General features: G+C 40.4%; 6 protein-coding genes across 9 annotated transcripts; 3 read left to right on the plus strand and 3 right to left on the minus strand.

Moving 5' to 3' along the window:
* Window positions 1–23558: 23558 nt before the first annotated feature.
* On the plus strand, window positions 23559–26434 carry nkx2-5 (NK2 homeobox 5). The gene is made up of 2 exons (XM_084718339.1): window positions 23559–24321; window positions 25614–26434. The coding sequence occupies exons 1-2, from the start codon at window positions 23970–23972 to the stop codon at window positions 26225–26227; spliced, it is 966 nt and encodes a 321-aa protein (XP_084574465.1). The 5' UTR covers window positions 23559–23969; the 3' UTR covers window positions 26228–26434.
* A 2819-nt stretch (window positions 26435–29253) lies between these two features.
* On the minus strand, window positions 29254–32980 carry LOC146326386 (vesicle transport protein SEC20-like). The gene is made up of 5 exons (XM_084718632.1): window positions 32854–32980; window positions 32648–32739; window positions 32375–32479; window positions 32041–32159; window positions 29254–30487 (listed from the first exon to the last, which is right to left on the minus strand). The coding sequence occupies exons 1-5, from the start codon at window positions 32956–32958 to the stop codon at window positions 30291–30293; spliced, it is 618 nt and encodes a 205-aa protein (XP_084574758.1). The 5' UTR covers window positions 32959–32980; the 3' UTR covers window positions 29254–30290.
* Window positions 32981–35236: 2256 nt separating this feature from the next.
* atp6v0e1 (ATPase H+ transporting V0 subunit e1) lies at window positions 35237–38274 on the minus strand. 2 transcript variants are annotated; one of them, XM_084718634.1, is made up of 4 exons: window positions 38060–38274; window positions 37488–37535; window positions 35790–35913; window positions 35237–35633 (listed from the first exon to the last, which is right to left on the minus strand). In XM_084718634.1, exons 1-3 carry the CDS (start codon window positions 38161–38163, stop codon window positions 35820–35822), a joined length of 246 nt encoding a protein of 81 aa, XP_084574760.1. In that variant the 5' UTR covers window positions 38164–38274; the 3' UTR covers window positions 35237–35633; window positions 35790–35819. The 2 variants fall into 2 exon arrangements, with proteins under 2 accessions (XP_084574760.1, XP_084574759.1); XM_084718633.1 differs by having other exon boundaries at window positions 35237–35636.
* A 3370-nt stretch (window positions 38275–41644) lies between these two features.
* On the minus strand, window positions 41645–45963 carry rpl26 (ribosomal protein L26). The gene is made up of 4 exons (XM_084718636.1): window positions 45806–45963; window positions 44931–45102; window positions 44699–44839; window positions 41645–41810 (listed from the first exon to the last, which is right to left on the minus strand). The coding sequence occupies exons 2-4, from the start codon at window positions 45096–45098 to the stop codon at window positions 41682–41684; spliced, it is 438 nt and encodes a 145-aa protein (XP_084574762.1). The 5' UTR covers window positions 45099–45102; window positions 45806–45963; the 3' UTR covers window positions 41645–41681.
* An 847-nt stretch (window positions 45964–46810) lies between these two features.
* Window positions 46811–115541, plus strand: ppp2r2ba (protein phosphatase 2, regulatory subunit B, beta a). Of its 3 annotated transcripts, none has more exons than XM_084718637.1 (10): window positions 46811–47205; window positions 97859–97956; window positions 98965–99130; window positions 100037–100149; window positions 104846–105023; window positions 106071–106235; window positions 109569–109738; window positions 111308–111399; window positions 111693–111816; window positions 113652–115541. In XM_084718637.1, exons 1-10 carry the CDS (start codon window positions 47127–47129, stop codon window positions 113805–113807), a joined length of 1341 nt encoding a protein of 446 aa, XP_084574763.1. In that variant the 5' UTR covers window positions 46811–47126; the 3' UTR covers window positions 113808–115541. The 3 variants fall into 3 exon arrangements, with proteins under 3 accessions (XP_084574763.1, XP_084574764.1, XP_084574765.1); XM_084718638.1 differs by lacking the exon at window positions 46811–47205 and adding an exon at window positions 82889–83891; XM_084718639.1 differs by lacking the exon at window positions 46811–47205 and adding an exon at window positions 97087–97213.
* A 1231-nt stretch (window positions 115542–116772) lies between these two features.
* gpr151 (G protein-coupled receptor 151) lies at window positions 116773–119173 on the plus strand. The gene has a single exon (XM_084718340.1). The coding sequence runs from the start codon at window positions 117446–117448 to the stop codon at window positions 118778–118780; it is 1335 nt and encodes a 444-aa protein (XP_084574466.1). The 5' UTR covers window positions 116773–117445; the 3' UTR covers window positions 118781–119173.
* The last annotated feature ends 6173 nt before the right edge of the window (window positions 119174–125346 follow it).

Consider the following 125346-nt stretch of genomic DNA (forward strand, 5'->3'; position numbering starts at 1 on the left):
AGGGAATTAGAATACAACTTTATGGTGGCGATAGCTTACTATAATTCTGGAAAACTTTGAATTGCTTAATGCCTGCAAAGTAGAAAAAGATGTGAGCTATTTAACACAAAAATGATGAAAAGAAGAGCTTTTTAATGTCAGAGGACCTCGCCTGTTAGTGATGATGTCCTGTGCTCAGATATCCATAAATGACTGAATTAATGGACATAAAATACAAGTGACTCACTCAACTGGCAGGTACAACCTGCTGCGCTGTCCAGGATAGATACTTTTACTACTACAAAGCAGTCTGTGCATGTGTGTGTGTGTGTGTGTGTGGCACGTGTGTTTGTGGTGCCAAACAGGCCTCAGTGTATACTACGCAGCAGAATAAACAAGTCTGTCTGTGTTCACAGTCTGTAATTAAAGCCGTATAAAAGTGCACACGCATGCAGTAAGAGCACACGTCATGGCCCTCAGCGGCTCTGTTTCCCTCAGCCCTCAGCATGGGTTTGACAACAGCTGACCTAAACCACCTATGGCGAACTTCTCTGCATATATGAAACATAAAAACATAGCATAAAAAAACGCTGCACAGGCGTGGGCCGCACGGTTCGCTTCAACAGAGCTGAATAAATGCTGCGTAATAACATGCTGCAGCTGCTCACAGCCGCCCTTTGCAGTCTTGCTTCGTCAAAGCTGGATCCACAGAGAGAGCAGCGCGCTGTATCAGCCGCCGCAGGGAGATTTGATTGTATTGGCTTATTTTGAAGGGTAATCAGACCTCCCAGTGGGTCCGCCACCACCACCACCACCACCACCTCAGCCATAAAAATAACCTAGACATGAGAAAAGGCTGCATCATGCTGAATGCTGCCAGAGTTTGGCTTTAAACATGCAGTGGGCCATAATCTACCGTGAGGTGAGCTCATCAGGGAGTCAGTCTCAAGACCTCACAGCAAAAAGATGACAGCTACCTGTGCTGTGTTCATCCTGGTGTGCAATCAAATGAATTCTGGGGCCAATACATCACATTTTCCTCCCTAAACATGCTGTTTTGTTGGGGTGTAAAGGCAGAATCAGTCAGATTTGTCCAAGCTGTTCATAAAAGATAGGTGATCGTTTATTGTCTCATCTCCAGGACCTCCAAATTTGTTTACGATGTTTTGGAGGTAAAATGTCCCGAGCAAATTAATGAGAAAATGAGGAAACACAAGAAGAGGGCAGGGTCTCTGCTGGAGGCACACAGAGACGTCATGAATTGTTTCTGGATCTGTATTTGGATAGAAGTGGGCGTGGTTTATACTTATGTCACGTTGAATTGAGCACATTTTATTTTCTAACCTAATATTCATTGGCAATGCAATTGTTGTGCCTACAAATCATCACAATGATTCAGTATTAAGGCTGTGATGAAAACTGCATTACCACAATACCGCAGCCATGTGATGCACAGGGTTCACTGTAAATTTTATTTTGAAAGGTCAATCTCATTTCGAGATCAGCACATGGTTTTATTCATATGTTTATGGATGACATGTGTGGTCACACACACGTGTCAGGAACACAGCCTCTGATTCTCGGACACCACACAAGGCATCTTGGGATTGCCAAGTGTGGGAAAAATGGATAAATAACCACAGAAGACATTCAGAAGCCTCCAAACAAGACGCTGCAGTTCAAGGCTGGATTAAAAGCTTCTGAAAGGGATACGATCACACTGAAGCAGTCGTCTTAAAGGTACAATGCTAGTGCTAGCATTAGCTTAACATTAGATTTTCCCGCTCAGCTTAATCAAAGTTAACCCCTTTCACTTTTCCAGCCATTGGGAAACAACAGACTGGACTTGTCTTAGTCTTGAGAAGCTGCAGCTTTTATTAGCTGACACACTGTAACCTGAACTGTACATTTACCGCCAGATTGACAACTTACTGCCCCGCTATGAGCAGCTTCATCGTCCTACACTTAGGACAGTATGCTTCAACAAAGTCTAATAAAACATATTTATTACGGCAGTCATGTTAACCACCATCCCGCAGGATTATAGCAGCAGTGTCATCATCTCATACAGCAGTTCTCATCTCTCTCTGTATCTGTTTTTATTTTTAGCTAAAGTTTTCAGCAACTGTCTGAAGCCCACTGCCACCTGCCCTTTAACTGGGCGATATTGAAACATCAGAAACTGCAAAAAATGTTTCAGAAATCAAAGATTCTCTTGTGCATTGGAAATAGAAACTCTACACTAAAAATATACAAGTACATAAAAATATCCTTTGGTTTAAGGGAATAATCGTAGTGCATTCATTTAGTGGTTCTCAACCTTTTGGGGTCATGACCCCCGAGAAAAATCAGGTTGATGTTTGCAACTCCCATCTGCTCGAGACTGTTCAGGAACGACTGAAAGCTACCAAACACACTTTATATCACAGGTACATGATATAGCATTAAAAAAAACACTCCCCAGTTTTAAAATATGGTCCATGTTTCCCATCATGCCTGGAGCTAGTTTGTCAAATTTGCTGTTTTATGTCACTAAATGCAAATGTATGTTTTTGTTAGTGGTTGTGTCTTTTGGATATTTTTTGAGTTCTCATCACTTCTGTTGAATGTCTTTAAGGGGCTGGCGTCGCTGAGAGCTGTTTCCAGCTATTTCCTGGCAAACCCCACAAATGATCTTTCAACCCCTTTGGGGGTCCCCAACCCCAGGTTGAGAACCACTGCATAAAATCAGTGAGTGATTAAGGTAGATGCAACCTTTGTTATCTATGCTGAGGTAATTATAGAGCTGATGAGTAACTTCAGATAGAAGAAATATGCTTCCATTGCATTATTTGTGCTTTCCTAGATTACATATATGGATTCAGATGCATCCCTCCACCACACACTTCTAGTGGGTCATGACTGATGACTGAAAGGGATTATCTTCATTTGAGTCCATAGATTGCTTTTTGTAGGAAAATGTTGCATATTATGCCCCAAAGGGTAAATCTTTGCGTTTCAGTTGTGGTAGTTTATTTTGTGCCCAGCAAGCCTGCTATACATCCAGATGTATAGAATGTGTAATATAAACAGCCCACGCTGTGAATTGTATATACCATATGTTACCACGAATGGAAGAATGTAAATGCTGACATAGTGAGGCTTGTATGTGCGTGTTGAATAGTGTGCATCTGTGCATCTCGCCACGAGTGTGTTTGTGTGTTACCGACTGTGTGCACATACACATGAGCCTGAGAGACTCTCCATTAGAGTTTCTGACCAGATTTTGCCCTCTGGTGGTGCAATTTGGGCAGCACTGTTTTTGCATCCCCCCTTTAACAAGTGAAAAGCATCACAAACAGCTGCACACCACGGATGAATGATGAGTTTCTACTGTTTAAATGAAGAAAACCATGTTTTATAGCTTTCATTCTGATATTTCCTAGAAATGTTTTGCAAAAAGCTGCAGGTGAGCAGCTGAGATTGATGTCTGCTGCAGCCAAGCATTAAATGGAAGGTTGTTGAGAGGGCTCAGCCAAAGCCAATGAATAGCGTGTGTGTGTGTGTGTGTGTGTATCCATGCATATATGTACGTCCGTGTGTCTATGTGCGTCAGTCACCAAACAGATCCCCTTGCCAGTGATGGTCCAGAAGTCCCACGCATTTCCCATGCTCACTCACACCAAGCAGTGAGTTTGACCACACTCTGTCTCACTCTCCTCTCTTTCTCTCTCTCGTTTTCACCCTGTCATGTCCTCTTCCCCTCTCCTTTTCATTCTTGTCACCGTTATCCGCCATTATCATCCCACTTTGTTTTCAGCTGATTTTCAGCCTGACCTCATCTCTGGAGGAGAATAATTACCAAACGGGGACACCGTGTTTTAACAGTGATTTTTTGAGGTCAACGACTCGCTCACGTTTTGCTGGTCTTTTTTGTTCTGTGAAACCAATGTTCTTGTTGTCCACCCCTCCCCTCCGCCCTCTTCTCTGACCCCATAGTCATGCTGATCAGTCCATAGTGAGATTGCTTTAGGAGTAATCACTGTAATCTCTCACTGTCGGAGGAGTTGGCGGGGCACCCAGCGTGCACTGCGTCTTGGAACATTGTGTCCATGCAGTGCTAGATGTTAAAGAGTGGTGATTGCGGAGAATGTGGCATGGTTTTGCAGAATGCCAGCCTATTAAGTTCAGCCATGCCAAAACTATATTTGTGTTCCAAATGCTCTGCTGAATTGCAAAGTACTGTACATTTTTTCACACGAAAACACAAGAAATGGCTTCACTTTGCAGAGAAAAACTATATATTGCCCTCGTAATCGTGTGAGTTGTATTTGCGTGTGAGCGGCTGCTAAGTGGCCACATGCAGGTTTCATTAGTGTGACCTGGTTAGGGGATGGTGTGGGAGCAGGTGGTCTGTGGTAGATAGGGCAGAGAGATGGGGACCCTGAGCGAGTAAAGTACAGGGCTAACAGGAGCAGCGCTGGTATTCCACTCACCTTGAGCATGTAAAACACTATCCCTGTGGAAGCAGCATGAGGCATTGGGGGAAGGGGGTCGAACTTTTCTTCCCTGCCTGGACATAGATCACATAACTGGGCCAGCATGGGACTGAGTCTGCCTCAGCTGTGGAGGTAAGCCACTAGGAAAAAGAACTTCTCTTAAAGGAGCAATATGTAAGTCCAAAAATTAGTCCCACAGTCCAAATATCGAGTTGGAGCCATAGATGGTACATTAAATAGGTTGAATCCCTGTTTAATACACAATGTACGGTTGAAGCACGTTGTTTCCCTCTGACCCCTCCTCCCCCAGACTTGAAGCTCAGGCAGGTGGCCTGCAGGTTGCAGGGACACTGAACCTACACAAGCACAAGACAAGTGCAACACAGAGCGCTGCAAGTATGTGTATTTTTGTAGGCCAACCCAGACGTTAGCATCGCTCTGGTTCCCTGCACAAAGAGCCAATGGGATTTTCCACTGGCTTTTGGATTGGAGCAGAAAATAAGCTCTGTGGCAAACATTTTCACAACTTTAATGATTTTTGTCACCAGAAGTAAAAAGCTAATGCTATAAATACACTACAACTTCACCCCTACCGCCGTTTTTAAGACACATAAAATCCGCAAAATTCATAAATGGTGTATTTACTGTTCTATTTTATGTCGTAGAACAAACCGTGAAAGTTTCTCAAGCTTGTGTTAACCACAGACCTTATTTCAGGGAAAGAACGAATATCCATTGGCTTTAAGACGAGGGACCGACAATATTGATGTTGATCGGCTGTTTAAAATTTTCAGTTGTCTGTCAATGTAAAGCTAAGCCCATTATCCTGAAAACAAAAGCCCACTGCTCTGAAAATGCACACTGGAGTTGGAGTTCAGTGACTACCTGCTTTACATGCAGCCAAAATCTGTTAACGTTTTGCTAAATTTAACCGTTATAAACACCTACTCCTTCTAAAAGATTATTAATGATTTCTTAGGACTCATAATGAGACACTAAGTCATTTGGAGAACATTCGGCATTAATTTTAACCCCAATAAATGTGAAACAGGCAAACGAAAATAGACTGGAGTAGAAATTTCAAAGGAGAAAATGCTGGTCACAGTGTTTTTCTCAGAGGAGACAATATTTCAATTTAGCATGTTTCTTTAAAGAAGAAATCTGTAATATATTTACTGCACTTAGTCATAAAACAACCACAATATGTCATCAGAGATTACGGAAGTTGATATACTGCCTTCTCTGGCAACAACGCTGCAGTCAGCGTGTTCTCCTTTGAAATTTTCATTCCAGTGCAGAATGTCTGTTTTCGTTTTGGCCTGTGTGATTCTGCACACAGCCCGCTTCACATTTATTAGAGTCAAAATTAATGCTGAATGCTCACAGAATGGGTAAGTGTCTAATTATGAGTCCTAAGAAATCGTTAATAATCTTTTAGAAGGCTTAGATGTTTACAACAGTTAAACTGAACAATATGTTATTGGAGTCTGACAGGCTGTAAGGCAGTCAGTCACTGAAATGCAACTCCAGAGTGTGTATCTGGCCTTTTGTTTTCAGGATAATGGGCTTAACTATGCATTGACAAACAACTGACAGTTATAAACAGCTGATCAATTTACAGTGCAAGACTTGACGCAGCTTGTTACACTCGTCTTGCACTCATGTAGGTTCAGTATTTCTGCAGCCTGCCTGAGCTTCAAGTCTGGGGAAGAGGAGGTGGGCTGAAACAACTCGGTATTTAATATACCCAATATGGCTCCTGCTCATGACATAAATAGTCATTTAATGATTTAGAACAGTAAATATATTACAGATTTCCCCTATAAAATTTCAGATCAGTGTGAGCTTGGTGCTGCCTGTAAATACACCCAGCTCTGTGGCGTTATTGATTTTTTTGTTGTTGTCACAGTATATTAACAAGGAGTAGTGGCCAGATCAGAATCGCCCTCATACCTACCATCCCATTTTAGTGCCGTTTTAATTAAATCAGACACATGCATGAATCCACACCCATCACTACCCTATTCATTCCCCAGTAACACCCGTCACCGCCCCTATGTGTCAGTTTGAAGGAGCAGCATTCAGGGAATGTAACTCATGTCGTACGTGCCTCGAGGTTGCCACAGATATTAAGCACATAGGTGTAAAGAAATGCCAGTCAGCTTCTCCATGGCTCCTTCAGTCCACCTCCTGGCAGTGCGCTGGCGAGGCCCGGGGCCCAGGAATGCTGTGCCCATCTGTCAACATGGAGCTGCCTTCCCTGGCAGATGCCACAGAGAGGATTTTTGTAACCTGGCCCTGGGTGGATTTCATAACCTGGCCTGGCAGTATAGCAGAGGGCTGCAGGAAGATTATGTGCTCGCATAAGATGGAGCTGAATACGTGTGTGGGTTGGACTTCAGGCTGATAAAGACGCAAAAAAAAGTTTCCTTCTGTGGGATTTATTGAGCTATCATCCAACAAATATCTAACATCTACCTGTGCTGCACTCCTCCACTCGCTCTCTCCGCTCATCTCTCTGTCCTGCCCTCTCCTCCTTCACCTTCTCCTCCCCCTCTCATATCTCTTCCCACCACTCCTGCTCTGCTCCCGTAGCTCTGATATTTATAATGAATGGTGTTCTCTATGTGGGGCCTGAATGTGTGTGTGGTGGAGCCGAGGGAGCACCACCTGAGTGATGATTCTGTCTGCCCGAGTCTCTCTCTACCTCTCTCTCTACCACTCTCTACCACTCTCTCTCTCTCTCACACACACACACACACACACACACACACACACACACACACACACACACACGCCTGACCTGCTGGGAACACAGGGTCTTGCTGTATCAGGCCTCTGTGGCAGGGGCAATTAGAAAGGTCCAGACGGAGCACAAGCTCTCTTCTCATACTGTCCCCATTAGAGAGGGAGAGACAGGCAGTGAGGAAAGACAGGGAGAGGACACACATTAACACACTGTCTCTCTCTCACACACACATACACACACAGTGGCCGTACAGTAACCTTACGCAGCCCAGCGCTTGCTAAGGTGACACACAGAGAAGCACTTACAGCGCGGTGCGTTATAATTAGCTCCTTTTTTAACTCCTCAGCTCAACAGACGTCTCAGTGAGTGCCCGGGACGCGGGTCGAGCCATCGTGCTGGTGTCCCAGAAGTCCACAGTCAAAAAATAATGGGCCAGAGTTGGACGGAGCAGGGTCCGATCCGTGCCAAGATGACGACACAATGATGGATGCTCCAAATGCTGCACAACTTGCCACGCAATTAGAAGTGATGAAAATGGACTCAGAGTCACTGAATGAGGTGTTTATGTGTGTGTGAGTGTGAGTGTGAGTGTGTGTGTGTGTGTGTGTGTGTGTGTGTGTGTGTACCGCCAGAGTTTCTGCACATGACGATGCCAAGGACTTGGTGGCCTCCCGGGCAATATGCACTCAACAAAAATATAAACGCAACACTAGTTTTTGCTCCCATTTTTCATGAGTTGAAGTGTTGTGTGCCAGGAAGGGTGTTTATTGGTTTGTTCAGTTAGTGTCTTTCTGTGTCTGATTTAGTATTATGTTAATGTTCGTTTGTCATTTGTAAGCATTTACTTTTTTCTTTCATTTGTTAATAAAAAGATCATTGTTTGTGCATTTGCCTCAGTTTCCATCCCTTCTTTTTCCTGGGTTAGTTCATCATTGTTTCTCCCCTCATCGCCAAAGACCACCAACGAAGAACGTAACAACTTGGGGGCTCGTCCAGGATCATCTGTTCAGCACAGTACAAAAGTGATTTCTGCTGTTTTACTTTGAATATAAGCTGAACAGTGAGAGTGCAAGCAGTTTAAATGAAGTGACATGGTTGCAGTTGAAACGCTAACGTTATATTTTAATGAAACTTAACACAGACTGAATGTTACATGATGTTAGCTGAAACGCGGTAGCTTTTAGCGCTGCAAAAGTCATGGAAAATAGTTGGCTACACAACAATGCTAGCTGCCTCAAATAAAAATATTGGTATCATGTATTTCAGGATAAGGATAACATGGATAAACTCACTCAGCATCTGGATGTCTGTCTTTAAAGCGCTTTCCTAAGTTAGGAAGTTGGTTTTATTCATTTTTAAAGGTAGTACACCCCGAAATTAAAATTCAGTCATTATCTACTCACCCTTATGCTGGTCGAAGGTCGGGTTTAGGTTTTTAGTCCACAAAACACTGCTGGTGTTTCACAGGAAAACAGTTTTGCAGACTTTCCCAAACAATGGTGACCAGTTTTCAAATGTAACTGCCCCCCACAAAAAAGAAGCATAACACACCACACACACGTGCACGCACATGAACGTGGCTCCAAGCTTTGGATCTACAGTCAAGATTCAGGCTAAAAACGTGGTGTAAATGACGTCTTTCAAGTCAACTTGGCATGTTGGGGCTCTAGGAGACTTTGATTACACCACACAGGCAGTATGGAGCTGTTTTATACCTGTCACCATTTACTGAGATTGTTTGGGAGATTCTGCAACGCAGTGTTACCGTGAAACTCCAGCAGTGTTTTGTGGATTAAAAACCTAAACCCAACCTTCAGTTGGCATGAGAGTGAGTAGATAATGAATTAATTTTCATTTTGGGGTGAACTATCTGTTTAATTCCCAATGATCCGCTTTGCACACAAAGTATTTCCATACATGACTCTGTTTATTGATTTCTTTGCAACGAGTCAAGGTGGAGCTGTCACTGCAGCTGCGTTTGTCACCATCTTACATGTGTTGTTGCTCAATTCTGATACATGTTCTTCTTTTCCCTTTGGCTTTACAAACAGACTAGAACATTAGCAAGAGTATGTGCTGTCCCCGTCGAGTCTGGAAGAATAGCATCTCCAGTACCTGTAGTACCGTAGAAAAACCTGCACCATCACGTTTCCCTACTGGTCACAGTAAAAAGCCACTCTAAAATGTGGAGTTTTATTTACAAAAAGACATTTATTAGGCTCTGAATGTAGGGCAAAGTCAGATGTCTGTGTCTGATTGGCTGGTAAGCTAACCAATTACTCCACATGCGTAAACCTAACCAACCCAACCGCCAAAGGCAAGCACTGGCCAATCAGAGGCAGAGTAGGGCGGGTCATGGCTTTGCCCTCCTGGGGAAAAAATGGTTCACCTCTTACATGAAAGAGCCATATTTCAGTGCCTAATAATCGTCTTTTTTCAAAATAACTTTAGGAACTGCATATTTTAGAGTGTCCCTTTATTGCATCTAGTCCAAGACACACCTGTGCAGTAATACTGCTGTTTAATCAGCATCTCTATTTGTCACACCTGTCAGGCAGATGGATCATCTTGGAAAAGTGCTCACGAACATGGAATTTGACAAATTTGGGAACAAAATTTGAGGGAAATAAACTTTTGTGTGCACAGAGGAAGTCTTAGCTCTTTTACTTCAACTCATGAGAGCAAAAATAAAAGTGTTGCCTTTTTGTTTTTCACAGCTGACACAGTATGTGTGTGTGTGTGCATGTGAGTGCCTGATTGGCGGCAGTCAGAAGGCTCATCCTTGACGTGCACAGAGACCAGTGCTCTTTCCACGCTGCCTTTGTCTCCACATGAATTATCCATCGGGCCAAGTGTGGTAATCAAGCTGCTCCGGCAAGCCTTATTACAATGTTGGTCATTTAGCCTATTAGCAATGCTCTTACCTCATTTCGTGGTCAACTCCAATTGCATGGAAAACAGAGCAGTCAGCATGTTAAATGGGCTCAGGGATTGCTGGGTGAATTAAGGGCCATAAAGCGACGGCAGCTGATACAGCACAAGCAGGGCTATGCGGTATGATGAGCTCATGAAAACTAATATTTAGAGAGGGGACGAAGGAGGACACAGAGTTAAACTGTATATTTAGATATAGGCTGAGCATTAGGGAAATTACACAGCTCCTTACACACCAGTCAAGTATAATTTAGAGCTGAAAGAGTCCAAAGAAAAGATCAGATAAAGACACTTTAAAGAAACAAAGAGTGGGCCAGTCTCACCTGTAGTGACCGCAAACCAAATACAATTTAATTATATGTTTAAATGTTCAATGATGTTTCTTTTATCCAAAAAGTCATGATGACTTTGAGGTGTCATAGTGGAAGAGTCAGTGAACTACTATGTGATGCTGCCCTCCTCTGGCCACTTTCTGTACTATCACAACAAAAGGCACATGAAGACTGATACAGTGGATTATTAAACTGTTTTTGAGATGCATTATTTAGTTTAGTTTATTATATTTTCGTGTCAGGAAGAATATGGGGAGAATTTAATCCTCCTTCACTCAAAAGGTATCAAACACCCAGCTTACCCTGAGATCCTCACATGCATCATTGCTGGTTGCTCCTGAATCCAGATTTATACTTAAAGGTGCAGGATTTGTCTGAGCTGTTCCTAAATACATCAGGACGTCAAATATCGATATTCTGGGTTGGTGAAATGTCCAGAGTGCAGCAAAACAATAACAGAAACTATTTTTAAAAAAGCCAGAGGACAGGGTTTCTGCAGATGCAGCCACCACCACACACAGTGGGTCAATAAGTGATGATTGAATGAGATCATGTCATATCGGTCTATACGTTGTTTTCTTAAGGAAAATACTGCAAATTATACTTTTAAAACCCACTTTTAAAAATGGCTTTTCATTGATTTTGTAGTTCTGCAAGCCAGCGTCTCTGTAGAGTCCCTGATTTGTAGACACAAACACTAAAAATATGCTGATAGATACACGCAATTTGGTGACTGTAGCAGGGGCACAGGTGGCGAAGACCCCCAAAAATTACAGCAGGACTAAAGGTAGTTAGGACTACAGGCATCTGGGCTTCCACACTGAAAACAGAGCTGGAAATTCAACTTAGAGGCTGCCTACAAGGAATGGATGAGCATGTTCTGTTTCTCGAGGAAGTGTTTCAACATGTGCAGCAAGATGCTGGAAATCCTTTATCAGTCTTTCGGGGCCAGAGCTCTGTCCTTCAGTGTAGTCTGCTGGGGGAACAGCACTGGAGCTGATGAATCCAACAGACATAATAAACTGATCAAAAAGGCTGACTCTGTAATTGGCTTCATACCAGACACCTCTGAAGCTGTGGTGCAGAGGAGGACACTAAACAAACTCTTATTCAGCGGTGGACACAGAGGCCACCAGCTGTATGCTCTGGGGCACCAGCACGCCGAAGCCTGTTCATGGTGAAACAGTTCCAATCCCCACTTAGATTAAAATTGTTTTACTACTTAGAGCAAGCGTGTTGTTTTGCCTCTGAGAATATAATTTGTGCAATAATATTCTATATCGCGTGGCATAAGTGTGGTGTCTATATGCTTCCTGATTTTGTCATACACACACTGAAGGCGTCCAGCTGCTAGTGGCACTCTGGCCAAGTGCTTTTAGCTAGAAACGTTAATAGTGGCAGCTTAGCATGTTTAGCATGTTACTAAAACCAATAATGATGCAGAGAAAATTATCTAACATCTGAGGGCAACCATAAAGCTGCTTTGGCCCAAAATGAAATTTAGTTTGACACAATTGATTTGGCCAAATACTTCACTACCATATGTATGTTTGCATCACCTATTCTCCACTAGAAGGAGCCCTAGAGGACATTTTATCATGTTTTATTTTTGAACTCTTCCTCTAACAGACTGGCTCCTCTTCGCTTTCACAGTGGCCGATTCGGGAAATCTTTCCCGTCCAAAGCAAAAACTCTAAATACATCACCTCTGTCTCAAAGTGAACTCTAACTTTCATCTTTATAGATTCTGTCTCAATCAAACGTCTTTGCACAATTTGCACATCTTTATCTTTACACTCCCATTCTACATCACTGCATCTTAAAAAAGAAAAACAAAACTTCAATTCGCACACTTGAAAATATTTCATTATGTTACCCTATTGTTATATTTAGTATAGTATGTTCTTATATTGTTTATTTTATAGATATTCTGTCTATCTTGTTGATCTTGAGGGTGTGCAAATGTTTTGTCTTATACTCTGTATCGACCTATTTTAATTGATTTGGTTATTTGTTGTTTATTTTTCTATGAATATTTATTATGCTCTTCTAGTTTTGACATATGTTTACTGTGCATTCACTGTCACGATGCTGCTGTAACATAAGAGTTTTTAACTTTGGGTTCAATATAGTCCATCCATCCATCCATCCATCCATCCATCCATCCATCCATCCATCCAATGGATTGGGTGTATAAAGTGTTGTGTGGCTCTTGGGTTTCAGACTTCTCATTCACCTTATTTCATGTCTCCTTGCTTCCAGAAATTGCAGGAAACACTTGTCACTTGGTGCTTTGATACATTGATACAATACCTATGTTACAAGCCGCGTGTCTGTTCACGCCCACAAACCTCAGTGTCTTAGATAAACATCAGCAAAATTAGCTTGCTAGCATCGTCATCTTCATCCCAACTCGACAGAAACAAAATAAAAATCACTTAAACATCTTGGCTTGTTGTTTCACTGTTTCAATTATCACCAGTTCTGGTTTGATAAAAAAAAAAAAAACAAACAAAAAAAACAACTAAATTCACAGTGTTAGATGTGAAAATATCATCGGGAGGTCAGAGGTCGGACATCAGAGCAGCAGCAGGGAGAAACGGCGTGTAGAGCCAGAATATTTTCACATCTGCTTTGGCAGTTCAGGGTTTATTTCAACCAAAGCAGAGCTGATGACTGTTGAAACTGGAAAGATGAGCCAAGACGTTGTTGGTGAATTTTATTTTGCTTTTATTTTGCTCAAGCTTGAATGAAGTGTGTTTTATGATGATAAAGTCACTGTTTCTGGTTTAACAAATTGTATCTTACTCTTTAACAAAAATGTCTCCCTCTGTGGAATCCTGTACAAGAATCTGAGCTTATCAGTGGCAAAACACCGGCTGCAGTCTTTAGCTTGCTAGCATCATCACCTTCATTCAAACTCAACAGAAACAAAATAAAACTCACCAAAAACATCCGGGCTCGTCTTTCCACTCCATCAATCATCAACTCTGGTTTGGTTAATGTAAACCCTGAATTTACTGAGTAGATGTGAAAATATTGTGGCTCTACACGCCATGTTTCCTCGCCATGTCTCTGACGTCTGACCTCCCTCTCACTACTCTGATGTTTTCACATCTGGCGAATTTAGGGTTTTTTTTCAGCCAACCCAGTTAGTGATTGTTAGAGCAGTGAAAAAGATGAGCAAAGACCTTTATGGTGATATTTATTTGGTTTCAGTCAAGTCTGGATGAAGATGGTGATGCTAGCTAACGTTGCTAACAGTTAAGACACTGAGGTTATTAACAAAATGCCCCAAAACTCTAAAAAACAAACAGTAAATGCTATTAATGACACGTATTAAACTAACTGTAAAATACCACACTATATGCAAGTGATTATGAGGAAGTAAAGTGGGTTATAATGTAGTATCCAGTGCTTTTGAAGGTTGACTCACACTAACGACTAAAATTCAGGATCTTTTGTATTCTAGCTTTATGAGAGTACAATATGTAATCACTGGAGCAACCTTTTAAAATCCTTGTTTCATATCCAGTTTGCAGATGTCAACAGGGCACAACCTGTCCTTTAAACGCCATTCATCAGCTCATGAGCTCCAACACAGCAGTATCCTCCCACTGACCTCAAACATCAGCTGTAGACAAAACTAAAGCTGGCTCAGAGTAAGAAGCATCCTCTCACGTCCCCTGGGGGCCCTCACATCACCTTGAACTCAGCAGAAGAGTGTGTGAAGCCGTGCCAAGCCTGTGAACATGACCTGGGCAGCGTGTGTGTGTGTGAGAGAGAGAGAGAGAGGGGTGAGGGTAAGTGGGCAGGAGAAGGCAGAGGATGGAGGGGAGATGAAGGGGATGCTGCTCCCACCATCACAGACAAGACAAATGATGCACAGACAGACGGCACTCAACATCGCTGCCGTGTTCAGCTAGTTTCCAGTTACGATAAAATCAGCAGATGTTAATGTCATGCAATAAATCCTGCAGAGTGCCGACTGCTGAACAATATCTGCTGCAACCAGACCTCCGCCACCATCATTTTTATAATAAAAATACAAATGGTCGCAATCAAGAATGCAAATGGTCAGTGGATTTAAGTAAAATATGGGTGTGTTCTTGCAGTGGCCACATGGTGGTGGTGTAACTAAAAAAAGCGAGGGTTGGAGACGAGCCAGTGAACCACATCAGTCACGTCTACACAGGAGTCACTTTGTGAAATCTCCACCCCTGTTACTCGTATTATCTGAAACATCCAGAGGTGGAGACGCAGCGTGAGAGTGTGTTTGCCAAGACCTGACCTTGGACTGAAGGCAAACTGGACAGTATCAACCATTAACGGATACGTGGGGGAATGAGAAAGCATCATGGGAAATATGATATATGATGAGCTCTTGAAAAGACAGATGGAATAACACAGGTGGTGAAATGAATTTACACTGTATCGGGAAACACGTCTGCCGGGTCACACAAGAGCTGAAACGTCTGATGTTATCATGCGACCATAATGGGAATCAGATGAAGGTTTAAAGGTTTAATCTTAAAAGTATTTTAATCCAGTTTCAGTCAGTATTTATTGTAAATTATCTTGGAATTTTCTGTTATTGTTGATAAATACATCAGGCTCACTGTAAAAAACAAACAAACAGATATTTAGTGGAAACAACTCATCTTTTCTTATTATCTTAAAGTGAATATTTTTATTCAAGTTAATTCAAACTTATAGAACTGAACTTCAGAACATTTTAGAACTTAAAAATGAGTTCTTCTGACGTTAAATCTTTTGAAATTATATATATATATATTTTCAGCTGCTTTCTCAAGTTTATTTGACCAGAAATGTTTATTTGTTTTGAATCATTAAAATATTACCTCAACTTGTCTTTTCAAATTCAGTCAGCTTAAAATTTTACGGCAGTCAAAACTTTTTTCTCTTTTCTTTTCTTTACGGTGCTGAAGCTGTTCAAACGTCAGTGATGGTAACAGGTAATCTGCATTTTTAAAGAAAATTAATAATGCATGATCAATATTAAGTGTCAGTAAATTATTATTATTTACTATTCCAATAATTAATTTATTGTTGTTAAATATCAGCTATATTAATATCTGATTTAACAGATTGTGTTGGCAAAATGCTCTATAAAGCCAAAGTTTGTGATTTTTTTTTTATTAACTAAAGTAAAATTTACAGTCAATACAGTTTTTTGTTTTTGTTGTAATAGTGAAGTCAGTTAAATTTGGTTCAGTCAGAGTTATGAAATATTAAATCATCAATTTATGTTCATTACATCTGAGCCTGTGTTACCCTCAGGTTGTGCATAAACTAAGTAAAATCATCAGTTATCTTATTGGTATGCACATAATTATGTTTTTTTCCGAGTAAAAATTATGAATCAAAACTAATAATTACGGCACTTAAAAAAAATAACTAATATTGTCAGAATCATGTTGGGTTTTTTTTCCGGTCATTTATAAGATTCTCTGCAGAAATGTATCTGTAAGCCACATCAGACAATTTAAATAAATACAATTTCTGAATGAATTTAATTTCAAATTTGAATTATTTTATGATATGCTGTTTGTATTTTCTTTTTCATCATTCATATTTCCCATCTGGACTCTTGGAAATAGAAAATATTCAGTCTGAAGCACTGAATCAATTCACAAGTTTGCATTGTATATGTAAACTTGATTAATTTGTTAAATTGTTGGATTCTCCCTATAATCTTCTTCTTTTGTGCTATAAGTTGCATGTTTGTACTGTATGATTCTGTTTACTTTAGTTTAACAGTGGAACTGTTTTATTTTAGGATTCTTCTTTTTGTCTCCTTAAACATTAAAAAAAAGTTTTGAAATATGACAAATTATTCTGCTGTAATGTTTCGAACAGAAGACAATCATTTTGAGAGAAGATGGTATTTTCTCTTATCTCGATTATTGTCTGATGAGAACACAGCTGTCAGACTCCAACACAACAGAGAACATCACTGCTTTCACTGGCTGCCAATAAAGTTTAGAGTTTTTTACCGATTTCCACATCATCTCGTTTGTGTTGTAAGATCCTCAGACAGGCACTTCTGGCTGTCCCTGGTTCCAGATTAAACACATCAGGAACGAGTTTCTCCTTTTCGAGCCTCGAGACTTTGGAGGAGCCTGTCTGGTCAGACCAGTTCACCCCGTGTCCTCATTTAAATTCACTATTCAAAACTTAATCTGCCTTTGTATAAAAAGTATAAAGTATATGTATTGATGTAGTGTTCATATATTTATATGTGAGTATTTATATTCCTTTACTAATGTCAGGCATCTTTTCTAAGGTTTTTAAGGTTTTGTCTTTGTTTTATTGTATAGTTGGAATACAAGTCATGTGTTACTCTTTGTTTTTGTTTTTTATATAAGCTTCTCAACAATATATCAGGGGTTAAAAATATTACACCAGCATTCTGAGGCTCTTATAGAAAAAGGGAAGCCACTGGAATTACATCAGGCACAACTGCACCGAGTCAAAGGTGTAGCTAAAAAGCCTTTATATTAAGAAATCAAAGTTAAAAGTTACCAAAGGAAGAGACCAAGCGGTTTCAACCCACTCTGGCTCGTCCTCGGGGCATGGTTGGATAGAAGAGTGACTCCTCTGGCTTTTTAAACACATACTTGGCTCGATACAAGTGTTCCTAAAGTGAGCTTCTCTTTTTCTATACTTGACCGGTTTGACTTCACGAGCACCTTGTGTTCACCTGGAGTTTATTACTTTACAACTGTGAGCACCTGGTACGTTTCCCAAGACTTTCTCCATAAACTCCTCAACATTTTAAAGAAAAAAAAAGTCAAAATTCTCTGATTTCAGCTTCTCAGATATGAATATTTGCTGGTTTCTTCCATCCTCTGACGGTCAACTGAATGTCTTTGGGTTGTGGACAAAACAAGACATTTGAGGACGTCACCTTGGGCTTTAAGAAACAGGATAACATACAGCTTATAAACAATAATAATACATGCATAATTCAACATAAGGCTGTCTTCAGAATGAGCACTCTAAAGGGACAGTTCACCCCAAAATCAAAATGTTTCCTCTGACTTGTAGTGCTATTTATTTATCTAATTCGATTGAGTGCGAGCTGCTCATTTTTTTTTTTTAGATCTCAGCCATAGAGATGTTCTGTCTTGTCTCGACTTTAATGGGACTAGATGGGGGTCAGCTTCTGTTGCTCACAGCAGCCAAAATCACATTTGAAAAATTCAACACCAGCGTCTGTTTCCAGAAATCATGAGCCAGTTACTCAAGAGAATCCACAGACCTGATTGTGAGCAGTTTTGTGGAGGAACTACTTTTTTTCTCTGGTAGAGTTCCAGTAGATTCTACTGCAGACAGAAAGACATTTCGGCACAAAGCTGCTGTGTGTGGAGTATCTCGAGTAACAGGGTCATGATTTCTGGAAAGAGACAAGGAAGTTGATTTTTTCAAATGTATTGTTTTGGTACTTTGAGCATCACAAGCCCAGTACCGTAACTTAAAGTAACTTAATGCACTGATGCATTATACTTAACATTTTGAGACGTTCGTTCTTTATTTTAACATTTCCTACAACTTTCTACATTTACTTGTCAACATTTTAAAGCCATTGTGGAACATTTTTTCTCACTTCTCACAGATAAAGTTAGCTGCTTGCAATTCAGGATTAAATAAAAACATATTATAGTCAGTGGTGGAACATAACTCAGTACATTTCCTAAAGTACTCTACTTAGGTACAAGTTTGAGGTACTTCAGTATTTTCATTTTGTGCTATTTTATACAATACATAAGCCAATAATGTACTTTTTCCTCCATTACATTTATTTAACATTAGTTACTGATTACTTTTACTTTTACTTTTTTATTAATAGAAAAAGGGGAAAAATAAACAACATAAACATAAATGCTATTTTATTATTATATGCATTATTGTACATTATTATTATTAACGTTGTTGTTGTCGCATTAATAAAAATGAAGAAATGTATTGAGATTTTTTAAAGACATCTGACAAAATGCATGCTGGGAAGTCTGCTAATATGCTGATCATGTTTATTTAGAAACTTAATCTATTTAAGTTTAAATAACTTGAATAAATAAAACGTGTGTGTTCACATTACATTACAATGATTAAAGATTAATTCTACTAAATTCCTGTATGATTTTTTTAGACTTACTTAATCCACCACTGCAGCAGCACGGACATGTTGAACAGGTAATGATGCTTTTCAGGAGAAAGTGTAAAATGTTTGCTCTTCATTCTTAACCGGATTACATCCTAATGAGCCTGTTGAATAATGAGTCTGAACACTAAACAGTTAATGGATCTAAATCACCAAAATGCCTCCAGGACAGAGAATACCAGCCCTGTGCGCCACCAGGAGCGTTTAGGCAAGAGACAGAAATTTTAATTTGGGTCACACACACTTACACACACACGCACGCACGCACACAACACACACACATACGCAGGGAGAAGCTGCCGACACGCAACCCTCAAAATACCCACGCGTTCGTGCAGCGGAAGTTTTTAAGCGACCTTATCTGCAGCTTTATCTGAGCTGGAGATGTGCTGCAGAAAGACGGGTCAAAGGGGAGCGCAGGGCTGCTGCAGGACCGAGCATTAGGGATATGAAACACATGCCAGACCTGTCATGTTCAATTTACAGTCGACTCAATAGTTTACTATCCGGTGGAGCTGAGGACGTGTGTAATTTGGAGGATGATTAATCATCCGGCGCAGGATAAATCGTTTGAATTCTGAATTTCTCTTTCAAATTAATGACATGAAAACATGGAAACATTACACTCAGGCCGCGCCGCGCAGGCCAGTGAGAATCAATCAAAACATTTTCCCATGTCTTCTCCACCTCCCCCACCCGCGTTTACTTTATTTCGCCAATTATTACAGCAAGAGCCGGGGCCAGTGTTGACTCTCACTGCGCCTCAGAAAGATTTTACGGCCATTCATCAGCTCGCGAGGCGCACAAATAGTCTTTAAAACTATAAACACCATCGCTGGGTCGGAGACAGGGGGACCCATTTACCCCGTGGCTGCGCTAAACGCTGAAGATAAAACAAACGATAATACTGTCTGTCTCCTGTGACCGTCTCCACACGCATTAATAGCAGGTTTAGTGCCAATAACCGTGCGAGGGGAAACACATGCGTCATTACGCACAGTGGCCTCAGTTTTACTGCTGTCCGGCGAAATGATTTCTATTTTGTTAGTGTTGTTCTATAAATTAAGGATGTAGGTTTCAACACCAGGAGGGGGGGGCACATATTAAGCAGGGCTCCTCCCCAGGGAAATCTGGAGGGCCAAACACTTCATTGCATTCTGGTGATTTTTATGCTTCAATTTGTGTCCTTCCTGCATCACTTTACAGCAGTAATGTCATCATTTATGTAAAGAAAGCCAGGAGACAATTAAAAAACAATAGAATATAATACAGTGAGGCTCTCAGACAAACAGCTCTTCAGAATAAAAGTCTTCTGCTACATTTGTGGCCTACACCTATGCTTTAAATTACTGTATGCTTTAATTCACACCTTATTTAGAATGCATATCTTGAGGAGAGGGAAGTGTCTCACTCATTGGAGCTTTAAGCTGTTTTCAAGACAGTTTAAAGTCACAGTTCACCCCAAAAAATACATACCTTTCCTCTGGACTGTAGTTCTTTTTAATCTATCTAGATACTCTGGTATGAGTTGCAGAGTTTTGGAGATGTGGAGATGTCTGCCTTTTCTCAAATACTAACATTATGAAAATAATGTGCTGTGTGTCTCTAATACACTTACAATGACGTCATGGTTGCTTGTTTGCACAATAATGAACCCTAATGAAGGTTAGTATTGTTAGGTAATGCAGGAACAACAGCAGCAGGAGCAGCTGCAGCTGTACATTACTTGATGAAGAGCTGACTTTTCAAACTGAGAAGATGTATTTGTCTGTAATGTTCATCAGTTTTTACTGAAGGGTTGATGGATAAAAGTAATATTTTAAGCTTAGTGGACATGTTTCATCAAGTATAGCTGAATTAATGTAAGTTTATTTAAGTAGAAAAGTTCTTTACAAAATGACCCCAACAAGTCAGTCAACTCAAACTTTTAAGGCAGCCTGGACACTAACTTTTTTAAAAATTAAAACAAGTAGTATATTTGTACAGTGTGTTCAGTTTTTCAGATGTAATTTTTACACTTCCAGCACCACAAAGAAGTGCATCTAGTTCCAATATATTCAAAAGATGTCAGACATCTGTACAGCCAATATTTCCAAAACTCTGCAACTCACACCAAAGCAAAACTAGATGGATAAACAGCACTGCAGGTAAAAATACGTACTTTTAATTTCTGGGTGAACTGCCCCTTTAAAAGCAATAAAATGGTGCTCTATTATTGGTTATAGCTTGGGTGTCACACATGACACATCTTTAGGATAACCTGGCCTGCAGCGTGGGTGGGAGTTTGTTGTCATCTGTTATCACGTCCTGATAACACAGACAGTGGCTCCAGAATCTCTCAGACAGACAGACAGCAGAGTGTCGCTCCTGGTTTCAGGTTCCGTGTTCAGGGACTCAAACCTGTTGTTGTCTGCTCCGTTTCCCGTCGGGACGAGGGGACAACACCCCGCGCACGACCAGGCTTATCAGACACATTAACCCCTATTAATCCCCCCTCCATAACCTAAATAGTGCAAGTCTGACCTCCTCGGTCGTTATTAGACACGTTTTGATGTACACACAGTTAGATAAATTATTTCTCTTGGTACTTGAAGATGTGTGTAAACATCCGTCCAAGTGCTGCGCCTGTAGAATGAACTGAAACGGCGTTTGCATTGTGCGTAATGAGATTAATTCTGAGAAATATCCGTCTCAGAAACAAGTTTACTGAATTTATTAACTTCATGAATCAGTGCTATCCTAACTCAGGGCAGACGAAGATAAGACTACCCTTATAAATGACTTAGAGATGATTTATAGTTAGGTTGTGAACGCCTTATAAATCATTAATGAACAAAAGTAGTTAAAACATTTTTCATACATCAGAGTGAGCTCACTGTTTGGCAGTTAGCTAATCTAACTAATGAGTTAAAACCATTTATAACTGACAAAGTGAGCCTTATTCTAAAGTGTAAAAAAAATCCAAGCTGAAAATGTCAAGGTTAACAATATTGTCAAAGCCTTAGTTACTATTACCGATGAAAATGAACCTTTCTGGCTAATTCTGCATGTTTTCAGAAATTTGTTAGTATGCACTGTCCCTGCCAAATGAAGTAGGGGAGACACGGGGCAATTGTACCACACTCAATTGCTCCTGTCAGACACAAGCTAGAGTGAGGACACTTACTCTGCACATGCTCAGTAGGATTCACTGTCTGCCTGTGGATCAGGACCTGGGTCGTCTCATCACAGCAGAGGTTTTCAACAAAAAACTGATTTTAAAGTACTTTTTGTACGTACCATTTTTTTTCTCCTGCTGTCTAAAGTTTAGCTGACTGCTGTTTTACACTTAAATTAATTTCAGCTCAAGGTTATTACTTAAAAATGAACATGCTGATATAGGTGTTGCTGCAAGATTTTATCATGGCTGCAACACTGTGTTACAGCTGCCCCTGAGCCACATGGCCCAGTGTACGCACCTTTTTGTGTGTCTGTTTGAAAATGAACATATTTCACTCAATTTAAATGTAAGAAAAGACTTTTAACTCAATTAAACTCATTATCTTGTTACTGCAAGAACAGTTGTCTGGTCTTCTGTATAACTAGAATAGAAATAGAAAGTTTGCTCTAAATGCATTCCATGCCTGACATTTAAAAGAACTGGAACAATAGAGCCTCGAAAAAACTTATACTACAGCAGTAATGATTACTTTGAGGTGTGCTTTTCTCTGAGATGCAGTGGCTTAATATGACTTATTTTTCAGTGTTACAACTGACCCAACCAAGGGTAACACTGACACCCTGCATTAAATTTAATATTATCAGCTGATCCTTATTAGTGAAAATATTCCCATTGTATTATGAAATAGTGCACCTATGTTTTTTATATGTTATAAGATGAAAATGTTACAATAACCCCTGGTCTCCCCTAATGATAATATGCTGATGCTAGTTAAATGCTAGTAACTTATTAACAAATATCTGATGAAGCTGACAAGTATAAATACTGGCTGATGAAGATAAGTTAGTAAGTTAAGTAAACAATTAGATCTGAGGCTCATTGTCGGCTCACTATTTGGCAAGCAACAGGTCACTGGTAATGCTTTATAAAGTCCTAACAACCTAATTAATACCTTAATGATAAAACTAAAAAAAAAACATTTATAAGGGTAGTCTTATTGTTAAAGTGGCACGATACACTGTAAAAAAAAATAAAAATAAAAATAAATAAATAAAAATAAACAAACTTTTCAAGCAAAACTTGATATCAATCCAGTTGCTCTTGAAGAAAACATGTTCAATGAGCTTAAGATGTAAAGTTGAACCAACATTTCTTCAGTCATACTGATGAACATTACAAACAAATTTGATTTTCTTGCTACATTTTTTTTTTTTTTTGAAAGGCCAGTCCTTCATTTCACAGCTCAACTCACAGCTGCAGCTGATTTCAGTGAATTTATTAAATTTAATGTGTAAGAGAAAATACTAACTGTCATCATGGTTCACAGTGATTTTGTTATTGTGAAAACAAGCAACCACGACTTATATGAAACTGTATGAGAGGCACCCAGTTTTCGTCATGTTTTCTTCAAACTATATAAAAAAAGAAGGATCTCATGAGAATCTTAACTCTCAAACAATGCATGCTGGGAAGTCTGCTGATCATGTTTTTTTTTTGGAAACTTACATTAACAAGTTGATTGAACTTCAGCTGCAGCACATTTACTCAACTTATCATTTGAAGTAAAAAGATTTCAACTTAAAAGAACTCGTTTATATGTTTCTGAAATAAATACTGTACATTTTAAGTTTAGATCATTTGAATTTTAAAAAGTTGTACATGTAAGTTAAATTAATGAGAATAGATTACACTAAAGTATGAAGGATTTTTTTCTCAGTGCATATGAGTTAATATTTCTAATAATTTAAGCTGCTTTGTAAAGAGATTGATAAACTCTGGGCTGCTGTAGGTTGGGTATATTTGCAGTGATTAAACACACACAAATATCTATAAGAAACGTCAGTCCCAGCGCGTGCACCAGGCATCACTTTACGTCATAAAATGGGAGTACCAGTGGCTCCATCCAGAGGGTCCCACTGGCTCCCTCCCTCCTCCTCCCCCTCCCTGCGTCACCGGGAGGAGAGGGAGGCCAAGAAAAAAAGTTTGGAGTCAGGGTTGACATTCAAAATGCACACTTCACTCAAGATCAGTCTGCTTCACCAAACTAATACTTAAATCCAGTAAATATTACCAGGAAGGAGAGAGAGTTTGTTGACGTCTTTTTTGTTGCCTCCATATGTCAGATTAATACTTTTGGGAGTTCTTCTTGGCAATGTTTCCCAGCCCCAGCAGCACGTCCACTCCCTTCTCCGTAAAGGATATATTAAACTTGGAGCACAGTCATGACGTTATGGTGTCTTCCCTGGACGTCTCTTCCTCTCGTATGGACTCTTCCTCCTCCTCCTCCTCCTCCTCCTCCTGCATGCTGGCCCGCCTGAAGCAGGAGCCTCTCCGGGACATGTCGTCCGCCGCCTCGCTGTTTGGGGAGGACCTCCACGACTCCAGAGCCGGACAGAGAGGCAATGCGCTCAGCTTCGCCACGACCTTTTATGGGAAATCCCTCATGGAGATGGAGATAGTAAAAGACGTAAAACCAGACGCGTTTGAGGGGAAACGGAGAAAAGGTGAGGTGATGAGAGGACGGGGTTTTATTTTGAAGGCCTGTGCAAACTTAGGCCCACAGGCTCATGTTGTTTGATTTGTGCAAAACGCAACAGATGCTTCAAAAACCACGGAAACAAAATAAAAATAATACACTTTAAAACTGAATACAGTCTTTGGAACTTGATTTTTAAAATTTAAACAAATCTAAAAGTTGAGTTGATGCTAAGCATTTTCCTGTTGGCCTGCTATAGATGTATAAAGATGTATGAAATGTAGGGAAATGTAAGAAAATCAGTCCCAAGATTACAAAAGTTGCACTGGCAAACAACAGTGATCAGACGAAGTTATTCAATTATGTGTCAAATGTGTGTAAATTAATTTCACTTCCCATTTTTAAGTTGGAACAACTTAAGTAAGTGCAACAAAATGTAAAAAATTTAAGTAAACATAAATTTACTGTACTGGTATTTGGTGGAATCAATTATTCTTTTCTCATTAACCTAACATAAATACACAAGTTTTATTAGTTCAAATTTCACCTAAATTTTTTAGTATTTATTTACTTTCTAAACTTTAGTTCTTTTAAGAGGAATCCTTTTCACTTGAAATGATGAGTTCAATGAATCAAGAGTTCAGTCAACTCATTAATTAAATGTAAAAGGAAATCAAATCTTTAATGTTCTGTTGTTCACCTTAATATCTTAACCTTATTAAAAATGTTTTCTGAAGTACAACTGAATTAATATCAAGTATATTTGACCATAAAAGTTCATGTTTTGAACCCTTACATTACATCAACTTGTCGTTTCAAATTCAGCCAACTTAAATTTTGAAGGCAACAGACACAAACTTATTAAGTTGAAACAAATTTTTTTTAACCATGTATGAAATAAACATGACTTAAGATTAACAGCTATATTTACTTACCTTTATCAAGGCAACCAATTTTCTGAACTTTTTAAAGTAATAACAACTTGTCAGATTGTAGCGTGCAGGTGTCTTATCCAAAACTGACACTGAATGCATCATGGGTAACCAAGTAAATTGGATCACCAACCTTGTCAGAATTAGAACAAAAAAAATCATACTGTTGAATATTATATATACAATAATATATATATATATATTAAAAAAGGCTATATTGTTGCTGTTGACAGTAGTAAAAATAACTGATCTAATGAGGAACTCTGAGAATAAATACCAATAAAGTCTGTTAAGAAGTAACACACACACACACACACACACACACACACACACACACACACACACACAGGCCTTTAATATTTTTTGTCTTTATGTCTGGCGTAATCAGAGGAGTTCAGTCCTCCGGTCGAGCCTCTGGTGGACATCAAACCCGAGGACCCGGACCGACCGAAGCCCCGGAGGCGCAGGAAGCCGCGGGTCCTCTTCTCCCAGGCGCAGGTGTACGAGCTGGAGCGCCGCTTCAAGCAGCAGAGGTACCTGTCCGCCCCGGAGAGAGACCACCTGGCCGGGGTGCTCAAACTCACCCCGACCCAAGTGAAGATCTGGTTCCAGAACCGGAGGTACAAGTGCAAGCGGCAGCGGCAGGACCAGAGCCTGGAGATGGTGTCCCTGCCGCCGCCCAGGAGGGTGTCGGTGCCCGTGCTGGTGCGGGATGGGAAGCCCTGTCTGGCGGCGGACGCGGCCACCTACAACCCCTCCTACAGCATGAGTCACATCAACCATTTCACTTATAACAACTACCCAGCCTTCAGTAACTACACCAGCCCGGGCTGCAACACGAACTATGCGTGTAATTACCCGGCAGCCACCGTGCAAACTATGCAGGGAGCCAATAGCAGCGGGAACTACATGAACTTTGGGGTGGGGGAGCTGAATAATGTCCAGAACACCTTCTCCTCCAGTAACGGGGTGTCCTCGTTACATGGCATTAGGACATGGTGAACAAAAATATCAAAAATTCGTGTTACTCTTGGATTGTTTTCTGACTGCATGCATTTTTAAATGTGCCAAGACGATGCGAAGTTTGCGTAACTTCCCTAAAATTTAATAACTAACTTTTTTTCCCGTTTAGTTTTCCGCACCAGTTTGTCTGAATAACCTACAAGTTGTATTTATTTTCGTGACGTTAGCGCACAGACAGGAGATTTGAGCGAATAATAACAATAAAAAAAGTAATTAGACAAAAAGAAAACCACTTCTTTAAATGATATTTCAATTTCAAATTTGTCCAAGCATTTTCTGTTTTTCACAGAAAAAAATTTTCTTTTTTTTATACTACACCATATGGTCAAATATTTTAACAATAACCTACAAACCCTATAAAAACAGACAGTGGGCAGCTATGAAAAACATCTTAATTATTATAATTTAGGCCATGAACAATGATTAATTATATACACACTATATTATTATTATTATCATTATTAGTTAAAATAGTTAGGCTGAAACTTTATTGTAACCACACTGAGGAAAATTGTCAGTTAGACAATATTAAAAAACAGTTAATTGTCCATGATGTGTAAAGTCTTCAGCTTGAGCACAGTCAACATAGATTAAAAATTAAACATAAGTAAAAACAAACCGACAAACCTGTTGCATTTAGGCCTGATAAACTACTACTATTTAATTGAAATTTGTTAAAGTTGTTTAAAGTAATAACTGGCTCTGGTTTGGCTCTTGCTGTCAATTCATAAATCCTTAAAAGATATATTCAGAAATAGACAACACTGGAAATATAATAAGTCTACTGTACATAATATGTAATGGTGAACTATAATTATGATAATATACTGGATAATCCATGTCTAATGGTTGAACTGGTTATACAGGAGATCCACATAAAGGATGCCGACATCTGTACAACCTTCACATGGTTTGTGTCTGGTTAAAATGTTCAAGTGGCTATTAGGAGGCTTCCTTCAATATGCTTAAACAAGGTTAAAAGGTTGCTCAAAGTTTACACATTTTACAACCCGCTGTCAGACACATGTACACTCCACACGCATGTTTAAAGTTGTTGGGACAAAGACGGCAGTGAGCCATGACCTTGACCTGTGTTAAGTTTTTTTTTTTGTTTTGTTTTTTTAAATCAGGATCTGCTGATTTAATCAGGAAATGTTACTTTTAATTCTACAGAAGTACAAACATTTGATTTTTATTAATTGTATTCTGTGTGCGAGTATTTTCTATATACAGTTTGTCAAAAGCCGTGCTGAAAGTGGACAGTTTCTCTGTAAATATGAGGACGGATTCAAGACGTTACCTGATCCAAAATATTTATCTATTTCTGGACAGTATATTTGATCATTAAAGACTCCTTTTTTCGAAAAGTTGTCAAAGTCATTACTGTGTTTTATTTGAGAATCTGAACTGGTCTCAGATAAATAACTGGCAGCAGTGGAAACTACTATATGAACGCGGCGTTGGAGAGTCTGTGTGGTTCCTGTGTTTACTCCATCAGCCCCCTGAGACCCCAGTCCACTTGTCCAGATACAAACCCGAACACTTGATTGACACTATCGCGGTGCTAAATGCAAGAATAGTCCAATTTGCTTGACAGAGAGCCAGAGTCCTTGTCTAAGTGTGCAGTTATATGAACAGGAGAGGAACTGGCTCTGCCCAACCGCCTCCACTTTACATGAGTAAGAGCTGCTTAGGCATCTCTCAGGTCTCTCCACACATACTGCTCTGCTGTCTTTTACCTCATTCTAAACTACACGCCTCCACAAACACATGTCTGAGAAACGTCAGGCCAGAGGACTTTATTGATAATCAATACTGACAAACATTTACATTATATTAAAACAAAATGGCAATGCAATGCCAGGCAATTGCAGAAAGGGTAGCAAGGTCATGTAGCTCCTCTGGCCACCCTCTCCTGCGAGGTGTTGAAAAGGCAACGTCAGATAACAGCGCCACACGAACCTAAAAATATCCCCCCTCGCCCTCCACCCACACTGGAAAAGGGGAGAGGGAAACAGGTCGGAATAATCTGCTTTTCCGGGTCTTATCTGAAGAAAGGCAGGGATGCATGCTGCTCTATCTCTGCCAGTGTGATCGCTGCCACTGCTTTTCTGAGCTTTTCTGCTCCGCTGCAGACCGGAGCCCAAGCGAACACGGGCAGAGATGGAGGGAAGTGTGCGACACTCTTTCTCTGAGGAAAGTTTTTTTTTTAATATCTTGGTGTGCATGCTGACTGAATAAACCATTAGAAAGTGCACACATACAAGTAGGAGCACAGTTCTGATTATCCACCTAGTGAGACACAAACTGAGTGACTGCAGTTCAGTTTGAATCGTGTCAAAGTTAAAAGCCATTTCAGTACTGTGTTGCCAAAAAAGCATTAAGTCATTATAATGCTGCAATAAATTATACCTTACAGTAATTATACAGTACATCGTTATAAATAAAAATGACACAAAATGTGTATAGATCATTTGCACAGTGAATTTAAGATCATCAGGTCATGGTTCAAACACCAGTTAGTGAGGAATACATGAAGGAGTCGCCTTCCTGTTACACAGGCATATTTATTTTAAAAGTCCTAATGTTGCTCCCAAAATATTAGGGATGAACTATTTTGAAAAATATTAAATTGTGATTATTTTGACTGATATTACAATTACAACATGATTTATAATAGAGGGAATGATACTTTTGCATCGTTATCCTTATTTTCAAAGAAAAACATTAAAATGATTATCACGTGATTTTATTTGCAGGGATCTATAATATGGGTGTCATGATTCTCGAAATGTATGATTCAATTTGACCATCAAGGTCAAAACTAAATTAGTTTCTTTGATTTAAGTATACATATATACATACATATACATATATACATATTTTATAGCACTGATGGTTATTCTATTTTTAATCGACTCTTGATTTTTAAAGATGAACAGATAATTGGTTTTATGTGTTGACAACCTTACTTCATCTATGTTTTCAAATTCAAATATTAATAATTTGTGATATTAGAAGGAATATTATTTTTGCATCATAATTCTCATTTTGGTTGGAAAACGTATTACAATGATTATGATGTGATTTATGAGGGGATCTGTACCAAACAAAGATGTTTTCTTCAGTCTGCAGAATAGGATGTGTGGGCCAGAACATCTCTGCAGCACAACAATGTTCGATTTAAAATAGTATTTTGACACACGCTTCACCTTTAACAAATACTGCATTTCCTAGGATTTGAAAATTGCAGTATAGTCAGTTTGTCAATTTTGATAAAATTTCAATTAATTGTTCAGTCTTACACAATATGCATCCTTAATATTGTGACATTTAATACTACCCTGGAATAATACAAATATAAATGCTACTATAATGTTGTTTTAATGGCGTGCGTGCCAGCAAAAGCTTGTTGACCTGACATGAAAAGTGCACTTGTTTTGCGATTATGAGATCTGACTTAAATTTCCCTCGAACCTACTGTGTGTCACATAAACAGAAAAAAAAGTTTTACTACTGTCAGCACTCTCAGAAACGTCTGAAGCAAACAGAGCCACTGTTTCAGGTGTCTGGGAAATACTTTCTGTACTCTAAGAATCAAAAAAAAAAAAACGTACCGGATATCTGTCACAGGAATGTAGGAGAAAAAAAAAAAGGATTAATACGGGTTGTACCTCTTCTCTCACAACTGATTTGATTAAAAGCAATGCACAGCATTACTGTCACACAGAATAACTAAAGATGAACGTCTTGACACATTTTGTTCCACCAACACGTCTTTTCCACAAGAATTAACTCTTCCCTTTGTCTGATGAAGCAAAACCTTGTCAATAAATTAAACACTGCATGGATCTATGAGGTGTGTTGGGTTATCTTCCCCTCTGTGGACAATATTTCACTCTCAGCAGAGTGAACAGTCCACATTCCTCTGAGCAGACGCTGTGTGCGTAATATGACACACAGCATTCGGAGTTGTTTAAAATCATTTGACCGTGGAAAGCAGTGCATGTGGATAATGAGAGCTCCTCGAAAGGTACCTCGTCTACAGGAAGGGGAACAGTCTCTTCTTAAGGATGTAGAGGACTGTGGCGAGGAAGAGCGCGAGCGCCAGGAAGATGAGCAGTTTATCAGTGAGCTCCCTGCGGTTGTACTTGGTGATGAGTTTCCTCCCGAGCTGGATGGTCCCCGTCATGGTCTTGAATTCGTCGTTGGTCTCTTGGACTGTCCTCGAGGAGGTTGCTTGAAACGGAAGAAAAGAAGAGAAGTTCAACAAAACCAAGTGGTATAAGAAAAGATAATTATACAACAAATAGTTCTGACCAAGCAATCTGATTGGTCACTGAGACATTTAGATGACAGTTCACCAAGCTCATCACTAAAAAAAAAATTACTCTGCCCAGAAGGGGAAATATTTTTGAGACGAGATATTTCTTGCAGCTGTTAAAGTCACACTTATAGAATAATTAAATCGACTGGATGGATAGATGGATAGATGGATGGATGGATGGATGCTGCAGACTGTCCTGCTATTACAGGCGTGTGTCTCTTCTGTGTGCAGCGGCCGGCACAAATATAGATGGAAACAGAACATTTCACTTGATTAAAAACAGGTTGTGAATTTTTAAAAATGATTAAATCTATCTTCGTTCAAGAAGTTGGCTGCTGACTCAACAGGGAGTTGAAATCGTCTGTGTTACTGGTTGTTACTAAGGGTCAAAGTTCATGGTTCTACTGATGTGACTGATTGTTTTCCAGTTATTAGTAGGGTTAAGTATCATTGGGATTTTAACAAGTCCGATTCCAGTTCTGCTTATTGATTTGGGCTCTTAACGATTCTTGATTCCAGTTTTTTGTGTGGACGGGTCAAACTAGGTCACATGCTTGATTACTTTAACTGGAAACTATTTAACTAACTAAACTATTTCAATAACTAATTTTTCGTACAAAAACATTTCATGGCTCCAGCTTCACAAACGGAAAAAATGTGTGCTTTATCTTTTAATTACTTAAATAACTTTAATACTGATACCAGAGCTCTTTTTTCTTTAGTATTATCATCATTATAATTATAATTATTATTTTGGTATTATGTCTGTGGTCACATCAGGCTGAAAACTGAACTTCAGTTTAATTTTGAAAAGTTCTGTGTCGGTTGATGTTGATGGACTGTTTTTAACATGAATTTGTTACTCTGTGTTTGCAATCTGTTTGTTCACATAAAAGTGGTCTATGTTGGTAATTAGCATATTTCTGAGAGCTTTTATTTACTGTTTGTTTTCTTTTTTACAAGGCTGAAATATTAATATATCAATCAGTCAATCAGAAATGTGTCAGTTTGAGCTGGTTTAGATACTTTTTACCATGAGTACCACCATGAGTGACGGGTCTAATACATTTTATCACTCCAGCTGGAGTTTGCAAAAATTAGTAAAGCTCATTATTCCCTGCGCATTCTTGAAAATAATGACAAGACATATCGTGATAATAAATGCTATAATGCAAAAGAGTAACTTAAGATAACTGGAGCGAACACAGGCATGAGTGAAATCAGTGTAGAAATTGATGAACAGCAAAGTGTTTACTTTGAGAGCAAATTACCCCACAGTATGAACACATTTTGATTATATCTTTAATTTTGTTGGCGACCGTTGTAAATCTCAACATGACACTGGAGGTTGAGCGCTTTGGTCCTGACAGCATCAATGTTGTTAACGGTAAAGCACACGTGTGTAAGAGTGCTTTAATTAAGAACTTTGCAGTCTCTCTCATTGGGTTGTGTTTCCTTCACTAACCGAGTGTCGTCATGGTCTCCTCGCTCTGCTGGACCTGCTGTGCCATCATCCGGCTGATGCTCATCAGATTCTCTGTGATGTCAGAAGTTGTCTGAGCCAGGCCCTCTTTGGTCTTCTTCCTGAGAGACAAACACAAAACAAGAGACAAAAACAATATAAATGTCCAAGTGCCCATTTATAAAAGGACAAGAAGGATTTCAACACTGTATTTTTCTAGTTACAACATCTAGAAGATTTAGTATGTTGTTTTCCCAGACATAAAGCTGGACCTTGTCTATATGCCTCTCCTTTACGCGAGTGTTTCTCTAACAGGTGTAACACATTCGAAGCTCACCTCTGTCTCACAGCACTGTCTGCTCCATTAAGAAGTGCCTGCTTCTCCATGTTGTCTATGGACAGTTTGCTGGCCAGGTTAGCTTTCCTCCAAACCGTCTGGTTACTGTACAAACAGACATAAATAAAAAAATGTTATAAAGGTAGATATTATGCGAGTTAAAGTAAGCGATTTCACCTGCTTCTCCCATGACCACAAAAATGTAACAAAACACACAACAGGTCACATCTGTAAAGTTGGGGAATGGTAAAATTTTAAAATCTAAAACATTACCTCAGCATCTGTTTTCTGTGCCCTTCCACCTGACTGACCATAGCTTGCTTGTCTGACTCTTTGTCCTGCTCCAGAGCCATCTGCTCTAAATCCTGTCAAAGAAACAAAACAGCACACGTTTTCTGAGACATCTATGATCATAAAGTCAGTGGTTGATGTACAGCCTATGATGAGGTTCTGACACATTCACAAAAAGCGTTTCTTACCTGAATCCGCAATCTGAGATTGTGGAAACTCTTTTTCACTTCTGCGTTCAACTCAGTCAGCTTGCTCTGAGGGCCTGTGCACTCAGTAATATCCTGGTGAGACATCAACACAAGGATGAGACAGACACGTCTCCCACATTAATTAGGTGAAGTTAGTGGTAACCACATGTGGCTCTCATTTGTGAGACCGTAGGTGTTCTGACAGTTTAGGCTGTTCTGTCAGGATTAACGACCACTGGAGCTCACTGTGAGTAAGACGTGCACCATTCTGTCAGATGGGAATAAAATGTGCCAAAAATAAGGGAACTACAGGCCTGCAATGACTATTTTCACTAGATATTAATCTGTCAAATATTCTTAATTATTATCAATTATCAACTGATTGTTTGTCATCTACACAAAGTCAAAAACTAGTGACATATACTGATCACTTGTTCCCACAGTAAAAAGAAGCCTTCAGATTTCTTACGTGTCTGACCAACACTTCAAAAACGAAAGGGACTGAATATTAAGCAATCAGTAATGTAACTCATAACTTCAGCTGTTTAAGTAAGTGGTAAAAACTGTAAATAAGTATATCTAAGGAATAACTGATTACAATTTTCAAATAACTAATAATAAAATTAAAAATAAAAAAAAACAAACAAACTCAGCCTTAAGACAAAATCCTCTCGAATTGGGGATCAGTGGTCTTATGTGCCTCTATTGCTGGGGTGACATGAAAAAGTTTGGGACCCCTGCTTTGTATTACATCATTTTCATACAGAACAAAACTTTTAAATGTGTTGTCATTTAAATACATTGTCATTGTTTGACTAACTGAATGAGAAATATGGTCAAAACTTGAGGAACTAATTAAAAATCTTTTTTTTAATCATGTAAAAAAAACATTACCACTGTGAATATATTTTGATCAAGATGGTTTAGGAGGTCTTTGACGACTCTGGAAATACTTCCACAACTGTGTTAAATGTGTTTAAGGACCTTTTTGATTTTCTTGTTTGTTTGTTTGAGTTTTAAAAACTGATGTTTAAGTCTGATTACAAAAAACAAAACAAAACAAACAAACAAAAACGGATATGTGGAATAAACAACATTTGAACTTTCAAACCAGATCTTTTTTCACAGCAGCCATTTTTACATTAAATAGTAAACACAGGTGACACCAACGATACTAATTAAGGTCAAACAGGGTGCTGCTTGTGCATGTTGGCTCTCTGTAAGGCTCAGCTGCACTAAATGGAAGAGGACCTTAATTGGTATAATTGAAAACACCTGTGCTTATCCTGTTTCATATCAATATGGCCGCCGAGAGATCATCAGCTGTTAATTTTCTGTAATTAATTTCAGCAGTGATTCCATTAAAAAAAACATCAGCTGAAACTGTAATATTACAAACACACTCAAAAACAATGTGAAGGGGGAAAAACTAATTAATGGGAATATTCTTTATTGAGGATTATTTCATTTAAAGTGCAGTAATCCAACTGGAAATTAGTTTTTCTTTACCTGAACGAGCTAACGTTATCTTTCTATGATAATAATACTGCAGTCCCGTTTTCCTGCTCTTTAAGTGGAAGTTTTGATTTTCCACCTCATATAATCTGTCGGTAAACACGTCTGGCGGCAGACTTTGACATAAAAAGACACGTTAAAGCAGTTTGGCGGCACTGGTAGAGGAAGTTAATGTCGTGAGAGCGGCTCCGGCTCTGACTGTCGGTAAACCGGCTGACTGACCGCAGCTGCACACAGTTCAGTCACATGTAGCATAAATGCTAATAACACGATTCACCTCGGTGACAACCTCAAACACCAACGTGTCGTAACACAGCACCAAATAATCTTACCAAATAAATATTCGCACCTGGATGAGAGCTTTGATTTCCAAGTCATATTTGAGTATTTCTTGTTCGCATATTCGGACGTGGACATCCGACGACGCCATGTTGCCAACGTAGTCGGCTCAAGCTACGGCAAGCCGGAAGTCTATTTTGACCTGTGACTACCGGCTTTGGTCATAAAACCAAAGTGATATATATATATATATATTTTTTTAATTGATTTATAGTAAAAATGACTAATTGTTATATATATATATATATATAACTACATAAAATATAAATGTATTAATAAATATATAGTAAGCTAAAAACGGAAATATGTTTAGACAAAATGCACCTAAATTAACAAACATAATCTATATACTTTGTTTTGTAGGCACCTGGATTGTTTCAACTTTATAACAGCCTTTTATATTCGGTTAAGTAATTACAATTTATCATGAAAATAACTACAATTACACTTTTTACTCAGAAAATTAATTCATTCCATTTTTCACGAAAGCCATGAGCTCATAAATTAGGCAAAAGAAAACACAAAAGCAGTGGACCAATGGAGTTGATTATTAATTTATTAATAAGAACTATTGAACAGATTTACATCCATCATTAACATTACCAGACAGAGAGGCATCACGTCAAACACACCAGGCATCAACCATTTAAGGCAAAGTCATTCATATTAACAACAGCAATAAACACAATATACATAATATATAAACCGAACAACACCATGTCAAGGTTGCTTTAATTTAAGTAAAGCACATTCAGTGAGATCTCTCAGAGGTCCTTTGGGAATCATTCTTGTGTAAGGCACCTGTGTGGGCATCGCTCAATAATAATCACAGAGGGGTCTGAGTTTAAGGCGATTCAGGGGGAATGATCACTTCAATGGAGTGAACAGCAGACGTCCATTGGTTTGCAGCAGTCTCGGGTCTTCTCCTGCTGAGAGAAATAAATTAACACAGCTTTAAAGAAAACCAAGCCATGCAAGAAAATACATCATCTATAGGTTTACATATAAGCCCAGTCTCTAAAAGCTGCATAACAGTATGTATGTAGGTCAAACACTTTGCTCTTTCAGAGGAAGATGTTTACCTGCATGGTCAGGAGTCCTGGAGGGGTAAACTAAGGCCAGTGATACTGCAGGTACCAGATGGTGTCAGTGGACAGAGCAGGCCCAAAAAGTGGGTTGAGCTGGGCCAGAATTGCTATCAACCAGCTGATGGATAGAAACAGAAAGGGTATTAAGATCACACATGTCAAAAGAGAATTAGTCACATCCTTCAAAGCAGGTCTTTTCCAGTTGTTCAGATTTTTCTACACAGCATTAAACTGCAGGGACTTTGGGATATGACTTCACTTGGCTGCAACAGTAGTTTGCCTCCATCTGACATGTAACATGACACCACATGCACACTTGCACCTAATGTGAATATAAATAATTTATTTTCAAGACAGAAATACTATATACATAACAGTACTAACTCCAATGACAAGCTTTGTTTTACTGTGAAAGTAATGCACAGAAATTAATATGGAGTAAAGGAGGGGAAACAACTGAGAACCAGCAACATCAATCAACCCCCCCAGTCTCAGCTATACAGATAAATGGCCACTTCTGGAAATGAGGTGTTTCATTATTGATAACGTGTAATATTTGGCAGCAATTAAAGATCATTTTCATCATCAATGGCTGGCATATTCAAATGTTTTGCTTCGTCTGACAGATCAAAACCCAAGGATATTCAGTTTCTTATCACATTAAACAAAGAAAAGTAACATGTCAAGCAAGGGAATGTTTGGGATTTTTGCTTGACATATTGCTTAAAGGGACAGCTCACCCCAGTATCAAAAATACATGTTTTACCTCTGGCCTGTAGTGCTTTTTATCCATCTAGATTGTTTAGGTGGGAGTTGCAGAGTTTTGGAGAAATCAGCCATAGAGATGTCTGCCTTCTCTCAAATACAATGACAACTGGCACTCTGCTCGTGGTGCTAAAAGCACCCAAAAATACATTTGAAAAATTCAACAGTAATGTGTCTTTCCAGAAATCATGACCTGGTTACTCCTTGTTTGACCTTGTTGTGAGCAGTTTCCTGTGGGAACTACTCTCTTTCTATGGCACAAATCTGCTAGAACTACTATTTTTCTGCAGTAGAATCAAACTGATCTACTTTCTTTCCACTAGAAAGTTTACAAGCTCGCAATCTAGATGGATAAATAGCAAGTAAGAGGAAAAATATGTAGTTTTGACTTGGGGTTAAGCAGTCCCTTTAAATAATTAATCAATTATCAAAATAGACACCACACAATTTCCTCTTAATGGATTAGGGCTGCAATTAACAAGTATTTTCATTGTCAAATATTTTCCTGATCAATCGATTAGTTGTTTGGTCGATAAAATGTCAGTTGTGACATGTTGATCAATACTTCCCAGAACCCAAGTGATGCCCACCAACCCAAAGACATTTAGTTTACAGTCATAGATGAGTAAGAAAACATGACATATTCACATTTCAGGAAATGGAATTTTGACTTTTTTCCCTTGTAAAATTACTCATTCTGTTTAACTGGACGTTCATTTAATAGTTGACAACTGATCAATTAATTGTTACAGCTCTACAATGAATTAATCAGCTATTAATTCTATAGACCTGATTCTGACCTTCCATTATTTTGATTATGTGCTATTAGTGCACATCATCAATGGTGCACAAGCATGATAGGCTTAAAAAAAAGATTACACAATGTTACAGGAGAAGACCTATTAAGATTTCCAAGATAATACTTACAACAGGTAGCAGCAAACTGCAGTTAACACCAGCATTGTGACTATCACTCTGTGGGAATATGAGAAAATATTTAAAAGTCGTATTCATTTAATCTCATGACAGCAGACACGGTTTTAAAGAACATTACAGGCCATTAACATCACTTGATCTCGTGATGCGAGTGACAAACAGCAGAATACGGGAAGTTGCATTAGACTTATTTTCCAGAGATGAAGTATATTTATCTTTTGAGTTTGGTATCTAAATATAAACAAATACATTGTAGAAATTTATTGAAGTAAAATCTTAACAATCCCAGCATCATTAATAGAAAGTTTGCTGCGACTCAAATTAGCTTCAGTTAGCTAACCATAACTTTTACTTACTAGCAAATAACGTTTAAAATTCTGAAACTGTTAAAGTAACGTTGAAAAACTTATTTCAAAATCATCACTAATTTACTTTATACACTGTACACAGGCCTATACTTGTATCAAATGAGAGTCACGGGACAGTATACAATAAAAACTTAAATTTCCTAAGCTAACTAGCTTTCTAGCCGAGTGAAAGCTAAAGAGAGCTAACAAACTTACCCTCTGTTTGGTCCTTTGGGGATGAACCAGGGCACTACTCCTCCAATAATACCCCAAAACAGGGTCATCACAGACGTGGCGATCACAAAACTTAGTTCCGCCATGGTGGACTTTTGTTTTAAACGAATAATGTATCAGAAGAACAAACTCCAGACTTGAGAAACTTCAGTTGAGTCCAGCTGCCAGACAACAACCCGCAGGACGACAGAGAAAAGTCAGCACGCGTCACATGACCAGTAACCAGCCAGGGAGGAACTGAAGTGTGTGTGTGTGTGTGTGTGTGTGGCCGTGTCTATAAGAGAACCCTTGATATGCGAAACTCTCGCGAGGTTTGTAGGCGTTGTTGCTTCAGGGCGCACGTTGTAAAAATATTTATGTTCTATGACGTGGCAGCGCTGTGATTAAGTGTGAGTTAATGAACAAGATTTATTAGGAGAGAAAAAGATCATGGGTTTGGATTAAACTATCACTCTCGCGAGATCTTCCGTGGGTCTGGGGTTCCCTTCTAAACGCGACCCTATTAAGTTCCATTAATTTGTAAAACACATATCTGGTTAAAGTTTGAACCTCCTGAAAAGATACAACACAGATTGATTTGACCTTTTTTCCTGTAAATTTGCACACCATTTTCTGTATTATTACAGTTTAACAGTTTAGTGAAACTACCTTGTAAAATACCAAGAGTATGATCATTTTGGGGGGATAAATATCATGAGCTGTTTAAGCAAATATATGACTTTACAGACAGGCTCTGTAAGTTATGTCACTTAGAGAAATTTCATTTGGAAATGTTTGTGAAGCAGTATTTTATATTTAGGACTGCAGAAAAATAAAAGAGGCATACACTTGAACTGGTCTTCCTGTGATGAATATTAAACAGTTTTACACCATATTCTGGCCCTGCACTGGAAGTGACTCCACAGAGGAGATCTGCAGGCAGAAGAAATTCTGACAAGACCTTTGAAGATTTGTCACTGGTCATATTTTTAGATTTAATACTACAGTGTGAAAGTGTGTTGTTAAAACAAAACAAAACAAAACAAGAAAAGACAGATAAATCAAAGTCGACGATGATATTAGCAACTTTTTAGATTAAGAAATATAAATTTAACAATAACAATTTTATTGTGTTGTTTTCCTGAAGGATGTTGAGCAATATGTGAAACTACCTTTATTTTTAACAATAAAATGGGCTATTAAGACACTTGATATGTGTAATAGTGGTTTTGTCTTGTGATATATCCCTAGATCTTTTGTAATTGTTTTAACTGTTTAATGCCCCCCTCGATTCTTGTTAAGTATTTTATTCCAGACTTCCTACAATTGGGAATATTCAGACTATGGTAAAAAAGTGACCCCTGTTGCTCATTTTGTATAATTACAAAGTTATCAGTACAGTTCAAGCAACAGCCGTCTCCTGTTGTGATACAGAATGGTGCAAAACACTGATTTAATTCTTCTGGAACTTCTTTCCCCTTTAATGCACGTGTAGCGTTGAAATTAAACTAATCCTTATCAAAGTTGGGTTTTCTGGTGCTCATTTTAGTGTCAGATCATAAAAATAAAACATTCAGCCTGCAATTTCCTTGTATGCCATGTTCTGACAGATTTCTACCAAGTTCACAATGTCAGTGAAATTCTGTTATTTCACATGCTCTTTTCAAAATTTTTAATCTACATCAGAATAATTCAGATAGAATTAAATTTCATAACCACCAGATTTGATCCTGACCCTCCTACAAACTTGGGATACAGATATGACAATCCAATGAGATGATCATTAGTCAGATGATCATCAAATGTTGTTTTGGGGTATTTCAAAATTCCAGGGTGGAAATTAGGATAATTTTGATGACAAAAATTAGGATTATCCTGATCTCACTGGAAGAGTGGATTCAGCATGGATTCAAGGAGGATGCAGAGACATGTAGGGCTCTTGACATTCTCTGATCTTTTTATCTTTCATTTCTTGAATAGTAAAGTAACACAGATAATGACAAAACAATATCACTTCAAAATTTAACAATGAATGAATATATCAATATCTTCAGTTAGAACACCAAAAAAAACTCAAAACTGTTGTGTAAATATGGCTGGGTGCAAAAAAATAATAATATTATTAATAATCTCACATTTCTTCCTCCAAAAGTGCAGCATGCAACATAAGTCTTACCTGCATCACGCTCCGTAATATTCCTGAAGGTTCCTCACTGCAGCAGAGGCCAAAAGTAGGAGACACCAACAGCACTGCAGCCAGATGGACCAGCTGAACACACTACAAAAAATTATTATATTCAAGGTATTTTGATCAATAAAAACAGTTATATACTGACAAAACACTTTTTAGCAAGACCTTAAATTAATAATTATAACACACCTTCCAACATTTTCATGTCTGTGTTACTGAAATGTTACTTTGACCAACAGACGGAGGCCTATCAAAAAACTGCAAATCTAGATTCTGTGATTCTGATCTTGAGGTATCTGGATCAGAATGATCATACCTGAAAATTCTTTGAAGAGCCTGGGCAAAACCTGCAAGATCCATTTCATCTGGGATAGTAAAAAAAAAATTCTGATCTAGATTAAAAGTTTTGAAATACTCTTGTCATGGTCCAAAGTAATGTTTAACGCAGATGTGAAAATGCTTGGAGGTGCATTATTATTAAGGAAATGTCTGCTGGTAAAAACACAAACATTGTTCTGTCAGACTACTGGTTTTGTTAATCAAAAAACGCTGCTAGTCATTAGTCCGGTTCACCTACTTCGGGCTTCCACCTCAGTGAGGAACCTTGCATCCTTTAGTGATATTATGAAGCATGACGCATTTGAAAATTATGTTGCACATAGCACTTCTTTAAGACAAAATGTTTAATTCTTGTTTTTGCACCTACCCATTTAAGGATGTTTTTGGTGAAAGTATTTGTTTAATATGGAATGGATGTTTTGACCTGACTTTTACTACTTTAATCTGCAAGAAATAAAAGAATGTTTAAATACATCTCTTGAGCCCTACGCATCTCTGCATCCACCTAGAATCTACACTGAATCCACCCCTCCGGCAGGATCAGGGTAGTCCTGATTTTTAGCATCAAAACTATCCTTATTTACACTTTCGATTTTGAAATACTTAAAACAGCATTTGATCTGGATTCAAGGCAGGACTGGATTGCCGAATCTGTATCCCAGATCACATATCCTGGTATTGAATTACACAAATTTGAGATTTAATTCCATCATGACAATCCTGATTTAGTTTAAAAGCTTTGAAATGCTGCCCCCTCATATCTTCCCAGGTTAGTTTGACATTTTTATAACCTATTCTTTAAGGATCCAAATGACAGGAATCAAAGCTGCAGGAACCCCCCCAACACATCTGTATGTACATATACTGCACATACCACATAGAAGCATGAATTTTATCAGTATCCAAAAACTGGTTTCTCTGGAGGTCAAACGTCTGCCAGGAAAAAAATCAGAAATAAACAAACTACTTAAAATAATGTATGCATTTTTGAAACAGAACAGATGCAAAGGGAAAAAAAATCACACCTCCACAACCAAAACATGACAGACAAAGTGTGGTCCATTTATACAGTTTATTGATAGCAAAAGATCATTTTCACTCCTGCATCTTCTCAATGGTCTCCTCCTTGTATTTGCCCTTCTCCTTTCCATCAGCGCGAGACTTGGCCTTGCGCTCCAGGATCTTCTTGCGGTCCTTGTCCAGCTTTAGCCTGGTGATGACCACCTGCAACAGAACATGTGGGGTATCAATATCCATGTTACAGTCAACTGACAACTACTGAACATAAACATGCAGGACATCGTCCCCACCGGTCAGCGAAAACAAAACAACTGATCACTGAATGTAAAGGTGGGGGACATCTGCTGCATCACAGTCAGTAAATAAAACAAGTGACCACTGAATACAAACATGACCCAAACAAGATTCACAGAGCACTAATGTTCTCCAGCTACTTGAATTTGATCGTGAGAGGGACAAACTGGAGAACTAGCAGGGTTGTTGTGGTGGGTTGAACAATAAGATTGTCACAGGCAATTGTCCACCTCCATCTTTTTCAGAGCAGGTTGTCATATAGGAAAAGTACAGGTGTTAATAAGAACAATGTAATCTCCAATCTGTTCAAGTGTTCCACTGAGGTTATGACAGTAAGCCAACATGCATGGTACTATGAGCCTGAAACTGAAGCAGCTATATGGAATGGCATTTAATTTACATCCGTTTTTCCTGTTGTGACATGTCAAAAATACATTCTGCAATAAATACTACCCATGTATAAAAACTTCAGTACTGTATATTGAGATTTTAGGCTAATTGTGTGACTCAGTTCTATGATTATGGGGCTGCATTTTAAAATGTATTTTTTGGGGGGGCCTTTTTGCCTTTATTCTTTGGGACAGGTGAAGACCGACAATCCACTGACAAGGATGCATTGGCTGTTTACATTCATTTTCACACAACTGTTCTGACCAAAGACACTTAAGTGACGCTTAAGGTTGGTAGAACTGTGTTTTTATTTGTTTCCTATCCATGATATATTTTATATACCATCCTGTTAACTTGAACCTGTCTCAAGATTTCTCTTGCATGTTTAACAGGTCTTATTTTAGTGAGAACTACATTTCACAAAAACATTTTTAGAAACCCATTTAATGCATCATCTTTCCAACTGGACAATTTAATTTGCATTACATCGCTGTTAAGATCCACATTGCACTTTCCTATTTCTTCTTGCCTTCAATTTTTTTTGTTCTTTTCATAATATTACGTCTCTGCACACCTGAATGTGTGACAAGTACATCAGAGAAGGTACAACTTGAAAACAGTGAAAATAACTCCCACATGCTGTCTCGCTTAATGCTGAAAAGTTTATTTGATTACAAGAAGAAGTTGTAATAAAACATTTCAGCAGTAAGCAGGACCATAGCTGCATTTACATGGACCCCAACTAACCGGACTTACAGTCCAACCAGAATTAAAGTGCCTCATGTAAACACCAATTGCACAAGACTGATCCAATTGTGTCTCATCAGAATGAATTTTCAATCTGAGAGGGGTGGAGGGGTACTTTTGATAATCAGATTAAAAGTAATAACAACATGTAAAACACTTAATCCAATAGTTTCTGGCTCTTTAGTCTCTGGCTTGAAATAAATATACTTTCTGTGCATGTCTGCCCCATGTAGGGGTAGGTGACATCATGAACGAGTTTCATAGAATGAGAGAAACATGGTGGTCAGTAGTGGCTACAACTTTTCCGTTAGAACCCTTAAAAAGATTTAAAGACGCCAATATTGTTCTGAGAATATGATGTAGGTCAATCTTGAAAATTACCAGGTGGATCCACTTCTGTTTAATAGCATCTGGCAAACCCTAACCACTTCCTCTGTTATATATCTGGTAGATTAGATGCTTCACAGCAGGCAGAACCAGGACATGTCAAAGAGGTTACATTTTGATTAATGCTTTTGGGCATATAAACACGAGTTTAATTGAATCACTTGACTGTCCATGTAAACAGTTAAGTTGGAATGTATAATCAGAAGGATTTCAATCGGACTCAAGTAATACTGTCTTATGTAAACATCACTAGTGTTTGGGAGTTCTTATATTCCAGGTATTCCTCAAAAAAATTAAGTGCATATTTATTGTTAGAAACAAATACAATGTACCATTTTATGGTTTCTGGGAGCTTTAGAGCCACAAAAGCTGCCTCACATATAACTTACGAATATGTTGAAAAAAATGTCAGTACTTCTCAACAGAATCTGGTCCAACACAAACAACATTAACTACAGCCTCAAAGATCGCCATAATACTCAATCAACATCTGACAAATTTACCAAAAAAACTGAAATATATTTGGATGTATTTTACCTGGTCTAGACTAAGGCTACACAATTCAAATGTTATCAAAATGTGGCCAAGTGCAAGATCCAAATTGCAGAAGCTGCAATTCTGACAAGGACAAGTTTGCCAAAACATCATTATAATGAAGTACTGTAGTGCTGTAGAGATGCCCTGGCCTACAAATCTTGCTCTCCAGATGTAAGAAAACATATTTGGTACAGAGGATGACTTTAAGTGTCAGTGAAAATGAAAATTAGGCTGGAAAAATCTAACTGTAAATCATATAGTGATATTTGTCAAAACAAAAATGCAGTTTTTTAATTATGCATATTGTGCAGCCCTAGTATACAGAGGTAAAACATTTTCAATCCAATTTTGAACAAGTCAGCCTAGTGAAGTGCTGCTCGGCTTATCCCACCTTGACTAAGAGTGATTGCAAAGTCAGCCACTCAGCTTCTAAGTCAAGTTTTATTCCAGGAATAAAATGAGAAGGAGCAATAGTGTAGTTCTATTCATAGAGCAATGATGTTTATGCCTTAAAACTGAACAACAGTTTGAGCGACAACCATGTTTTCACATCTATTACATGCCTAAAGTAACAAAAACATCAAGCATGTGCCTTGACAGGTCCATATTCAGCTCAACATAGATTTTAAACCACCAACTTTCCCAAAGTGATCTACAGTGTTGAAACTTTCACTTTTACACTGCTGTTTCATCAAAGCAAACACACCACTTTGAGGATTAACACAACTGTGTCTCACCTTGCTGGGGTGGATGCCGACATGGACTGTGGTTCCGTTGGCCTTCTCTCTCTGCACACGCTCGATGTAGATGACGTACTTCTTTCTGTAGACCTGCACCACTTTGCCAATCTGCTGGCCTTTGTAGTGTCCACGGACAACCTGTTTGTAAACACCAGAAGCAAGTTAAACAAATGCAGCTTCCACTTCTTAAGACAATCATGACTACCTTTAGCAATCCAGACTACTATACCTGAACTTCGTCATCTTTGCGGATGGGCATGGACCTCACGTTGTATTTCTGGCGGAGCTCCTTGGACAGGGGGGAAGACATGATCTTCCTCCTGATGTGTGAGGGGGCATTGAAGTGCCTCTTGCGGTTCTTGCGACGGGAGGATGTTACAAATGGGTTCAGCTTCATGATGCTGTGAGCAAACAAAATATTCACATTATTCACATGCTGCAGTTACTGGACATTACTCTCTTAAGTGCTGCAAGGTGATTCCTGCAAGCACTTAAGAGTTCAAAAGACGCTAGACAAGTTAGCATATGAATGCTAGCATACTCTCGAAATGTCAGCATCAGGTTGAAATGCTTCACATTTCAATTTGTCTGTCCGCCACCTCCACTGAAAAACAAACTAACGTCACATTGCAGCTACTTGAAACAATTACGTTTACAGCATTAAAACAGCAGCTAACTGCCTGTAGCAGGTCTACAAAGTTGTATGCTAAGCTAGCAAAAAGACGCTACTGCGTTAGCATAATATCACATACAGACTGGAACGACTGTCTTTCTGCGCCAATATTAACTCAGTGATACCGTCGAAAACGCAACAAACTGAAATGAAAATACATCAACTATAGAGGAGGGCGAATATTAATCGCTAGCACCAGCGAACAGGCACCTTCAGTAACCAACATGCGGATACCGACAGACCTAGCGGGGTGACCAAATACTGACAGGTTTTTAATCGGTAATCTATCTTTAACATTGGTTCAATATTGGCCGTCTTTTGATGGTGACGATGTTCACAACGTGTTTACACAGTTATATGGATACATAGTGATATTAAAGGGAGGATGGATGGTGATAACTTTGGTGAAATTAGCTGCCAGGAATTCTTACCCTGCCGTTTGCTCCTCTATGGCCGGCGGAAAAGAGGCTCACATAGTACTTCCGCTTGCATTAGTTCACACTCAAGTCTCGCGAGATGTCACGGGAAGATGGTAAAAAACACAAATAAACATTTAATACAGCAAACATATAACACGGAGACTTAAAATTAGTCATATGAGCATTTGACTATTGATAAGTACAGTATTAATTGTGAAATTGGACGTGTGGGACTTTTTAAAAAAGCTTTCCGTTCATTTTTACTCCCTTTTTAATGGGCATTACCACAAATCAAAATTCATATTAACTTTACGAGTCTTATTTAATAAAAACTAAATATATCTTGACTGTTTTTTCTTACTGGTTTCATTTTTGCGACGTAGTACCTCCTGTTTGCTGTCTATAGGAAATATTGACACAGTTTCTGGTTCATTAATATAAATGTTACGGGTCTTTTTTAAACAAATAAATAATAATTAAAAAAAACATTAAATTAAATTAAATTAAATTAAATTAAATTAAATTAAATTAAATTTTAAAAACTCTGGCTTTCTCTCCGCTTTCATTTTTGCGACGTTTTAACTCTCGTTTGCTGTCGATATTAAATATTGCCACAAGATGGCGCCAGACCCAATTAATCAATAACGTGGTCAGCTGTTGGAAACAAGTTTTGTCTATGATTCATCAAGTTTTGGCCTATGTTCACCACACACTGTGCTGTTGTAGTCTCAGTGTCACGTATGATGCAGAAAAACACTAATTATGTTATGAAAACACAAATAAAACAGCAGAACACGGTAATACCGTCAAATGTTCAAGTTCTAAGAAGGTTATTAGAAATTTAATATTTAGTAGCCTTCCAGATTCATACTAGAATATCGTTGGAACAGCGTTATTATCTATATAATTATCTATAATTGCGCCTTCTCTCCTGCCAAACACCACGGGAGGGGGGTTGGTGTTTACACCGGCAGACCACACATGAAATGACCTCCCCTCAGAGAGGACAGAGGCGACCCCCTGTCCTGCTCTCACTCAAACAACTACACGCACGGAGTGAACTACCGACACGGAAGCGGAGGCGCGCTGACACGGTGCGCTGCTGTTTGCTCCCCGGGCGACGCGCAGTTTCACCGGAGCCTGCCGCCTTGCCTGCCTGCGCTGTCTGCCTGCGAAAAGTGATGCTGTCATAGCCCCCTGCGCCGCGGACGGAGAGCCTCTTTCCCCTCCCGCACCCCCCCGGTTCCTCTCTGGCTGGCTGTCGCGGCGGCAGTGCGGATGTGGAGCCCGCAACGCAACGCTCTTCACCCGTCGGCCAGCATCGGAGGAGAAGATGAAATGTTTTTCCCGTTATCTGCCGTACCTTTTCCGCCCTCCGAGCACCATCCTCTCCTCCACTTGCCACACCGAAGGTAGGGTGGGACGCCGAGGGGGCTGTCAAGGGCTGTGAGTTGCTTACTTTGAGCGTGTGACATATGAATGTTCAGGCTGCTGCTCTCTGTCTGTCCCTGACACATACAGTGTACATGTGTGTGCAGAAGTTAAGATGGTCCGGTTGCAGGGATACTAACACACTGCAGATCTGTCACAGTGCGTGAAGTTGTTGCCGTTCTTAAATCTGGAGGTGGGGTTGATAAAGATCACTGATGCAAACAGAGGATTTTTATGTGTGTGTCTTATTAAAAGAGTAGCCCTACTCCTTGTTGCACTCATTTTGCTTCCCTTATATTGCTGCCAACACACAGGCCTACAGCATGCCAGGAGAGACACTCAGTTAGTGGAGTTGCATGACAAGTATCTTCCATTATCCCTTAACATGGGTTCTCTCATTCATTCCTCCCCGTCACACTTTGCTCAGATAACCGTTCACCCTGACATGTATGGCAGTAGGCCTCTCTGAGACAACAGCACACTTAAATCAGCTGCTATTCGCTCACTTCCAAGGGTGGAATTTCCTGAAAATTCTCAAATCTTTACCATGTAGGGGAGAACAAGGCATCACTTGTTTTCCTTTCAGTTCTATTTCCTGATTTCTGTATATCACAGTCCCTTATTTTCCATATTAAAGCTACTACAAGCAGTTTTTAACTGGTTATGAAACTGTCTTGATTTAATACTGATGCCTCCATATGATCTACGTAAGTTATTGAGACTACGAGAAGATTGTTTCTATAAAGTTATTCTTGATGCCTGTGACTGGGTTGGATTCTCTGTGGAATCAGATGAAACCAGTCTGTGTTTACATTTTCCCAGACAAAGTTACAGTGAGTTGTGCGTCAGCCAGTTAAACGGAAGAGGAAGGAGATTTTTATTTAGATCATTTTGTTTTTGACACTGTGGTTATTGTGGTGGAAATGATGCCTCGTTTATCTGCAGGGGCCTCCAAAATAAAGAAAACATCAAAGTTCCTTGTAGTAGCTTGAAATAATTCATTCTTGTATAATCTTTAGATTTTCACGTCTCACTTTAGTATAGGGTTATAAATGGTTGAGTACAGAATAGGCATTTGTGACAAGCAGAGATGATTTGCCCAAAACTTGCCTCAGAATATCATGTGTGCTATTGCTAGCTAAATCACAAGCTAGCTTTAGTACAGGATTTTGGTTTTCTCTCCTCTATTCTGTGACAGAATAATTTAGTTGAACATACTTATCAAACTTTTATTGTGTAGTTTAGTTATTTTACTTTCATGGTTCACAAATTCACAAATTTAAAATTTATTTACAGATATTTACATACAGATTTGGTCCGTGTGGGCCGTCCAAACCAAGAACTATAACTATATCTATAAAAAGCAACAACACAGCTTTATAGTTGTGGTGCGGACCCCACCACCCACTTGAGTTAGAATGATTTTACACCTATATTTTGATTGTTGTAGTTATGGTTCTTGGTGTGGACAGCCGTTTACTCTGATTTTACCTGATGAAGGTCTAAGGACAGAAACTGTAAATAAAGTTTAATGCAAATAATGGACTCTTCTCTCGTCAGTGGATTTTCCTCCTGCGTACCTGTCTACAAGAAACTGATAGTGTGCCTGAGCCTTCAATTCTATTTATGGCTGAAAACTTTGAAAATTGTTTTCGCGTCAGATTGCAGTGACATGACTGCAGCAGTGAGCTGCACATGCAACTTTTTTGAGACAGCACCCTCTGGTGTCGGGGAGATGTAACCAGTGTGTTAACCTGTGTGACAACATGCCCCGCTCTCCCCTAAAACACCCGGTATATACAGAGTTATGGCGCGGGAGTTGTGCGGAGGGGTTAAAATCTTGAATTGAGTGAATTGACCTCAGCGATGATAGCAATAAATGAGTTCATAAGAGCGGTGCAATTCATCCTGCTGATTGCGCTGTCAGACGGGGCAGCCCGAGCGGGTCTGAGTGTTTGTATAACCAGCCATTTACTAGGTCATAATGTGGAGACTGAGCCACTGCATTATTTAGCTTTGCATGGTTGCCCTCCTTCCTGTGCGCGCTCTGCCCTCAGCCCTCTGGCACAGGAAGGAAGATAGTGTGGTTGGTACAGTCTACAGCGCAGTATGTGGTGGTCATAGTCGGGGCCCTTCACCGCCTGTACATCTGACCTATATACTGTATGTATAGTCGGTAAACAAGAGAAAGACCTGAAGGGTATTTATGCATGTTCACTCACTCACTCACTCACTTACTCACTCACTCATGTATTCTTCTGCTCCATCACGTCCATTACCCTTCCCGTTTTTTCAGAGTTTTACTCTCTCGTCTACCCTTCAGTGTCCTTTTGAGTAATATCACATTGATTTTTAGGATAAATTTAGTCTACAAGGTTGGCAGCTGAACTTTTATTTGTTGGCAAAGCTGGAAATCCCCGGGGGGCATCCTGGGAAAAATATGTCACTGTAAGCACAACTGTAACTGTATTTTCAATAATATTAATAATACACAATAAATGAAAGCACTTGTACCGATGAGCACGGTTTTAAGTTTCAAAAGATTGCGACCCCCTCCGCTCCCTCTGCCTCACAATGGTTTGGTCCAAAAAGAGTTTTTGTTAGAAGAGTCGCAGCACTACCTTGGGTGTCACCCTCAGGAAACTGCTCGAAGTTCATATCAGATTTTTGCCACAGTTTGTTGACGACATATTGGGTACAGTACACAAATGATATCATGAGTTTGAGAGTGAGAACCAAAGAACATACAGCTAAACAACCAAGAAGAGAGAAAATATTCTAAAAGAAATAAAAGTAAATATTTAAGGAATTAACTAATAAGACAATATCTAAATTCTAGAGGTCTCTCTCACATTGTTTGATTAGTCTTGAAGTAGTGTGGGAGTTGTTTTCTTCACTCATAAACAGCCACCATTGCAGATGAAAATATCTGTCATGACTCAGAAGAGGTTATTGCAGACTTCCTTCCTCACTCTCTGACGTATCCCACGTATCCTGTGTTTAACATTATTGGGAACATTTGATGTAATGCAAGAACACAACTCAAGAAAATATTTAACATATGTGTTGTGTTTTAAGATATTTTTATGCACAAATGTTACATATTGTAGCTTTAAGGGGTTTTACTTTGATTCTGTGTATCTAGACAACATTCAGGATTCTTTTTGTGGCCTAAAGAGTGCAAAAGACATTGGATCTCTGAGATTTACACATTTTTTACTTGAAAATTTAGTGTAAAAACTGACGCACTCATTATCTCCAAGACAACTGAACAAAGGAGGAAGGTGTGGTGTGGCTGAAAGTTTCTCAAAAACGTGAGTAAGTGAAGATTCAGTTCTTTTTTATGTTAAAGCACTGTTTCCAAGGCCAAAAACATTTATTCTCGAGCATTTTCTTGTTCATACCTTTAGTTACCATTTTTCATCCATTTTTAGCAGCTTTTCTGCTTTGTTGAAATGTGACGTTTGAACGTTTCGTGCACTATACACGGCCCGTTTTATACACAGCCAAAAATATTCTTTTCTATATGAAATGTAGAGATATGATCGTCAAAGTCATAAAAGCGAGCTCCTGAATTTAAGAGGTGAAGTCAACAAACAGTCTTCCACTCCCATTCTCTCCACTCTCTGCCCGAGATAAGGGAGTGGTATAATAGAGGAAATGATAGATCAGTAAACTGTAATGCCCAGCCACAGTAATATGATCCACGCTCCTGCATTGCTCTCTGTGTGGAGAAATATGAAGCAGTTGTAGCGAGTGAGAGACGTTGACTCTCATGTGCTGGAGGCCTGCATCGCAGTGCTGTGATGATGATGATGATGATGATGATAATGATGACACAGCAGATGACCTTGGAAATATGATGTGAAAAAATGACACAGGCCATCTCGTCCGCACGCCGTCTACAGTATACACATGAGAAAAGTGAGAGAAGGTGTTTGCGCGCACGTGTGTTTGCGTTGCCTGGAAGCTCGCGCCTCAGTGTTTGTTTACGCCTGTGTTTGCACTTCCTGCCGTGACCTTGTTACCGTGGTTTGCCTTTCCGTCAGACCTGCTGGTCTTGAGGAGGCTGGTCGGTGCACCGCTGTAGTCCTTCTTGTTTCTCTCAAGCCCCCGCTCCTCCCCTCCCTCCCTCCCTCCATCTCTTCAACATCTCCCAGCATTCATGTCCGCTCCAGCTGAGCAGAGTTCACCCCGGGGAAGATGAGTGTGCAGTTACCATGTTAGTGGAAAATACATTATATAAGCCCCGTACTGGACCATATTGTGTGTGTGTGTGTGTTCTCTTTGTTTATCTGGGCCATTGTGGAGAGCAGTGTGCCAGCATCACTCGGATTCACCTGGGTCCAGTCTCCAAGGGATACACAGCCAGCTTTTGACTGCCTGTGTCTTTTTAAATGTGTGTGCGTGTGTGTTTGGGCCCCTGTGTAAGTTTGCATGAGTATCAGTGTGACATTTCTGTATTTTTTTGGTTCTCTCTAGAGCTCGACTGTTATATCAGTAAGCTTATATTATCGGCCTGATATGCATTGTGCAGAAAAATTAATAATCTGAGTTTTTAAACTCAATTCTCAACATTATGACTACCAGTAACACGTGTGTAGGACAGGCTGTGTTCCTTACTGCTGATACAATTGGATGGTGAAACGTTTTGGATGTAAACATGTCGTGTTTGCATTCTAAACTAGGCTACCTCTTGAGTTTCGGTCAGGATAGCTGAGCTTGAACAACTGTAAATGAGGGTCTGGAATGTGGTCGTCCATTGTGATGGCTGACAGTCATCGACCACTCACCCCTCTACATAGAGTTTTCATAGAGTTGTTGTCTAAGTTCTGTTTGTAGGAGAGAAAATAAAAAGAAGCAGTTGCTGCTGCTGTTCACTGCATCACGTTTCCAAGTCGGAATTATTTTCTTATTAATCATAACTAAGTTATGGACACGTGGTTCCGAGACAAAGACCCTTTTAATCCCAGCAACGATATAGCCGTTAATTGTGGTGTTTTTCGCTGTGGACATTGTCATGTGCCAATTTGGTGGACATCACCCAACCCCACTGCAGATGGATACAATCCGACTGGCAGATTACTCCTTTAGATTGCAGCCCACAACGTAGTTACACAGCGCGTTGCGGGCTGTAATCTAAAGTGCTACCAAACTTTGATGCATCAAAATGCATCGATAATTGTTTCATGATGGCATCGTAGCCAGGTTCAATTTAACCACTTTATTTTGAATTGAACTGCTTTGTTTATCAGGGCACACAGGTAACAGACCTCACAGACTTTTTAAAAGAAAAGAAAAACAAAAAAAAAAACAGTCAGACCGGTGAGCTGACCTTTCCTTTTGTGTTAACAATTGATTCACTCATTTTCTCCCTCTTCGCTGTACCTGCTGTTGTATCATAGTTTGATGGGCCAAGTGAACAACACAGCTGTTAAATGACTGGCTGTTTGTGAGTCACACGAAGCACACTCCATTATCCAAGTATATGATACGCCGTTTATGTGTCAGGGCATATTTGTGATGTGGTTTCATGGCGTTATGCATTTAAGTGAAACTGATGTAGTGTCTATTTCTGATACATATCACTATTACTTTATTGCCCAGAAATATATTCTATATTATGTTTCTAACTCCGTATAACTAACATTGGTGTATATATCAATATTATCCAATAGTAATATCGCTATCAGCCCCAAATATCCCAGTATCCCCAGCCCCTGGTTCTTTTGTCCCCCTGGTGTTGTCTTTTTTCCATTTCACATCAGTCTGTCAGTTCTGGTGTGATGGATTAAGTCTTAAAGGTTTCTGATGTGTGTGTGTGTGTGTGTGTGTGTATGTGTGTGTGTGTGTGTTTCCCTTCTGCTGTCCTGTGTTTGAGTCAGGGAAAAATGTGCGTCCCCAACTGACACCTCGCCACATCTCACGCTGCCATCAATCAACGCAGCCGGTCCCGCCTCGGCTTTCTCCTCTTCCTCCTTCTGGTCGCCGTTGTGTCTGAGATTTGCAACTCTGTGATACATTATTTGTTTGAGTTTGACAGAAGAAAAGCAGAATAGAGTAATTAATATTTAAGATTAGATCTGCACAAGAAAGTCTTTGTGATTAATGAATATTGTTGAAAGTTATCATGTCTTGTGTGTGTGTGTGTGTGTATTTATGTACATCTGTGCATTTTTCATTTTGCTCAGCTGTTTTATTTATAAGAAGAGCAGCGAGCTTGTCATGGCAATGCCTGAGGGGGACTTCTGTCGGCGTTTTGACAAAGCATGACACGAAGTTGGAGTTTTGTGGGTGAGGAGCACAGCGTATGCTGGTGTGTACGTGTGCAGTCCTGTTGTGTTGTTGTTGTTATCCTGACGGACACACTTCACAGCTCAGAACGCACTCCTCGTACTCGTCCCGTCCTTGCCTGCCGCCGGGGACAAACACCCTACATAAATACACGCAAGCACACATATATGGCGCCCGCACGCTCGTCCACGTGACTGTGCTCTTTCAGTTTGGTCAGCTTTTCTGTTCAGAGGGCAGAAAGGTAGGAGAGCGGGGAACAAAAGGGTGCTAAAAAAAGGTACCAGGAAGAAGGAGGGAGATGAGAAAAAGTGGTAGCTAATAAAAAACATTTGTAAGTCCAGCCTGTTTAGGAGCAACTATTACTTTATACTTTACCATTCAGACAAGCAAAGTAACATGTTAAGAAAGAAGAATGTCTTTAAAGGTGTAGGCCACTCTTGGGATCATAAATGTCCACATTTTGGTGGCCCAGTGGCTCGGTTGGTGGAGCGTTTATCCCATTTACAGCTGTAAGTCTTCTATAACAGCTGTGGGTTCCACTCTTGGCTGAGGCCCTTTGCTTTGTGCAATATCCCCACTCTCTCTCCCTCTTTCTTGTCCTCACTTTGGCTGTCCTATGAAATAAAGACATAAAAGCCCAAAGAAAAGTTTGGCCAGGGAAACCAAGCACCAGAGCCTGCTGGTTGATGTCTCAGTCTTGTTGTGCTTGTTTTGGCCAACAGAGGGGGCTTCATCTTCTTCTTATACTAACTACTTTCTGCTTTTAAAGAAAACTTCTGCAGAAAACTCGACCAGAAGCTAACAAGTGTCAAGTGAATCCACAACATCACACCGGGTAGAGTGGAGAGACTGGATAGTAAGAGGAGTGAAGGAGGGGAAGGTAAAAATATAATTACAGAACCTGCTAAGTTATTTTTCTAAACAATGTTTTTGAGATAAAATTGAAAAATAAGGCAAGTAACAGTTACCATGGTCAGAATAGACTACATGAAACTGGAATTGTCCCCCTTTTTTATTTCACAGATAACAATATATAGTTATATATATATATAATATATATAGTTTTCATTTCAGAAAGCTGGCCACCTCACCCGACATTTCCCACAGTGCACCTCAATAGCATCTTTTATGACGTCCATGTTCTTTAAATTTAATGCCTGCTTTGTTTCACAAAAAGTCAAAGAATGATGTTTAAGTGTTCTTATCAGATATGTGTTGTGCTATCCATCATATATAATGGCATATCAGAGTAGGTGTTTGTCTGGGAAACACGTTGGCCTGGTAGCTCAGTTGGTATAGTGTTCATCCCATGTACTGAGACTGTGAGTCCTCAGCAGCGGCCGTGGGTTTGACTGACCTGCATGCAGCCCTTTGCTGCACAATGTCTCCCCACTCCCCCCCCTTTCCTGTCATATCTTCAGCTGTCCTATCATTAAAGGCATAAAAAGTCCCCAAAAAATATTTAAAAAAAAATATTGATGATGCATCTTGCACTTGAGGTGCACACTAAATTTGTGTCCAATGAAACACTTTCTTGCTTATGACGCCGTTGAAGTTTGGAAGGAAAATACATCCATCCACTGTACAAAAGCACAACTTTAAAACTTTATTCACTTTTGTGAACTGGATAAAACATTTGCGGTTGTTTGCTCTGATGTCCTCTGTCTGCTTGACTTCAACTCTCTTCTGTCCTGATGGACAGATAGCTTTAGCTTACTTGGAGGAGCCTCTCAGTGAACACGGCTGGTCAGTGCGACAAACTCAGCCTCCTAGCTTTAATTATTGTTAAAGTAATTTTGCTAACCACTAACTGCTGTTAGCTCAGTAGCTGCAGGGGGTGTAATGCATGTTCAGGGCTATTGGCTACTGTCAATGCCAATTAATGTCACAAGTCCCTCCCTAGCTGCCTGTTCTTACAGGAAACACATAATATGCATGAGCAATAAGCCCTCTGCTAGTTGTTTCATGGGAAAAGTTTGTTTCACTCCAAAGCTGACATAACCCTGATGATGTCACCATGACATCATTAAGGTTATTTCCTCAGACTTTAGGAAGTTCCTTCAGAGCTAAAGAAGATATTATGCAACAATTTTTGCAGGCTGAGCAGTGCTCCTCCTCATGACGAGTAAACTGAAGTTGTTGTGTGAGTTTGGTAGAGTGGAATAAACATGAAGCACCGGCTTCTGTGACAGCAAACATCTGCTCTGCTGAAATGCCCTCGAGCAAGACACTTTCATGCCGACTCGCTTCAGGTTCTCTTCTGCAGCAGACTTTGTTGTGTAGTTGTAAGAAAGGAGAATTTCCCTTCCTGGAAGAGATCAGAGGGGCAAAATAAGAGATTTGTTTCTGTTTTTGGAAAGGGTTGACTGAAGCAGGTTTCTTTTGATATTTATTTATGAGTGACGTGTCGTGTCTTTTTTCTCAAATCTATTTCTGTTTGCAGGGATGGAGCCACAAAAATCAGGTTGGTTGTTCTGAATACTTGTAGCTCCCACATAAACTAGACTATTGTTGTAATGAAGTGAAGTTTAGAGCTGGTTTAATCAATAATTTTGTATTTATATCGTATCAAATAATTATCTGTAATATAGCAGGTGTTGCTTGTAGTGATGAACCCAAACATACTAATCACGTGACTCTATCCTGAGCAGAATGGAATATTTTAGCATCCAGACAAACTTAGCAACAAGCTGGTAAACATAGTGGAGCATTTATAAGCTAAAGAGACAGATATTGTTTCTCATGCTGATGCTGCTCCGTGGCTGCTGGTTGTGAAGATTGGTGCCTGTTTGCTAACAGCTTTATAAAATAATAATACGTCAGTGTTGTGTTTACAGCTTGCTGCCTCTGTTGGTCAGGGTGTCTGTGTGGTGGGATCTTGGCATTTACTATGTCCTGGCGGTGAAGCTCCTCACAGTCGTGTGAAAAGCTGCGGCTGGCGACTACATGTGTATTACGTCAGACATTTGTAAAACATGGTCTGTAATACAGTGTGTACCCTCCTGAGGGTAACAGGGGGCGTTAGCAGTGACATGGAGTCCAAAACGAAGCAAAAGGGAGAGAAATGCAAACAAAAAATTACTCAAAAAAATGTTAAAAAGTAATGGAACATCTATTTGCAGCTGGATGAGAAGAGTCACATAGCAGCTGTTTAGCTATTACACCCACCTCCCCCGTTGAGCTATGAAGAGCGAGCAGCAAAACTTATTACTTATCGCACATATTGTGTGTTTAACTATCTGCAAAATGGAGTTAAAATATTAGTTCAGTTGCATGCAGTTCACTAGGCCTGAGCAAAACAGCTGAAAAGTGTCTCATATCGATCAATATTGATAATTATCTATTCTGTAGGTTGTGATTTTGGACATGTTGTGTACTCCAAAGGGTGGAAGCAGAGCAGGTGATAAAATAAGTCTGTTGTATCACTGGTGAAGGCACTCCTGCAGTTTACACACAACGCTGTTCTGATAGTTGTCCGTCCATTCATTTTCTTCAGCCCCGTCATGGTGTAGTCTGATTCCCACCGCTGGTAGAAGTCCTGCCATTGGTCACTTGCTTCAAGCAGCATGGCAGCATCTGCTATCTAGGTTTTCAGAGTACCTAGGAAATTAGAACATCCTACACACCGAAAATGGCAAATTAGCAACTGGGACGCTAATGGCATGAATGTAAACAAGCTAGTCATACCAGAGCTCGCCTCCTGACCTGCAAAAGTTCCACCACAACAAGTTTGCACTCAACATTATTTTGTAGCATCCTGGGCTTGGCGCTGCCCAAGACGTTTGTGATTGGTTAAAAGAAACGCAAACAAAGCGGGGCGTTTTTAACTCCTATAGCAGAATGTGTATGCATGGAGCCAGACCATTCTCCAGCACTGAGTGCTGTGGAGAGAGGTGAGTACTCATGGTGGCAACAAGCCGAGCATTACGTCCAGCTCTCCAGCACGGCTTTCCTCCTCCACCTCAGCTTTCTACTCCGAGCTTCCTCCAAACGTCTGAGCCCCTTGACCTCTGATAGATCTCCAAAACTGCCATACCAGCTAGTTGACCTGTCCTTTTTTTTGTCCTGTCCTTTTGCTATTGATGAAGTTGCTATCGCTGTTACATATCACTATCGTTTTATCTCCCAGGCCTGTAGTTCACTACTCACCAACACTGATACAACTATCATTTTCATACTGAAATGAAATGAAGGGAGATAAAAGGCCGCCTAGAAGGAAAGACGTCAACATAAAAGCAGATGCTGTGCTTTGGAAAATGGTGAGCAGCAATATAAACTGTGTATGAGGTGTAGTTAGTGGGATAAAACTTATCCTCTGAATCCCACTAGGTGGATCTCAGGAGCCTGTGGGAACTGAAACACTGAACATGACGTTCTCCCGCACAGTGAGAAGAAAACACCATAACACACCAGCCCCTTTCTCACACAGCACTCATCCACAGTCTCACGTTACCACAAACACTTCCTGCTAGGTCTCCACAGCAAGTCGACATGAAAACAGGGAGAGAAGCGAGCAATTACAGTATCGCTGAAGCTCCCCTCACTCCTCCAGCATCACAGGAGGTAGCATATCATTACAGCAAACACAGTCACACAAGTCTCATTCTCCCCTTTCGTTGTCGTTGTTTCACAATATGTAGAACGGGTGTAAACGTTTCACCTCTGGCCTGTAACTTGACGGTGAGACCCAGCGTTCGAACACCTTGGGTTGTACAGCATCGACTGTGCCCCTGTTGGGAGCTATAGAGCCAGACAAAGAGGCTCCTTATCGAGCGGGACTGCTGGGCCTTTGCTCCGGCTGGCAGGCTGCAGCACAGAGACAGAGACTGCTATTGGGATTGAGGTATATATAGAACATCAGGATGGGCTTCCTCTTTCTCCCCCTCTGCCTCTCCGCCCATCTGTCTCTGTGGTTTTATAAAGGGTCCTGATGGGTTGAGTGAGACAGGTTTGCACTGCTGCTGCAAGAAAATCCATTCATTAAATCCTAAAGTGAGGCAAAGTTTGTGCATCTTGTGTTAGCACTTCTAAAAATAAGGTAGCAAATGGTATATCCAGTTACTGGCAGCATTATTAGAGATAACAATGGCTCAATGACTCACTTTGTACAATTAAAAATCACACCTATATTATTCTCAATCCTTTTTAAGCTTTCATATGAAGCCTAAATGAGTTAGACTAACCCAGGCTAAGATGTAACAAGCGTTCAGCATACCCAGGTGACACACACGGATAAAAAGCTTTTCTTGTTTGCATCGCAGCCTTTTTAAGTCGTGTGAATTTAGAAGAATAGACCAGCTTGGATGAAACTTTAATGAGGTTGTGCAGCAGCAGGGAAGAGGATATACAGTTTATAAGAAGAACAAATGGCGCCGTGAGATAATAAAACAAGTGTTACAGCAACTTTACATATTTTAAATAATGCAAGAGACAGAAAGAAAATCTGATTTTTATGTTTAGGCTGGCGCACTTTATGCGCGTGTTTTATAACTGTATTTAAATCATGTATAAATGGTTCAGTAGAACAATGATTACCAACCATAAGTACTTGTGCCCCAGAGGGTACTTCTGTACAATGGGGTATGTTGAGAGATTGTGGAGTAGCTCAATGTTTTTTTTTGCTTCTGAGACAAAAAGAAATTATGATTCACCCACAGCAGGCTGCTGTTTTCAGTTGAAAAGCTCAAAAAAACAAAGCTACCTGCCCATCAGGGGCAAAGTTAGTCACTAGCTGGTGAAGCATGTAGCATCTAAAGGGCTAAATACCCTTCAGGAGTCAGTGAAGACCAAAAAAAGCTGCAAGGAGAGTGAAATATTTGGACGCCAGAATCGCCAGGTGGCCAGAAATGATGCCACATGGCTGCCAATGTTGCTCCATGTCTGCAGGATGTGTAAATAAGCAAATGTTTGCTAACAACTTCATTATAATGTTTGGTTGCAGCTTGTTTATGCTGCCCCCAAGCCAAGCGAGGGTGGAAGTAACTAATTACAACTAGTCAAATTACTGTAATTATTATCATACTTTGGGTACTTATATTTTTTCAAGTCTATAATTTTACTCATACTTAAATATTCTTTACACTATTTAATCTACTTTTAAAATCATAATTAATTATACTAAGTAGGCCTACAGTCTGAATAAATACATTTGATTTTAGGAGTGAAATGAAAACCATGACACACAAACAGAAAAAAGCCTGCAGCAGTCACAGGTTTGGAAAAGTGACTCTGACCGCTGAGCAAAGCAGCGCAGGAGTTGGGAGTAATTTAGGCTCAAGTAGGGTTGCAAATTTTGTGTATTTTCCTTAACCAATAGTTGAAAAGGCCCTCAATCATTAATAATTAATAAGACATGAAAATATATTTTTGAAGTCTAATTTTAAGTTTCCTTATTCAGTAAATACATTTTTTAGTAAATTTGTCATTGATTAAATTCTTAATGGCGATGAATCAATTCATGATTAATCATTAACATCCCTAGAATGTCTACTATTGATAATGTATACATAAAAAGTCACTTATACTAGTTAAGAATAGTTTTTGAGAAGAATACTTTGTATTTTTGTAACACCCGTAGTTATACTTGTAATTGAGTAACAGCAGTAAACAGTACTTCTACTTGAGAGTAAAGTGTCAGCACTCTTTCCACCACTGCCTCCTAGTGTCCAAAATCTCAGTTATTGAAGTTTTAAATGACATTAAATTTAAAATCTGTTCAAATGAAGACATTAGGAACATGAAGAGTGGTGTCCTTTCAGGCCTGTGGGGGTACATCAGACAAAAAAGGTTAAAAACTGCTACTCTTCAACATTTATCCACATTTCAATGAGAGTAAAAACTAAAGAGAGACTGGGGACTTGAGGAAGTCGTCCCATGGTACTTTTTGGGAGTGAAAATGAATGAGTAGCACTTCCCTAAATAAATGAGAACTGTGGTTGATCTGGGCAGGTCCCAGATGTAAAACTTCAAGAAAACACACATTCATTTTACTCATCTCAGATAAATTAATGTCAACAAGAAAATAAGATTATGGATAAAACGGAAAGAGAGCTTGAGGCCGCAGATGTCGCTTCACTCTCTGATCTCGTAGAGCTGCCCTGGCCTGGCTGACATCAGCGGTCCCTGGGGAGGGAGGGTCATTGTCCAGGTTTCACGGGAGACCTTTTTGACAGATGAGCAGTGACCAACACTGTCCTGACTCAAGTTCTGGAGGAGGGGTTCTTAAATTCATTTCCTCTTGTGGTGTCACGTCTGTCATGGCTCTTTAGGACAGACACAGGGAAAGACACACACTTTGTAATGATTGCATACACCTGGTTGTGTCTAGATGGGAACCCTAGATTTGCAAAACATCCAGAGATTGTAAATCCATCCACTGAACTATACGTGACATTGCCTTGAGTCAAGACGCTGACTAGCTTTGGCTAGACTGCTTTGGAGTCAACGTGTCTATGTTTGGTTTTAGATGGATTACATTAATAAAATACTCTTGTTGGGAAGCTTTTATTGCACTTACAGTAACGTAACAAGTTGTTGTCAACTCGAGTAACGTCTCTGCTCTGCTCGGTTCATTGGTGAGGCACACAGAGGAGTGGAGAAAGGAAAAGACGAGTGCACGTAAATTAGGTAAATAACATGAATAAAATATTTTGTTTCTTTCAGGGCGGGTACAGTGGTAGACGGTATACAGAACGTCTCATGAGTCCAGTTTTGTGCTCTGCCAGGCGACGCAAACACGCTACTAATTCACCAGTCACCTGATCAGAGCAGAATGAAATGACACTTTTTTATGAGACTGTCAAGCAGAGCAACTAAAACAAGATGACAGACAGACAGAAGCTGAGCTGGAGCAGTTCAGAGGTTTTAATAACTAAAAGTACATATGCAATGGGCTGAAAGCTCCAAAGAAAGGTTAAAGTCCACGATCACAGGAAAACATATGAAAGGGCTGGATGCTCGACAGGAGGACAATGACCGACTGGGAACTAAGGAGGGGACAGACACAAGACTAAATACAAAGGGAGGCTAATAAGGGACAGGTGAAAACAATCAAAAAAGGAGGGGGGAAAAGACAAAGACAGGAAGTAAAGGCACATAAACAAAAGGGACGGCAGGGACTTCAAAATAAAACAGGAAATAACTAAAATAAACATGACAGACATACAATGCTACTCTTCTGTGATTGGCTAGGATGGTGAGAGTGAGTTTGGGTCCGGGGTTCACACCTACCCAATCAGACTAAACAAGGCGGGTGTGAACACGCCCTGATAAAGTGCTGTGGTTAAAATCTGCTTAGGTTCAGAGTTTGGTAAGGGTTAGGGAAAGATCATGATCACTCTTGTAAGACCATTCACGGGTCAGAGGTTCCCATCTAGACACAACCCACATCCTCAACCAAAATCCTACAGGAAGTCAAGGGTTGCAAGCAGAAGAGAAAACAATGACTATTCTGTTTTTTGCCCTTACTCTGAAAAAGACAATATCCAAGCTAAACTGTTAACATGGCTAGTAAAGATGAATATTCCTATTCATATGCAGCTGTGTGTACTGTGATCAATGTAATGATGTATGCCCAGTGGCTTATATTATTTATCATATCCAAAGCATACCAAAGAGCATTCCAAAAACCTGCTGATATCCAAGTCTGTCCAAGAAATTAGGTCTTTGCTTTTGTGCATGCATTTCTATCCAGGTCTGGACAACTTTTGGCTATTTGTTTTGTTTGTAATGCACAGAGCTGTAAAAGGCAAGATGCCATGTATTACAAACTATGATAAAAAAAAACTTTTAAACTTTAAACACATATTCCGAATGGACTGTATATATAGTATGTTAAAATAAATGCTCCTTAATGGGACAGTTCATCTCAAAATCAAAAATACATATTTTCCCCCTGACTTGTTGTTTTGGTGTGAGTTTTGGAGATATAGGTCGTAGAGATGTGTGCCTTCTGTTTAGTATAATGGAACTAAATGGGACTCAACTTGTGGTGCTTAGAAATTACATTTGAAAAACTCAAAACCAGTGTCTCCTTCCAAAAATCATGATCCAGTCACTCAAGATAACCCACAGACCTTGTTGTGAGCAGTTTCATGTAGGAACTACTTTCTTTCTATCAGAAAGTAGTAGATTTTACTGCAGAAACTAACTGCAGACAACAGTGTCTGTGGGTTATCGTGACCAGGTCATGATTTCTGGAAAAAGACATTGCTGTTGAGTTTTTCCAGATGTATTTTTCTGGTGCTTTGAGCACCACAGGACTAGAGCCATCTCGTTCCATTATATTCTAGAGAAGGCAGACATCTTTACAGCCAATATCTCCAGAACTGGACAGCTCACACCAAAACACAGATGGATAAGTAGCACTACAGGTCAGAGGAAAATATGTACTTTTGCTTTTGAGGTGAACTGTCCCTCTCAACCTGAACAATTCTGGCCTATCACATGTTATAATCAGAAAATGCTCCATTCAGAATAAGGCCTAATTCAGAATATCCACACAGAATATGTTGTGTACATAAAATTCAGAGTATAATAATAGTGGAAAATTAGCGTGCATGTAAACGTAGTTGATATCGTGTGTTTTCAGGACAGTGGAGAGGCAGATTTAGAGGGTTGGAGTCGCTGCCGGGGGTTTATCTCCGTAGAAACCCGACCATACCCACAGGACAAATGGCAGCTATCCAATTAGATCTCGCTTTAGGTTCCCTTTTTATAGTTTCCCAGCATAGTTTTTCAATATCTCTCTGAAAATAGCTGTCTGTTGTTGCAGAGTCATCACAGTCCCGTTTGTACAGAATAACCTGAGTAACGCGGTCGATGTGGAGAGGAGATCAAACCAAAACATAAGTCTGGAGAGGAGCTGGCTATAGATAGAAGGCCCGTTTGTTGTGTTTTCTGTCAGTCAGCGCCGCGGACAGAGTGTAGTGGTCACGAGAGCCGAGGGAGAGGGATACTACATCACTCCTCGAGACGTACTGTAGTGAAAGCTTTCACTGTTCTGTCTGAATGGTGTCCTACTCATGAAACATGGCAGTGGATAAATAATGTAGCTTAATGCTACTGTATGAGCAGACAGCAGTACATGAAGTACCAGTCTGTCTCTCCTTACTGTCTCCTTTTCACTCTCTCTGCCCCCCCCACCCATGCACACACACGCACACACAAAGTAGAAAACACACAACTCTCTGAATGGATGGATGGCACATGATGTCACATGATGAGTCATAAATCAGCAAACCAATTCTGTCTCTGTCTCTGTCTGCCTCTGTCTTTTTATATTTGTGTGCATCTCTACTTTAAGTCTTCTGATATCCGCAATTTGTGTTAACAGCATCTGCACATTTCAACTGATTCACACTGTGACACACACACACACACACACACACACACCTTATTTATAGAGATTATTGTTATGCAGGAAAGGAAGCTGATGGTGTTCCCTTGTGTGAACTCTGTTAGTCATCAACTGGGCCCATTTGAACCAGTATAATATTCTGCAAGACACTTGTAAGATTCAGGAAATAGTGCCTACCCTCGCAAAAAAAAAAATCAATAGTTTCATATGAGTATCACACAGGTGTGTCATGATCACATATTACACACATTAAAGAACATCGATTTTTATCTATTATCTGCATGTTATCTTTGGAGCTCAGGTCTGACCATAAAATTACTGCTTGCTTGTCTTTATTGGCTATTTTCCTGTAATGAATAGTTTTAATCTTCAGTCTTGGTTGAACTTAAAATAAAGGTCTCATATTGACCTACAGCATTTTTTTTTTTATAAAACAATCCTCTATAATTTCTGTTCTACAGCCATTTCATTCACATTAAGTTGTCTCTCTGGTGAGCCAGGAATAAGAGAGATGGCTGTCATCTAATATTTGCTTAACTTGCAAAATCCAGTGTACTGCATACATATATTTCAGATTTATGGAAATGAAGCAAACGAGTGTACGTGACTCGACGCAGCGTGGATTCTCTGATGGGAGTTGAGGAAAAAGTCCCTCCACCACTGAAATGTCTTAATAACTATCAGATGGATCGCCGTGAAACTTGACATTCATGTTCCACTCTGGATAAATTGTTATAAAACGGTGATCCCCTGACATGACATGCTGCTAATGACATTCCCATCATCTTTTAATGAAGGCCACTTTGTGTTTAGCGCCAATTAGCAAATGTTAAGATGCTAACATGCTAAACTAAGATGGTGAACAAAGGCTGTGTCTGAAATCACTATATTGACCTCTACATATGTAGAACTCCCTAGACCTCGATAGAGAGTAGTGAGTGATGAATGAGTGAAAGATTTTGGACGCAACCATAGTAACCAAACCTACATAACAGCATGTTAGCATGCTGATGTTAGCATTTAACTCAAAACACTTCACAGAGCTGCTCATGGGAGCTCTGAGCTTTAAGAAAATTCCACTTCCAAAATATTTTTTTGTTTATTTACACATATAAGTACTTTAGGCACAGTATATCCTAATAACAAAATAATGTGAAGGAGAATTGCCTAAAAACCCTCCAAGGGTTTTCTAGACATACAGATAATTACAGTAATGAACTACACACTGTTCCTATATATGTATTGAACAATAAAAACTTAAATATACGCTCACTGGCCACTTCATTAGGTACACCTGTTCAACTGCTTGTTAATACAAATATCTAATCAACCAATCACAGAGCAGCCACTCAATGCATTTAGGCATGTAGACATGGTCAAGACGACTTGCTGAAATTCAAACCGAGCATCAGAATGGTGAAGAAAGGTGATTTAAGTGACTTTGAACGTGGCGTGGTTCTTGGTGCCAGACAGGCTGGTCTGGGTATTTCAGAAACTGCTGATCTGCTGGGTTTTTCCACACACAACCATCTCTAGGGTTTACAGAGAACGGTCCGAAAAAGAGTAAATATCCAGTGAGCCGACAGTTCCCTGGGAGAAAATGATGACCACCAACCAACCACTTCTGCATCATCCTATGTTACCTTGACACTTTATTAAATATATTTACACATTAAAACTTTATAAATGAGAAATAAATTAATTTGGGCTGAGTTAACAGTCCATTTCTTTGTTTTTTATAACCTCTTATCAGGAAAACATGGGATATTGTAGCCCAAATGAGACAAAAATGTGCATCGAGACAGATTTAACAGGCTTTAATTTTTTATTTCTCATCAGAAAAACAATGCATATATTTTAAATGCTTTACAAAAGATGGACTGCAAATATAAATTTAATTTTGCAGAATTTCTTCTATAGTCTTTAATTTATTTGGGGACACAAATGATATCTTCTGTGACCCACCTGTGGGTCCCGATCCAGTGTTTGGGAATGACTATGATTTAGTCATTGTCATTAGACACACAGACACACATATCAGGAACACTCATTCATACGACATGCAAGAAAAACAAGTAAGAAGACAACTTTTCTTGTCATGCCACTTTTATAGTACTACTTCTTTTCTTTTATAAAACTGCACAACTACGCATATCAAGAAGCTGTTTATGTTAATATTTTCACATTATTGAAGGTTTTCTCCTTGTAGTTTGGCATTCAGACCCATGCTTCCAGGCTTCATTTAGTAAATATTTGTACACAATTCATGCATGTTTGAATTTTCAAGCTGTGAGGATAAAAGCCCAGATATGTGGCTCACAAATATTCAGTATTAATCACTAAAGTACAACAACAGTGTTTTCTGTCTTTTTTTAAAACATTTGAATTCTATTTGGTAAGGATGGTGCAATTTAACATAATATGAATCTGATGTGTTGCACAGAGTTTATAGCTACTTTTTAACTCTTGTCCCTAACTGGGTCATTAAAATACACCAGTATGCTCCCAGTGTCATAAAACCACAATACAATTCAGATATGGAAAGATAGAGTACATAGAGTTAAATAAGTAGAGTACAATTAGCCAAAATGGGTACAACTGTGATTTGTTTTTAGCCAGGGCTGGAACTTTGTTGTAAAAGATTTTATATCTGGACTTAATTTAATTTTAGTTGATTATGGAGAGAGCTGATTCCTAAAATGCAGATCAGAGATGTGGTTTTTTAACAGTTGCCTTTCACCATGCTGATGGTTTCTCTGTTTTCTTGTCTTTGAATATATCTTCAGGCTCTCGGGCTCGACTGTGCATACATTTGAAAACTAATTTAAGAAAACAAAAAAAATGAACACAGCTCAACCTGAATCACAATTTTTCTTGTTTGTCAAACAAACGAAGGTGAAGGAGGCGTGTTGACCATGTTTCTCTCGCTGGAACCTAACCAGATCCCACTGCTGACACTGTTGCCGCACTCTTTTCACCTCTCCCTGTCGTCCAGTGGGATTACGCAGACGTGACTGAAAGGGACTCTGTGGGATCAGCGCTGGTTATCTCATTTGCTCGACATATTCACAGGCAGGCTCGAGAGATGGAGCCCCCCGGACTGATTTCACTTAAGAGGCCAAGGAAAAAAACAAAAAAACAAAAAAGGAAAGAAGAGAAAAGAGACATGCAGATTTTTGTCCCTTTGCATCACAAATTAAAGTCAAATATACAAAACCAGCTTATCTGAAATATTCTGCAGAGTAAATTAATTCAGTTTCCATCAACATCAACCATTCATTGACATTAAAACACTGTAAAAAAAATAAATGATTTGTCTCAACTTGGGCTGTTTTAAATTTTTAAATTGTCTAAATTTTGAAAGATAAGTTATGGTAATTTAAACATTTAAAGCATTAAAAGTTTATTGCAATTTATTAACCTTTAATAAACCAATTCAGTGCTAATAACATAACTTATCTTGAAGTGTATTTGAGACACATAGCATGTTTTCCTCAAATATGTTTTCTTCAAATTAAAAAAGAGTCTCAAGAGAATTTTAACTTTTGCACAATTACAGGTGTCACGGTTTCAATATCAGTCAATAATAAGCTTCCTCTTTCAATAATCAAAATCAATTGTGCGATTCTCCTGAGTCTTTCTTCTGTCGACCACTGCCTTCTTGCATGTGTGCGGTGCATGTCCGAAGAAAAACAAACAAACAAACGCTTTAATGATGACATTGTGTAACTTAACGTTAGTGGTTGCACTTTTAATTGCCACAGTTTAATTGTTGAACTGACCCTCACTGACCACCGTCCTGTCATAAAGTACCCTTTTGCCATCTAGTGATTTCTCTTCTTGTTTTTGTTTTTGTGTTTCTGTTTGTTCCCAGATGACTGGTGAAGTAAGTTATTGTCATTACATTGCAAATAAATTATTTAAATTTTTACCATATGTGGCGTTTCTAAAGAAAAATCAAATCAAATCGTGAACTTAAAGTGACGTTCATTCAGTTCATCATTTCAAGTCAAAGAAATTCATGTTCTTAATTGTTCCAAAAATAATTACTAGGAATGTTAAGTTTAATTTACTTGAATAAATAAAACTGGTATATTTACTTTAAGCTAATGGTAAAAAAGATTAGTTGATCCCACTAAATTCCTGCACATTTTTTTTTTTACAGTGTACATAAACTTAAGACAAAAGGCTCAGTACAATTACTGCTGTAATGCTCACCACCACATTAACCTTTAAATAAATGACCGTGCGGCCCTCTCTAGCAGTAACAGTCTCATTTTAACTCATGAGTCGATAAGTAGAGGTTTGTTCCCATTCTGTTATATGAAATGAGCTTTGTCCTCGGTGATTAGCTCTCATTGATCTGACCAAATGGCTCTGTGACCCACCTAGCATAAAATGTGTTCGGAGGCCTGGTGTGTGACAGAGTATGAAAGCCCAAATTGAGTTTCTCACCAGCAGCCAATTTAAAGCTTGGAAATGACTTACAGTAAATGTTTTTGAGGGCCACGACCCGACACAGCCAGACTAATCTATCCTTAGAGGCATTCGTTTTTTTTTTTTTTTCCTTTCGTGTGTAATGACCTACACGTTGATTGCCTCCTACCAGTGACATTGTGCTGGTTCTGTAGTCGACACTTTGGCACAACTGAGCTCGGAAATAAAGCAGCTCAGGAGAGCAGTAGCATTACGGTGATTTAGACGACCGCAGACAGTGGGGTGTATTTCATTGAGCCCATCTGGCCTGTTTGAATGTGTTGCTGAGTCTAAGAGAGGCGGTCAGGCGGTAGAACGGAGCGGGTGATGGATGGGGTGATGGATGCAGGGGGAGGGGAGAAGATGAGAGTGCAGATTTGGGGGTAAAAAAAAAAAAAAAGGAGCTCTTTTCCGGCAGAGTTGAATCTCAGGCTTGGCTGCTGCACACTGCTCTGCCTGTTTTCATACCAAGCGCTCGGCGCTGGCTCCGAACCAGCCTCAAAGCGACGAATGCCTCTGAACCCTGCAACCCACTCAACTCACTTTCTTTCTCTTTCTCTCGCTGACGTTTTGGCTCACCCCCGTCTCCCCCCTCTTCATCTTTCTGACTCTCATTCACTATCTCCTTCCTTTGGCTCTGTCTCTTTCAGATTTTTCCTACCTTCACTCACTCTTTCTCCACCCCTGTCGGGCCTTTCTCTCCCTGTCCTTCCGGTAGTACAGGGGGGTGTGGGATAGGGCCAGGGCCTCCACGTTTCCATAGTGATACTTTGTGTCCTGATGTCATTAGTATTGACGGTGTGCAGCTAGGCCAAGCTGTCCTGGCACAGGGGCTGTTTACTGTTTACCCCAAACTTAAACCATTCACTAAAAGATGTGTGTGTGTGTGTGTCTGCATGTGTGTGTGACATCACAACTCAGCCTGTCTGATTCTGTTCAACATGTCTATGTCTATTTAACATTCAGATAAAGGTAACAAGGAATGAATAAGCAACAGATAGAAACAAAGTTTTAAATTTGTGATTGTGATTAAAAAGCCTTGCACGAACAAGGATTACTTTTTAACCCTGATTAAGTCATGGTTTAACTTTATTTTATGTTGCAACAAACTTTTAAACTAGCTTAAAATTAAGGAAGATTGCATTTCAACCGCAACTTTAAACTTCAATTTAAACAGGGATCCAATATTAACTTTAAACCTACCCTTGAAGTGGTTTAACTTTTAAAATATATCTGAGATGCACTGAGCAAAATAATTCTCTGCTGAGCCATCATGAGTAGGCTAACTAGACTAGCTACGTTTTAGCTAGCTAGCAAACAGTAACTTTGTTTGTTTGTTTTTACTTTTTAGCTATCTAGCAACAATGTAATGTTTTGTTAACATTTTAGCCAGCTAGCAATCAGTACAACTCTTTTCTCTTTAGCTAGATTGCAAATGATGTAGTTGTTTTTTAAAAACCTTTTAGCTAGCCAGCAAACATTAAAATATTTTACATATTTTTAGCTAGCAAGCAACAATGTATTTTTTGTTAACATTTTAGCTAGCTAGCAAACAATGTAACTTTTTTCTTTTTTAGTTTGTGAGCAAATAATATAATTTAAAAGTCAACTTTTTGGCTAGCTAACTAACAACACAATGTTTTGGGTTTTTAAAATGTTAGCTAGCTAGCAAACAATGCAATGTTTATTAAGGACTACAGACCAGCTGAAAGCTAACTATTTTCTCCCCTCTTAGTAGTTTTGGGATTTTTTTTAAACATTATCTCGCAGTGAGAAACAAATAACAGGACAGATATTTTTTTAATGAATCTGGTGTAGTCTGAAGTTTTGTAAAACAGCAATGTTGGGCTGTATTGACTCAGTTGCTAAACAGAGATTAGTTTTGAATTGTGCAACAGCTCAATTTTTAATCTGCGTTTAAACATAGTTTTGCTAAACTCTGAGTAGAGCTGATCTTGAATTACATTAATCTTTGTCAGAGCAGCCCACTCTCAGTGTGAAGCAGCGTCATGTGTTTCCAGGAGCAGGATTTGCACCCCAGGGGGAGGCTTGGCGAGGAAGAAGTGGCTGTTTCACGAATAAACATCCCCTCTGTCTGCTTGCTCACTGTATGATTACTGAAGTGTGTCTGTAGAGCACACCTCCCAGCACCCACTCCCCGTCTCACTCCTCGCTCCTCTGGCTGCTTCACCGGCTCGTCCGTCTGAGGAGATGGACCGTCCACTCAGCGCCGTTTCCCCTCAGAAACATGCATGTGTTTATCGGCTCGCCTGTGTGCCCACGTGTATGACCTCATGCATCTGTGGTGGAGACACAAATTGCAGGGCTGCTCCCACGTCTCCACCTCTCACAGATTGTTCGGCTCAGAGATCTCCTGCAGGCCCTCGGCTGGCAGGTTGTGGGCCACCGCGCTGCCAGAGTAATTAGTTCTGCTTGGCGTCTTTGTGGCCCAGCGGTGGACAAAATATGGATCCCATATTGATGCTGTCACATCACATGCGTAGAGGGTGCGCACATGTACGGTGCTAACTCAGGACATTTGAACAAACATGAGCTTGTTTATACAAACACAAACAAAGATCATCCTCTTGTAATCCTTCATGTATATGATGACTAAAGATTGTCTTGGGATGTGGAAAAAAAAAACACTTCCTGCATTGACTGAAATGTGACCTGAGCTTTGTCCTTACAGACAGTAGTTTATTTTTGGGGACATTCGATCAATATCAGAAAGCGGATACTGTACTACAGCTGATATTTGTTTATCACAGATAAATCGGTATCGCTGCATGTCTGGGAGTACAGGAATTGCAGTATTTTAGTTTTATAGGCTGCATTTTCTGTTTATATTTGACCCACATTTTTCTCACTTTAAACTTAATATATTTTTTGGTATTTATGCGTGTGAATTATGTATTTGTTTTGGGGCATTTTTGCCTTTATTATTGAGTCAACAGTACAGAGCTGACAGGAAACGGCAACAATAGTACCCAGGGGCTGTCAGGGGTTGTTGTTATTGTTTCCCGTGTCCATACCGGCTTCCTTCCTAAGACAATTTCAATGTAAGTGGGGGGGGGGGGGGGGGGGGGGTCACAATTCACATTCTGTGCATAAATGCACCCAAAGTTCAGCCACAGTTACATAATATAAAAAGGTCTGCAGTCAGTGTCTTCCAAAGTTTCAGTCTCTTTAGTATAAAATTCCCTCTTTGTGCTTCAGTAGACAGTGTTTGCTTGCTGAGCCATGAAAGGGAGAAAGTACTACAAAGAGGGAATTTTCCTCTAAAAGGACTGCAACTTTGGAAGACACCACTTGATTTGACTAACTCAGACTGCTGAAGCCTCACATTAGCTTCAGACGAACTTCAGAAATGAGGACTGTGGATTTTGTGCCCCATCACTTGCATTGTCACTATAGAGCCAGTATGAACAGTTACAGCTGAGTTCACAAAAACTCTTTCAGTGCACATGTTGGTATTTTAAGGACCAGTGTGTAGGATTTAGTGGCATCTAGCTTGAATCACACCCCCACCTCTTCTAAACGTAGGAAAACCTATGGGGGCTGCGAAACCCACAAAAAACACTCAAGGCCCTCTTCAAAGCCAGTGTTTGGCTTGTTTGTTCTGCTACTAGAAAAGGACCTACTCCCTCTGTAGACATAAACAGTTCATTCTAAGGTAACAAAAACACAGCGGTTTCTATTTTCAGGCGATTATACATGAACAAAAACATACTTATGAATATTAGATTGCATTTCTGCCACATTCTGCCAATAGATCTCCCTGTATCTCAAACAAGAACCTATCCTTTAATTCCCAAGGCCACCAGGGCATCCCAAGTTCAGCCATGTTCAGGTTATCAAATGTTAACCATCCTGCCTCAGTACATATCTCTGACCGAGGGCTATTGACATTATATCGATATTGTGATATGAGACTAGACATCATCTGTGTAGTGTGTTGTCTTTTCCTGCTTTTAAAAGCTGCATTATGGTAAAGTGATGTAATTTTCTGAACTCACCAGAGTGTCATAACGACTCTGTGTTTACTTTACTTTTATCATCGTTCTACTCTTATATATTGTGCATGCTTCAAAAGTCCAGTATTGTTGGAGGTCTACTTTGTTCTCCTCTGGAATATACTCTCACCAATGTATGCCTGACCCTGCAATATAACTTTAATCTATTGCCAGCAAAGACAGAAACCTTTATAGTTGGTGCTAAATGTAGCTGCAGGTGTGGGTGTAAGTGTGTACAGTGCTCTATGACAGACCACACACTCCCTCTCTTATACACACATGAATGGGATGATAAAACAGGTTAATGCATGTGTTTCATGGCTGTTAAACAGTTTGTTGATGGTATTACTCAGGTTTTACCTGTAATATTTCATTTAGCCAGATGGTGGTGCTCTAAGATCAGCTCTGTTTATGCTGAGAAGCAGTTGTTCATGTCAATAAATTCAATTTCAGTTATTCTCTGTGTGCATACACTGTAATACGATAGATAGATAGATAGATAGATAGATAGATAGATAGATAGATAGATAGATAGATAGATAGATAGATAGATAGATAGATAGATAGATAGATAGATAGATATGTAGGTAGATAGATATTGATTTATGATGTATGAGTATGAGAAGACATTAGATCCTATTAGATATTAAGAGTTTTTTTTCCATGGTTTCATATTACCTGCTGTGTGTCATTTCACATTAGCAGACGAAAGTGTTTTTGACAGACAGCCAGCACGACAAACAGACAGATGGACGGACCACTTTTGCCAGCCTGTCTCCTCCAACTCTGTTACGTCAGAAAAGGCGAGTCCCTCAGGCTGCTTTGCAACAGAAATCCCACATGCCAGATCAATACATCGAGCAATAAAAAATAAGCCCCGCTCAAACGAGAAACCGTCTTGTTGAGCCAATCGACATGTTTCCATTAAAACAAGTGGTGTGAATTTATCATCACAGTGGTAGGGCCTGATCCCACCTTAAGCTTGTCTTCAAATGTGTGTGTGTGTGTGTGTGTGTGTGTGTGTGTGTGTGTGTGTGTGTGTGTGTGTGTGTGTGTGTGTGTGTGGTTGATAGAAGAGTGTGGATGGACAGCTTGCCACCCTGTGGGCACCACGACTACAGACTATCTGTGATCCACGCTGGCAGCTGCTCTGCCAAATGGGATTTTCCTGGAGATTACAGCCTCTAAGTGTGACACGCTTGCATGTGTTTGTCTTTGTTGTTGACGGAGTGTGTGTGAGGACTATTTGTAATAAAGCTGTGCATGTTTTTTGTGAGTTTAAGTGTGTGTGTGTGTGTGTGTGTGTGTGTGTTGGGGGTCTTGAGCTGAAGTGCAGAGAGAACATGTTCTGCTGTCACATGGGGCTGGTTGGAACATGACTGAACCGTCTCTGGCAAGCTGTACCAAGAAAAGGGGAGGGAACATGTTGAGATGTGGGGTCAAGCTTATTCTTATTCCACACTGCTGCAACACTCACCCTCGCTGAATAGACTTCATCTATCTTGTGAATAAAGCTGGAGCCAACAGACATGGTGACTTTACTGTATGTCACCTGTTCAGTGTTTACGTTTTGTTTAATGGCATTGATGCATTTTGTCATGCAGCGTAAGATGACTGCAACTAGCAATTATTATTCACTGATTATATTCCAAATGAACTGATTCATCATCATTGAATCAATTAACACGCACTGATGGGTGTTTTATTCTCTTTTATCTTGTCTTGTTTTAACTTTAATTCTATTTTATTATTTTATCCTTTGCTTATATTGTTTTAAATGTTTCATTTTTTTTAATGTTTAGCACGTTGTGTTGCATTTTAAGCATTAGGACTGTTTGGTTGAACAAAAGAAGCAGTTGTTTGACGTCAGTTTGGACAAAGTGTGCTGATTATTTTTCAGCTTAGACATTTCATAGCTGAAACACTTATCATTAATGACGAAAATAATCTGCACATTAATCGATAATGAAAATAATTGTTAGTTGCAGCCCTGAGATATTAATGGTTCCCAGACTATGAGCTCTAATAATCTTTAGTGATCCCCTGACTTTCATCTCGCCACACCAACAGATCAAAGTTTTACGCAGTGAAATATTTTTATATCTACTTTTTGAATTGGCACAAACACTGGAACGTGGAGCAATCTCTTATGCCATTTTTCTTTCCAAGGATGGTGAAGTCATGTACTTCAGGAACTGGAATTGCTAAAGGAAAGGGAAAAAATATTGATTCTTTTGTAGCTGGTCCATTCACACTGAGAGTGACATTTAATATGTTTTTATTTGAAACATAAAAATAAGATTTGTTTTATTTGAATGCAGGTTTTACAGCAGTGAACTGCACAGTAAAATTATCATGGATGCTGTTATTACATCATAGGTATTTGCCCATTATTTCATTCAGTTGTTCATTAGTCGATGAAGCAGCTCCAGCACTGGTCACTAGATGACACCATCATAACAATTTTTCTCTCTGACTTGTTCAAATTAAAACTGAGCTGTGCTTTATTATAAAATACAAGACATTAATTAAATTTTTAGGGTGGATTTTCCCTTTAACCCATTTTTGAGACATTTTTCTGTTTGTCTCAGCAGCATCTCTCTCTCTCTCTCTCTCTGTGTGGAGAGCTGTCCACGGTCCTGAACATAAGCTGTGCATGGATCCCCGGTCATGTATGAGGAGGTGGCTTTGTAGTTACTAACCTGCTTAACCTACTTTCTACACGCTGGTCTTTCATGCATCCACAGAGAGGAAAGTGCTGTAGGATAAATATAGCGTACTTAACGACACACAGCGTCCGTCCGAGCTTTCCGAACAACAGGAATAGCACCATGCTTTGTTGCATTCCTCGTATCCTTACCCTTAATGCATCACTGATCTTTCCACTAATGAAATCCAGCCTCTCTCCGAACATGAACTCCCCATGTTCGGCCCATTAACCCAACTGGTAGAAAACGTGTTGGGTTGCGCTTGAACCTTTATTGAGATGAATATGACCAAAATAATGACATTTTAAGATCTTAATTGTCCAATTATGTAGACAGCTGTTGTGCTGCATTGCAATGCCAGTTCAATTGCAGTTTCCTAGCAACCAGAGAGGTACAATGCGATGATTTTCTGTTAAGTGGCATCATTTTCTCGCAGCGAGGCTACACTGTATGTTCACAAAACAAATCTTAATCTGCAACGTGTGCATGCCTCTGCACCTTTGTTGCTTTAAAAATTGTAATGCAACAGAGACAAGTCTGCACATGTGTGTATGGGTGTGTTTTGCAAAAGGGTACCTGAATATAGACATCCATATGGGCCATGTGTGCATCTGTATACCCTTGAGGTGTGTTAGAGCCTCTGAAAAAAGCCGTGTTGTTGCAAATAAATTCCTTTCAGTTGATTAATTTTCATCCAAAACGCACCGTCCTGAGCTAATGATTGTACATGCATTCTTTTCAATTAATTCATTATCAAGGGAGGTACAGAGAGGGGAGGGGTGGAAGGCTCGGGGGGAGGGGAAAAGGAGAGTCAGGGGGGAAACAGAAAATCCAATCCTGCTGGTCTGAAGTCTCGGAGCAATGGAGCATTAGTCTCATCCTGATGTAATTGGAATGACACCAAGAGTAAAGCCGGCTGATTTGGGGGACAGCCTCTAGGCTTGATTTAATGCCCTCTACCAAAACTATACATCCATCTTTTTATCTTTTTCTCCCTTTCCCTCTGTCTCTCTCGCAGGCCCTCCTCCTCCGTTCTCGTCCGTATTCCTCCCCCACCCTGCCTTCCTCGTGCTCCATTCATTCACCGGCTACACTCTGCCATGTATCTCCATCTGTACTCTATTAACAGAGCAGTAGCTGCGCTTTATAATATTTAAAGGCCATGCGGTTTAAAGCTATTAGCAGAGTGTGTATTTTTCAGTATTATACTTACTCCTTGTGGCATTTACACACTCCAATGGGTGTGTTTTACTCTCGCAGAGGTTATGCTTTAATACTGAATAAATATCTCCAGAGAGGAGTGCAGAGAAAGGGCAGAGTAAGCAGGTGTATCCAGGCCAGGGTGCTGCGTCCCCGGGGTTTGCTGCTGCTCAGTCCCCTGACAGATGGACTGCCAGGGCAATCCTATTACCCCCATGTGTTTAGCTGCTCTTAATGCCAGGGTGGGTTGCATGGCTAATGGAAGACAATGAATGTTTGGAGGGAGAATCTCATGCTGAATGATGATCATCCTGATTTGTTTAATAACAGGGAGGAGATCTAAAACCAGTGAAAATTATAACCGTGACGACTTTGTACTGTACTTATGCAGCTTGTCATGTCGAATTAGCTCAGCCAGTAAACAGGCTTTACTGTATATGTTACATCCGTGTCAGGCAGAGATGAAGAAAGTGACTTCACCACTTTCAACCCTCTGGACTCAAAATGTGTGCATCATTTTTTCATTAAACGTATTAGAGCATCTATCACTGAAAAATGTCATCACTCACATGCCAAATGATGACATTTATGACTAATCAGTACTGTCCTGAAAATATTATTGTCCTGTCATCATGCCTGAGTGAGACATTTTGTATGACAGAGTATTAGGGCCACAATAAGAGCAAAAAAGAGAGGGAGAGTTTTTTTTATTATCTTGAATGTGAGAATGAATTCAGAATGGTATTTCAACTTTATCCTAAATATTCTGACTTTAATCCCAAAATGCAAAATAAAGACCTTCACCCTTCTGTTTCTGAAACCACTGTATTCTCTTGTCACCATAACATGAGATAATATAGATTGTGGTAGATAGCCCTTTTAATCTCTGACTGTATAAAACCATTGTGGGCAATACTGAGAGTCTATTAGCAGGAATGCTTTATGATGATATTGAATTTTTAGCCCTGCTATAGAGGCACTGCTCTGTGGGTACAGTGTTGGTCGTTTGGTCAGTCCACCACTCTGGTTTGGACTGAAATAACTCAACTATGTGATGGTTTGGTATGAAATTTTGACGTTCATGGTCCCTGGAGGATTAAGCCTCCTGCCTTTGATGATCCCCTGACTTTACCTCTAGCACTACCAAGAGGCTGACTTTTACGGCTTTTATTGAACTGCCTTAGTAGCTATTGGATGGATTGCAAAAACTGAAATTTTTGTGCAGATGTTCCAGTGCCCAGAACATAAATCTTTATAACTAGTGCCACCAGCAGGTCAAAAATTTGACTTAGAAAATGCTGTACTGTTTAACAGATCTACTGTAAATTAATCTTATGTTGTTTTTATGTGGCATAAAGTGAAGTACAAACTAATTTTGCTATATAACTGTGTGTTTTACAACATATAATGATAAAAATGCATCAATATGACAATATAAGGTTACAGATACTGTATTTGACCATTTTTTCTGACATTGCCCTGACAATTCCTACCGTATTAAAATAGTCCTGTATGTGTTTATGGTATCTTTTGGTCTGGAAAACAATTTAAAAATGAAGCCTTTACACTAATGTATTGCTGTATTTATTTATTTATTATTTATTTACTCTATCTATAATCAATTCCTGATCATGGCTGCACTGACATACTTCAAATAATGTATTATTTGTGTCATTTTATCCAGGTGTTTTTGGTTATTCTAAGCATCATATCTTGCGATCGAAGGTATTTGGTACAATGTCATGGACTTATTTTCCCAGATCTTTTATTTCATTGATCTTCATGGTATTACAGATGGGATTTTCTAACTGTTTCAGAGAAACCAGCTTAGAATTGAATTCCCCGTCTACCAGATAATTCAATTTTTTGCAGAATGATAAGTTTGTTCCATTATTTCTACTTCATCCATCTCAAATATGATTAACAGTATGGTCCTAAGTAGATATTGTATTGATTTATCTTAATCTCATATATGTTGGATTAACTGGATGGAAATAATCAATATCTTACCATATTTAAACTAGACATAATCCACTGGTCAATATACATTGACTGCAATCTTGAGATATGAGGGTACAGCAGTGAAGGTGGACTATAATTGCGCTCTGCAGCTGCGGTGTGGTCAAATATCCATACATATATGTACGTGTGTGTGCATGTATGGTGTTTGGTATGCAGACAGTGTCTTTGCTGCCTGTAGCTCTGCACCAGCCTCCCAGGTCAAACAATTACCACACATCAAGGAAAGCAATTGGGCATGACTAAAATATCATTGCCATGTGATTGTGTCCCTATGTTTGGGCTGCTAGAGCCTAATTTAACCCACTTTGTCCACACGATCGAGGAGAATTGAGGACACGCTCTCCAATTCTGCTGGGCCCCCCGAGCATTTCCTGCAAGTCTGACACACGGCAGCTGGGTTGTAGACGTGCTGTCACTGGTCCTTTATCCAGCCGAGTGGGAGATGGGGTGTAATGAGCGAGAGAAGTGGGGTAGCAGAGGAGAACAAGTAGCCGGAGGTAGTGGAAGGGAGCATTAAATGAGCCATGGGGTGAAAAAAGTTGAGGCCTTTTTTGAGTAAAGGCTTGCAGAAGGACATGTTCACAACCACCTTGTTTAGTCTGGTTGAACCAAACCATGGAGGGTTTACCCCCTTGGTGTGGTTGGTTACGGTTGGTCTGAATGCTGGACTTGAACATCTACTCTCTGGTCCACCACTGCCGAGTGACCTCTGCAGCGGTGCATATCTTGCGTGAACATTGTTTGAACCAATCAAAAAATTGTACTATTATATGTGTCATTTCATTAGTTTAAGAAGTGTTCTGTTCCTGTTTTGGCGACTGTTGAACTAGACTGGCAAGGGACAAACCTGGACTCACAACAAAGTGAGAAATGCCTGCATTATTAAATTATTTAATACCCGCTGTCTCATGCCTCCTACAGACTGTGTGATTTCAGCAAGCTTATAAGTTAAACCACACTGTGTGACGTGAATCGAATAAAACTTTGGTATGACATCAAGCTTTATGTGTGTAGACTGTGCGATGATCACACGACTGAATCACTGGCTATGACACAGGTCAATGGGTCATCCATCTGCATGGTGGTAAACAATGAAGCTGAGCAAGAATTGAGCCCTTGCAATAGCCATTGTGCATGGGAAAAAAATCCAATTGTGTGGTTACTATGATGGTTTTCACACTGGGGCACCAACAAGGGTCCTTGAGTAGGTTGTAGGAGATCCCAAATAAAAGGAGGAATAGAATATTTTTTGGAGGTTGGAACTGCAAGGGAAGAAATGTGGTTGGCTGTTTTGGTTCATTGTAATTTAAAATGATGAAAGTTTGATCATTTATTGAGAAGACTTTATGATCATCAGACCTAAGCATATTAAAATGACTAAGAGGAGATTCCATGGGACACGAGCCTCTAAAAATTATGGAGCTGTGGTCTAATGTGCAATTATTGTAGGGATCCTTAACATGAAAAAGTTTGGGAACCGATAGGTTAGTAGACATATGTCGTAGCAGCAGTCACATTGTGAGATGGTTATCTTAAATCTCTGACACCGTAAGACTTTTGTCTCAGGCTATCTTTGACCACAAGACCGTGAGAGCAGCCATCTTTGAACCTCCCACACAGTGCGATGTAGGACCTCTGTATTTGAGCCACAACCAAAATCACACAGTGGTGGTTCGTAGTCCAGGTTGTTGCTCTGAGATGCTGTCCCCTGGCCCAGGAGCCACACTCACATTTTGACTTATCAGGAGAGAAAGAAAGGGAATTAGGGAGAGAGGAGATTGGCATATATGCACAGGGATCTGGACAGAGGAAGGGAGGGAGATGGTGGATGTTATTAGCGAGGCAGCATTGATCCTAGGCTCTGGCTCCGAGCAGCATTCTCCACTTATTCCTTCATTATACAGTCAAATATCTCTGTGCCTTTAACCACCACCCCTGGCCTTCATCTGTCTGCCCCTCTGCCTCATAATTTCCCCTCCTCACCTCCCAACAAAATCTGACAAAGCCGAACCTCTCATCCAAGCGGCTCCGTTCTACTAAATCCATTGTTTCGCTGATTCCATTTCAATTTCATTCTGTCTTCGCTGCTCAGCTGTAACTTAGCCGAAGTCTTTTGTGGAAAGGGGAACGCGCTGTGTTTCTTTTGTCCTCGTAGACCCTGTTTAAATATTGATAGAGATTGGAAGCGCCGCTGACTGCTCAGTCAGATCTGAGAGGGTCAAGGATGGCGGAGTTTCTGTGCAGATTTCATTAGGGGAGCAGAGGACTGTAAATATGGAAGCATGAGAATCACAGGCCTTCATTATCCCCCTGCATGGCTAACGCCTTGTAATGTATTCCAATGGAGATGGAGGTTGGAGGGTGATGGGGTGTAAAATAGCATGTGTAGGAAGGCCCTGTTGTTTTTTTTTTTTTCCTCTTGCTATGAGCAGCATGCCACTCTCACAGCCAGATCCCCATTAGTAGAGGAGCAGAGGATTGGATGTGCAAATGGTCCTGTGGATTAGAGAGCTAATGCATTTAGGAGAGGGGGCTCCACAATCTCTTTATTGCTGCTGCTGCTCGGTGTGTGTGTGTGTATGTTGAGGCTCGTGCAGGGGAGATACCCGGTCCCTTTGTGGAGTCTGAGAGATTTAGGGTAAAGTGAGTAGATAAGGGCAGGGATGCACTGTGGTGAGCTCAGCCACACTGATGCTTCACACACACACGCGCACACACACACACACACACACACACACACACACACACACACACACACACACACACACACACACACACACACACACTCATCAAAGCTTACGTTTGGACCAGAAGAAGGCTCGTTGTGTGTGGTGTTATTAAACTCAGCATGGAAATGAGATCTTTCCAGAAAGAGACGCAGACGGCGGCCCTACTAATCTAATTAATCAGCGTCTGGCTTTTTTTTCATTTTCTTCTGCCCTCTTTTCTGCCCCTCTCTGATGCTCTTCAACTCATCCTTCCCTCTCGATCTCGTCTTCCCTCCGTCTCCCTCCTTTGTTGTCCCTCTCCGCTCTGATTTCTCTGAATCTGAACTTCACGCCCTCTCTTGAGTGTCGGGACAGAAATGTGCCATGTCATGCGCTTCTTATAGCTCAGCATGTCTTATAAAGCCTGCTCTTGTCTTCTGGCATGAATAGCTGCAGTTTGATGAACTGTGATCAAGATGCAAAGAAGAAAGCACAGGGGTTGAAGTAACCAATAACAATTACTCAAATTACTGTAATCAAGTACTTTTTAGGGTACTTTTATGTGTATCTTTTCAAGTTTGTGATTTTACTAAATATGCATTACACCATGTAATCTACTTGAAGTAATTTCCAAATTTTCTATCTGTATTTTTGTACTCAATAAAGATATCCAGTTATAAACGAGCCAGTGAAAACCAGAGCGTACAGACAGAAAGTCTTGGTTTGGAGAGGTGACCGTGACCACTGAGCAGGAGCTGGGATTAATTTAGACTAAAGATTAGGAGAAAGAAACTAAGGCTGCAACCAACATAAGCCGGTTTTCATCATCAATTAATCTGTTACTCGTTTTCTTGATTAGTTGTGTGTTCCATAAATGTCAAGAAAGAAATGTGGTTACGACAATGTGTCACAGAACACAAATTTATTTAATCATTTTGATGATTTGTTGAGTTGTAGGTTGAAAGAGAGACGGTATTGAGTAGTGTGAAGGCATTTCTCCAAAATCATATTTCACTGGTTGGTGAAATCTGGTCTATATGAAGATGCAATTTCAGCTTTGAACTATATATGTTGTGCGGTGCCAACCAGAAGCTTTCAGGACATCACAACGGGAGAAGTTCATAATGTAAAATAAAGAAATTATGGAACCTAATGCAAGTATTTAGGTTCACCTACTCCAGCATATATGCACTTGGACATAGTATAACGAGCAACAGAATGATTTCTGGGGTTCAAGTCCTGTGTGGCATCTTGTTTTTGGTTTTCAACTGAGAAATTTGGATGTAGTTTCTTAATGAGAGTCTGAAGGGACTGTAGGTTATTATTTGCGCATTGTAGAGGATGAAAAATGTCACTGTTGCAGATCCCGGTGAAATATGGTCTAACTGAGCGTTCGATCAAAGTCAAGTCAGTGAAAAAACTTTCACTTTTACACCGATTCTAAATGTCCTTTTGCCGGTGACCACTGGGGTAATCTGAAAATTTTTCTTTAAAAAAAAAGACAAACAAGTAATCGATTATCAAAATAAGGGGTCATTAATTTAGCAATCGACAGGTAATAGAGTAAATGTTGCAGCTCTGACAGGAACCCCTTTCTAAAGAATGACTAATGATGCATTAAACATCAACTGTTAAAAAGTAACTAAAACTCTGAGTAGTTTTTGAGAAGAATACTTTTTTACTTTGTCTGAAGTATTCTTGTAACACCAGTGGTTTAACTTGTAGCTGAGTAATATTTCCACCACTGGGAAAGCACAGAAAGCAGCTCTGTGCTCAGTCTGCGGTGGTAATAACGTATAGATGCCTCTGCAGCAGCAGCAGCAGGATGGAGGGATGGTGATGCAGGAGCTTAACAGGCAACCTGCTACCAGACCATCAGACAGCTGTCGTCTTTACACGCACAGGACCTCTCTGGTGGTCATCCCGCTGTGAGCAACACGATCTGAACTCCTTCTCCTCTCTGTGTCGCTGCTGCCGGTGGTTCGACTGAGCGTCACATTTGCAGCTTTTTAAAGAGGCAGCCGCGCCAGGCAGCATGGGAGGGGCCCTCCTCTGCTGAAGCGCAGCGGCAGTGGCAGCAGCAGCAGCAGCAGCAGCAGCGCGGTGGGTAACTAGAGTCCAGCTCTGCGCTATCCGGCACAGTGAGTCAGCTGAGCAGCCGGTGGATGAATGAATGAGAGGAGAGGAGAGGAGGCTGCGGGATCTGAAGACAGAAAGGTGCGACAGTGAAGATGGAAATAACAGAAGTGATCGGAGCTTGAAGCTTGTTGACGCATAATCCCACCCGCCCCGCTGGCACTAGGAGGGGGCAAATCTCGCCTGCCTAAACTCCAATCCTCCAGAAGAGATTTACGGAGCTGCTGCTGCTGCGGGTTCACGAACCTTCAAGAAGACGCTTTTCTAATTTTTGACCACTTCCACAGTCGATCATGAGCGTAATTTAACATTTTTTGGGAGGAGATACACGTCTGAAAATCAGAGGACCTAATGCGCTTATAATCAGGCTATTAAATCCCCTGTTGGAGTCGGCACCGTCACTGCGTCGCGTTGGTTGGATGCGTCCTGAGGTGTGGACAGGAGGACCTGCCCGTACATCCTCATCATCATCCTCATCATCATCATCATCATCATCATCACCCTCCTCCTCGTCCTCATCGTCGTCACAGGTATTTGATCGTGATTGTGTTTAATTACACCGGAGATCTGGAGCCATGACAGGCCCCCCGCTGGTCCCACCACAGCCCGCCTGCTGACGGTACCGGGCATGATGGGAGCAGGTCTGCCGCGTTCAGGATCCCGAACCAGCCGATTTATCAATGGAGGAAGAGAGTGACACCCGGAAAATCAACAACAGCTTCCTTCGCGACCACAACTATGCAACCGAAGGTATTTAAACCCATGATGACGGAAAAAATGATTACTTTTACTGTAAAATAAGAGGGATGGTATTATTAGAGCAAAAATAAGTCAATTCATAGGAATATTAAAGGAATGTAGTTCACATCAAATGCCCTGAGAAATAGAAATAAATATTCCTGTATTTGACTTAATGGCTTCATAGTGATGCTATTTGGGCACCACAAAGTGCGTAAAGGTCATTTAAATCACGTCTAATCACCTCAGATGCTTTATAAGCTGCTATAGGGGCATTAGAGGAATATCATTTATCATAAACATGGAGCTTCGTTAGCCTGGTGGAGATGATGAGGTGGCTTCCCATCATACCTGCTATTTTAGGATCCTGGCAGAGAGGAATCAGGGCTTTAATCTGTTCGGACTGAAACAGGCAGCCAGAGGAATAAAACCTCCTGGACAGCTGCTTCAGTCTGAGGTCTGTGGTTAACATTAATGATGATGGAAAACAGGATATTTCACTCATTCTGTGTTTGACTTGTTGAGATAATTACACAGAGACAGAGGAGGTGCCCTCATTTTAAGAGATAGATCTCTTTCTCCTGCACACACACACACACACACACACATACACACACACACACACACACAGAGAGAGAGAGAGAGAGAGAGAGGTGGGGGGTGGGGGGACATTTTTACTGTATGTTAGGGCTGCAACTAACAATTTCAATTATCTGTTAATCTGTTGATCATTGATTCAATTAATTGATGAGTTCTTTGGTCCATAAAGTGACATAAAATGGTGAAAAATGTGATCAGTTTTTACAAAGCCCAAGTTTTCTTGTTTCTTGTCTTGTTTTGTCTACAGCCCAAAGATATTTCATTTTCATGTGAAAGAGGACTAAAGAAACCAAGAAAATATTCACATTTGAGAGGCTGAAATCTGAGAATTTGGGAATTTTTCCTTAAAAATGCCTTAAACCAGTCAATCCATTATAAAAATCACTGGATATTAATTTACTAGTTTGTCTGCAAAATGTAATAAAATGACTAAAAATGCTGATCAGTGTTTCCCAAAGCCCAAGATGACAACATCAAATGCTGCCCTTTGTCCACAACCCAAACATATCTCAGTTTATTGTCATAGAGGAGGAAAGAAACCAGAAAATATTCACATTTGAAAAGCTGAAATGAGAGAATTTGCACATTTTTTCGTTAATGAATTGATTCTCAAAATATTTGGCGATTAATTTAATAGTGGACAACTAATCGATTGATTGACTGCCTGATTAATCAAAACATCAACATAATTGCCTTAAGTGCAATAAATCTAATTGCAGAAGCTTCAGATGTGTGGCAAAACAGCCTTATAATGAAGTGGTGTAACGCTGCAGAGATGTCCTGACCTACAAATCTTGTTCTAAAGATGTAAGAAAACATGTTTGTTTGGCACAGACCCCAACAAATGTCACATCATCACGATTTTAATAGTTTTTTCAGTAAAAATGAAAATTGTGATGCAAAGATGAGCATTCTCACTAATCATGAATCACATTATAGTCTCAATATCTGTCAAAATGATCGTGAAATGATTTTTTTTTTTTTACCAAATTGTGCAGCCCTACTAACCTAATCGTTGCAGCTCCACTGTACACGCTCATAAGTGAACAATAGCTGTTTTCTGCTGCTCCTCCTGCACATGTGCGTTTCCTCCTCATTGACCACACAACAGCCTCCTGATCATCAGCCTGTTAACTGTTTGATGCTTAATAGTTCCCTCATGTTCCACCAATCAGCTGCACCTGTCCTCTGCAAGCTGCTTAGATCATTGATCAACATAAAACATTGATTTAAAGGTGAAACGCTATCATCAATCTCATTTCCAGCGCGGTCTCCATTTACTGATCATGCAGATTGGGTTTATGGACATTAACTGCTGCAATAATATCAGTTAGATGATAAAACCAACTGAGGGCTTTTCATTGCAGCAGTTTGAACTAAGTAAAGGGCAGGGAAATATATAAATATTATATCAATACTGTGATATGAGACTAGGTTTTGGATATAGTTATGTTGTGATATTACATAAGTGTTGTCTTTTTCTGATTTTCTGAACTTATCAGACGGTTCTAGCGGTTTTATTATTTGCTTTTATCCACTTAATCATTATATCCATTAGAGCTGCAAGTCGATTGATTGATTAGTTGTCTATTTTGAGTCATTTTATGAAAAAACATCCAAATCCTGTGATTTTAGCTTCTCAAATGTGACTGTCTTTTGGAGAAACTGAATATCTTTGGGTCATAGACAAAAAAAAAAAAAAACACATTTGAGGACGTCACCTTGAGCTTTGAGAGACACTCATCAATGTTTTCTGACATTTTATGAACCAAATAAGGAATCGATTAATTGAGAAAATGATCAAGACATTAATTGATAATGACTGTTGGAGTCTAATACCCACATCACTGATGATTATTTATGGACTGTCTCTAAATATATCAAATTACACATCAATATTTATTTTACAGACAGATAATAATACAAGATTTCAATTAACTTCTGTGTGCGTAAGTGGGTGTTTATTTTCCTCTCTTTTTCAACGAATACTTGATTATTATTTATTGTACAGACAGATTGGAATAAGTACAGTCAGTGTCTTTAATTGTTCAGTTTGAAGCAGTGTTTTATTTGTAGTCTAGTCAGTTTTAATAATAGTCTCTGCAGCACTGGGGCAGCCTGTAATTCTTTCACACCAGACACATTTCACCACCCACTTACCATGAGGTTTGAAAATAGAAAAATCCAACAAAAAAGAAATATATTTAAAGGAGAAGTCTGTCATATATTTACTGTAATGGCCTTGATATTTAATAAAAGGAACATTTAAACACTCGCTTGTCTGACAACATTACAGGCATCATGTTCTCGTCTGAAATGTCTATTCTAGCCTGTAATTTGCGTAGTTGTTTGCCTGTTATTTACAGATACGCTGAATGAGTTATCTTTTAGTAAGAGCCAGCTTTACACAGACAGACAGCCGAACGTTACAAACAGCTGATCAACTTACAGTGGAGGACTCATCGTCGCTTGTTATCGTCAAATTACAATGTCACGCTCGTCTTGCACTCCTGCAGTGTTCCTGCAGCCTGCCTAAGAGTCTTGGGAGGAGCCTGAGGGGGGAAACAACTCCCTTCAACCATAGATCATATATTAAACGGCATTTCTACATATTTAATATATCGTCCCTGGCTCCAACTTGCTATTTGTACTGCTGTACTCATATTTGCATGTGCAATTGCTACATATTGCTCCTTTGGATGTGAAATATGATGGAGTATCCCATAACTGAACAATCAAATAGCACATATCCACCACTCATCTGCAGAATATAATAGACTGGAGGGATATGAAGGGTACATAGAGGTTGTTGGAGGGTATATGTGGCTGCAGGGTGGGTCAGAGCCTCCACCAGCTTCAGCTCAGGTTACTGATGCCACTGCAGGTTGAAGGAGAGACAAAGTCAAGGCTCATTCTCACTGTGTCTTCTGCTGCTTTCTTCAATGTTTTTTTTTTTTATATATAAATACGGGCAAGCATCATCATTCGCTCCGCTCCTGCGCTTACAGATGATTCCCTGTCACTACTAAACACACAGTCACTGGTTCAGAGCAGGAGGAAGTGTAGTGGGGGTGGGAGTGGGTGTGTGATGGATATCTTTGTTTGATGTGTGCGCTGAGATGAAAACCAGTAGGGGAGCTCCTTCTTGCAGCTTCTCTCTGTCTCACTCTGTCTACTCGATTTGATCAGGAGAAAGTGCATCGGAGTAGTAAAATGTGCCTCCTGAAAGCAAAAGGACTGTCTGGTCTGCTGCCCATCTGTGCTTTTCAAAACAAGAAGCGTCCACTTTTGTTATTCTTTATTGCTGTAATTTATGGCTGATCGTCACACCTCATATATCATGAATGAGTGTGTTTGTGTCTCTGTCTCCTAAGTGGTAGTGTGCAGCCAAAGATCATACGGGTTGGTGTCTGGGTCCTTCGCCCCGTCCTCATAAATTCACTAAAGTGCACATGTTCCACCAGGCCCGGTCCGATCAGACCACACACACACATTCACACACACAGAGGTCCCTGGTAGGGATTTCCCTCAGGCCGTGCTTGCCCACAGCAGCAGGACACTTTAATGATGTCACATTTTAATGATGTCACCGGTGCTGACCTTTGGCTCGTACCAATCCCACGCATCAGTGGGTCTGTGGGTGGTTACATTGACTATAGGTGTGTGTGTGTGTGTGTGTGTGTGTGCGCGTGCGTGTGTGTGTGCAAACAGTGAGTAAAGCTGTGCTGGTCATCTGTAGTCAGGGATGAAATTCCAAAGTCTTCTCAACCTGAAAGCAAAGTTTCCAGAGATTTAGGAATATGCTGATTTATATCAATATCATGAGAGAAGATTCGATATCGTCTTCAATTTTAGATATTGTTATGTTGTGATATCACATAAGTGTTATCTTTTCCTGGTTTTAAAGTCTGCATTACAGTTATGTGATGCGACTTTCTGAACTTACCAGACTGTTCTAGATTATTTGCCTTCACCCATTTAATCATTACATCCATATTACTGGTAATTATTTTTTTTAAAAAAACCTCATTAATATTTTGTGAAAGCAGAATATATTATTGAGGTAAAACATATGGTAATATTTTGACCTTATCACCCAGCCCTATTTTGGATTAGTATTATTACTGCATTAATGTGAATGTTGAATTTTACTGGTGTAGATGTTTAAGGTTGAGTTAATTTTAAATACTTTACATACTGTTAAATATGTAAAGTATTTGATAGTTTATTCTCAATGCATCATATGCTATAAGATCATAGTATGTTAGCACTATTAGAAAATTTATGCAGTGTTATTGTAGAGAAAATGTGTATATCCTCAAAATATTGAGGTATTATTCATAATCCATATTGCCCATCCCTACCTATGGGTGTAAGAAAATATTAATACACATGAGTATCATGATATTGTATGTTTTAATACTGTATCGTGGTATTGTGCATGCAAAGTTCTGTGGCAACAGTTCATTTCTTTTTGTTTTGTCTTTAACCCCCTGCCCATTAGATAGCAACGTTGTTGCCTACTTTCAATGTGCAGTTGCACGTGCAAAAAAGTGAGATGGAGTCCTAGACTGTGTATGAAGCGAGTTTCCCCCCGTGCCTTCCTCCCCAGACTCAGGCAGGCTGCAGGAGCACAAGACAAACGCAATATTGTAACTTGACAATAACAAGCAACAATGAGTCATAAACTGTAAGTTAATCAGCTGTTTATAACTGCTAGTTGTCTGTCAATGTAAAGCTAAGCCTATTATTCTGGAAACAAAAGCCCACTGCTCTGAAAGCACAAACTCTAGAGTGTGTAGACTCTTTCAGCATTAATTTTAACTCCAATAAACATGAAACAGGCAAACAATAACACAAATTACATGCAGGATAGAAATGTCAAAGCGCACCACGCCCGTAGTGTTGGTGTCAGAAAAGTGAGTACTTCAACTTAGCATGTTTCCTTAATCATATCATGGTATTTTTATGGTTAATTATAGTAAATATATCACCGATTTCCCTTTAATTTGTTGTACATTATGACAGTTTTCCTTAAAAGCAGTATATCACCTTGCATACTGTATTGCAACATATTGAATCGTAACCCCTGTATCGTGATACTTATCGTATCTTCAGATTCACGGCAATACACACCTTCGCAGTAACATCATTATTTTTTAGATGAAAGAAAATGGCATTACAGTCTGATTTGCATTCAGCAGCTGCCTGCAGATGAGATGACACATTGCTAATGGTGACTGGATGGATGGTTTGTGTCTCACTGCTGCTGTGTGTATCTGTGTGTGTTGAGTCAATGGGCTGTTACAACATGGCTCTCAGTTAATTTTCATAATCTGCACCTTGGATGTTTCTATAATGGATGAAATTGCCAAATAGCTGAACACCACTCCGGGTGCTGAGATGTAAATAGCTTCCTCGCTGTGAGGCAGGACCTAACCTAATGTCTGCTTTGGTATTGATTTCTGGTCCTTTACAATTTAGCCACCGGAACAATGACCTAAAGATCTATTGGTAGGACATGTAATCCCCTTCCTCCTTCTCTCCCCTGCCCCCTCATTCTCTCGTTCTCTCTCTCTCTGCTTTGCTGCTTATATGTCTGTCTGATGCGGGTACAAGCTTGTGTGTGATGTGACCCCTCTAGCCCCGCTGAATACTGATGCAGTCATGTAACAGAGAGCTCACAGCCTTTATTGCTGCTGCTGGTTGCCTGTGCCAAGGCAAACGGCCTGGGGCCACACTTTAGGACCCCAGCATAAAAAGACTTAGCCCACCATACCCCCAGGTCCCATCCATTATTCACTACGAAACACTCAAAAATGGTGAACCCCGCCTCGGCACATAGCGCAAGAAAGATAATGTCTGTGTATGTGTGTATGTGTGTGTATGGGGTGGTGTGGGGGTGGCGGGTGCTTAATGGCAAGCTGTGAAGTTGGGGCGAGTCACACTCCTTATTCAGCAGCTGCTTTCATCCCCTGATTAGCTTCTTATTAAGTCTGTAGCTCCATGAAAATTTAATGAGAATTTATTAAAGAATACCCGCGGTGTTGCTACTGTAGCAAGATTATAAAAATATCCTATTTCTCTACTGGTTTCCTGGTCAGTAGATTTAAAGGGATAGTTCAAATTATTTGAAGTGGGGTGGTATGAGGTACTTCGTGATAGTCAGTGTATTAACCACTGTAGATGGGGGTCGGCATGCCCCCAGTTTGGAGAAACAGAGAGGAGCACTAGCATGGAAACTAAGCAATGACCTGCGGTGGACAGGCTCAAAAAAATCAGTTCAAATGTACACAATATTTAGAATATTTTCACCCCTTTACTTTGCCATCAGGCAGCCTTTTCTGATGGTAAACTGCCATTATATTAGCCAAATATCACTCTCTCTAAGCTAACCAAACTTCATAAGAAAAATCAGTAATTTTACCTTATATAACAAGGGAGTTGATGGTCTACCTCTGGCTTGATCGGTTAGTTTGTTTGTGTTATTGTGTGACTTTTGTGAAGGTGAACCATCCATTTAAAACACAAAGTCACACAATAACACGAAAAACCAACCCATCGAGACCAACAACTCTTGTGTTCAAGAAGGTAAAATTGCTGATTTTGCCTATGGAGTTTGGTTGGTTTGAAGAGAGCCATATTTGGCTTTTACCATAGAAAAAGGCTGTCTGATGGCAAAGTAAACAAGCAAAATTATTTCAAACATAGTGCAGGTGGACTTTTTTTTAAAGTGGGTAAAACACCTTTTGTTGCGGCTTAGCTTCCATGCTAGTGCCCCTCACTGCTTCTCCAAACTGGGGTCATGCCGACCTCCATCTACTGTTGGTAATACACTGACAGTCTATAATTACCTCATACAACCCCCCCGCCTTCAAATGATCCAAACTCTCCCTTTAAGGTGCTGCTGTGATAGATGTACTCTATGTGAGTCACTCGGTGCACTGCCAGCCTGCAGGCTGAGCAGTGTTTGACCTTTCGGGACTTTATAATGGGATACATTTGTAAGTTTTGATAGCTAATTCCTGTGTCCTGTCGAGGAAGCAGCGTCACTCTGAATCTTTCATGTTTTGGTGATAAGGTCACTGTAGATACATATTTTCAGTCTGTACAGCAGCCACCCAGTCTTTGATTCTCTGCAGCCTTGAAAACAGGAAGATGAAAGGGTTTTGCACCAAAGCAGCACAGACAGACAGATAGAGAGACAGAGAGAGAAGCTTTTGTTTTGGTGGTGGATTATAATTCTATGCACCCCCTGCTTCCCCACCATCCCCCTCCTACATCTTCAATTTCTAAGAGAATACCAAATAACAAGCATCTGAAATGATCCCTCTTGGTATTCATCTTGGTGCATGCAGAAATCGATCGCTCATCTCACTGCTTTTGCACTTCTTCTGGTTTCGTCCTGTCCTGTGTTGTGTCTGTAGTCAGATGTGTGCCACGGCGATGTGTTAATGAAGTGTGAGAAGAGAAGCAGTAACACGTCTCGCCCATTTCACCCTCAACTCCCTGGAGTGCGGGGATACAGCAAAAGCAAGCATACGTACACGCGCTAAAAGAGAAAGAGTACACACGCCCTCACACGTACACACTTGGACGAAACACACGTACACACATTTTGTCTCACTCTCAAGGGGCTGATCCTGGAGAAACCAGGTTAATTAGCTTGTTCACTCCAGATCTTACAAAGAGTCATGCTCTTCAGATGAAGAGAGCTGCATTGTGCTCCGTGTGCTTTGTGTGCAGCTAATAAAGCCTAATAAACCCTTAATCATATGGCAGGGAACCAGACCAGTAGGTAGTAGCGTTTATTCAAAAATTTGATTGATCTCCGTTGTTGCTGGTGTGAAATGAAGACGTTATCAGCTGCTCATTCAGCACTGAAACGGTGAACCGAAAGGCACTCCAATTTGTGATACAAGCACGTGTGTCTTCTAGAGTCAGACATTTTAGCCTGATATCAGCCTATCACAGCTATATTGAGCTTTAGCAGAATCTGCATATATACTGTCCAGTATATGTGAATATGAAGCAGACAGGAAAGGGGGTGGACAGTTAGCCACAGCAAAGGGCTGCAGGTGGGAGTCGAACCAGCGGCTGCAGAAGACTGACAGTCTCCATGGAAGCTCTACCAACTGAGGGCTCTACTCCCTGATATTGGGATTTTTAACTGTAAAATATCCTGCCTCTATTACATATCTTTGACACAGGTGTTTGACGGTTCATTGCAATATCTACCCATCCATCGATACCAGAATTTTTCTATTCTCCAACATCGCTATCAGCCGGAAAAATCCAGTATCAGTTGGGCCTTAGTGTCCTTATGTTCCTAGAAAAAAGAAGGGCAGATTGATGATCATAGAAGGAACAAGAGCGGCGAGCGAAAGAGAGAGAGAATGGACCTGAATTATCCCCCAGCCTGATCCTTTGACGCAGGCAGCTCAGCACAAGTGCTGTAATCCTCTCCTCTCCACGTCTGACGCTAACAAAGCATTTACACGACACCATGTTGCTCACGTCCCTCCCTCTACCTGGAATTACTGCACACCCCTTATGCAACTAGCTTTTCCGTGCAGCCACACCATTTTGGGCCTTGTCTGCCTTACACAACCCTCCCATCGCCACAGGATCAAGCCTCAGTGTGTTTTTGTTTGTCTTTTTCACCCCTGACAGGATTATGTGTTGTCTAGAGGTTAGCCAGTGTGCTCCTATTTTGGTATTTGCTTGTGTCTGTGCTGACGAGACTCGCTGTACAATCTTATATTGACCTACTTAGAGCAACAAACCTCCCTCCCTGGACTTTCCCCTCCTCATTTCTTTTAGTGGCCCCTCTCTGTTACGCGTGATAGATGTTGCACGCTCAGGCGTCTATAAATACATTCAATATCCTCGCTCCCCTCCCTGTGTATCTGACTCCTCCTCGTGCCCGGTTTTCATTCCAGAATCAATGCATATCTATGTTTCCATCCAGCTGCTCGGACTCCCGATTCTATATCTCATGCTGTAGGGCGGATATTGAGGTTCAGATTGGTGGATAGAAGCAGATAACAGCCGTGCCATGCCAGTTTTATTTCAGTCATACGTACAGTTATACATGCACACATCACATCACATTGCAGCAGCAGGCCAACAGGCTTGTGTGTGTTATTACTGGTGATGGATGTGTGTTATCTGGAGCGTCCCTCTGATGCATCAAGAAGCACTGACCTGTCTGTGTCAGACCTGGCTGGCCACAGGATTTATGGGCTTCATCTGGTTATGGTCTGCTGATGAAGCTGTGTGTGTGTGTGAGAGAGAGAGAGAGTAAGAGTGTGTGTTTGTAAGTACACATTGATCAGCCGAATCACTAGGCCGCTGCTAATTCCAGTTCACCTTGAACCGGCTGATGCTCACGTAATAAAAATCTGACCTGATGAGAGCGGAAAGTGTCTGTGTTTCTGCTGGTTAAATTAAAGACTTTTAAGACCATTATGGGGGTAATTTAAGAGCTATTTCACATCCATATTGGCAAATGTATGTCAATTAATCTCTTATTAATAAATTAATATTAACCTCTTAAAGGTGCAATATATTACTATCAAGTCCAAAAATGAGTACTGCAGACCAAATAGTGATTTGGAGCCATAGACTGTATATTAAATAGGTTTAAATCCTATTTAATATACAGAAGCAAGTTGTTTCCCCCGACCCCTCCTCCTCAGACTCAAGGAAGCTCAGGCAGGCTGCAGGGACACTGCAGGAGCACAAGACGAGCACAACTTCTGATGGCATAACATGATCATTTTTCCACACTTGGAGATGGAGTATGAAGTTTGCTGGGTGGGCTCTAATAAATTCTGACCGAGCTGCATAGTTTGCATTTGCAGTTACTGTTGGTTTTGCTTTGTAACTGTTACCTAAAATTCAGATTAACCTGCATTGTAGAGACGCCACCCACCTGCGACTCACTCCTAATCAACTTGTTCCCGATTTAATGACTTTTTTGTAAAATCAGAAAACACTGTATTCCAGCACAGTTCCATCAGTGGCTGAGGTCACATAGATTGCCTTGCCTGGTTTGAATACATTTACATGAGGAAAAACTCATTTAGGGAAGCATTCCATCATGTTAACACCGAGTTTCAGCTTCACTGGCTCTCCCCGATTCTTCATTCACAGAGATGATTGAAGGACGTATCCGTGTGTAAACTCGTTAAATGGCATCCATCAATTACTGTTTCTCCTCACTGACTTAATGTGTTGATGATGAGGGAAGGAGAGAGGAGAGAGAGGCAGCGGGGGAGACAGAGAGAAAAAGATGAGTATGAAGGACAAAAACAGAGAGAGAAAAGCTTTGATTCAAGAAAGCTGACCGCTAAGCCGATTCCATTCGCTTCACACCAGCGGCTTTGGCCTGATGGTTTTGGGGAAGAAACAATTGTGTGTGTGTGTGTGTGTGTGTGTGTGTGTGTGTGTGTGTGTGTGTGTGTGTGTGTGTGTGTGTGTGTGTGAGTGTGTGCTGGGCGAGTTGCACTACACATCTCTGTGCATGCATGAGGTCTAAGCTCTACACAAGTCTTGAGGAAGCGACTGATGGGAGTTACTTATTCGCTGGAAAGTAATGGGTCCAGAAAGTCCACCCCCGGAAAACGACAGACATGATCCAGAGGTGTACTTTCACTGCCTCCAGTAACCAAACAGACACCTAAATGCACAATGAACTAACATTTACCGTGTTTGAACCAAAAACAAAAGGACAGGACTAGAGTATTGCTCTCCTCTGAAACAAAAACCAAAAACTGACAAGACAGCCAGTATAAGAGCTAAGCTAACCCAGCTTAGACCTGAGACAGCGAACCAGAGTGAGATGCCCACTTTGATTCTGAATGAGTCCACATCCTCCTTCTCAAAACCCCACAGAACAAATGCAGATGCAGTGGTATCTAACAAGTGTGCCTGGAGTTAGTTACTGTGCTAGTAAGCTAGTGTTAGTTAGCCAGAAATGCTATTGTTTGCAGCTTATGTTAGAGCAGACGAAGACAGAGTTTAATCCACTCACCACACGTGTGCTCTTGTGTTTCACATTTTTGAGAGACTATAAAAAAAGACGCCACCGTCCAGACTCATGAAACGCTGAGTATCACGCTTCTCAGAGCCTCCTGCACACCTTCAACATGGAGACAGATGGAAAGCTTGACAGCTATAGTTACGGTTGCTAAGCTATGATTGGACAGTTGCTGTTTGGAGGTGGGCCTAAGCAAAGAGTCAATTTTGACAACATGCAAGCTACCAGGCCAAACTGCCACAAGGACGAGCCCTCAGTTTGTTACAACTCAAGGCTGGACAAAGTAGGGGAGATCACATGTGAGTTTAAATCAGCTTATTAGGGTTTATTTTACATATCGACCCTTTTAGAGTCAACATCTTGATTATGTCACGATGTTAACTGGAGGCAAAACAAAGGAAAAACTGGAGGCGAGCACGAGTCACCTCAGAGTAGGAGGCCATGTAAGCAAGAATCACCTTGCTGTGTTGTTGGGTGCCAGAATCAAAGTAGAAATGGCTTAAAATTGAAGTTTTATTGCATACCAGCTGTCACTGCCAGTCCAAAACTGTTTAGGTTCTGGCCAAAAAAAAAAAGTAATAATATTCACCAACAGAAAAGGAAAAGGGAAATTAAAGACAAACTAAATACAACAAAATCAAACAGGGTAGAAGCCAGGGGAGAGAGGGAGACTGGCTGTCTGTCTTTAGTTTATAAATTCCTCTCTCAGGTGAGCTTAATCTCCCTGATGACCCGACTCCGCCCAACCAGAGGCCTGCTCAGAGGGTAGTTACAACATGCAGATACACGAAGAGAGATAAGTGCAGAATGAAAGATGTGCGCTCGCAAGGGTGTATGCGATGACAATATGGTGTGTCAGCGGGGTACTCCCAGCCTGTAATTAGGTCAGAGGGAGTCTTGTCGGGGAAACATTATTAGTTTCTACATTTAAATATGATTGGGAACGCCCCCCTCTATCCTCACGTCATTATCAGCACATGGCGACAAGAATCCCTTCGGCCTCGTGGCTGAATGTGGCTTTCTCTTCGACAATTAAATGGAGCAAGGGGAGGACGCGCAAACACACATGCACGCACACATACATTCGGAGACGTGCCGCTTAGTCATTTCCACCACGCACAGCAGCTTTATGTGAAGCGACGAGCCCGTCTACAGGGACTCTATTGTCTGAAGTTGTGTGCTGCATTGAACTGCACACACTCCCCCAGATGCAGTAGCAGGTTTTCACTCTATTGCAGCACTCTCTCTGTCTGCTGAATTACAGCTAGCATCAGCAACTAAGTCTGAGTGCTATTGGCACACACACACACACACACACACTCACATATACACCCCTCCGACTGCCGCTAGAGATGGAAATGGTCTCCATAGCAACATTCCCCTCTCCTGTTCAGCGCTCCGCCAGTAGCAGGTCCACAGAGGGCGTGGGGGGTACAAAACAACAAGCTCTCTCTCGTTCTCTCTGTCTCTGTCTAATATTATTGTCACTGTTAAACAGAGGGCTAGCCTCTGCTGTGGTGTGTGTGCATACGTGTCCGTGTGTGTGTGTGTGTGTGTGTGTGTGTGCATGACAGAAATTATGCTATGCCTTTTTAGCCTGGGGCTGTATAATAATTACAGTCACCATTAGCCTCTCCTAAATCCAGGCAGATGTATGTCTTTGAGGAGGAGAGGAAAAGCTACCTTAAGGGTAGGTGTCTGTTATTTACTTTTGGGGAAACTGTAGCAATGCAGCAGAGATACTGAGAAACGTTGGTGATACAGTATGAATGGAGTGATTTTATCTTGTTGCTGTTATATTTTTGTTATCCTGTTGATACACTGTAGAGATTGGAAGTTTAAAAGTGTGCCGCACTTGCTTTGACGCACATGCAGCACAAAAAGGGCATGGTTTGAAGGTTTATGACAGTGTTTTTTAATGAAGGAGCAGGAGAGTCTCTGAGCAGCACGGGGTCTTGCAGCCAGGAGGTGAGGAGGTGAATGGCATTATTAGTCGTCCTCTAAAAAAGCAGGGGTGCAATTAAATGACACACATTGGCTCACTTCAATCACACAAGGGTGTGATTTGGTTGATATCATGCAGTGACTCATCCAGCGGCTTCTCCTAACCCACATATCCACCAAACTAGGGTATCCGTGTTGAAGAGTCCTCTGTGGTTTGGTTTGTCACGAGATTCCTCCTCCCTCCCTTCACCCTGACAGGTTTTTTTTTCAGAAGTCACTCTACCAGATCTCACTGAAATCTTTCTTTTTGTCTGGCTGATACCTTGACAGCTTTGTGCACGTCCACGCTGACATTTTCTCCCCCTTCCCCGCTCTGCTTCCTGTGTTGCAGCTGACATTATCTCAACGGTCGAGTTTAACTCATCGGGGGAGCTGTTGGCCACCGGGGATAAAGGGGGCAGAGTGGTTGTCTTCCAGAGGGAGCAGGAGGTAGGAAATGCCAACAATGCAACACTAATTATGCTTCCCCACTGCTGAAAAGATTTGACAGCATTGAAACATTAAAGTTGGATTGTTTGCTTTTAGATAACTAGCAAGTAAATATGCATATTTGAATTGCTAGCTGGGAATTCAGCAGTAAATACTTTAAAACCACAAGCAACAAGAATCTCTTTGCCCACAAAGAAGATTAAGTGCAGCCATCATTGTAAACTACATGGAAAAGCATTGTTTAAAACCACTAACATTTTTATTCAGAATGTCAGTTAAAATGTTTCCTATGATAGCAAATGGTGCAGCGTACATCTAGAATTTTACATTTCATGTAATGGAGCAGCTATAAAATATAGCATCATAAAAGTGAATGTTGTTTCAGTGTAAATGTGCCATATACTGTAGCTGCAATGGAGTGCTAGAACAAGCTAAACATATTATATATAATATATATGTAATGTTGTGGAACAATGCAGAAACAAGACTGAGTCTACAGCTGCACTGAAGTACAACATTAGCATGCTAATATGCTCACAGTGACAATACCAACATGCTGATGTTTAGCAGGTATAATGTTTACAATGTTCACAGTATTAGTTCAGCCTATTAGCATGCTAAGATTTGCTATTTAGGACTAAACACAACGTGAAAGCAGGTCATAAACCAAACGATGGTGGAAAAAAAAAGATGCCAAAGTCACCAAAGTAGTTAGGATTCATCTTCTGTGGAATACTTTTTGAGATGTTTCAGTCTGGACCGATCAACAGGCTGTTGATGCCAAAACCACTGCCAGCATAGCTAGAAATGTTTATGTATTAAAGGTATTTAAGGGTACATTTAAGTATGTTCATACCAGCAATGATTTGTTCTCAAATGTTGGACATCTTGTTAAGGAATTAAACTCTTTATGACAAATTTGCATGAGTCAATATTGAATCATCTGGAGTTAAGAGCAAATAGGTCTCAGTGTCTCATCGTGTTTCTCGTTCTGTGCTTCTCCTGCAGAGTAAGAGCCAGCCCCAGCGTCGGGGGGAGTACAATGTTTACAGCACATTCCAGAGTCACGAGCCGGAGTTTGACTACCTGAAGAGTTTGGAGATCGAGGAGAAGATCAACAAGATCAAATGGCTTCCTCAGCAGAACGCCGCCTACTTCCTGCTGTCCACCAACGGTCAGTCAGATAGCTGAGGCGACCTCAGTGCCGTGGGAGCGACACGAGAGGCAAAACAGTCACAGAAACCGTTCCTCTGTCGTGAGAGCGTGTTTATAAGTGGGCCTTGTGTTGTTGTTACTCAATAACAGTGTCACGTAAAGGCATGATTCATCCCTCGCTCTGCAGAACGGGCAGATATGCAGCTGATGTAACAGGACATGTTATTAATATCACATGAAAATGTCTTCTTGACTATTTCTGTGAACGTATTGGTCTTTCGCTTGGCTGAGCAAGTGCCACCAGCAGATGCGCCTCAGATTGAGAACTTCATGCATGGCCGCCACAGCAGGAACACACACACATGCATATATCAAAGCATGTACCACCATCACACACACACACACACACACACACACACGTCAGCAGAGAGACGTCTTGCAGATTGTGGGTTTCATGCATGGCTGCTACAGAAGTGCTAGTGGCTGGAGCAGATGGCGGAGGGTCCTGTGGCGATGGCCTCGCTGCTCCGACACCAATATTCACAGCGGAAATTAAAAGAAAAAAAAAAACCAACAACCTGACTGCTGCCGCCATCCCCTTCACTAGACCGAGAAGATGAGATGTAACTGGTGTTTGTGTGATACAGAATTGAAACACGCCCAGATGGCTTTTATTTTTTTTCCTATACTGCAGCTGGGAAATGGAGTCAACTTGTAGATTGATATCAGTGACATCAGAACGTTCACAGGAGCCGCCATTCATCATTCTCGCTGGCTCCCGCCCAGCTACATGCCAGATTGGCCGCCCAACCCCCCGCATCCATCTTGTATCTGAGATTCACTGTAGTGAGCCATGATCTAACTGTATTTTGTGTTTGTGTGTGTGTGTGTGTGTGTGTGTGTTTGTGTGATGTATCCATCCCAGACAAGACGGTGAAGCTGTGGAAAATCAGTGAGAGAGACAAGCGTCCGGAGGGCTACAACCTGAAGGACGAGGATGGACGGATCAGAAACCCGTCGACCATCACGTCGCTACGGGTAAGAGGTCACACGAGGTCTGACACCACCCGAAATGTCACATGGAGGTGTGGCCCCGGGGTCAAATATCAGGTTGTGATCTGAGGAACGTTTCAGATGAATCTCAAATAGAAAGAAAAACAAAACATTTCAAGCTACAGCCTCAGGATCTGGATTCTTTTACACACAGACGTAGAAAATGGAGACTGCAGTAATGTGTTACTTTCCTATAAATGTGAAATATGACATCTTACTGCAACTATTTCCATTAATATTTAATAAAAGTGGCTCATTTTAAATCCCCAAAGTGCACCATGAGCTATAGGGCTGTCAAAGTCATTATGGCCTCAATGCTGATATAAATTTGCAATTTTCCATGGATATTATTATTTTAGACGTTTGATATCTTTATTTTATTTCCATACTGTTGAAAACAATTTTCCAGTGTTTTCATTTATAACAAGAAGAATAATCTCAACCAGAAGGGCGCTCAGAGCACCAAGGCCAAATGACTTATCTTGTAATGTTAACGAAAAAGAAAAATAATTCATGTCATCTGCCCTGCAATTCAGATCTACTTAAAATTTTAATGGCTTCTTCCTTGGCTCATGCTGCACCCTTCTACAAGTTTCATAAAGTCTGGCCAGTAGGTGATAATTTCACGTTTTGTAAAATATGTCTTTATGTTAATATCTATTCATTATCTTTCTTTTTAATTCTTATTCTTTTATTCTTTTCAGACTTTTTGTTAATGTTGCAACGGCACATTTTCAGTTAGATTGTACCATCTTTATAACCAGACACATGGTTTAACATTTGGGAAATACGCTTGTTTGTTTTGTTGCTGTGAGATTGATATGACTCTGATGTTTGTACAGTAAATATGAAGCTGGAGCCAACAGCTGCTTAGCTTAGCTTAGCATAAGGACTGGACACTGTCACACATGTCAAGACTGGTAACCGAGAAAACCAAGAGAACTGACCCAAAATCAGGGACAGGTGAAACTGATCAGTAATCAGAGAAGATTGGAAAAAAAAGACAAAGGCAATAGAAACAGAAGGAAACCCAAGATTTTTCAAAATCTAAAACCCCAAACCATGACACAAACAAGTGAAAACAATTAGCCTCACCCCAGGAAAGGTAACAAAATCCAGCTACTGACAACTCTAAAGGTCACAAATAAAAATGTTAAACTATTATAAACTTTGCACAGATTAAACAAACTAGACGTAGTTTGGTAATTATTGAGCTTTAGAGGTGCCGGTAAGTGAATTTTGTTACCTTTTGCGAGAGCCAGGCTTGTTATTTCCTCTCATTTCAAGCCTTGATGCTAAGCTAGCTGCCTGCTAGCAGCAACTTTAGATTGACAGATACTGTAGGAGAGTCGTATCAAACTTCTCATCCAACTCTTGTCAAGAAAGTGCATGAGTGTATTTCCCAAAATCGAGCCCTTCAGCAGTTTAGCAGTTCATGATAATTACCGTTAATTAAAAAGCAAAAGTTTTGAATGCACCTGTCTTTCTAGAAAGGCATGTTGATAATAGACTTTTTCACATCAGACATGTTGATTGGGTAATATGACCCTGAAACCCAGGCAGCTAAATGGAATTTAGCCATCATTCATTTTATAATTAGCACCTGTGCTTTTCCTGCTGTGACATGTCAAAACGTCTTCTGTGAAAAAGGCCTGTCCTCAGTTTGCATGTCGAGTGGTCTGACGTCTGAATACGCAGAGCTCAGCTAAGCTGATTAAATCAAAATTTAGCATTCAGCCATTATGCTATGATAGCCTTTAATCCTCCATAAACGTCTTAGCAACACATACCGTATGCCCGTTCTATCGGTCAGATTTCCCTTTTAAAATACTCGCTGAATTGATGCCCACGTTCGGTTCTGATAAATGACACTCTGACACACAATCGTTGGATAATGTTGAACTTGCTGGCAGAAGAAAGTGAGAGTGAGTGATCGATATGTTCACTGAGGTGAAGACCATGAAGGGATCATCCTCTCTGTCTCTCTCCCCCCCTCCTCTCTCTCTCACTCTTATCACTCCACTACCTCTTTAATTTTCACACAAAGCAGCCAGGCACATAGGACAGTGTGTGTGTGTGTGTGTGTGTGTGTGTGTGTGTGTGTGTGTGTGTGTGTGTGTGTGTGTATGTGTGTGTGTGTGTGTCTGCCATAGTAGATTAGTGCTGTGTTCAGCGTGTCTGTCCCTCTTTGTCTGGCTGGCCAGGGGATCATAGCAACCTGGAGGACAGGCCGGGACTGTGGCAATCCTGTTTAGAGGCTGTGAAATCTACGCAGGGGGGAGAATGAAGAGGAGGAAAGGGAAGAGCTTTCCAAAAATTATTCCAAAATATAGCCCAAAAAAATCAAACAGCTACTCTTTATTGTATCGTGTTAAGTCTCACATTCAGTTTCTCCTTAAAACACAAATTATCACGGAGCAAAAACAGTCACATGAAAATAAATATACAGCTGTAAATAACTAAGTAATAATAAATTATTCATTAATCATTTAGTCTATAAAATATTAAAAAACTGTAGTCTAAAGTGACGTCTTCAAATAGCTTCCTTTGTTCAACCAACAGTCCAAAACCCAAAGACTCTGAATTTATTGTAATCAAGAGAAGCAGCAAATCCTTTCTTTAAGAAAAATGGAACCAGGACGTTGCTTGAAAAATGACTGAAATGATTAATCAGTTCTAGCATCAAAAACAAAACCTGAACTGAAAAAAGGAAATATTGGAATTGAAAGACTTTTATTAAACTTTGTATTAACTTTTCACTGAAAAATAAAACAGACATTAAAAATATATTATATTATATTTTATATATTTTTATATTATATTATATTTTTTGTATTCTGATGTGTTTTTCAGTGACATTTCCAATTCGGTTCAAGTTTAGTTTTCAATGCAAGTTTTTTTTTTAATGCCAAAATTATACTGTCACAGTTGTAGCCCGTAAGTTATGTCCCTTTTGTGTTGTTTTCTGATCGTGATGTGCTGTTTTAAAAAAAATAAATGGCTTTAAAGTGATAATATGTAACATTTCTGCATTAAAATGTCCAAAATGCTGTTAAACTCTATGTTATACAGTATATTTGGTTGAGTTGGGCACTAAAATGTTTCCAACATTGTTTAAATGTAGAGAAATCTCTAATTTATTCAAGGTAACAGTGTGTTTCCTAACTAGCTCGATGCTAGTTGCTATAACTTCTGGGAAAACACGGACTATGTCGGATACGTTAAAGAGTGAGGAAGGAAGTCAGTGAACGTGACTAACCACAACATGCATAAAACTTTATTATTACATTGTCCTTTAACATAACTGTCATGTTACATTTAGCTGTGTTTAAAACAATGAAAATAACATCTGACATTGAAAAGAAAACTTGAACTGAAAAGAAAACAACTTTTACAAAGTTGTACCAGAAGAAAATTGTATTTGATTTTTTTTTTTTTTTTTATTCTGGTGTTTGTTTTTTTTTGTTTGTTTGTTTTAAAATAAGAATCAGATCAAATAAAACACAAAACATTACAATTTTAGCATTGAAAATAAGATTTAGCATTGAAAACAAAACCTGAGCTGAATCAGATGATTAGAATTAGAATCTAACAACATTTATAATAAAATGAAATCATTTTTATTTATTGTCTATTAGTGCCAATACAACTTTTTTAGTACAAGTCTGTTTTTATAATGTCACTATTCTAGCCCCATAAATTTTATGTCCTTTTTGTGTTTCATCTGGTTAAAAGACGGCTTTAAAATTCTGTATTGTGAATATATTTCTAAGTGTATTTATTACTTTTTAAAGCAGAAATATCTCAATTTAAAATATCCTGTTTTACATACTATCAGGAGGAGAATATATTAGGTCATTTGGAGCAAGCTGTACGATGTAACTGTCAGTGTTGGGGGTTACGGGTTAATACGGTCCGTGTCTCTCTGGACAGCCAGTGAAAGACATGGAAATGAAGTGACACCCATGGAGATACAGCAGCCTGCTGGGCTGCCATGTCTCTCTGTCAGTGCCAGCAACGGACGAGAGAAAAAGGGAAGAAGCAGTCGATTTGTTCTCCTCGCTCCCTCCCCTCCCTGCTCTCTTTGTCTGGGTTTTATCTGGCCAACGGGGGGCTGCATGCAGACTGGTGCTGGGTGTCTTTGAAGCCCGAGCAGCACTGTGCAACTGTGTGTGTACATATATATATGTGTGTGTGTGTGTGTGTGTGTGAGCTTGTCTTAATTCTGCAGAGTTCAGTTATCATTCCTCAGCAGGGCCTAGCGATGCCCTTGGGCCATCTTTCTTTCCACCTCCTTCGCTTTCTCCCTTTTTCTCCCTTTCTCTCGCACAAACAAGGGAACGGGAGTGACTTCTTCAGCACTTATATGAAAGAGAGGGAGGGAGGGAGGTGTGATGGCAGAGTAGCCGTGTAGCAAACAGATATTCACAGTCTGATTGAACCAGCTCATCAAACAGCCCCCGAGCCCCTCGCTCGCTGTCTCTGTTTCATTAAGATTTGTGGAGTAAATGTCATATGAATCCCTGGAGTCATCTAGTTGTGATTCACATGCGGCATATTCATGCACACACACAAAATTCATGCACACAAGCAGCCGTGCACACACACAGATAAATATCTAAACAGACCAGCTTAAATATTGGTCTTTCGTCTCTAACTGACCTGTCTTCATCACTCATAGGTGCCGGTGCTGCAGCCGATGGACTTGATGGTCGAGGCTACAGCCAGGCGTGTGTTCAGCAACGCCCACACCTACCACATCAACTCCATCTCTGTCAACTCTGACCTTCAGACGTTCATCTCCACCGATGACCTCAGGGTGAACCTGTGGAACCTGGAGATCACCGATCGCAGCTTCAGTATCCTCTCACTCGGGTTTTGTCATCCGTGTTATTGAACAAAGTGCCACTTTTTTCTCTGAGCTAAAATTACAGTCTCTTCCGATCTTTTGAAGGTGAACAGTATATGTCACAAAGAAGTGGTATACATCATCTGAAATTTTGGAGTCTGAGGATTAATTTGAGATTCAGCTCAGCACTGCTTGTTAACTTTTTCTGGTCATAAATCTGTACATTATGTTATCGTTAGGCACCTCACATTTTCAAAGTTTAGAATGTATTATTTTGATTTTGGGCACATTTCCCCTTGAGAATTGATTGAAAAAATGCCAAAAAGCCCTCCAAAATACCACACTAAGATGCTAAGACTTTGAGGAAGACCATAGCAGAAGTCATGCTGTGATTTGTTATCACAAACATTTGACATTTTGGAGATTTTCCACAAGAACAGGATTGGATTACATGCACTTCTGATGTAGGAATTGCTCACAAACCCTCTTACTGTCAATATACGCAGGAAAAGCATCCATCCTCTGAACGCTCCAGGTCTTTGGTTTGTGGTTATGAAGTTTCACGAGGCTGTGATCATCCTAGAGGTCCCAACAGATCAAATTATAATAGGTCAAGTTTCAAAACTACATTGAAATGGCTACCATGAGGACTAACATCATCACACATGAATACAGTTGGGCTCATTGAATCCACAAAAGTTTGAGCATTCCAGTTACAGCTAATGTATGCAATTCTAATACTGTTCAGGGACCTCAGTATGCAGAAATATTCAAATGTAATAAGAAAAAATGATGCCTTTATACTTCATGCAAATAAGTGCATGTTTTTGTTTGATCAAAACTGCTTCAGATTAACATAAAGTGGGCACGTCTGTAAAGGGGAGGCTCTCAGTACCCATAGAACCCATTTAGACATCTCGAGGGAGGAGGCGAATGGACTGTTATTTAGCCAACTGACGGAGAGTAAAGCCGGCCGGGGACACGGACGTCGCTGCAGAGTCAGAGTCGTGGTCCACAGTATCCGTCTCACAGTTGTTCCTTAGCGTCTGTCTCTCAGACATTGTTGACATCAAGCCAGCCAACATGGAGGAGCTGACGGAGGTGATCACCTCAGCAGAGTTTCATCCCCAGCAGTGTCACACCTTCGCCTACAGCAGCAGCAAGGGCTCAATACGCCTGTGTGACATGAGGCAGGCCGCGCTCTGTGACAAACACTGCAAATGTGAGTACCAGCACAGAGCAACATCGGGAGAATGATGAGAAAGACAAGGAAGACCCAACATTTATCTTTATAGATTTCCTGTCACATGATCCCTTTTTTTCTATTATGTTATTATATGGTGCCTCATTGTGTCTCTTTACTGACCAGGTAACAAAAAAACTGTAAAACTCAAGCTGCAGCATGATTTTTAGAATTTTTCTTTTGTCTTTCTTCATTTAATTGTTAAATATTATGTAAATTTGATGATCCTGCTCTATTATCAAAATGTTACTCCCAAATCTCCTCTCTAAGATAAAATAATTTAAGATAAACTTTATTTAAATTTACCTGTGCCAGGCAAACAAGAGTGAAAAGTAGTAGTGGTAGTAGCAGTAGAAAAGAGTGATCGAGCGATAAAAAATGATAATACAAATATGATAACAACAAAAAAACTATATCTACCTGTCACTTAAACAGATGTACATGACCGTAATGGATGATTGCACAGAATAATTGCACACATATTGTTATACACAAATTGTATGTAGCATTAAACAAGAGAAAGAAATAGAAAAAATAGCAAGCTTCAGCATAAAAGTAATTCTTGCACTGTTTTGAATTAAATTGAATCCATTTTTTTTATAATGAATCCCTTGAATGAATGAATCCTCAAGTTGTATTATAAGTACAGTTTGCTTTAAAGAAAATGTGAGCGTGGAAGAGAGTTCTGCAGGTTCATCTAAATTTGTAAATGCATGACAACATCATGGCGATAGACCTGGGAAAACCGACTGTGACACATAATGACACGGAGGCAAATTCACACTCGATGTTTCTGCTCCGGCTCCACCTTTGTGTGGTCGGGACACGCAGCCTTCACCGCCCCCACCCCCCGCTGCTTAATATGCCAGGATTGATAACCCATCAATAATTCTTCCTGTGTGTTTCAAACAATGAATGGCCTTTTCTGAAGCTTAACATCGCGTGCATACACTTTGGGCAAATGAATAATGAATACATTGACATTTTGGCTGGAAAATCAATGGCTTAAGAGCAATCGCATTAGTCCCTCATGGACACACCTTGTTGTTCAATAACGTCAGTCATTTCCTCAGACGTATTGATGTGTTCGCTGGACTGTGTGCTAACGCGGCCTGTTGAATTTTACATGTGCATTTATTTGAGGGATAAATAATATGAATAGTTTGGGTTTGGGGGTAAATTTTTAAGCAACATTTTCCTAAAAAAACCCCCTCTAAATCCCTCTAAATCATGTGTGTGTGTGGTGACTGTACCTGCAGAGACCTTGGCCTCTGCCTGTTTCTCCATATTTTCTCATGTTTTGCTTCAGCTTCAGCCTGTTTGGCAGTGGTGTGCAGCCCTCAGCCAATAGAGCCAGAGCACAATTAAGCCCCGCCCACACAGGAGGGGAAATAATTCATCTGTCTCCATTGACTTTATATTGCATAAAGATGCTCTCTCATCCTTTTTGTCTGCAAGCAAACAGCAGAAAACTTGCCTAAAAGCTGCTGTGTGATGGGATGCACTACCAACAGGGTGGAGAACCAAAACTAAGTTTTTAAAAGCTGCTGAACCAAAAAACTGAGCCTTTTAAGAGGACAAAGGTGGATACAGATGTGAGGCATCAGCGGGATGAATGGAAAAACTGTTGGATCCTGAACCTCAGTGACATTATGCCTAAATTACAGTTGCCATTTGCTAATTTGTCCAGACAAACTTGGTGACAGACTTGATCTTTTTTAGGTTAAATGATGATCTTACCTGGTGATTTGATCAGATTATCGTAAGGAGAGCAAAGTAAGGAGAAGGGACACTACAGGCGGTATTGAGTCAATATAACTTTTCTTCTGTGGTAGGCATAGGGTGCTAAAATAATCATTTGAAATGCTGAAATCTAATGTTTATTAACGTTTATAACGTAACTGCTGCAAAACATTCAGAGAATAATGTTTGATTTTTACTTTGAATGTTGCAGATTCTACCTTTAAGTTGTGATATTCACATGCACGTACAAATACATGCCATTACTTGACAGGTGCTTGCAGTGCGCACACACACACACACATGCACACACACACACACACACACACACACACACACACACACACACACACACACTCACAGAGCAGGCAGGTGCTCTCGTTAGCCTCAGGACAGGTCTGTTAATACCGACCTACTGTCTCACTGCATGAACGCGTATGGCTCAGAGCGATGGATAATGCCCTCCCTCCCGCCCACACATACACACACACACACACACACACACACACACACACACACACACACACACACACACACACACACACAAAACTTCCTGAACCTTCTGCACAAACAACACACACACACACACAGACACACACACAATCACACTGTCTCTCCTCTTGCACCTGTAAATCTGTGAGGCTGCTGGTATCAATCAGTGTTAGGATGAGGATGGATGGATGGATGGAGGGGTAGGTGGAGGATTGCCAAAGCGCTGAGCCCCAGGACAGAGAGAGAGGGGGACCAAACAGCCCCCATGCTGACTCCCACGGGACCCTATTATACACCGGGAGGGAGGGCAGGGACGCGCACACACACACACATGCATATATACATGCACACACTGCACACACCAGCACTCACTCACTGACACACACACAAATCCAGCGGGGCTCAAATGGGCCCAACACTTTGACATTGATTTGTTTTTCTTATCCCTTCCTCACCCCCCCCTACCCCCCCACCCCTATTTTTTCATCTCTCATGCCGCATCCCTTGTTAGACTCCCCGTTGGCACATCACAGAGCGATTCTCCAGGCCTCAGCTGAGGAGGAGGAGGGAGGGAGGGAGGGGAGAGGAGGGGGAGAGGAAGGGTGGGGGCATATTTGGAAAGATGGAGAGCAGAGAGAGGGGGGGGAGGAAGGGTGGGAGGAGGAACAATAAGTTGACAGCTAACGATGGAATGCCTGGCTCTTATCCCCAGCGTGCTGGCCTGCACACAGATCAGCAGCTGCCAGAATCAATATGAATCATAACCAATATTTACCCAGCATGCTGACCCACGACTGCCTCCCTAAACACACACACAGAAATAACACTGAAGAGATGCAGCTGCTGCAGCAAAACCCCGCATGCAGGCATTGTTGTGGCTGTAACCGTCCGCTAATGACAGCCCCCGCCACCCCAAACAAAGTCTGCTTTGTGTTTTCTCGCCGTGAATGATTAAAAGACTTGCAGGAGGAAGAACATCTCTTTTAAGCGGCGACCTCCTGCAGCGTAAAATGTGTTCGCTCTGTCAGATGATAACTTCTTTTTGTTTTTTTGTTTTTTTGTTTTTTTTATCTCTCGTAGACTTTGAGGAACCAGAGGATCCCTCCACTCGCTCCTTCTTCTCTGAAATCATCTCGTCCATCTCTGACGTGAAGTTCAGCCACAACGGGCGCTACCTGATGACAAGGGACTACCTCACTGTCAAGGTGTGGGACCTTCAAATGGAGAACAAACCACTCGAGACGTACCAGGTGAGCTTTCCTCATGCTTTTATGTGCCTGTCTCAGGGTTTTTCCTGTTTTCTTTTTTTTTGTTTCAGTCAAACGTGGAAAAGGCAGGAGAACATTTTTAGCATGCGCAGCTGTACACAGTTTGGGCGTGCACCTTTGGAGTGCCCTGCACTCGTGTGAAACAAAGTCACATCATCACTTTTTGCTTAGTCACTTGAGGGCAGACAAAGAAGCTGAGGGAAAAAACGGCACAGAGCTTGACACTGAAATGAAATCATGCATTTTCCATAAATATATTAAAAAGAAGAAGAGCTAAAATCCAATAAAGGTAATGGTAGTAATACAATTCAGTATTGATTTGGAGGTGATGGGTCACATGATGAGGAAGCTTTTGAATAAACTGCAGTTATTTTCTGTTCAGAAATGTATGTAAAATTAGTTTTACATTAGCAATGAAAATAGGTGTGTGCTGCAGGAGACCAATTTAGTATAATTTTACCAATGTAAAAAAATAATGTTGGCTTTGTGTCATTCAGTCGGTTTATTTACCTGACAGAAGTTTGCGCAGCACTTGTTGCATCTGAGGACGAAAAGGAGGCCGACTTGTACAGTAGTGATTCAGGTCTTATTACCATGGGATCGCTGTCACGCCCTTTGACTAATGGACTTAATGAATGAACAAAGTACACAGCAGCTTGAACAGCTTTTGACCTACTAATCAGGGGAAAATAACTACGCTGACATGCGTAGGTGTTTTTTAAATAATCTGTCCAATACAGATAAATGGCTACTGAGGTTTGAGATCTACTGTAACTAAAGCTAACTTAACATTCATTACAAACACACATTGGTTTGCCTCACGATTACTTTGATCTTGCAGAAATTGTGAATGCGTCACTCCCGTGCTGCCTCCTCCACACTCAAGCGCACCAAAGCAGTTGCTGATAATAGGCACAATAGTTTTGCCATAAAAAAAAGCCTTCAGGCCTGCATTTTTGTCAAAGACAGTGAGCTAGATAGGCAGGGAAAATCCTGTGTTGGACAGTTTGAAGGCTCCAGAGATAATTCTCAGCTGGTGGAGTTAGCGAATAATGGTTAGCCCGAGATCAAATGAAAACTTATTGATTTCAGACTAATCACTCAACATAATCCTGTTTCACTGTCTGCCTGCCAATCTGTAACTGTGTCATCTCCAGCCATTACCCCAGGAGGGCTTATTGAGCTGAACGTCTCTAAAAGAAAAAAAAAAAAGACAGATAGTGGTCGTGCTGATGCAACCTGAAGGGCGAAACCTCCCACCGTGTGGTCACCGGGGTCAGATCCACGCTGTGTGATCAGGGGAAGCCATCTTAGGGCAGGTCATGATTGATAAGGCCGTCAGCTGGGCTCAAGGGATTTCTCTGTTCAATTCCAGCTCCGCCTCCACCTGCTACCTAGCATCTTAGCGTAGGTCACCAGGTCTGGAGGGATTACTGAAAGTAGAGCATATGGCGGTGCAGCTTAAAGTTGTGTGGAACTTTAGAGGCTGGAAAAGTGTGACCATAATCCACCGGCTGGTTTGAGACTGTCATGTTTTTATTTGTTTTTCAGGTTCACGACTATTTAAGAGGCAAACTTTGTTCTCTGTATGAGAACGACTGCATCTTTGACAAGTTTGAGTGTGTCTGGAACGGATCAGACAGGTAACATTTACTTCTTATGTCATCTGACTCAGTGCATTTCATTAACAAACATCTTGTTTGGATTACAATCTTGTACCTTTCAAATATTCTTATATTCATACTGTGACACTTTACACATTCAGTGATGATCACTTTGCACAAATATGAACAGCTCTTCCCTGTAAATAACATATTATATTGTGCAGATTTTTATGATAAGTGTATGTTATAATTTTCCATACCTAATTGCCAGTTTTCTCTTTTATATTTATGCATCTTGACTTACAGTACTTGCTTTTTTTGCTCCTCCACAGCGTCATAATGACCGGCTCCTATAACAACTTCTTCCGAATGTTCGACCGGAACACAAAACGCGACGTCACACTGGAGGCGTCCAGGGAGAACAGCAAACCCAGAGCCATTCTCAAGCCTCGCAAGGTACAACACTACTCATCAATACAAGTCACCTGGTGTCTGGAGGTCCTGTGTTCAAGGCAGCTGTTTAATGTTACAAGGGTCTCTCTATCTTAAGAGGCATCCACTTGGCCTAAAATTATTATCTTTAGTTATTCTGGTGACTGGGAATCTTCACAGAACAAGCCAGTGGTTTTCAAACTGAGGTCTGGGGACCAACAGGGTTCATTGAGTGGGTTGTAGGGGGTCCCCAGCAAGAGGAGGAATAGAATATTTTAACTTTTATCATACTTTTTGGAAGTTGGAACAAGGGAATAATTAATTAACTGTAATTTATAGTGACTCTAGTTTGATCATATCACTGCGTGGAATACATGGACTGTATTAATTGTGATTGCTAGCAGGAATATGACAAAAAAAAAACCTAGAGGGAAGCGATTGCTCTATTCAGAGACAGTTGGATTAATCAGCGTTTTACAGTAGGGTATATGTATCCTCTTTTGTTCTTTTTTCATTGTCTCTCTTCACAACAAACAGTCCAGCTGAAGGTTAAAGCTGCACCAATCAATGTGTTTATATGAACAATGGATCAGATTAATATGTGAAATGTGAGAGAGGTCACTGAAAGCGGTGAACCCACAGAGAATCACCAGCTGACTTTGTGCAGTTCCCCTTCAGCTTTATGGATCGTCTTTCAGCTCACTGTTTTGGTTTTACAGCCTGCAGCTTTACTGTTTTGGTTCACTCTCATCAACCTCATTTCAAGCCAAAATAGGCAGCTGTTTTCAGGAAAAAAAAAACTGACAAATTTAGCAAAGAGCTGGTGAACATAATGGAGCATGTCTCAGCCACATATTTCCTTCACGGGTTGGTAGAAACCCAAAACAGAGCTAAAATAGAGTGAATAATGGACCTAAGTGTTAGATGACCAGAAAGGAATGCTAATGGTGCTCTGTCTCTCCTGGATGTGTGAATAGGGAACTGTTTTCTAACACATACCTACTTTATGAGGTGATAATACTTTAATCTAGTAGGAGAAATAAGCTCAAATGCACCCATAAGGCTTTTTTTTTTTGGTAACCTCTTTTTTTAGGGGCCTAATGGTGTCTAGTTAAGAATTTTTCATGTTGCAAAGGTCAACTAATGGCTCATGGGATTTGTTTGCCTGCCATCTTGAATTGTTGTCCATGAGAGTGTTGAAAAACACAGATTTTCATAATTCCTGAACCAGAAAACAGGCAGAAGAAAAATTAATGCGCTTTTTCATATAATTCTGACACCAGAGAAGGTCAAATAACATATTTTAGGTGCATAACAATGTAATTTATGCTATTTTGCATGTTCAGTCCATATTCTCTGACTTTTAATCCATATTAAACTTTCATTTCATATTCTTTCTTGCCATCTGTTTAATAACCTTGCACTTGATAAGATAAGAGAATAAAATAGTTTCATTTGGATATTGCATGAAACTACTATGAGACAAAATGGCAAAAGTTACATTGTAATGATCCTAAAATGTGTTATGTGGCCTTTTGTTTTTCACCAATAAAGATGTTGTAGATTAATTTGTCTTTGTATGTTGTCTGGTTCAGGAGTATATGAATCACATGGGCCTTTATTTGACCTTGGCAACATGAAAATTTTGCATCTAGGAATCATTTGGGTCCTTAAAAAACAGAATTACAGATTACAAAAAATCTACTTCTTCTACTAGACTAAAAGTCAGTGTTGTATTTCACAGCTTGCTCTGTTGCTCCCAAGTGGACAAAAAACGTCACTGAAATCACTGTTTATTTATGCTTTCAAAATTGTGCACACATCTTAACGCCTCTTTTATCCCCGCCGTTGTCCTCCAGGTGTGTGTAGGCGGGAAGCGGCGTAAGGACGAGATCAGCGTAGACAGCCTAGACTTCAGCAAGAAGATCCTTCACACCACGTGGCACCCACACGAGAACATCATCGCTGTCGCAGCCACCAACAACCTCTACATCTTCCAAGACAAGGTCAACTAAAAGGCAGTCTGCCCCTGCTGACCCCTGACCCCCCCACACCTGAGGGGCTCCTGGGTTGGAGAAAGACATCCTTCTCCTCCTGTCCCTCTGTCTTGTTGCTGAATTTCGCCGCTGATCTGCTGAGGACGTGCAGAGATGACTATCCAGAGTTAATTTTGGGAGGCGGGGATACAACCTGGATACAACTTGAGGAAAAAGCTTCCTCGAAAAATCAAGAATGGACTTTCATTCTTCAATTTGACTTCTAATTTAATTTATTTAGCCATGCGGACACCTGGAAGAAGTGAATCCCGTGCATTTATGCAACGAGAGGATTGCTGCATGAGTGACATGATGTAGCAGCCCTCTGGACCCTGAGGAAAGAGGCTGGATGTGGATACACTGAACATAAAGTAGAGCACAGGCAGACAGAAACCTCATGGCTTATTGTCATGTAGCAACAGTGCCCCCTCTCTTTCAACCTGCTCATGCTAGAGTGCATGTGATCGACCCTGCGGCCTCAAGCTGAGGCGACGTTCCGGACGGTGCGACCCGCTGCAGAAGAGGAAGAGACTGTTAATCCCCGACCCCAGAAACTGAGAGTTTTCTCCGCCTGTGACACAACGTGTGGTCAGTCTTTCTAGTACCAATTCTGTGTCTCCCTGGTGAGGCTGCTGTAGTCTGTAATGTGAATGAAGCCCCTCCAGGCTGTGTCAATGGTTTTATTTAATGCTGTTGTTTTCTTGAGTCCTTCTCTCGGTCAATGAGTCTGTTTAGAAGCTGTGGTGCCTTCTTTTGGTATGTGCGGGGTTTGATGTAGTGGGAGCGGGAGGGAGGGCGGGAAGGGGACTGAATACAAGGCAGGAGTGTGAATGTTTCAAATGACATGTAGGATTTTTTTCTTTTGTTTTTCGTTTTTTCTCTTTCTCTTTAAACAAAAACGAAAAAAAGCTCCACTGAGGATCCCAAGTGGAAAAAGTGCTTGAGGCAGTGTAGTCAAAATTACATGATAGCACCAGCTACATGCTTGTGAGTTCAGGGGAGGACGCTGTGATATATAAGTTGCTCTTATCACATCGCAACCAGTCTGATGTCATCTGTTTGCAAGAGACACGACGAAGCCACGTTAATTTGTTTTGCAAAATTCCTGAAAATAAAAAATCTGAACCCACATTTTTAGGTTATTTGCATAGGACTGAAAATGATCTGTAGATGGTAGAAGCGTAAACTTTTCATTGAACTTAAACTTGAGATTTCTTGGCGTAACATAATGCTAGCATAGCTTTTTTTTTGCATGTGTTGGATCTGATGAACCTGACAGCCTGCACATAGATATCTGAACATCTACAGATCATCTGAGGCACTATGCAACTAAAACTCTTTCTGCAGAAATAGCCAGTTTAAAAAATGTTTGATTTGAGATTGCTGCGGTGCCTGTCCATGTCCCACGGAACAGTAACAGGTTGAATTTCAGCACTCAGCTCCGATCAGTTGTCTCAGATTTGTTTTAAGAGCCAACTCCCATCAAGGAAAAGAGGTCAAAGGTCTAAATGAACTCTGTGAAATCAGGGAACTGTTAAGTGTGATTCCTTTAAACAGTAATGTCTTCTAAACAACCTCCTTTGTGACACTAATTGAAACAAAAAAAAACCTTTTATAGCTCAGAATGTATTGAAATGCAATTAATTACCATGCAGTCTTTATGCTTACTGGACTTTCTTTGAATAAAAAAGAATAAAGATGTGCAAGTTCAAAGCGTGCATTGTCGGACCTCCTCTGTTCACGTTGCTGACTCATATTGAATGTAAATCATGATTCATGCCCTGACTGTGTTCATTGCTGCATGTGGTGCAAGGCCGCCCTCTTGTGGATGAAGAGTGAGACGTAAAGACAGCCTGGCTGTTGTATAAAAGGGTGGGAACATGATTGTCATCAGCTGGACACAGTTGGTGGTTGATTTCAAATTACTAGCCACTGACACAATTTTCTTAATTTCATTCACATTTTACTAATCAACTATTGTAAGGGCAAATATCCAGCTTCCAAATGTGTGGTAGGCAGTATATGTTTAGTATAACTGGAAAATAATCCATAATAACCTTTAAGCATAATATAATTCAAGTGGTCAGAGAGAAAACTAGACTTCTGCACATCCTCTTTGCTCTATTTATAGGCTTTAGAAATCTACTCTGTGATGAAAGACTTTGGTGAGTCATGGTTTAGACCCTTTTATGCTGGACTAAAAACACCCACTAACATCTGGCTTTTGTCTTTAAAGGGAAAGGGTACAATCTGCATTCTGAGTCAAATGACTCTGCAGTGGTCTTAGGTATTTATCAGCTCCACCTCTGTTGGGCAGTTATCTAAACATGACAACCAAGTGGAATTTTTGAGCCTTTACAGGGGAGGCAATGAAGGTTGCTGCCTCTGTCTGTTTGCCCCTTTTCCATACACATGCTGGCTTGACTTTGACCCGGTTTGACTCGGTGCGTCAGCCCAGCATGTTGGAGTTTGCACCTGCATGAAGGTGTGCACTTACTGTAACTGAAACATGCTTGTCTTGAGTCAAGCAGTTGTAAAAAAAAAAAAAATAATAATTTATTCTTCAGCATAAAAGTCCCTCATTATTTTGCTAACATGACCCCTATCCAGCTGACAGCGAACATGAAACAGCACAGTAAAGCAGATACTTGAAAGTACAAACAGGGACGTACGAGAGACTCTAAACTTCAAACTACAGAAATTCAGTTAGAAGCTACAAAGGTAGTTTAAGAACAACTTTCTCATCGCTTGTACAGAGGGTTTTCAGCCCGCATCAGAAAAAAATCAGAAAGGCAAACTCACCTACTGGCAATGGAAATGGATCAATCTTCCATTATGATCGGATTTAGCCTTCAAAAAAACTGCTCTAACTAATATATGCTCTAACTTTGGTGTCAAAATGCTATAAGAGATCCTGGTGAAAAACAGTTGATTGTTAAGTGAGTCACATTCCCAGTTAATCAGACACTGACAGTTTGGGTTGGAGGCTCGGACCCAAACTGTAAGTATTGGACAAACTAAGTATGAGACTCAGCATTAACAGTCAACTATCTTTCTCCAGAAAACTGCTCCTTTAAGGTTGCTGAGCCAAATTAACAGCTCACACAGCAATCACAAATGACAAAATCCACTTGTATTGCTGGTGGATGCTTCGGATGTTATATTTCATGCTTGGTTTGTGAAATTCTAAAATGCCTTTGCTGTAATAATACTGACTTTGTGGCAAAGAAATCTATCATCAATAATCACTTGTATCTCTGCGAAGTCCTCGCTTTAATGACCACTACTTTGCAAGCATTTACACAAATTAGAAATCCGATACATTCATCTGTCATACTGTGCGCATTATGCAGAGTTTTTCTAATTGGCCCCGTGAGGCTGTAGACGACGCACATTTTGTCAGCTGGGGACAGCAGCTGTCAATCAAAAAGCATCTTTATAACCAGCTGCTGGAGCTGAATCATTGTGTCTCTGGATAAACCTGGGGACAGACAGGAGCTCCACTGTGATCATCGATCATCGATTGATGACTTCTCTAATGCAATTAGGTTTAGATTGAGAGTTGGAGTACATATATTAAAGTCTTTGACGTTTTCTGTCCTTTCTTTTTGGAAAAGATGGATAAGTTGAGTGGAAACAATGCGACAGTGGTGAACAGCTCCATAGACAAGTGGTCATTCACCGAACGCGGCTCGTATCAGCACCTGGACCTGTGGGAGCTGAGGGTCTTGGTGCCGGCTATCCTAGGAGTCATCTGCATCTTGGGTGTGGCTTGTAATCTTACAGCGATGGTCATCTTGTTCTCCAATGCTCACAGGGGCAAACTATCTCTCATCAACTCCCTCATCTTCAACCTGATGTTTGCTGATGGACTGGTGCTGGTGTTCACGGTGCCCTTCAAGGCTGCCTCCTACTCCAAAGCCAGCTGGAGTTTGGGCTGGGTGGTATGCAAGACAGCCGACTGGTTCCTCCAATCCTGCATGGTCGCAAAGAGCTTCACGGTGGCTGTCATGGCCAAGGCGTGCAACCGCTATGTGTCCAACCCCACCAAGCAGGTGAGCATCCACCTGGGCTCCATCCTGGTGGTGTTCTTCTTCATCTGGCTGTCTGCCTGCTCCGTCACGATCCCTCACTGGCTGTTTGCGAGGCTGCAGAGAGAGATCCGCGGGCTGGCGTGTGTGCTGGTAGTTCCTCCTGAAGCAAGGGATTTCATGTCTGTGTACGTCAAAGCATACCCCCTGGGGGTCTACTGTGCCCCTCTCAGCTTTGCCCTGATGTATTTCTGGAAGGCTTACGGCCAGTGCCAGCGTCGCTCCAGTAAGACTCAGAATCTGCGCACGCAGATCCGATCCAGAAAGCTCACCTTGATGCTGTTCAGCCTGACGGTGGCCATGGTGATCCTCTGGCTTCCACAGTGGGTGGTGTGGGTTTGGGAGCGTCACATAGCAGAGAAGGAAATTGAAGGGGCTCAGCCCCTCGTCCCCTCTCTTCCCCTTTTTCTAACCCTCTCTGCTCAGCTGCTCACCTTCTCTCTGTCCCTGGTGAACCCTCTCATTGTCCTGTCCCTCTCCGAGGAGTTCAGAGAGGGCTACAGGGGGCTGTGGAGGCGCCTCACCCTGCGCAAACAACCTCCCCCGAAGCCAAAACCTGGACCTCACACACCCACGGCTCTCCAGTCACCTTGCCCTAGACCAGAGACTTCCGTCCACATGCGGGGGGAGAGGAGCCTTCGATCGAGCTCCAGCCATGGTCCCAGCAGAGAGGCACAACCCCATCCAGAGCAAGGAGGAGGAGGAGGCGGAGGAGGGAGAGAAGCAGACACGGTGAGCCTCAAAGATGGGATTGTCTTGCCTGATGTGGAGCAATTCTGGCACGAGAGGGAGACGGGATCGCTCACAGAGGAAAACGATCCTGTGCCATGGGAGCATCAGAGCAAAGAAGGGAGAAAATAACATCCACCCTCCACTTGATCTTAACACTGTATATCATCTTCACTGCAGTCCTCAGACAGCGGCCGTTTCAGGTGAATGGACTGCTGAGTGCTGCACCGTATATCATTGATATTCTGTCAGCTGTGTTTATGATATTATTCAAAGGTAAGAGGTGCAATCAGCGTGGAATATGAGTGTGTGCTAAAAATAGAGCAGTATCATCTGCATATATAACAAACCTTGCATCTATAAAGTTGTCATTTTGTTGATTAATGACATAGAATTAGATTATGATTAGTGTAAGTATGTGCCTTTCGGTGGCTGTAAATTAAAGCTTCTCGTATGGATGACTATAACTTCTAATAGAAGATTTATATACATACATACCTATATATATACATATATTTTATTCAGTGGTGATGTGGACATAATACCGAACTTTTTTTTAATGACTAGTGTGCAATGGGTCCTCTAGTAAAATCTTAATCGGAGGTAGATGTTATTATGGTAAATGTATTTTGCACTTATGTAAAATCAAGTAGATATTAGTGATGTTTTTGTGTGTCAGTGAAAGAGTCTGTTTCCTGGTCACTTTCTGTGAGAGAGATTATTTTGTAATCATTGTGCATCAAAATGTTTACAATAAAGACAACTCTAAAATGTAGCTTGTGTGTGATAAAACTTGTCTTCAAGGGGAATCTGTTTAACCACGATTATTTTCACAACTAATTTTTTAGCCTAAACAGTGTGAAACAGTTTCACACAAGACAGGGTGACGTCACCAAATTGCCTCTTTTGTCCAACCGACAGTCCAAAACCGAAACACTCTTCTTTTACTGTGATAAATGACAAAGACAAGCAACAAATCCTTACATTTAAAAAGCCTGAGCTAGAAATGTTTTGGACGTTTTTGCATGAAAAATGACTGAAATCATTTTCTTTTGACTGACCAGTTGACTAACTGTTGCAGCTCCACTCATCTTCATGATGGGAAAATTTATATAGAGGTGAAATATAGAAGCGTAACAGCAGTGTAGCTGATTATGTGTGGTTAAATTAATGACACACACACACATACACTTACACACAAACACACACATGTACAGTAGAGTCTTAATGAGATGGATCAGACATGAGCGGATGATCTCCTGCTGACATCAGGTCATTAAATATACTTTCATAAGGGCATTCATTAGAATTGCCATGGGTTCTAATTAGAGGTAAAGAGCTTTGGTGTGAACTGAGATGGAGTCGTTTCAGCGGACTCACCTCTGTGGGAGTCTCATAAGGAATTCTCTCTTCATTGATCTGAATACACATGATAGGTCAAAACCTCACAGCTAAAGGGATAAACAACATTAGGAAACAGTGCCCGAGCTGATCTGTGATCGATTTGTCTGTCAGATGCAACAAAAATCCTGCTGTGCTGAACATTAAAGCCACATGAAAATATGATTTACGCTTTACACTCTTATGAAAGATCTATTTGACATGTGGTTAAATGTTGGCATAATAAAATGAGCTCAGAAGAAGATTTAAGATTTGGAGTCTTTCCATTCTTACCTTACACCTTTTCTTACTCCCCCCCCCCCCCCACCCCCCCCCCCACCCCCCCACCCCCACTTTCATGACATTTTCCGCTCATTAATCATTTATGTTGACCTTTTATTGCCAGAGGCAAGTACCTCAATCAGAGCAACACTTAACTATATAACCCACCATCAGTCCCCGGGGTAGTGACCCAGCCTTAAACACTGTGGGCAAAAAGCTACGCACTTATTGTTGGACTGAAATGTTAACCTTCACTGTATAAACAGAGGAATGATTTAAGGTTAATATACAGGAATAACATAAAAAATTCTAAAATAAATAATAATAAAAAAATCTTTAAATACACAATATGACCATCATTTCCATCACTGTTTAACACCTCTGGCTCTGGCATTTTCTCTGCTCAATGAGCCAATAAATCTGCAGTTGTGGGATTTCTTTTAGCCTATTTCAGTGGACGGGCCTACAGCTGCAAATCAGTGACAGACAACTCCTGCAACCCAGGCCATCCCATATTTAACACATGCTGAATGCTGAATGAAATCCTCCATGCCTGTGGTACACCAGCCCAGGTGTTTTCACCCGTTTTGCCTGATAAGACTGTGAATGTGCAGGCAAGCACATCACCCATCACTCAGCATTGTGGGAGTTCGAGCAAAAAAGTGAGGTCTGTCCAAGTCTATGCCACTGCTTGAATACAGTATGTACTAAATACTAATAATCTATATGGTACACTGTTTTTGCTGTAAGAAGCCTATACAAGAAAATCAAAATGTACTCACAGTCTATTAATCATCACAAGAACAAAGCAAAATGTTTTTCCAAACATTTAAAACTTATTTTTTGTTCTTTAAGATCTTTCTGCAGCTGTCTTGCTGCCACAATTAATTTAGTCCAGCTAATTCTTTTGCAGCTGTGAGGAGCTCATCCATTCCCTCTGTACATTGCAATGTGGGACAATAGTGTGCATCATCAGCACACTCGAAAAATAAAGCGTGTCGTGTTTCCAGTGTTAGAACATTTTTTGTGGTGACCTAAGCTTCTGAAAGCCTCTCCACCAGGCTTATTCAACAGGGTGCTCTTGAATTTCTCTATGAGCTGCAAGAGGCTGCCTGCAAATCAGGCTGACGTGTGCGGTGTGATAAATATAACTAAGGTACATATGTTTTGGCTGTATGTGTGGATACCTGTGCTGTGTCCCTTTGTTCATTCTCTCCAGCTTCACCCTGGATTGCACACGAGGTGCACCTGGCCTGATTGAGGTGTTTAAATGCACCTGTGCAGGCAGCAGAAGTTAGAGGCTGGTGGTGTGGGGACTGCTGGTGTTCTGCCTCTGTTCAACATGGGATTGTTTTGTGTTGTTCTGACTATAAGCCTTTTTGTTAGTCTTGGGTGTGTGAGGCATCTGAACCATAGATTGTGTGATCTGAACTTATATGGTATTGATTACATCTTGTTAAAGCACCTACGTGCTCTGAGCTGATGGGCAACAGAGAAACCCAGCTTCAAAATCTCTCTCACAAAAACGGGTGGCCCACAAAGCTCCAGTGATTTTCTTATCTGGCCCACTTGCTATTGAGGTTGAAAAGCTCACATCCACAGTTCACCCGTCTGCTTGACTAATCTTCTCTCCTGTTAGTTTACTTGCATCCGTTTAGGCAGGACAACTTTCACATTTATCGCTCTGCCAGTTTCTGAAAATCCTCAATCACTCACTCACTTTGCATTTCCTCCATAATAATAAATTGATGCATGATTGATGATGCATTAATTAGCAATCAATATGCCATATGGTGCTGTATAGAGAGTAGCATATTGTAATTTGGAAGACAATCACCATCATTTGTTATCTTGCGAGGCAGCTGGATTTGCAGGATCATGCGAGAACGACAGGTTATCTATTTATGCCTGCACCAAAAGTTGCGCAGCCAATCAGTGGCCTCGGAGGAACTCTTGGCAGCTACAGGTGTGGTTTTAGGTGTGACGACAGCAAGAAGCATCCACAGAAGCGATTCGTCTCGAACAAACAATGGCAACTATGATAGCATCGATTATATCATAACTGAAGAGAATTTCTTCACTGAATGTTTTCACTCTTCTCCCAACAGGCTGCGACAAGAGTTTGATCCAACTGGTTGAAGTTAGCCTGTGATAGAGAGATGGTTCATCCAATCACTTGCCAAGTTTGTTTGTTTTTTTAACAGTGCCCGCCCTTTTCCAAACAGTTTCTAAGGACGACTTCACAGAAGCTTCTGTGTAACACATAATCTGGCGTGTCAGGTTACATCATTTGCACCATCACTAACAGATGTACACCGCATCAACCAAACACAGGTGTTACCGATGATACTAATTAAGGTCCTGCTCCATTTAGGATAGCAGAGGCTTTGAGTCAGTGAGTCATGATGCACAACAGCAGCACCCTGACTTAATTAGTATCACTGGTCACACCTGTGTTTACTCCAAAATTTTCATGTAAAAATGGCTGCTGTGAAAAAAGGTCTAATGGTGCATTTATGGAAAGTAAACTGTAAATGGGGACTGATTTCAGACACGTTCATTATGAGGTTTTGTGAGCTCATATAATCCTCAGCAGCTCAGATCGGATACATCCTGAGCATAATTAGCAGGGTAATTGCAAACATCTGCGCAGGGTGACTCAGCATTTTTCCAGCTGGTCCTCTTTAGGTCAAAGTGCAACTAACAACCTTCTGCATAAGAGGTAAGTTGCACTGCCTCATTATAAAAGCTCTCCTGCTGCCCACAGAGCTTCAAACAACAAATAGTCATGCATGATTCCTAAAATAATACTACTATAACACAATTACACAACAAGTAATTTTTGTATAAAGTATAAACGTATAAATAAGGTTGATTAAACCACATTTTATATGCAGTATTTCTGTTTTCAGTGCAGTTGTTTACAGCCTTAAAACCTCACAGAAGACAGTAAAAAATACAGTCACTGTGAGCGAGAAGAGAAGGATGTGAGTTCACATATTACAACAGAATTGTACTTCTTCTTCTACTTAATCTGCCTGTAATTTTGCCTTCTTCTTAGTAGATCAGGTTTGCATATTGTTTTTAAATGGGGAATTAAAAGATATGTGATCACTTCTTACTTTTATTAGCAAAGTTTTGTTATGATGTGCCCTTAATTATATTCTAATAAAGTTTAATAGGTTTGTAATCAAGGGTCCAATCCTGACTAATAAAGAACATAAATCTAGTTTTCATCTAATTTGATACAAAGCATGGCTTGTTACTTGTAATTAGTGTACCATTGGTTGTTTGATGTCTAATTAGGATATAGTTGTGTTGGATTATTGTTTAGTTGAGAACATATCATTTCTATTTTTGTCTAATTTGATGTTAAACACAACTTGCTAAGTGTACTGTAAAATGAAGTGTGACCTTTTTCCTACTAAAACTGTTAGCTCTGGTACATGGCTGGAAACATTTGCTGAAAAAAAAAGTTGGAGAACTATTCGTCGTTCCATGAAATGATTTGTTCATTCATATTGTATCAATATGTATAAATAAAAATATTCTTTATTCTTAAACCCCTATGGAGGAAGTAATAGTTGAATACAGTGTTTGCCCTGAGTTGTTTTAGATGGTATCAGTTCATGATTTTATTCTGTTTCTTTCTGCAGAATGTTTTACTATAAAACTTAAAGATATTATGTAAAAATGAAGACACACTAATGATGGAGTGCAGGATAAAAAAAATCAGAGAAAACAGGGATTGATTGAGAAAAAAATGGAGCATGATAATCAACATTACAAGTGGAAAAACAGGCTTAATTGGGTCATTATACAAGGCAGGGAGCTTTCAGCAGGTGAGATCCTCTCTCTACTGCCCTCCTGGCTGCATCACGCTCCCGCTGCGAGGGGAGGCGGGGGTGTCACCCCTGCGTTTCATCCCTCAGCCAATCATCATCTCTAATAAATGAAACTCCACAGGAAGTGACATGCTAGCTAACGCTAATTATGCTCAGCAGGAGAGGCTGCAATTAAGCCACATGCTAAAACCTTTGGCTGCCAATGCCACGTCGTCTCCCTCTGAGTCACAGCTACCTTCTCCTCCCTTTGGTCCTGTGGAGGATCACCTGGCTGCTCAGTCCACGGAGAGAGGCGACCTGGGAGTGTGTGTGTGTGTGTGTGTGTGTGTGTGTGTGTGTGTGTGTGTGTGTGTGTGTGTGTGGTTGTTTTTGTGTTGGAGGAAGGTTGGTTCAGGGGGTCTGACCATGGTATTTAGCAGTCTTTTGATTAGAATAAATCAGATGGCTTTCATCTCAGTGAAGGATGTGGAGATCTAAAGGGCAGCCACCTTTCAGCCTTTCCAGCAGTGCTAAGAGGGGTGTCATTTAAACCTAAACGTACCCTATCGATTTATAACTGTTGGTTTAAAAAGCAGAGGGATGGCGTGGACATCAAAGGTGTCCAACTATCAGGGAAATGATGTGAACATACCATTTTAATTTGGGATAAATCAATCAGTTTAAATAGAGTGGATAGCAGAGATGTGTGGACATACAGACTCATGCAGACATATTGGTGGACTTAGTTTGAGGACCTGTCTGGTCTTTTCTTTCCTTGTGAGCCAAGTTGATGAATTACAATGGCAGCTGCAAGGTGTTACTTCCAAAGAGGTCTGTTTCAGAGCAGCGGTGAAGTCGCCCCAGCCACTTTCGGATGAATAAATTGGCTTTCCCATCCATCTTACTTATTGTGGGCGAGGGCATTCTGCTCATTTTTAGTGACAACATCACTCTAACAAGAAGAAGTAGAAGAAGAGGAAGAAGGGGAATATGAGGAGGAGGAAGAAGGAGAAGAAAAAGAATGAGAAGGGAAAGGGGAAGAAGAATAATAATGAGAGGAGGAAGGGGAAGAAGACATTGTAAATAATTGCAAATATACTACATAAAAAATAATGTTGTATAATTTATATTTTAGTTTAAATTTCCCTCATATACATATATATATATGTGTGTGTGTGTGTGTGTGTGTGTGTGTGTGTGTATGTGTGTGTG

The sequence above is a fragment of the Lutjanus erythropterus genome, chromosome 5 (assembly GCF_056507025.1).
Source record: "Lutjanus erythropterus isolate fLutEry1 chromosome 5, fLutEry1.hap2, whole genome shotgun sequence".
In the NCBI taxonomy this organism is placed as follows: domain Eukaryota; kingdom Metazoa; phylum Chordata; class Actinopteri; order Lutjaniformes; family Lutjanidae; genus Lutjanus; species Lutjanus erythropterus.

Coding starts and splice junctions, on each gene's coding strand:
- rpl26 (XM_084718636.1), bottom strand. CDS start 45,098: ATGAAGCTGAACCCATTTGTAACATCCTCCCGTCGCAAGAACCGCAAG. Junction 44,840..44,930: donor GCAAAGATGACGAAGTTCAG/GTATAGTAGTCT, acceptor GTTTACAAACAG/GTTGTCCGTGGACACTACAA. Junction 41,811..44,698: donor TCGGCATCCACCCCAGCAAG/GTGAGACACAGT, acceptor GTTCTGTTGCAG/GTGGTCATCACCAGGCTAAA.
- atp6v0e1 (XM_084718634.1), bottom strand. CDS start 38,163: ATGGCGGAACTAAGTTTTGTGATCGCCACGTCTGTGATGACCCTGTTT. Junction 37,536..38,059: donor CCCAAAGGACCAAACAGAGG/GTAAGTTTGTTA, acceptor ATATTCCCACAG/AGTGATAGTCACAATGCTGG. Junction 35,914..37,487: donor GCAGTTTGCTGCTACCTGTT/GTAAGTATTATC, acceptor TCTATCCATCAG/CTGGTTGATAGCAATTCTGG.
- nkx2-5 (XM_084718339.1), top strand. CDS start 23,970: ATGTTTCCCAGCCCCAGCAGCACGTCCACTCCCTTCTCCGTAAAGGAT. Junction 24,322..25,613: donor TGAGGGGAAACGGAGAAAAG/GTGAGGTGATGA, acceptor TGGCGTAATCAG/AGGAGTTCAGTCCTCCGGTC.
- ppp2r2ba (XM_084718637.1), top strand. CDS start 47,127: ATGAAATGTTTTTCCCGTTATCTGCCGTACCTTTTCCGCCCTCCGAGC. Junction 100,150..104,845: donor CGACCATCACGTCGCTACGG/GTAAGAGGTCAC, acceptor CATCACTCATAG/GTGCCGGTGCTGCAGCCGAT. Junction 105,024..106,070: donor GATCACCGATCGCAGCTTCA/GTATCCTCTCAC, acceptor TCTGTCTCTCAG/ACATTGTTGACATCAAGCCA.
- gpr151 (XM_084718340.1), top strand. CDS start 117,446: ATGGATAAGTTGAGTGGAAACAATGCGACAGTGGTGAACAGCTCCATA.
- LOC146326386 (XM_084718632.1), bottom strand. CDS start 32,958: ATGTCTCACCAGGATATTACTGAGTGCACAGGCCCTCAGAGCAAGCTG. Junction 32,740..32,853: donor ATCTCAGATTGCGGATTCAG/GTAAGAAACGCT, acceptor TTTCTTTGACAG/GATTTAGAGCAGATGGCTCT. Junction 32,480..32,647: donor CACAGAAAACAGATGCTGAG/GTAATGTTTTAG, acceptor CTGTTTGTACAG/TAACCAGACGGTTTGGAGGA.